Raw genomic sequence first — 111389 nt, 5'->3', positions numbered from 1 at the left:
TTCGGAACAATCACATCTAGTGGTAATTATTATTATTATTATATTTAGTTAAAACCAAAGCCAATCACATAGTATATAGGTTAACTATTTCATTAAGACCGGGCTTTTTGGATGAGTTTTGGTATTGAAGTCAAGAAGACACGTTTGTTTACTAATTTTATACTTTATTTCTACAGTGGAGATTCCACGATGCCGCTCTAGATTAATATGTTTATTTCCTCGGCCGTTCAAGCAAACCCGAACTCCATTGCCACACAAAAAGGGCCATGCACCAATTGGAGTCCAATGGGTCCCACATAGGATGATGCTTTTCTCAATGTGGAATTAGGGGGAATAATTTCTGAAAAAAAGTGGAAAGGGAAATTGGCAGTTCTTGGAGAGATTATATAACAAATTGCTTTGCTTTAATTTGCTTTCTTTTATTTTAATGTTTTTCCTTCTTCTTTTTTTCTTTTTTTTTGCAGAAATCGTAATTTGTGCGGTCCTCTTTGCGTGGGACCTCCTAAGCAATTGGGGTTGTGGAACTATCAACAAAATAGAAAATAAAAGGAAATTGTGGCCTTTGTGGAATATTAAAGAATTGAATTAGAAAAATCAAGTAAAGTTTTTTTTTTTTTTTATCGAAACAATTAGAGTTGAGGTTTTAGAAGCGTCTTGATCTAGCTTATAAGTATATAGCTTTAAAATTACCTGGTGCATCGGCAATGAATTAGACAAACAAAAACAAGCATGCTTGCATACTTATACATTAGAAAAATATCAAATGCCCATTTAAATTTTTCACTTTGATATTACCCCAATACTACTTCGCTTCTTAATTCTCGTTTCTTGGCCATTTTGCACCTCTATTTACGACAAAATAAGTATATAGCTTTAATATTACCCCATTTTCTTTCCAAAATGCTTTCACTAGATTCCAAATTTCCCAACCATTCCAAAGACCCCTTCATTAGAAAATTCCAACCCTAACCTAGTTTACTGCCATTGTCTTGCACGTGTTGCCGCACCAATCATTGTTACAACTCTGATCGCCGCCGGTTGTCTTCACAAGTGATAACCCTAAGCCCCCATTTCTTTCTATGGGAGAGAGCTGACTTGGATAGAGGGAGAGGGGGATGGTGTTGAGAGCTCCCATCGCCGAAGATAGTAGCAGGGAGGCAAGCGGGTAGCCTTTGCCTCCACTTCCAATTGAGGGGGGGTGGTGGTGATTGGAGGAGGTTTTCATGGTGTTGAGGATTTTAGAAGTTATTATATTTGGAGACATGAGGGTTGGGGTCTAGGGAAATGGGGTATGCTTGGAGTTCTTTTGGAAAGGTGATTAAAATCTTTATGGATTTTAACCCTCGTTTCAAAAGTAGTACTTGTTTTTTTGTCTAAAAAATAGGGGATGAAAAGTGGAATTGAAGCTACGACAAACAAGAAAAAGAAAAAGAAAAAGAAGTGGGTTTGGCACAAAAGATTTTTTTTTTTAATACCCCAGTCATTTGCACATACACCTATGCAATGTTTGGTGTCAATGTCGAGACACAGCATGCATCTTTCCACATTAAATAACCATGAATTAATTAATTAACAAGAAAACCTCAGATGGCTATACATTTTCGGTTTTACTAAATTTTCACTAGGCTTGAAATTGAATATAGAGTAGATTTACATTTTTAAACTGTGTAGATTTTCTAAAGTACTCATGAATATGATTGCTGCAAAAAACGTAAATCAATAATTCCACTAAAAATTAAAGACTGAGTGGGGTTTATTTTCTTGAATCTCAATTTGGTTTTGTGATATGTTTTGAGGACTACATTCACATTTACATGTTAAATTGAATCGAATCGTGCACATAGTGTGATAGAGCTCAAGTTGAACATTTTGATTGAGGGTGTGGAACTTGGACTTTTTTTTAAGCTGCAAATGAATGGAAATGAAAAAAGAAGAAGAATGAAATGATATTGCATTTGCTCAATGCTATTTCATTTCACAAGGCAATGGCTTTGCTTTGGGCGCACAAGACCTAAGTAAGTAATAGGAGGAAAAGCATATCGATATAGTAAGATTTTTCACAATTTAGATGTAAAATTGATTAGGATTTATGTCACTATAATTAACTAATCATACCGCGTTAATTATGTACGAAGATATGAAATGGTTTTTCTAGCGAAGCAACTTTTAATCTTTTTATTTTCTCTGCCTTCTTGGTTTTCTTTTTTATTTATGTTATTCCTGAAAAAACCAATCCCGCTCTTGTACAAAAACATAAGTAGATCGTTACATGTCTTTGGTACTTTACCAGGTTGAAAGCGTTTAGCGTACTTGCAGGGCAAGAAACTTGACATTTGACTCCATCCATAAAACCTGAAAACCTATTAGGGCTTGACACTGACACATGAACAGCAAGGCAAAGCAAGAAAAGAAAAGAAAATCCAAATTTCCTTGGGGGGAGAAATAAAAATACATGTAAAGCCAGCACCTTCGTTGCAAGAAAAAAAGAAACTTTAATTGCCAGTTTGAAGAAAAAGACAAACGCAGGGATATGGGCACCTACTAATGGTGCGCCAATCGCCTTTTTTAAAAGAGCACACCAAATTCAAAGAGATAAACGAATAAACTTGATGAATTATTTAAGTTTGAATGAGCCAACAGACGGAATAGAATATTGTTTCCAATGGTGGATATTGAAGAAGCCAGAGACCTTCCAAGCCCATGAGGTGAGAGAGACAGCTAGAAGGAAGAAAGAAGAGAGGAAAAAAGAAAAAAACGAGTCTTTAGAGAGAGAAAGCATGCTGTTGGTGAGTGAGGAGGTTTATTAGAAGGGTTTCTTATTACCCTTTTCTTTTTTTGGTTTTAGGTCCACCAACTAGTAGTTAGAGATTGAGCTCCTTAACCAAACAGAGATAGTCCCAAAACAAGAGGAGGAGGAGGAGGAGGAGGAGGAGGAGGAACTCTTTTGAGAGAGAGAGAGAGAGTCATGGTTTTTTTGGAGGAAGAAGAGTCTGCGAGCGTGTGGAATTCACACGTGGGGATGGGTGAAATGATGGGTAGGGGAATACAGATGAGTAAGAAATAGGAGGAAAAGAAAAAAGAAAAGAAATTGTGGGGGTGTTTGATCTGTTGTCCCTTTGAAATTATCTCCCCATCTCTTCTTCCATCATTAGAAGTGAAGCTGCAGAAGTTTTCCTTCTCTCTCTCCCTCCCCTTTTTTCCTCTTCTTCTTCTTCTTCTTTTTATCTGTCTTTGTCTTTTCTTCTTCTTCTGCGTTTGTTGACAAGTGCTGTGATATTTTGGACGAGAGGATCAACATCTTGGGATCAGCAAGTGTTTTTGGTCTCCAGAGAGGATTTTCTATCAAATTGATCTCTCTTTCTCTCTCTCTCTCTCAAGAGCTCTTTCTGTTCCCCACTAATCCCACATCCGTTGCTTGTCTCAAGGTAATTATTTTATAAGTACCATATTTTCTTGACTTTCTTTGGCTATGTTATTCTTACCTGCTCAGGCATTGAATTCTGCATTTTTTAGCCTCTTTTGGGTTTTCTCCCTTCCTCCCTTTGGACTTTCCATGCTATTACTCTACTCTCGCTTCTCTCTCTTAGTTCTTCTGGAACTGGAAGATTATCATAAGCTTAAATGAATCTTTTGTTTGGTTCTTTTTTCAAACAGTATTTCTTAGCATGTTCTGGGCCTGTCCTGGTTGTCTTGCCGTATGATTAGCATGTTATGTTTCTGGTTGGGTGGTTGGAAGAAATAAATTCTGCCTTCTGATCGCTCAGTTTCTTGTCCAAAATCATTTTTGTTGGGGAATCGTCTTTGTCCGTTTGTTTTCGATTTTGGGGTTTCAGCTGATTTTCCATCTCGTCAGTGTGACGCGCTTGACCATCAGATTCTGTTAAAAGCAAAGTTGTGCCTTCGTTTTTGGGATGATTCTTGCCGACAGAGGGGTTGTCTTAAAACTTATCTAAAGTCAATATGTTTATTCGCCAGAAGGTATTGCTATGATCTTTTGGAGCCGCATGTTAAATTATTCAGGGCCAGTTAACTTTTACAGTTCTTGGTATAGCTTCCATGGACCTGTGATTGACTAGAATTTTTTATATGATAATTCCACATCTCAGCTTGTTAAACATCAAATAGTCATGCGTGATTTCAGATATTGAACAGCTTTTTCATTTATGCTCTATTTCTACTGCCAGAGTGAGGATGCGATTATTGTCCCAGTAACCGAGAGTGCGGATCCTTAGATTGTGGAATTAATATGGCGACTTACTATACAAATTCGAATCAAAGGGATGCTGCACCTGCCCTCTACTTAAGAGAATCTATGCACAGTTCGTTCCCCGAGACGCCTGTTCTGTCCGGCAACATGATGCTGTATATGAATCCTGGGCCTTACGCGGATAATCCATTGGGGGGGAATTCTCAGCAGCAAAGCAACGGCATGGAGGTGCCCTCGGTGGGGGGTATTGATTCAGTGCAGCAGCAGCAGCAGCAGCAGCAGCAAGAAATCCTTTCCAATTTTGGTGGGTCACGAAGTGGAGATCAAGATTTCTCGTTGTGGAGAGACGGGAGAAACGAGATGCTACTAATGCCACCATTACAGAGCCCACACGGCCAGGGATTGTCCCTCAGCCTTGGCACGCAGATTCCATCGGGAATCCATATGCCTTCTGCGAATCTTAGTTCCATATCGTTCTTGGGTCCTATTCCCATGGTATCGGGGGATGGTGGTGGGAGGACCGGTTCTGAGCGGTCAAGAAACGCTGATTGTGCTCCGGCAGGTTTTCCTGGAGGTGATGAAGATGTGAATAAGGGAGGGGACATTCCTTATGGAATGTCAACCATCGTGAGAGTCATTCCCAATTCTAGGTACTTGAGGGTGGCGCAGCAACTGCTTGATGAAATAGTGAATGTGCGAAAGGCTTTGAAGCGCCCTGATGACGCGAATGACCAATCTAGACATGAGAACCAAAGGAGCCCCAAAGATGCGGATGGGGGTTCCAAGAACGAAGCATCCTCAAATCCCCAAGAATCCGCCAGTAACTCTAGCGAGCTTTCTGCTGCTGAAAAACAAGATTTGCAGAACAAGCTCACGAAGCTCTTGTCCATGTTGGACGAGGTAAGCAAATTTGTTCATCTTTTGCTTACCTTGGAGACTGATATGCATTATCTGGGCACTTGTAGATGATGTTAATTGCGATTTTTAGCTCTCAATTTAGAGGTTTTCTTGTTCTGGAATGATAGATTAATTAAATGTTCATCTTTCTAATGATTGCAACGTCAAAAGCTTGTTGTTGATCAGTGGATTAAGATTAATTATTTGTTAGATGTTGTTAAATGCAATCTCAATATATGCTGATTCTTTTGTAAAACTACTTGGCTACTAGAGATCATTTGATAGCAAGGACTCGTATACTAAACAACAAAATTTTAATAATGCGGGAGACACAAGAAAATGTCTTTCATTACGGAGAATTCTAAGAGAAAAGAGCTGTAAAAAGGGGAAAAAAAAGGTTAAATGGCTGACTGCTAGTTCTTGTCGTAAAGATTTGGCAGGCCTACTCTGTTAAAAGAACCCAGAATTTGACCAACCTGTTGATCTTAAACAGGTGTTCACTGACACTTTACACCACGAAATGTCAACCATGTCTGCATATGATCAGTACATAAGACAATAAAGCGTTGTGCGAATTGATTAGTACGTAGTGTAGAGCAGTAGTTAGAATTGTCTCCAACATCAAAACAAAGTTTCTTTTTAGTTCGCCGCTTCATTTTGCACAAAAAGCATGCGGTTAGTGATATGGACCTGCATTGTACAAGTGCGATAATCTTTAAGTCTCTAAATCAACTTAGGATGTAACTAATCACTTCTCTTTCAAAAGTTTAGATTGTGGTGTCGCATTCGGATGATAGTTTGACAAAAGGGTTCACTATTTTGCCCGCAATGCTCACAGGTTGATAAAAGGTACAAGCAGTACTATCACCAAATGCAGATCGTGGTACAGTCTTTTGATACAATAGCAGGAAGCGGTGCAGCCAAGCCCTACACGGCGCTTGCGCTCCAGAGGATATCCCGCCACTTCCGGTGCCTGCATGACGCGATCACGGGTCAAATTCAAGCAACCCGTAAAAGTCTCGGAGAGCAAGACACCTCTAACAGCAACGGAATATCACGATTACGGTATGTGGATCAGCATCTGAGGCAGCAGAGGTCGATGCAGCATCTTGGTATAATGCAACAGCACGCTTGGAGGCCACAAAGGGGTTTGCCTGAAAACTCGGTTTCAATTCTTCGTGCGTGGCTGTTTGAACATTTCCTTCACCCGTAAGTCCCCCCTGATCTGAATTCTGCCTTTCGTTTTCATTCTCAACTTTCAATGTTTCTTCTTTCCTGGAACTCTTGTATGCTTTGTGTAATTGCTGATCTGATGGTGACTAGATACCCGAAAGATTCGGACAAGATCATGCTAGCAAGGCAGACGGGATTGACTAGAAGTCAGGTAATAGTTCTGCTTTTAATTCTCGCTGTCGTCAAGGTATGTGATGTCTAGATACATATGCATCCTGAGATTTCATGGAGTCTTGTATTGGCCAAGTTACACGTATGACGAGAAGAGTCCTATAAAAGGAACGTAACATGTGAGTTATGACTCGGAAGTGCTACTAGGATCCTCCAATCTTCACAAGAACCTGCTACCCATACATGCCATGTTTCACTCCATAAATCGAATCTCACAGAGGAATTCTGATACTTCACTGGTTCAGTGTAAGCTGGATTGCAAGTGGTTCCGTCAGTATAGAAATTCCGTATGTAGAACTTTTAGATCCTCCTTTTATGTGGAGAACATCATCTCGCCAATTGAATATGCCTTGATGATTATTTGTTGAAGTGAGTGATACTTGTCAACCCATATCGTCATGCATTTGCCACTTATGCAGGTCTCGAACTGGTTCATCAATGCTCGAGTGCGCCTATGGAAGCCTATGGTCGAAGAAATGTACAAAGAGGAGATCGGCGACCCCGAGATGGATTCTAACTCCTCCTCTGAAACTGCAGCCAAGGCGACGGGAGGTGATGGCCGGTCTTCAGAGGACAAGGGTGAAGATTTGCAGCAGAGTGCGAGCTCAACGGCCACTAAGAGATGCGGAACGGGGAACTTCATGGACTTAAAACCACCTGTAGTCAACCCTGAGATGGAGATCTCTGGACCGACTTTCAATAGCGGGACACATGGTGAAGTTGACGCCGAGTATGGTTTTAAGCTACGAGGAGGGCACATTCCTGGTGGGAACGATGGAATTCTCTTCTCGGATAGCATCGTTCAGTCGGACGGGGGAAACAACAGGTTCATGGCTGCAGCCACGGCTGCTTATAATGTGTCCAATTTCGGACAATTTGGGGGTGGCACCGGGGTTTCTCTGACTCTCGGCTTGCAGCACTGTGACGGTGGGACCTTACCCTTGTCCAACTCCATGGATCACGGTATTGCATCCATGAGAGGAGATGGCTTCTACAACGCGGCAGCCTCTTCCGTGGGGGCAGAGACGATGGAATTTGAGGGCTCAAGTCCAGGTGAGCAGCAGCACCGGCTTGCTTCAAACCAGCTGTTCCACGATTTTGTCGCATAAAACAAAGGAGGTCAATGCAGATGACGCGGGTCCACGTCGATTGGAATTCCAAGATCCTCATTAAATAGATAAAAAGGAGAATAGGCCGTGCTCGCCAAATGCCCTTCTGCTCTCTCTCAGAACCGGCCTGAAGGTGAAAAATAGACAATGTAGGGGGGAACGTGTAAAGAACAGCTGTATATGAAGATATTGTTTGGAGGAGTTAGCTTTATTTGTAAAGATGTATATCCGATACTTCGGTTACATATGTGGAAGGAGAAAAATATATACAGGTACAACTGTCTGTTTTTGTGTGGAAGGAAAATGGGTATAGTGGAATGAAATAGAGGTTGGGATAACTCGTCATCCATCTCATTTTCCACAGCTCTTTCTGTCTCACTTCCCAGTTCGTGTCATGCATTTGAAAGGGCAAACCGCTGAGATTGCCCCCATCCTCAGGACGTTCGCATCTCAAGAAGGTGCAGATCGCAAGAAAATGTTGTATATGCAAAAGCTGAGAACTCGGTCGCGGGCACTGACATTTGGTACAGGACTTTCACATCCTCTTGCGGGATTCGGCTCTCCAAGGAACCAATTGTCAAACACTGGAGAATCAGAAAACCAACCCCAACCTCGTCGCTACCTCCATCTCCATCTCAGTGGACACTAACGGAGCCTTTCCTCAGAATCAGACAGGAGCAGAGCTTTAAGTTAAAAAAACGTTGTCCCATGCCTCCTTTGCAACCAATATACCACGCCAGATAGCCAGGGCTTCAACATCAGACGGTAACGGAGCTCCTTTACATGCTTATTTCCTCTACTAGGTCAACCCGATGCCTCGCCACTACGATGGCGATGGGTCTCGAAGGCCTGGTCACATGGGTGCAAAAGATTCCTCTTTGACGATTATGACCTACCCATTTTTTAAATTGAAGATGTCTTTCATGCCTTGTATATGGTCGGGCAACTCTCGGTCAACCCTCGGTCAATCTAAGAATTTTTCGAAAAGGGCAAAATTTGAGATGTCGACACTATCCGTGTTTACAGTATAAAAGGTGTAACTAAAGTTAGGAAATATCCATCTTCAAAATTTATAATGATAGACCTGATTCCTAAAGAAGCGGATGTTGTTTAGGACATCAAAGGTTTTTACTGTGTTGATCGCATAATATAGACAAAGTACTCGATGGGTTCCGCTATTTGGTAATTAGGAAAGTTAGTGCAAAGTATGACATTTCAACGAAGTTGGATGTGAAGTGGGGGAGGAATGATTACTCGAACTCGAGTTCGCTAGCGCAAGAGGAAAAGCGATGTATGTCACATGTCGCATTAGACAGGATACTGCTCTTGCTGAGGGCATACTTTCATGATTCAAAGTAACCGCAAGACTGATGATCATCGGAAAGGAGACGTTTGGATATATCTCAAGATGATCATGAATGGCGATTCGCGAGTGTAACCGGGGTTTCTCCGACTCTCAGCTTGCAGCATCACGATGGTGGGGACCTTACCCTTGTCCAACTCAATGAATCGCCCTATCGTATCCACCGGAGGAGATGATGGTAATCACGAAGCTATGGCCTTCCGTCGGGCCAAAGTCGATGGAGTTCGAGGGCCTAATAAGTCAGGGGCACCCGCCGGCCCGGCTTGCATCAAGCCATGTCGTGTGATTTTTGTCACATGGAGAAAAGGAGAAAAGGAATAATGACGTCAACGATCTTCATGTTCTTTTTCACAAATCGAATTAGTCCATCTATAATTTTTTTTTTTTTTGGTTCCGAAATCGTCTCTACACTTTCTAGAAAGGTTTATAGCATGTCACGGTTTTATTTGCATGTCGTGTCAATGTGGCTTATATGGTGCCGTGGATGGACGACCATCAACTTGACAAAATGAAAGACATTAAGAACAGAGAGTCTTTGCAAGGGTCCCAAGACCACCTCGCGACGGTTGCCTTTGCCTGGGCTCCCCCACCACCCTGCGGTGGTTGGGTGACCACCGCGAGCTGGTCGTTGCGCACTCTCGGATACGAGATTTGAGAGCGGCGCGTGTACGTTGTGGAGGGGAGGGAAAGCGAGGGAGGAGCTAACGAAAGAAGCCCGAAACGAGAGCAACCAAAGACATTGGTGCCGTCATATACCCGTTCACCCACAAGAAATGGGTTGCTGCACATGATGCAGGACATTAATCGGAATTCAAGGTGCTGACACAAAAGATGAAAAGAGAACAGCCCTACCGCCACGCTATCAGAATTACCTAAGCCTTATTAAAGGTGAAAATAGAAAGTGTAGTTGTCGTAACGACGACAGGCTATTCGTACACATGTATGTTTGTATCGACACCCTTCAAAAACCAATGTCGATGTCAAAGAGCTGAAGTTAATCAGCAATTGAAGACACTGCCTATACATTAACTGAAACTGGTGGATCGGCTCAACATTAGAATTTGCTAAGACCCAGAGACGAGGAGAAGTCTCTTCCGTCGAGCCAAGGCCGACAGTGAGAATTAACACAACATTTTGGGCATCAAGTAGGGACAGAGTAATGCCGAGTTGACAGGCACATCTCAAATTGATTGCGAACACCGTTGACAGTCAACCACCACGGTTGGCTGTAAGAAACTACTGTAAGAAACTAACTGAAATAAGTCTACCAAACAAGAACGGTTTTCAGTCAAGTGACTGACAGTCGAGTAAATGTCCAATCAAGTCGAAGAGTATTGTCATCGACTCATGGAGTTTGACTGAAATTATAATGTACTCGAAGGGAGCAATCTTTGGGCGACACAATTTGATACTTTGTCCCATACGGAAGAAGGGTAAAGGGAAAATAAAACTACAGGTATAGCTATCTAACCCTTGTGTGACAGAACAAAAGGCATATTGGAATGAACTAAAAGACATCAGGAAGGTCGCAGTACCATAAATCCAGGAAGATTCAAGCTAAAACAAAATGCAGAGATCACATTGAAATAAAAGAGCGTTCGCTTTCTTTTCATGAATGAAGCATGAGTTCGATAGACTGCCATATTCACATTTCAAAATGCTCCAACCTGCAATAAGACATTTACACATGTTCATAATATACCTCCGCTACTTCAATCATCCTCTGTCCCAGAATTACCTGGAAAAGACACACAAGACAGAAACTTAGTACATAGATTCAAATGTTTGTGTATGCAAGGCTGAGAACTGCCGGGCACTAACCTTTTGTACAAGACTTTGATATCCTCATGGAGGAATGGGGTCTCCAGAAAAGGATCACCACATTCCTTTGCATCGACAGTCTCCACATCGAAGTCCTGAAAACCACAATACTCGTTCCACTCGAACCACATCTTCGAAATCAATTCCTTCTTGAAGCATGTAACGTGATCTTCCTCTTCGGGGGAATCAGCAGCAACAAGTCGATATGCATAGACCTTTCTCTTCTGCCCGGGTCGAAATGCACGACCTATTGCTTGCCGAGTAACTGAAGGATTGAGGTGGACATCCAGAATAATAATCCGTGATGCACCCACAAGAGAAATTCCTTCACCACATGCCTTGATTGAGCCAAAGAAAACTTTGGCATCAGGTGAATTGTTGAATTGCTCCATGGATGACTCCCGCTCCTCGGTACTTGACTCACCTGATATGAAAAAGATTTCTCTCCCAAGAGACCAACTTCTCACTTTCATCACCAATCTCTCCATGAATTTCAGCGGCAATAGGAATTGACTGAAGACCAGTAACTTCTCCCCTGTAGACTCGCACAATCTCAGGATATTTAGAAAGAATTTTGCCTTAACTCCCTGCTTCACATCTAACTTCTCCAGCAACTCATCTATCTTCATCATAGTCTGAGGATCCACTAACTTACTATTACCATTAGTTGCAGCGGAACTATGAGACAAATGTTTTAATTTTGGATGCAGATAAACAGCACTTCCAACAGAATTCATCTTGAACTTCCGTGAAAGCCTCCTCACATTCTCCACTTCTGGCCTCTGTTTGGGACTAAGATTCAGCACTACAGTGAAGTCAACAAGTCCAGGGAGCTCGTCCAAGAAATCACCTTTATAATAATGGAGGACCTTTTTTGTCATCTCGCGTAAATCTTGGATGACAGTAGCTTTCCTCTTGAAGTCAGTTTCCTTCTGCAAAGTATGCTCCACCAAATCGTAAAAGAAAGTTTCTTTTCCACCATTTATCTGCTTCCTAATCCCAGACATGTTTGCCCTACTCAAGATGCGCTTAATAACAACTCGTGATGAGTCCAGTTTCAGGAACTTGGGACGGACAAGATTCAATATATTGAATACCTCTTTCACATGATTTTGATAGAGAGTTCCTGAAAGGACAACTTTCCTTGGTGTCTGCACTTTGGCAAGAGATTGCAGAACATCAGTGTTCTCGTTCCGGGGTGTGTGCCCTTCATCCAAAATAAGAAGTGACGGGGCTTGCAGCAGTATTTCCTGACATTTAACAGAAGGAGCACTGGTAACAGTGTCGCAAACAATTGCAGAGAACTGCTTGTACCCCAAGAAAAGTATGCTTTTCTGATTGACCCACTGCCTCAAAACCTCCAGTTGCTGGGCCCGGCTATCTGCTTTATTATAGAGGTCGAGCAATGGGATGTCCTCCACCTGCCATGTCTGAAATTCCTTTTTCCATGTAGGTAAAATTCCTTTCGGAAGCACCACAAGAGGCCTGGCATGAGGATACTTTGCAAGGAAGCTCTGCATGAAGCTGATCATCATAAATGTCTTCCCGGATCCTGGAGCATGGGCCAAAATACAGCCACCAGGATTATCAGTAATTAAGTTGCTCACAAGAAAGTTGAAGCCCTCCACTTGATGAGGTTTCATCTGCTTCATGTGCCTTGGATGAGCAGCAATCTCTGTCACTGCCAAATCATCCTGTGGCAGGTCAAGACCAGCCAACCCTGAAGCATCGCCGCCTTTCCGGTTATCAGACACGTATGTTCTGCTGCTCCTCTTTACCTGAGATACATGGAGCATAATATAAGTGACAGGAGTGAATGTAATTATGCAAAGCTAGCCTGCAACAGATCAGAGAGTTGTCTCAATCAATAATCTAACAAGAAAAGGAATTTTCCATCCACCAATTTCTGTGATTGTTCCAATGAGTCCTCCAATTTTCAATTTATGCAATTGAACCGTTTAATTTGCATGGTTTATGAAATCAAATCTCTGTCTTGACACACTTTATTATGCTGACATAACAACTGACATGGAAACAATAATAATAATAAAAGAAAGCAAATAAATAATTGAACATTCAAAAATGGCGGGGCCACTACTAAATTAGAGTGAGGCAATGGTTGATAGTCAGCACCATGAGCCACCACCACCAGACCCCTTCCTGGTGGCGGCTACCGCCTTTAACTCCTCTCTCTCTCTTTCTCTCTCTCTCCAGATTTTTTACATTTTTTTTAATTTTCTCGATTAATCTGAAACCTTAACTAGATTTTTAGAAACTTTTTATTCATTTTTTAATTATTATTGAAAATTGCCCTGTCAATCAATGTTAGCGTTGATTAAGCAAGCTAATAACTAAGAGCTTGATCGCACAAATCATGCAAGCTGTGCAATCAAACAAGTTAAAAGATTTGATTGTTTAATTAAAAGATGAAGAACTACATAATTGACATAAATTAAAGAACCACAAATTGCAATTATCCCAATGAGAAAACTCCTACAAGAAACTGCAGCTGGTAAAATTTCAAGGTGCATGTTATCTTATTATGGCAAAGTTCTACATAGTCCCCAATGCATATATTCCTGGTATCACTTTCCTACAGTCTGTTGTCCTCTATTAAATATCAAAAGACAATTCTAATGAGACCTCTTGCAGATCGGATGCGGAAACCGATCAACGCCCCTGCGTCTTCATGCTCAATTACAAATATTCATCTAAATAAATTATTGAACATAATGGGAATTTTGAAGATTGTGGAGATGGCCTGGAAATTCAGAATGCAACAGATGAAGCTTACTTTATTATACTGGAACTCAAATATGGTCTCGATTTTCCTATCAACAACCCCGCAAACTCGACAAACAAAACCAATATCATCCTTGAGAACAAATGAATGGTCACAGTCCTCCATATCTTCACTTGAATTGTCATCAGATGAAGGATGCTCCCAGTTCTCCATATCCTCAGCAACATCCTAACAAAAGCAGAATTGATTTAAAATATACTTCACATTATGCTCTAGAAGAGTAAATATTTCCATAAGTTTCAAGCATGTAGACATTGATAAATCAAGTTACTTTCATAACAGCCTATAATGAAAAAAGAGAACGTACATAGTTTTACAAATCCAGTAACAGATCTCAGACACTACAAATAATCAGCACTTATAAATAATCCCTTTTCTTCAGTCAGCAAAATGTAGGAAGCCAATATTACGGTCCCAAAGTTCAATTCACTGGGGCATGTTCAAGCACTATTGTGACAAAGAGGAGAAGCAGCAGAAGGATCATAGGTTAAAATACTAAGAGTTCTTGCTGACAAGTATGAACTTCAAATAGCACACATATGATCAAATAAGAGCATATGCCAATTCATGCTTTACAGTTCAAACTGAAACTCATAATTTCATCTCCTCAAAGTAAAAACTTTACGCCACATGCCTCTTTGGCAAGAAATCCATAAAAAGCAGATCAAACTCAGCAACAATGGTCCATATTACACATAACAAATGCACCATTTCCTTCACCTCCTTGCACCACCTATCCATGAATCTTCATAGATAGAATAAATAATATAGCACCGGACAGAAAGTGATTTAACGATGTAAAACAAAAGCAAGCTAAATCAAATATTTAAATCGTCACTAGGAAGGGGAGGAAGGAAAATTGCCACAAAGGCTTCATGGAGATTTTGACAGGAAAGAGCCTATATAAAGAATTAATCATCTACCTTTGAACATTCCAATGCCATTGTCATCTCATTCCAGATATCCCCAAGACCATCATCAACAACCTTTGTTGGTTCATTGTCTACCCCGACATATACACCTTTGTCTTTCTTAGTTTCAGTTTCAGCATTCAGAAGCCCATCTCCTTGAGCAACGTTTCTGTAGTTTTTTACCTAAATATAACATGCAACAAAATCTTGTAAGCAGGATAACAATTAGATAATAAAACACTTGACAACTTGAATTTCCAAATGCAAGAAGATTCTGGGTCTTAAACGGGCTAGATACAACATAAAGGGGAAAGGCGCACTTCAATGCAAGTTTTAATAAGGAAAATCAGGAACTTTCTTCTAGAGTAGGAAAACGCATGTGAGCAATTTGGTAGGATGCAAAAGCCTAACAGAATATGTGGTTCAAAAGTCGATTTTTGCATTCTATCTTCTGATACTCCATCAAACGTCATCAACAACAAAAGGAACCACAGGGAGCACAACACAATACAAATGCCAGTAGCAAACATGCAAACATTATATAACATTACAAAAGCAGTACTCAAGAATGTTACAGTTTCCAATGTGCTAACTTCTTCTATGGCATGTAAATCAATGCTTCAGAAACCGAGTGGCATGCTCAGCCAGTGCCCCCGGAACACTCCTTCGCATGACCCATTTAAGCAAAACACGGCCCATGAGCTAAACAAACAAGGTTCATACAAAAAATTAAAAGCAAAGCTCAACAGCAAAGGGTTCTTAATCCTCATTTGAGAAAGAGTAGCTTCTATGGATCTTAGTCATTGCCTCAGCAAACTCCATTGAAACGGTGAAGATGCATTTTTGACAAAAATCCAGCCACTTTGTCAGGCAGCAGAAAATGAATTCAATAATCATCAAATAGACAAATGGATGTTCTGGTGCAATCTACTTTTCTTCTCATCAAAGCTTAAGTGGACATTTACCACTAGTCAAAGATTAAGAACCAGCAGCCGCAATAAGGAACTTAAAGCGTCTTCCATTTCATTCATGAACATTTAGTGCGTACACTATGCATAATGTGAAGAGGTCCACTTATTAGAAGAAATGTGCATCTAGTTTTCAGGAGTAAAAAACCTTCTGAACATAATTAGCTGATGTTATGTAAGAACATGCAACACATAATCGAGCATAGTTAAATCAACAACAAAATAACAGATTTCAAGGCTACTTCCTCCACTGCATTTAGGAAGGAGGAAAGAGGTGGAAGAAAAAAGGTGGAGGGAAATACGGGAGCTAGAGTGGAACAGTCCAAGGTTCGGAAGAAGCAATGGAAAGTGAGGACAGACATTCTACTTGGGGCAAACATAGAAATCACTCCAAGTTGGATAGTTGGAAAGAAAAGTTTTACTTTTTCACTTGAAACAGACATTTTCACCAGACTTTCTTCTGACTAACCATTTTCTCCATGCATTTCGTTTCCCCTATTTCCCCTCCATCCAAGCAAGGCCGCAAGAAAAATATCTCCACCTAAAATTCAGCCCCTCCTTATTCATTCTCCTTATTTGCTTCAATTCTTACTTTTCTCCGATACACAGGGCAAAGTAATAGTATAAAAATTAATGAGAGATCTTGCCCTTCTATTTAATACATTGCATCAAAAGAAAACCATACGTGACCATGACATGCCACAGTACATACAAATCACAAAGCACAATAATATTTGTGTATGTTGCTGTTCAAAGATAAAAGAAATTTAAGCATACAACACTACTTCACTATTGAGATGTACACCACAGACTTCTCGCAAGAAGCTTGACCAATTTGTGGTCTAAATATAAACAATCTCAAGTTTTTGACTCAAAATCATGGTCTCCAAGACATCTAAAGCATAACATCTTACCAGCTTAAATAATATTGGCATGTTAACAGTTCTAATGATGTTGTCCTTATATAAATTTAAAGCAAGTGTACTTTAATGAAATGTTACCGCTATATCTCCCACAGGAGATTGTCCAGCAACTCCTGCTTGTGTTGCCAAGAAAATTTGCTGAAAAGGATATGAGGGTTTCCAGTTCGTATTGTCTTCCTCATCTGAGTCATCAAGAATAAGGACAGGCTGTGCTGCAGTTGGAGCATCATTCCTTGCACCATCATCATCCAAAGTAATGATATTCTCTTGCCCAGAATTCCCTGCTGGTTCCCCAGCAAGCTTCGACACCTCCTTTCTTGGAAAGGTCTCAGTATTTAGCGAAGCATTAATGAGAGGTGTCAAGTGCTGCATCCTCTGGAGAGTCACCGCTTCCAAGTCTCTTGTCACACTGCCGTATTTACCAGAGTCCACCTCGTCCAGCATACGGTAGATCGCAAATGGATCAGAGTAGTCAATCTGATCATTTGCATCATTAGAAAATTTCATTTTCTTGTGCCCTCCGGAGTACTTCCCTGTGCAAGATAAAAGACAGTATGAGAAGAAACATTCAATTGATATAACCACAATATACAACGCTAGGAAAACATTTTAATTTCGTCGGATCGAACTATACCTCTATAACAGATATTATCAAAAGAAAAAAAGGCGAAGTGATTTACAGATGTACAGTTAAATACACCTCTACCATAATTGAAAAATAAAACAGCAACAGCAGCAGCAACAGAGGCAGGCTGCATTTATGCTCTTTGTTCTCACAATTATCAAGTATGAAGTCCTCATAACAGTAAAATCAAAAGCATCTAAAAATCTATTTTAGCAGTCCTATACGCATGTTCTTAGATTTCCCCTACTTGTTCTGACCCACTTCCCTATCATCAAATCACACCTTCTCAGCAAAGCATCTGGCTATCTGACTTCATATGCCTAGACCACCACAATCATGTCCACCCTCCCCCTTCTTCTCTACATGAGCCACTCCAACCTTTTCACAGATAACACTCATTTCTAATAAATTCTTCTATTAAACAGTAATAGATAAATTGAAACTGACAAATTCTAGTCTCTAACATCATTGTACAAGCCAAAAGTCGGCATGCCAAATTTATCGCAGCAAAAGAAAATTTCAACTTACACATTCTGTTTATTCAACAATGAGTATTTTATACACACAAGCCGTTTAATTTACAATAGCAATATGGACACGAAATCAACTTTCCCTACATTACAATACTTGAACACCCATTAGACTTATATTCACATTACATTTATATCATATTACTCTTGTGCACTGCTGCGAATATAATTCATCAATCATACCTTATTTCAACTACATAGTTACAAGAAGCCTACCACTCCAGTACCACGCTTTAAACAAGGGATCTCGACATTATTTTCGTTCCACTTACTGGTGTAATCCATGTCGCAGAATTCTTGGATAGCATGCTAGAGTCGCACCAGTTGCCCTACCCTATGTTATTCGTCAGGGATTATATGCTATGAGTCCCAAATCCATTGATTCCTCAATTTAACTCGGTATGCTACTAAATGATGACGCGATAAAAAAGCAATCGAAACTAAAAGCGTACAAACACGATCTATGACAAAATTAAATTTCCAAAAGGAAAATGAATAAATGCCTACTCTTTCCAAAGACATGATCACAGCATAACCCGACTTTCCCATATATGCGTGTGACGGCTTTCCCGGCCATCCTTTTCAGCCCACTCATTAAATCGGCACGCGCAAAACTCAATTGTGGTCCCGATGAAAGAGACTGCCGGACCAACAGGCGGATTATGACGGCGAAAACAATTTCACAACATCCACAACAAAAATGACAAGAAAAATAAAAAGGAAACATGTCGAAGCAACTCCAATGGCAAGGAGTTCTCACAAAATGACCATGATCGGAGGGGGGGTTTGGAAAGAGCAGCTTAAGCAGAGCAACCGGGCGTTGCAGGCCCGAGGAGCACGTGTTGCAGCCATCACACGATAGGATACCAGAAACCAGAGCCGTATCGCGCTCGCAGAACCGCATGCATTCGTCGCGTACGCACGCAGGCATTCACGAGCAAGCCACGCTAACGATACATCAAACGAGAGGGTGAGAGAGCGGGGAGAGGAGTTACCGCGTGCCGAGACGGAGCCGGAGCCGGAGCCGGAGCCGGCGAAGAAGGCCTCGAATCCTAGACCGACCTGCATCGTTCCGCTGAAACTTCGGAGCCGAGCAAAAACCTCCAGAAGAGAAGGCAGCGCGAGGCCGAGGAAGAGAGAGAGAATCCTCCCGGAGCAGCAGGATCGAGAAATGCAGCCGCGCGTCGAGAATCGCGAAGGAATCAAGCCGGCCGCGACGATCGCCGCAATGCGTCGTCCCTCTACGGCGATCGCAGGAGGAGGTCGGTGGCGCCGGAAGTTTTGAGCGCCCGCTCGCTCTCTCTCTCTCTCTCTCTTTCTCTCTCTCGGCCCCTTTGCAGTGAAAAAAGTGGAGTGAATTTTTGACAGAAGACGAGGAGGAGGAGAGAAAGGGGCCCCGGCCCCCGCCCCGGTGGGGGGGCGCTGGGGGCTGCTACCGTGCGTCGCGGGATGAGAGGCTCCCGTGTTTTGAATCTTTTGATTGGGAGACGTGGGGTAGGTGGGAGAGCAGGGGACGACTCGAGCGGCCCTGATTGGCTGGTGCAGAGGGTGTTCAGTGAGGTGCAGCGCGGGTGATCAGTGGAGAGAGCATGGGTTGCTCCACCCGTTTTTTCCTTCGACTTTAAAAAAACCCTATATTACCTTATATGCTTGTGTATATCCATCTCTATAAAGGTAACGATGCAAATAATTCTTGAACTTTGACTCAATATATAATGTAATTCTTAAATTTTTAATTTATTCAATCCATCTCTTGAATTTTAGTCCAATATATAATGTGATATATGAATTTTCAATTTGTTTAATATAATTGAACTTTTAATACATGTTCAATTTAATTACTAAAATATATTAATTTAATTAATGTTGTCCCTGAAATTGAATTAATAGAAGAATATCATTGAACATTTTCATATAATAACTTGAGTATATGAAAATTGCTAAGTGTCATCATGACGGCTTATGTGATTTCTGAAAATCAACAATATATATATATATATATATATATATATATATATATATATATATATATATATATAGATGGTTAACAAAAGATAACACCACTTCAACAATCATGGCCTCATCACTCGTCCTACATTGACAGCTTCTTTCATAAATTGTGACTCCTCTTGTTGATGGTTATAACAACCCATGTTTCTCAACAATTATTATTAGTGGCTTTTGAAATTTATGGCCTTACAAACTGGTGATCATGTTAATCGAATTCGTTGGCTTCATGACCCGATAACTTTTCTCTCGTTGATCTTAGCTTTAGTTTTGATTCTTTTGTCAATTAAAACGAGTTTCATTTATTGACACTTCATGGCTCAACACTTAGCATTTTTTTCGTTTTTTATTATGCACATAGACAATTCCACATCATCTTTGTCGATTGTTTATAGTTGTAGACTTGAGAACTTAGCAAATTCCATTTTCGCTATGCTTTGCTAGGTCTTATTCAGCCCAAGTCAATGGCCAGAGGTTTGAGCAATTTTGGGTGTCAACAATCATACATCAAGGTTATCTGGTCATTAACTTCTTCGTCTAGTCACATTAACCTCAAATTGTTGGAATAAATTATAACATTTTACAAATTTTTATTCTTTTGGAATTACCTTATAAAAAATGAAAACCGCAAATCAATTGCACTCATAAAATTGCTAATTATTAATTCATTAATTACTCCACATATCTAATCTTTTACAAGCAAAATAAAATCTAAAATTTAAAATAGAATCATAATATATTTTAGTAATGTATAAAGCTTCATAATTCGAAGTGTGAAATTGTTTCCTTATCAAATTTAAATCTATAACTGGCTAAAATATATATTAGAAATAAATTTACATTAACCCATTTTATTGAAAGTTAATGTAGGATCTAAAAAATTAAATAAAAATGCTATATACTATAAGTAAAACGAAATTTTTATAACTTTAAACATAAAATTATTTTCATTTAGCAAAATTGCTCTCAAAATATCAATTCAAGTGAAGTCCTTTATTTCGAACAAAAAAAAATAAAATTTGAAGTCCTTTATAGTTGATGGGCAAAAGTGGAAATGCACCTTGGAGAGGGTGATCGTGCATTTCCACTTTTGCCCGTCAACTATGCCCTTTTTGGTTGCTAAAGGTATGTTTCCGAGCATTGCCTACGAGAGAGGCTACGCATGCCTACTTTATCTTTTGTGAAAAAGAAAGAAAAGGGTGGCAATACAAATTACCGTGTTGATTGCCCTCAAAGTTGTACCACGTTACAGAAGAGGCTAGAGTTTAAAATGGACCCAAGGATTATCCACGACTCGAAAGACCTTACGGGAGACCTAATTCTGCGTTTGGGAATGACATTCCCAAAGATCTTTGGGTGTTTAGCAATTTTTTTTGAAATCCCATTGTGCAAAGGCTAGCCCTTTGAAGGCTGAAAGCCTAAGGGCACCTTAAGGACAGCCTCGAACTTTCTCGGCATACTGAGCCCAAGGTTAGTAAAAAATATTCTTCTGATATTATCCTCATCAACTTTTTGTTCATCTTCTTCCTTTGTTGAATAGGACTGGCATGGTTGCTCGTGGCCATTTGCGAAGGGCAGGCAGTCACCGGCGAAGGGTAGGGGGTCTGGCAAAGAGCAAGCGATCCAGCAAGGGTTGCGACAACCTAGATTGCAATTTGGGTTGCCGTGACCATTGCTTGACTAGCCCGTGATCTGAGTCGTCGGGACCGTCACTATAGGGTTGTGCGACCTAGATCACGTGGCCCCAATGACCTCCATGAGGAGGTTGCCACGACCCAAATTGCGCTACTCCATTTCGATCGCGCGACCCTAGCCTAAATTTCGATTATGCTAATCCGTTCTTCCGGACATGTCGATGCCCCTCCACTTCTCCTCCTCCTATAGTTGAGCACTCGTCTTTGAATCCATTCCCATCCCCATCCCCAGATCTGTCATCCGCTTTCCTGTGACATCGAAGAGAGAGATAGTGGTGTGTGTGGTTCGAGTGTTGTCATTGGCATTGGATATTGCGGCCTGGTTTTTCTCTGTTCCTCAGTGCTTTTCCGATCTCCCAATCGGGGACGATGGAGAGTTTGGGCGATTGCAGAGTTGGATTGGGAGTGGGATCCATTTTTTGGTCTGTCATAGGAACGGCTCCCAATGGTGGAGGGAGCCGTGCGATCTGGGTCACATGACCCTCCGGCGACGGTCATGATGACCTCGTGCGATGGTATGGCGACCTAGATCACGGTCTGGTCATGCGATGGTTTGGTGACCCAGATTGCGATCTGGTCGCAAGATTTGCACGGCGACCCTCGTCGGACCGTTTGTCCTTGGCCAGCAACTACCTACTCTTTGCCGTGACTACCTGCCCTTGGTCGATCAACTCTTCTTCTTTTTTATTTTTCTTTTTAATAACAAAAATATTTAATAAAGATATTTTCTTTAAACATTATTTTGCTCAAAAGTATTTCATAATGGACTTTTACAATACAATTTACTAAACACAATTTGCATTTTGAAAAACTCATTTAACTTTACGGCCTTTGCATTTCCTCCAAAACTTTGGCCAAAAGTTTTCTCAAATGCACCCTATGTTTGTTATGACATATTATGTTTTCACTTCCAATTTATAATGGGGATGATGGTATTTGGGAAATGATAAAAACTTCTTTTCGACGATTTTTTTTAATTTTTTTTAATTTTTATGTTTTGCAAATTGGTGCTCATTTTGGTTCGAGCCTTGAAAAGCTTAAACGAGTAAATGAGTCAAATTTAGAGTAAGCAATCGCAATGAATTATTGATTAGTTACTATGACAAGTCTAGTAACACCTGCTTGCCATGCATGAAAGACATGACAAAACCTACCATGCAGGCAGGAAAACAAGGTACTGCAAGCGATGAATGCAAAGATAAAAACCATCTCGCAACCATGTGGCAGCGCACGATTGGGAATGTTTAACATACAGACATTCATTTAGGATAACACATAAATGTATATGTAATCGCAGAGCATAGACAAATAAAGTTCATTTAGGATAACATAGCAATAAATGGTAAGAAAACGCATTGACTCGGTCTCGCAATTTGGACAGATTTAGTCAGATTATGAAAATAAAAGCGGTGGATTTGGGCACCGATTCTGTATCTAGGAGATTCATAAATTCAAGGATCGAACATAAAAGTGAAATTTGTCCTTCAAAAATCACAAAAATTTCAAACTTCTAATTGTAAAGATTTATACATTAATAAAACATCAATTCACTTAACGGAAACATTACAAGGAAATTAAAATTTGGAAGAGCGAAAAGTATATATCCTATTTTACGTTGAACTTATCTATATTTTATGTAACTTTATGTCTTGCTTAAAAAAAAGCTGGAGACGTGGGAATAAGAAGTCTAGTTCGAGAATCTTTAGGCGTGAGGTAGCAATGAGAAGTTTAGGGCCCGCATGTTTTTGTTCTTTATTTCTGTTCTTGAACATTTTTTTTGTTTTTTTGTTCCCGGAACAAAATAGGAACAAAAAAAAGAAACAAAAAATTTTTGTTTCTGGCCTTGAGAAACACTTCTTGGACGCCCGAAAGGAACAAAAACGCTTCTCTTTTTTTTTTTTTCTTTTCTTTTTCTTCTTTTTTCTTTTTCTTTGGCCGGTCGCCGGCCTCGGCCATGGCCGGCGACCGGCCGTCGAGGGCCGGCGACGCCCTCGAGGGTCGGCGACCTCACCGGAGCGTCGCTAGCGCGGGCGACGCCGAGCCTCGCCTTGGCTGGGCGAGCTCGGGCTCGCCCGAGCCTCGCCGGATCTGGGCGAGGCCGAGCTCGCCCGGCCAAGGCGAGGCCGGTGACCGGCCGAAAAAAGAAAAAAAGAAAAAAAGAAAGGAAAAATGAAAAATAAAATAAAACTGTTTAAAAATTAAAAGAAATAAAAAAATAAAATTTACCAAACGTGTTTCTATTCATTTTTATTCTCGGAACAAACGTTACCAAACGCGTTCTTTTGTTCAAAAATTGTTCCCGAACAAAACACTTTTTTTTTTTTGTTTCTATTCTCCGAACAAAAAAGAACAAACGTTACCATTCGCATTAGTTTCCAAAACATTTAAAGAGAGATTTATCTCGGGAATTACTTTTTCTAAATGGATCTATTTCTGAAAAAAAAAAAAAAAAGAGTCCAAATACACTGTGTCCTGTTGTATTGAACTATAACATTAATCGATATACCTATGATGTCGTAGTTCATTTTTAAGTAGCAAAAACTAAATAAATAAAAAAAACTGCTTAATTTGAAATTAGGGAAAATTGCGAAAATATATTAAATAATTGTACAAACATAGGTAATAAAACGAAAAGAAGAAGAAGCGATATTTATTGAAAAAAAAATATACTATATCGACGAAAAGATACGTGTTTAGGCTGGGTAGAAGCGACTCCAGGCCCCGGAAGATCTCATCCTACTCCAGCTACTCTCTCAAAATTCCAATGTTTTAATCATTTAGATAATGAGAATTCCGAATACATTCCTCTATGCTTTTGTGAATACACCTCTCTTATTTTACGAATAAGATGCTACTTGCACTATGTTTGGTTTGTGGTGCTTGTTGACATGATTGGACATTGTTATAAGTCGCGAAAGATTATGCTTGGCGCACAACATTTTTTGCCTCATGAAATTTTGCATAGTCGGTTCTCTTTAGTCTTCACTTTTTATGGCAAGATACTTGCATATGATGACACTTTTCGTTGTCCATTAACAAGTATCAAAGTGGTTCTTTGTATCCTTTTATGAGCATTGAATTCCTCTGTATACTTAAAATTTTATACGTCTACGCTTACAAAAGTTCAATAGAAGCAAAATCAACGAAAATGTCATATTTTTTCGGATGCTTGTCGACTTCTTCCGTTGCTGACCATGGTCTCTAGGCAAAGGTGCTTCAGGGCTCATCTCTCGAGCATTGCCGCCGTGAAACCCGCTCGACCGAGTAGGGGACAACAAGTGAGAGATGTCGGCATAGAACATCTAGTTAGTCGCGTAAGACCAAAGCACCAAATGCTTAAAGATTATTGCCCGTTAATGATAGAGCTAATCATTATTCAAGCAACCCGTTAGGTTCACTTAAGCCTTGTTCCAGCGAACAACAAGACCTACATTACAAAATGGGTGGAAAAATTGTCCAAAAAATTCTAAATCTATTATATTCATGTCAATTTTATCCTAAACTTTTTAATTTTGTTAATTGAGTTATAAACATTTTCACTTTTTACTAATTGAGTTTATCGAGCTAATTTTAGCCATAAATCACTACGTGGTCATCAGCGGTGTTAAGTAGGATGGCTGATGTTGACGTTGATAATTTTTAATATTTTAATATTTTAAATCTTTTTGTTGATTTTGTTTATTTTTCCAATTTTTTATTTAATTTTTCGTTCCCTATCTTCTTCTTCCTTTTGCTTGTGGCAGGCGAGTACCGGTTCTTGGTTGGCCTCGCCTGCCACATCCTTGCCTACCATAGGTGAGGCGAGGCCTAGGGAGACTCACCCTCACTTGGCTATTTAATCAACCATGCAGGGATGGGCGCACGCCGAGAATTGGGGCATGACACTTGTGGCCATCACCAGTCAGTTGTAGTGGAGGAAGAGGGAAAAAGAAAAGGAAAAAGAAAATAAAATATAATAAAAATCAATTTTTTAACAAAAGAAAAGAAAAAGATAAAACAGAGACAAATAAAAATAATTACAAATTCGATTTTTTAAAAAATATTAAAATTTTGACTTTTTTCCTAAGCAAAAGATTAATTCATTTTCCAATGGGATCATCGAAAATGTTTTTGATCATATATCACCAAAAAAAAAAATTATCATTAAGTTTTCCATGAAACAAAAAAAAATTGATGAAAAGATTCTTTATTCCAAATAAGGTTTTGAGTTTTTTTTTTATACAGAAAATATCTTTAAAAATTCAACATAAATATGTATTTTGTATTATAGTGCTAAATTTTATGTGTGTAGAACTAGACTATGTATATCAATCATAAGTATTGTGTATGTCCAATTATATTTAAAGTAAAAAGTAGTAAAATTAATTTCATGAGAATGAAAAAAATATATTTATGTTTATAAACTAAGTAAAATTGACTCTATTAGGCATGGTTTGTTATGTTATAGAAAAAATATTAAAATATATATCATTATAGAGGATAAAAATTGATATTATCGCATGCCAAGGAATTTGTAATAGAATAGGCTAACACTAATGATATCATATATAAGGAATGAAAAAAATATCTATTGCAATAAAGTTTATTTTACTATACACAAGTATACAATGCGGTAGGGAATTATAGATCATTTTTATCATGAGTCAACACAATGGCATGGGGCGTAATTACCTTCGATTCTACCCAATACGTTTGTAGTCATAATACAATACTTGAGTTAATTTCACTTAACCATTAAGATGGTTGGTCTAGTGGTATACCACTTATCTTTTATGAATCACATCATGAGCAAATCATTAAAAGGCTCGCACTATGTCGCCAGCTATAGTATACCTTGCATAGAGAGACCCCTAACTACTAGCATCTTGGTAGCATGGGGACACTTATTGCCCCTCTCTACTTAATTAAAGATTGATTATGTCTTAGAAAAGATAAATTGTCATGTCAAACTAAAAAGAAAAATAGTCCATGAGAAATGCAACTTTAGTAAAACATGACACAAAAAATGTTTGATAAAAGTGTAAAAGTGAACATATGTGAAATACAAAAATCTCCAATATCATATCAGCTAATTAATGGTAAGTGTAAGTGTGCTACGGAGGCCTCACCGATCTGCGATGAAAATGGTCAGACAATCACACTGCCTGTACCGTGCCAAAGAAGTTGGAAGCCGCCGCAGGAACTGTTTCAGACACCAACTCGAATTCAAAACTCCCATCAGCGCTTTACTGTACTTAAAAATCAACCTCAAGATATGATGATGGGATCGATTGTTGAAACGAACAACACCGAACTGACAATGGGAAAGGAATGACTTTGTCTTCAGCAAATGACAGAAAGAAAAATTTAACTTGAGATTAGTTCTGTTACTGGGCATTTCAGATGGAAGGGCGACTGAGAGGCTCTTTCCCAGGAACGAAACTGTTGCACCGAGAGCGCCTGCCAACGACGGAGAAATAAATGCCAATTGCATTGATGAAGGCCCGGTATGAACTATTAGCGATGGCGTCCTTGGTTGGGATGGAGATTCCGCAAAAAGGATGATCCAGAGAGGACGTCAGCCACCCGGGAACATTGAAGGCTTCGAACGCTATTTGCAGGCTCATGGATGACTTAGCACTCCCAAGGCACTTGAATCTATAAATAGTCACATGTAGATATATTAGAAAGGGAAAAGTGCCAAAAAAGTCTTAAATCTTTTGTCTTTGTGCCGATTTAGTCTTAAACATTTTTACGTTGTGCCAATTCAGTCATTTTCGGCCAAAATTGGCCGAAATTTGTTGACTGACGCCGGTCACCGACGTGGCTGTCGGCGCCGATGTGGACCACTTTTAATAATATTTTAATATTTTAATATTTTTGAATTTTTTTTCTTTTATTTTTTATTTTTTCTTCTCATCTTCTTCCTCCAACCGGTTGCCGGACCTCGGCGACTAGCCACCTCGCCAGTGGCCACGAGGGCGGCCTCGTGCTAGGCGGCAAGGCCACCCTCGAGGCCTAGGTGGTGAGCCTCGACAGCTCGGCGCAAGGAGGTAGCCGGATTCGGTCCTCGAGGTCTTACGAAACCGAGGCCTATCGTCGTCCTCCTCCGACATGTTGACGCCCGGCGGCGTGGAGGCGAGCCGCGGTGCGCGCCGAGAGTGCCTTCTCGACGATTTTTAGGCTCAAGTCTTCATTCGCTTCCTCGTCGTCGTCACTGCTGCCAAGCGTCACCGTGGACTTCAGCTTGTGCTCCGCATTGTCTCCTTTACCGAGCTTCACCACCGTCGCCTTCACTCTCCTCCCCATGCTCCACGCGCCGAGCTGGCGGGCTCGCCCTCGCAAGCCATGGGCGAGGCTCGACCTCGCCAGATTCGGCAAGGTCGAGCCTCGCGCCCAGCCTCGAGGGTGGCCTCACTTCGGGCGGCGAGGCTCACCCTCCCGAATCTGCGGGGTTAAGCCTCGCTCATGGCCAGCAAGGCTCGACCTCGCCGGATCCGACGAGGGCGAGCCTCGCCGCCCAGCGCAAGGCCACCCTCGCGGCCACTGGCGAGGTGGCCAGCGAGGTCGACCTCGACCTCGCCGACCGTTGCCTCTAGCCAGTCGCTGAGGTCTGGCGACCGGTTAGAGGAAGAAGATGAGAAGACAAAAAGAAAAAAAGAAAAAAAAAGATATTAAAATATTATTAAAAGTGGTCCACGTCAGTGCCGATCAAACCACGTCAGCCGGCCTACATCCAATCAGCAAATTGCGGCCAAAATTGGCCGGAAAGGACTGAATTGGCACAACGTAAAAAATGTTTAGGATTAAATCGGCACCAAAAAAAGGTTTAGGACTAGATCGGCACAAAAACAAAAGGTTTAGGACTTTTTTGTCACTTTTCCCAAATTAGAAGTGAGCATAATTCCAAAATAGAATCTAGAACTGAAGAATCAGACTGATAGAAACCTATCCGATTGTAGGTTCCAAAAATTAAGGAACTTGTTTTAATAAGTATGTTTCAAGCTTTAGGTAGGTGGAATTCGGAGTCTTAAACAAATTTTTTTGGTTTTTTTCTTCTTCTTTTTTATCCATGTCTTCGTAGTGATCTTGCGGTACTCCATGGCGTTCGATGGTAGGTATATAATCTGAAACGACTAGTCTAAGTTTAAATTTTATGACTAAGACTTTTACTTTATTAGTGTTTTATATTCTTCATGCATCTAAATATAAATTGTGATTAGTGATAATTCATTACAATTATTTAATTAATAATATAGATGGAACTCGAATAGATCTTAGAACCATTCATAGAACCTGTAACCTAGAACTTGGAACTTGGAACCTGGAACTTGAAACAAGATAAGTTCCAGGTTCCATGTATAAAGGGTAAGTTCTTAGTTCCAAAAATAAGGATGTTGCAATAGGTAGATACTGAGTGGAATCTATATAGAACATAGAATTGCTCACCTCTAGTAGATATTGAGCCAATCTTATTATTATTATTATTATTATTATTATTATTATTATTATTATTATGGAACTTCTATCTCTGTGTTTGCACTTTGAGCAAAAGAGAGGACATTCAGCCTTGGCCAAGCAACGTTACATGGGTTATATCAATGTCACGTGAGTAGAAGAGGAAGCCGAATTTTACAAGCAAAATTGTTGGCGAGTAAAAGTAGATCTACGAGGCTTATCTATATTGATTGGCCACTGTTGTGGTATTGCAACCACTGGGGCAAATCCCAGTGGCCACCCTTCCAACATAGAAGGGAGAGATGGGGGGTTCGAATATCCACATTCTCAAGGGGGTTTGGGGGTGGCGACGAATTAGTTTCAAGTGTGGGTTTTGACTCCCACGCCTTGCAAGAAGTCATGACAAAAGTTTGAGAGTGAAAATTAGAATAAGAGTAGAGTAGAACCGACAAAAAAATAAAAAAATTGTTGTGATATTGCCTCTCATGGTGATTCTCCATCTCACGCGCGTGATAGACATGTTATGCGAGGATAGAGACAACTAAATCATAATGAGATATGACATGAATTCGGTGATCATATAACCAATGTCGATCTAAATTTTTAGGATTAAAATAGCTTAAAAGGAAAAAAAAAGCAACTTCATTTGCTAAATTAATGAACTAGAAATTCTTTTACCCAAAAAAAAAAAAAAAGTGAACTAGAAACTCATTTCCGTCTAAAGAGCACCAAAGATTTTGGCCTTGGGTCAACTCAAAAGTTTCACATTGTGTGCTTTTGATTTACTTTCACAAAGGAAATTAGATCTGTACATTCTCCCCGTAGATGTAGGCATTTGATGTCTTCTTGGTGTTTCGTGTCCTCGTTAAAGGAATCTCAAGTTTTTTTTTTCTCTTCTTGGAAAGACGTCTCACAAGCATGACATTTTTTTTTCTTCTGCTTATTGAAATTGTTTGCTATGATGCTCTATCAATGGGGCAAGAATATCATAAGTACTAAAACTTTCATGTGATACCTACTTGAGTATCATAAGTTTCAATCAATTACTTAAGCGCTATAATTTTTTAAAGACATTCAACATTAGTGCAAGGAAAATTGTCTAAAAAGTCTTTGTATTTTTGCTAATTCAATTTTAAACGTTTTCAAATTTACCAATTGTTGACATGGACACTGATTATCCTTTAAACAATCGCTCGGTTGCTAAAGCCTATGGTCAACCTCACCTTCCTTGGGTAAAAATTACCATGGTGGGGCAAGTCGGCCTCACCACATGGGATGGTTGGCGTCCTTATTAGTGGTTTCATGCTAAAATGGACCAAATGAATTTAATTGGCAAAATGTGAAAATATTTAGTATTTAATTGATAAAATTAAAAAAATTAAAACTAAATTGATAAAAGATACAATAAGTTTAAAACTTTTGGATAATTTTTCCACATTAATGTCATGTAACATTGGAAATTTAGCACATGAGCTGAACATTTCTCAAAAAGTTTTGATATCTAAATGAACTCTTTTTTTTTTTTCAAACATGGCACTCAAGAGATTGTGTTTTAAAAACCATGTCACTCAAATCAACGCTACTGGAGACTTACGAGACCTGTGAAGGCGTAGGGCCAAGAGCCAGCTCTTCTTCAAATATTAATAAAAGCACGTAACACATGTGGGAAATATAGTGGGAAATATAGTAGGAAATAGTACAAGTTCTGAAATAATTCCACATGCCCCATCGCGATCACCAACTTGCGTTACCTCCGAGACTCCGTACGATCGCCAGGTCAGATTCTTAGAGATCTGTCCCTGTTCCCACGATCAAGAAGGTATCCCTGCGCGCAGAAAAGCCTCTTCCTTCCATTGTAATTTCATCTACGTTTGTTCAGACAACTAACTCTGGAAAACACAGAGAAAGAAATGGCTTTACAGATTTCAGCAATCCCATCTTCTTCTCCTGCCCAAGAAAGGAGCCCTGTCGCCAAACGAAGGTCGGCAAATTTTCATCCAAGCATATGGGGGAGGGGATTACTTTCTCAAATATGCTTCCGACTCCAGCTCAATGGCAGCATTCAAGGCATGCTTCTTCTTAGATTACTGCCTGAAAATTTGTTGGTCGTTATGTTTTCTGAAATCTAAGAGTATAGAAAGTAATTATCTTGGATTAATGGGCACGATCCCAACAACATTGCATTAAGAAAAGGAAAAATATCACAAATGATCTCTAAATTTTTAATTTATCCCATGTGGTCCTTGAACTTTTGGTGCATATTCAATTTAGTTTCTAAATTATATGAAGATTTTCAATGTAGTCCTTTCACTAATTCAAGTTCAAGGATTACATTGACATTTTCATATAGCTCAAGAACTAAAGTGAACATATACTAAAGGTCCAGAGACCATATTACATATTGAATTAAAGTTCAAGAACCACATTGAATAAATTAAAAGTTTATGAACCATATTACATATCGTGCCAAAATTTAAAGACTATTTGTTTTATTATCTCTTAAGAAAAAGAAGGAGTTTCGATTGATTGGAAACTCCATGCATGTGTTGGTCCTTTCACAATTCGAAATTTCTATATGAGCCTTGTGGCATGCACGAACAACTTAACAAATTTATGTCGTCTTCCTGTAATTTTTTTTTTTTATAATAATAAATCTTCAGTTTTATATTTATTATAGAGCTCTCATGGCACAATAAAGGAACAAATTGAGAGATTGAAAGGAGAAGTGAGGAAGATGTTGTTGACGGGTGCTACAGATAAGCCTTCCCTGAAGTTGAACTTGATTTGATCAAATCCAACGCTTAGGAATTGCCTACCATTTTGAAATTGAGATAGAGCAACAACTAGAACAAATCCACCAAAGCTATTTCGAATTTCACGGTGATGATATTGACAACGACCTCCAAACGGTTGCTCTTCTCTTTCGACTATTGCGGCAACAAGGCTATGGTATTTCCAGTGGTACGTATTGCTTTGATTCTCAATGATCAATTGGTTGGCAACATTCTATTACATACACTAGTTTATAGTCCATTTGATTGATTAGCAACAAAAAATATTGCTAGCATGTTTAATTTAGATTTGATATATTTGTTTATTTGTCAACCTTTCGCTCTTTACAATTCTCATATCTGGAGTTTTTGAAAATTTTCTCACTTTGAAAGGTGAAAAGTCCTTTCTTCTTTTTCCTTGGTTTAGTATATCATTTTTCCATCGTTACCAATTGATCTAGATATTGAACATGATGTTTTTCATAGCATCTCTTGATAGCATCTTTTCCCTCATTTTGTTTGGCTATACAGAAATCTTTAACGAATTCAAGCATAATGAAGGGGGATTTAGCCAATCACTTATCACGGACATGCAAGGGCTACTAAGTCTATTTGAAGCTTGCCATATCAGGTTTCATGGCAACGTTATTTTGGACGATGCACTGGCTTTTACTATAACTCATCTTGAATCAATTGATAAAAGAAAAGCAAGCCCTAATCTTGAAAAGGCATTGCCCAAAACCAGCCAATCCACAAAGAACTGCCAAGGGTCGAGGCGAGGCATTACATTCCACTCTATTAGGAGGAGCCTTTGCAGGATGAAGTCCTGCTCTCCTTGGCTAAGCTCGATTTCAACTTATTGCAAGAGCGACACCAAATGGAACTCGGCAAACTTACAAGGTTAAATTCGTGATAGCATGTTCAAAGTAGCTAGATGTACCATGAACACCCAATTGCCATAGATTGATTTCAATTTATCATCAACTAAAAATCATCTGCATGTGACAAGAAATGTTAATCCCTTTGCTGGACACAAAGTATGTTAAACCTATCCCAGTGAACAAACATGAATTGATAGAAATTTGTCCATAGATTTTATCAACAGGAAAAAAGAATTAATTTCTATAAGAAATTTGATTACAGTTTGAGCAAGAGAGAGGTCATGTGGCATCTTTAGTGGAGTGTTTCATGAAACAATATAGTGTTACGGAGGAAGAGGCTAAAGATGAACTCTGTAAACAAGTGGTTGATGGATGGAAGGATATCAATGAAGAGCTGCACCGTCCGATCGTCATCCCCATGCCACTCCTCGTGAGAGTTCTCAATCTTACACGAGCCATGGAATTGTCGTATCAAGATGAAAAAGATCACTACACTCGTGCTGGAACCGTGTTTAAAGAGCTTGTGACTTCTCTATTTGTCAATCCAGTGCCAATGTGATGGTTTGAAGACAAGTTTAATTACCAAGCCATCATGGATAGCATTAGACATTTTCGAATCTACTCTGCGTACAATTTCAATTGTGTGTTAACACTTAGATCATTGTTCTTCTCAGGCCTTAGAGCCCCCTTTATCTGCGGATTTCAAATGAAAAAAAATATAAAAAGGTCCGTTAAAAAAATGTCACATTGAAATATATTAATGTTCTATACTATGAGTAGTTCAATTTGACGTGACCATGATTTAATTCAAACACTATGACTATGATTTCAAATTAATATGCATTGATGGACTAACATGAATTCACAATTTGACATGTATGTAATGTTATAATTAAATTGAAAGCAACCTATATGCAGTTTTAATGACATAAGGTAGGATTAATCATGAATTTAACTTATTATTCAACTATGTGAAAGATCGATTATCTTTGCGTTTTTTTTCCTTATATATATGACTTTTTATCAAAAAGATGATGACATAATGATGCAGTGTTAATTATTTTTGAAATATTTTATTTTATTTAAGATTTAATTTAATACAATTCGGATAATTTATGAGATGCAATCATTAGTTAATCCCATCTACACGATGAAATTTTCATCAAGACACTAACATTAATTTATGTGACTTACTAGATGACGTGCAGCATGAGACATGCATATTATGAGGCTAAGCAATTCAATTTCTAGGTGCAATCTCTATGACCTAGATGACATCTTTTATTTGGTTTTTATTTGATTGAGGAGAATTATAAGTTATCCTAGATCTATATGAATTCTGATATGCATTATCCTAAACGTAGATCATGGATGCACCTAAGTTCTAAACATGCAATTAACATATGACTTGTGTTATGCATGATGATGATTAATAAACTTTAATATGTATTGAAATATATGTTTAAACCAAAGTTCATCAGTAATATTCAACGACATTATTCCAAAGCAATCAAAGTTTATTTAATCAAGCATGGTAAAAATCACACAAGTGACAATGCTAGGGGTTGTACCTTTAGGTTCAGAGGTCCGACACCCTAACACATCTTAACAAATGCAGCGAGATAATTAAAACATAGTAAATAAAACTAAGGTTTTATCATCTAATAATATGGAATTTAACTACATAATAGAACTAAATACCCGCATAAACTACAAATTTTGCCCTTACCTTAAATTAGGATTTGACCTAGGATATAACCATGAGGATCAAAGAGCAATCAAAGGGGGAGCGCAACAAAGGGGGAGGCAAAAGCGGCTGCCGACTTGAAGAACGCCGACAAAGAGGGAGCGCAACAAAGGGCAATCAAGCTCGTTGAACACGCGAGAAAACCGGCGGTGAAAATATGTTAGCGCTGGGCTTCGTTGGAGATGTCGGCAAGGCTACTAGGAAGACACTGGGAAATCTGCAACTGCTGGTTGCTGGCCAGTCTCGCTGGAATCACGGAGGTGATTATGGGGAAATGAGACGGCGACAGATGGAGGAACTATTGATGCCTAAATTTTAATGACCCAACCCATAATAAAAGATATTATTAATTTCTTTTTGCATAGTAGGAGCATTTTCATTTTAATTGTATAGTAATAGACCTATATAAATTGCATTTTGATTGGACTAGTGATGGGAAGCTTAAGCTTAGATTACCTGGCCTAAGTGACAAGAACACAAAATTTGGCCATACAAGTCGATCTACTACAGTGGCCTCAATTTTGCATATGAGGGAAGTCAAATCAAGAAAGATTGCATTCTTTAATTAAAGAGAGGTGCTAGCATCATGTTCTCACTGTGTGACAATTAAATGATGTCCACAAAAATTTCCTTTCTCAAACACAAGCACTTGAAAGTTTCCAAGCAAGACATCGTTGTCCCTCTCTCTCATCCGAACTGTGTGGTTGAGGATTGACCGTCTATTTTCCAAGCTAACGGTACGGTTAGCTAAGCATTTTCCTTAATTGAATTGGAGAACAGTAAAGTATATCGACTCAAAATTTCGATTATTGAAAAGGGAATGAAAGAGATATCTTATTTTCCTATCTTGAATACATCACATAATTTCTTTAGTTCTGTTTTGGAAAAGTGACATTTCAAGAAAAACCCAAATTCCAAGTGCAAAAACGAAGGTGTTTCACTACAAAATTGGCGGGGGGAATTCACAATTAGGAGGCTCTTCCGCGTTCACAATAAGAGAGAGAAAGGCACAGGGTAGGAAAGGAGCTCAGAATCCACATTCACATTCAAGAGAGAAGGAAACTCTCTCCGTAGTTGCTACTAGCCGCGCTTCCTACCCACACCCTCCGTGCCCTCACGCCGTTGTTGTGATTCATTGCCGGCGCCACCACAACGCCGCCTGCATCCGTTGTTGTGATTAGTTGCCGGCACCACCACAACGCGGTGTGCTTTTCTAGCCCGCCTCCGAGATGTCTTGAGAGCTTTTAGTACTGTTCTGTCAACTCCTAGCCCAACGCTACCACAATCATCAAGCGACTTCGCTGAGTATTTTTTCAGGTTTTCCTTCCGGTTGTGACATTGCCCAGCACTCACGGTCGCCGCCTGCTATTCCATGTTTACTAGCCTGTGCCTCCCCTGTTGTCACTGTTGAGAAAACCTCCGAACATATTTTGAAGCTGGCAAAAAACCTTCCGAAATTATTGTGAATTTAAAAAAAAAATAAAAAAAATTAAGTATTCTCTTCTTACAGGAATTGTTCTTGAAGAGAAAGATTATTCAGATTCAACTTGTTGATGGTTGAGCACTAGCGGCCAAGAAAAGTCTAGATCATGAAATGATATTGACTCTTTCTAATGCTGTTCAAAATTCACGGAAGAAGATAATATCATCATGGAATATAACCTAATCAATTATATGGATATCGACAAAGATTGGATATGGAATTCATCGATATTGTGAAAATATCTTTAGAGTCTACTAAGACCGAACCTCATAATCTAAAATTATATACTAACATAGATGTTCAGACGTAAGTCTCATTATGTTAAGTGATGTAATTAATGGATTTCCAACTTAGAAAATATTGATTAATCTTACCCACCGGTGGGCAGCTGAGTTGGTTGGGCTTTGGGCACTTCACCGCAGAGGTCCAAGGTCGAAACTCGCAATCAAGCAACACGTCTTAAGTAGGGTCACACATGGTGGGGTCCCGTGTTAAGCATGTTCCTGTGATTGATGCTTGATCCAAAAGCAGCACTGCACACTTTACAGGCCGTGGGCTGCCCAATGTAAACTCGGCAGGCTCGGTGGATCCTGGGCATAAAAAAAATAAAATATATATATGTATATATCTTAAAGATTGTCTTGCATCAATCCTTACGCAAAACATCTTTGATCAATTGACAATCATTCTTGAAAACAAGTTACTCCATAAAACTGAAGAACTCTTCTTATGGAAACATGGACGACTAAATTACGGGAATTTAGATCTTATCTCTCAAATGGTTACTCAATCTTTTTTACTCTTTTTGTCCAACGGGTTGATATGGTCCAATGGGATGATTGGAAGTAGAGGAGTATAAAAGGAGACCAAAGTACCGAAGAGAATGACGAGATTCACGGAAAAAAAAATCGAAAGTTTAAGAGAGTTTTAGACTTACCTGTCTTTGGTGTGCTACAAGTTGACGAAAATTTGGTTAAAAGAGTTTACATACAAAGACAACCTCTTTTGTTTTGGTAAAATTAGTAATGGGCCATCATTAGAAATACTTAAATTAACTATTTGTGGCCAAATTTAAGATTAAGGACATATAAATTCATATGTGAACGAGAAAATCAATATCTGTTATAGATAAGTTTGATATATTAAATCCACCGAAATTATTGGTAAATAACACCAAATGCTAGAAAGTGTCGATTTAGTAAACTTAAAACTCGATGATAATAGTATATTTCAGATTTAAATTCAACACATCGGACTTGGGACGATTACAATCGAGGATATTTTTCCTCCGCGTTTTCCATACCTCGCAAGATTAACGGTTCACAAAAATTTCTACATGTCAACCCGAATTATAAGCTAACTAATACTTAGCTTTATATCCTAATTATTATTAGACACGGAAAGTTCCCAATTTCACATAAATATTATTCTGAAAATTTTGAATTTCACAATACAGGCCATATCATACCATGGCTATGCAAGTCAAGTTATTATAGCATTTCATGTCATTTCAACCTTGTAAGGAACCATCTCATGTGGTAGAAAATTTTGTTAATTCTAGAATCTTACCACACACCCGTACAAGGGAATTCCTTCTGTGACCAATAGGCAATGGCAAAGGTTTTAATCATGTGACATCATTCACATATATTTCATAACAATGTAACAACTGTCATGACCATTTCAATAATTGTCATGTACACTAACATATACATCCTCACTCTTTCCATGCTAAGCCATCATCATTTATTCAAAAGCCATAGATAGTTCATTGGTAACTTAGGAATTGATACTCATAAATCGACAATGTAAACCTTGACAACTCAAATGATCAACGACATGAATAATCAGTGTTGCCGAGCTATTATATCGGTAACTTAATCAAATTACAAAAATACCACTTTTAGTTTTTGTTTCATCATTACTACTTTCTATAGACATATATAAGTATACAAGAATTGTCAATATTAGAAATTTCAAGAGTTTCATACGGCGCTCACTTTAATACCAATAGTTTTTGTCATCTCACTTAAGTATTAAACCAAAGAAAAAAAGATCACTTAAATATCTCCGACAAGAAATTTCGAACAAAAAAAGAAAAAAGGAATTACGTGGCTTGTATTATTAACAGTTTTATCCGAGGCGACATTTTCTAAAAAAAACCAATCCACATGGACAAATAAAACGTCGTTGCACAATCCAACGAGGTTGGGTCGTGTAAAATGACGTCTTTCGCTCAATTCATGCACCGACGCCCTCTCACTCCGTCGCCATTAATGGCTTGTCGTTACTTGCTAGCTGTTGCTCACTCGCTCGCATACCGTCTCCATCACTCTCACTCAGTTAGGTTTGTCGTCCTCTCTCACTCACTCAATTGGCTGGAAAGAAAAATTAGGGGTCGGGCTCGGACGGAAATATTCGGCTCATTGCTTCGTTGGAACGAATTTGGGTTGCTCGTCATGCTCCCGCTCTCCAATTACAAGATTCAGCTGTTAATTCATTATGTGATGCAAGATGAAGCTTTAGAAACCGGAACGTAAGGCACCATTTGTAGATGAAGGAAATCGAACGACGTAGAAGTTATGGGATGAGACAACTAAAGAATTTCAGAGTTGGGAATCTGCATCGGTCCATCGAGTTGTCCATCTAAATTGCCAGCAAATCGACTAGGGTTTCAATCTGGGGTTGTAGTCGATTTAGGTTTTTTAATTGGGGAATTTCCTTGTAACTTGCAATTTAGGGTTCATATTTTGAGGTAAAATACAAAGACGATGTCATTTTGGGAATATGCTGATTGGGCACGTTGGTGAGTCATGTCAGATGAAGAAATTAAAAAATGGCCACGTAAAATTTATGGCGACACAAATCCGAGTTAGTACTTAAGTTTTTTTTTTTTTTAATGGCACTTAAGTGATCCAGAAAAAAAAAACTTTTAGCACTAAAGTGAGCCTGATACGGAACTTTTGATACTTTTAGTGTACTTATCTTAATTTTTATACTACTGAATCTTATGGACATCGAATAATCACAAATTTGGCATGTAGAAATTAATCAATTTTAGTCAAATGAATACAACAATTTGGCATGTAGAAATTCTTCAATTTCATCTTTGGCTTATAATGAAAAATTGTTTACCCACTCAGGCGGCTCTTCTTTCTTATGGAATAATTGATCACGGCCTTTGTGCCTTCTGCAATACGGTTCCGGATTCGGTTGATCACTTGTTTTTTGATTGCCATGCCTTTGCGACGATTGTTTTCTTTTGGGCCACTAGATGTAACCTCCCTTGGCAGAATAAGCCTTGGCTGGACAACCTCTTTTGGGTGAAGAAGTTCCTTTCGAGTAAGGATTTCTTCCATAGTGTTGCTCGGTTTTTGTTTGCTGCTATCTGCCATCTCATCTGGAAGAAAAGGAACAACATTATGTTTCGGGGTGAAGCCTTGGTAATCTCGGCTATCAAAAACCACATCATCCGGGTGGTTAAAGACAAAGCTCTCTTGTTTCACAATGTGCCGGACAACGCAAGGAATAGAAGACTCCAAAGATCCTGGGGGTTTGACCCTTCCATCTTCGAGGATGCTTCCTCTTCTTAGTGTTGTTTGCCTTATCTGAGTGTCTCTGCATTTGTTATGCTCCAACCATTCTCTCGTTCCGCTTGCTGATGCGGTCTTGGAGGGTCGCTGCTTTGGTGTTTTTTTTTTTTTTGTCCTCCTTGTTGTTGGCGGTTGTGCCTTTTCTTCCTTTGTTGTTTCTTTTGCACTGGTGCCCTCTCACTCTTTGACTTTTATGCTCCTTGAGTGATTGTTTGGTCCCAGTCTTTTGTACAGTTTTAGTTCGAGCTAATCTATTCTTACCTTTACCTAAAAAAAAAAAATACGACAATTCAACATACAATCATTGAAATTTTCTCACACTTAACATCGAAAGTCAAATTAAAATCTACAACCATCAAACAATCGTTAAGAGTAAAAAGTAGGCCAATCTAATTCTGCTTCTAGAGTTTTCACTTAGCCTGTCACCTTCGAAGCAAAAAGAAAAAAAACAAATGTTAACAACTCTTTATCTTTAAGAAACAACAAAACTAGCCTGATGAAAGAAAGTGAAGTTCATGAAATTTTTGCCTTATAAATACTTGAAAGATGAGATTAAAAGTCAAACAACCAAGTTAAATAAACTTTGGAGCTTGATTAAAATTTAAGGAAAAACTTTGCTTATTATTTTGGAAGGAAAAAGAGAAATCACACTTGAAGATAAGAATATGAAGTTGTTCTTCTAAGAAGGATAAGGGGAAATGAATTTTTCTTCCTTCTTTACTTTTAAAAAAAATAAGTTCAACTGATATTAACTAGGGTTCTAAGTTAAATGTCACCAATTAAGAGCACATGAGTTATTATTTGAGTGACAAATGACATGGTTTTGGATGGAAAGATAAAGAAATTTGATTGGAGAGAGAGAGAGAGAGAGAGAGAGAGAGATCATTGGCCAAGTGAAATACACGAATAAGGAAATATTATTTGAGTTATAATCATTTCAAGCATTAACAAGTGAGATAGGAAAGATCTTACCTTGGGTTTCTCATGAATTAACTAATGTTACAAGCTACGATAACATGAAGGGTAATGAAATTCGATGGAAAATGAGAGAGGTGTACAAATTAAATGGTTACAAGTGGTGTAATTTAAGTAGTTAAATGAAGATAACGACTAGAGAGATCATAAGATCACCCAAGTAAATGCATGAATGAGAATCATTATTTGATTTTTAATAATTCAAACTTATCAAGAGATGTCATTAATAATGTCATATTAGGGGTAAATTCAACGGCACAAATAAAAAGCACATGGATTAAAATACTAGGTTGAATATGAAAAGAGTTGTTCAAGTAGAAAAGCTACAAGTGGCAAAATCATGTGGTTCGATGGTAGATATTTTGCAAAGTTACCAAATCGGTGTCCATTCTAAATATTAATAAATTAGAAGAGTATTTTGTATCCTATACATATTTTCGGAGCGTATCGGTGCCCATTAAAATAAACTAAGGCGGTAAGTTAATCACCATCACTCTACACAATCAACGGATACATCAACATCCATCAATTTAATTTTAAAGCATCACATTCTAGACGATTATGGTCTTGGGAAATCATCCTTCACACTTTTTGTTCGCCACGAAATTAATGACCAACCCAAGATTTCATACGTGCCATCCAAATTCCGAGTTACTCAACTTTATATCTAATACATATCATTACTGAACATAAAAAATTCCAAACATCACGATTCCCTTCTTTAATTGGTCCCGCACATCTTAAGCTGCTCAAATGCATTCGACTCTATACAAAAAAATTCAATATATATTTTAATCATACCTGGATCTGGACTAGTTTTCCACGCATGAGATGCTAGGCTTGACCCGCTCGGCGACTAGGTTCGGTGCCCACTTATCTCATCGATTCAATGAAATTCAATTCATACACGCAAGAGGAGTACGCTTTCATTTTCTCCTTCAGTAAAAGAAGAAATAAAAAATTAAAAAGAATGGAGAGGGGGAGAGAGAGAGAGAGAGAGATTTTGGTTCCCTTTTTTTAACTCCTTTGTCTACGCCCTTTGCACTTTCCCACTTTCCATAGAGGCCCCGCCCTTTGCCTTTTGGCGCCTCCGTTTATTTTCGTAGCCGCCCCTCGCAGCTCCCCACCCTCGCCCGAGAGACACTTACTTTTGGCCACACGCACGAACCACCAGCGCAACCCCTTCCCCACTCTCTTCCAAGATTCCCTTTTCTCTCTTCTCGCTCGAATCGCTACTCTCGCTCTTTCGCTCGAATCGCTACTCTCCTCTCGCTCTCTCCTTCGCCCTTTTCTCTCTCTCCTTCATTTTTATATGCCAAAAATTCAAACTCTCCGACGCCTGCCCTCTCCTCCTTCTCCTCTTCCGACTCGCGCCCCCTCCTCCTCCTCCTCCTCCTCCTCCTCCCATGGATTCTCCTCCCCCGCTCTCCGCTATAAAGGTAGACTCCCGGGACCGTTGACCCCGTTTCTTCTTCTTCTTCTTCACTCTTCTTCTTCTCTCTTCTTCTTCTTATGCTTCGGCTGGTTCTGGCTTGGGAAGGTGCTTGAATCTCGTGAGGGTTTTTCTTTTCTTTTTTGTTGGTTGGTTGCAGGACGCGAAGGTGCTCATGGTCGGAGCCGGCGGTATTGGCTGCGAGCTGCTCAAGACCCTCGCCCTCTCCGGTTTCCCGGATATTCATATCGTGAGTGGCTTCGCATTCTTCTTCTGCTGTTGTTGTATTTTATTTTTTATTTTTTTTGCTGCTTGGGCAGTAATTGGCTCAGTTCTAGCGAGCTAGGGTTTTGGGCTTTGTGATATGAATTTTCGGGGAATCTTGCGCTCCTGTGCTGTCAATTTCGATTCTGCCGATATGTGCGGCTAGGGCTTTGAAGGGGGGTTTGGTTGGTTTTGGGGAAGCGTAGTGGTTTTCTCTGTGGAGGAAGAATGCCACTGTTTTTTCCCTTTCTACGCATGTGCGCCGCGTTGGTTCTTTGTTATATGCTCCGGTGTTGATTCTACTGTGCAAACTTCGATTGGATAATTTGGAATTGTACTAGTTGGTTTAGTCTATAGTAGTTGCTGATTGGCGCTTCCGCAATGCCTTGGCTCCCCCTGGTGGCTAACACCCATCAGTCTTGGTGAACCATTTTACTCTTTGCGTTGGTAAATTCAATGTGAAGTGTGGAATCCTTATTATAGAAGACTAATTTACCATATTTTGTTCAGTTTCCTGCATAAGCAATTTTGTTACCCAATTCGTTGGATGTTTACCCCTCGGCCTCCATTTCCTGTGGATGGTAGATAAACGGGTTGATGACATGGGACAATCCCTAAAATTCAGTAGTACCGTCCTAGGTAAAAAAGGGCTTTCATACTTAAAATGTGGGTTTTGTTGCACTAAAATTGAGTATTACGTGCCAACAAGGGTACGGCAAGCTATTCACTAAGATCTTTATTGGTGTGCGGAAAGATGTCAACATAGGGAAGCATGGACAATATGCAGTGATGTATTGTTACCTGTAACACCCGCTTCAGAGTTTTTTTTGCTTATTTAGTCATGTTGGTGTAACCAGAGGATCGCGGAGAGTGCCGGCGTTGTCCTTTCATTCGATGCCAAGCTTATTCAGGTCAGTCCAATGCCCTTTATGTTACTGGTTCTTCAGTTTCATGCATGACGCTTTAAAGTGCACCCACAACGGATAAAGAGCAGGTACCTTTATGTTACTGTATGTACCTGCTCTTTTCCCGTTGTGGGTGCACTTTAAGGCGTCATGCATGAAACTGAAGAACCAGTAACATAAAGGGCATTGGACTGACCTGAATAAGCTTGGCATCGAATGAAAGGACAACGCCGGCACTCTCCGCGATCCTCTGGTTACACCAACATGACTAAATAAGCAAAAAAACTCTGAAGCGGGTGTTACTACTGCATGATAAGACAACGTAGGCTGTTGCATTAATGCCAAAATATAGTGGGCTACCCAGAATTCATCTCCAGCTGAGATGCCCACGGCACCGACTTGGAATTTCCACTACACAGCATTGATAAACTGATCATGCAGTATTCAGTGGTTATCTCAGCAATATCCGTATTTCTTGGTGTCATGGGGGATTTAGAACCATTTGGAGCCTTCAGTGGGTATGTGGATGTTAAAAATCTAGTTGGCTTGGGTACTGCCCATGATTTGTTGGTTTTACTCCCTATGTTTGGCTTGAAGGGAACAAAAAATTTGATGCTTGTGTCGCAGTGGAGTATGTTGGGCTGTTGGAAACATCATTTATGCATGCTAGTTTGTAAAATTGTCCTTCGCAACAAATGATGCACATGCTGGACAATGTGCACTTTACAAAGGATGTGCAACTTTGTGTTCCCTCATTTTTTATTTTAACCATGTAAGCTCGGAAGCCTTGTGTTGTACATCACATGATGAACCCCTTGCATGTATTGCATCATATTCATAGTGTTGTGAAAATATGTTACAGCACCTGAATCAAAGCTTTGAGTAATTATATTTAATTTCTTGTTGAAATTGAAAAGGCGAGTTTTGGGACTTATTTCTTCTATTAAAAGTTTGCGTAGTTATATGTTACAGCACCTGAATTAAAGTTTTCTCTGCAAAGTATGGTCTTATGGAAAATGGGTTCCTGATTCTAAGAGCTTCCCTAATTTCCTTCCTTCTAAAAAGTGTGTAACCTACACCTTCGGGCCTCAAACCCCTTGCTCTCATAAAAAGTGGCTTTCAAAGAAAAGAGATAAGGGGAAGGAGGGCCGGGGCTAATTTCTGTTTTGTTATTAGCTCTGTTTCTATCACATGAAGTGTTCCGAATGGTAAATGTTGAGATATTCATGCAGATTGACATGGACACGATAGAAGTCAGCAATCTTAACAGGCAATTTTTGTTTCGTCAGAAACATGTTGGACAATCAAAGGCCAAGGTATCTCCAGTCACAGCGCATGCTTGAATCAACAATTTTCTATAGTACCTGGACTGATTCTAGTAGCGTAGTATCCTAATAGTTTTCTAATCAGGTTGCTCGGGAGGCTGTCTTGAGATTTAGGCCCAACATAAGTATCACGCCCTACCATGCAAATGTCAAGGATCCTGACTTTAATGTAGACTTCTTTAAGCAATTTAGTGTTGTCTTGAATGGACTTGACAACTTGGATGCACGGCGACATGTAAATCGGTTATGCTTGGCAGCTGATGTTCCCTTGGTTGAGAGTGGGACTACTGGGTTTCTTGGACAGGTGACAAGACATTTCATGCGCTCCTCTGACTTACTGCCACAGTATCAATCTTGCATGACCTTTTCTATTGTTTTGATGAACTATTTGCAGTTGTGTTATCTGTTTGTTATTGGATATATCTTTTCTTTGTAAACTACTGTATGATTTCCAGCTCTCGCCCTCCATAATGTTTGATGTAGGGATCTATGCGAAGAATTGTCAACTGTTCTCTTGGATGAAAAGAGATTGTCTCATTACCAGTCCATTGATAATATCAAGATAAAATACCTTATTCAAAGGCCTAGTGGAAATTAGTCATCCTGCAGCATTTAATGCTGTTGAACTGAACATGGCCTTTTGTTGTGAACTTTAATAATGGTTGTCGTAAAGTTATTATGGCATGATAATTAGTGCTTTGAAGGGGCAAATGAAGCCTCTGGTATTACATTTGATCTTGAAGTGCTGTCCCAGCACTAGGACCCTTTCACAGTTCAAGTTGGTTGTCTTATTCTTGGCTCATTTTGAAGGGTTAATCTGTATATGAAGTGAGTCCATTTAGAGAGTGCATAGTTTATATAATTTGGAGAAATTGATGTATGAATTAATCTGGAAAAACTAGTATTTATTAGCTATTGGGAAAAACTAGTGTTTATTATCTATTTGACCTTCCTAAATTTTGTTCACTGCTCAATCAATGCCTGGGAATAAACATGTCCAGAGATAAGAGACTGACTGAGGAAACCAAAACCAAAAAATTTGGTTTCCTCAGTCAGTGCATTGTTAACCATAAAAATGTTGAACGTATGGTTTGTAAAAATATTATTACCTAAAAAGTTTAAAAGGTTAAAAGTAAAATGTTTGTTCAAAGGAGTAAACGATGATTCTTTGATTGGAATAATATAAAAGCTTGTTGTATTTGCTGGTGATGTGTCGATAATCATTTGGAATTATGGTGCGCAAGCTTAAGGGACCTGCCATTCATTTGTGATTATAAAAGTTCTGAATTATCCTCTGTTAGCATCCTCTGTCACTTAACGTATTCTGTTAATTTGCAATTATGGCTAATTTTGCTTAAACATGCATGTATAACCAGGTGACAGTACACCTGAAGGGAAAAACAGAGTGCTATGAGTGCCAGCCAAAACCTGCCCCAAAATCGTACCCTGTATGCACAATCACCAGTACGCCTTCGAAGGTACTTCCTTAGGTTAATACATTGCTTGCGTTATTTTTCTTTTTCTTGTTCACCTCTTCCTACATATAGTGTGATATGGGTAATGTGAGCTATTTGTGGGAATCATGGTGAATCATTTGTTGCGCGGATGATGTTTCAGGCATTTGGAATATGTTTATTTTGCAATTTAAAATAATTTACTCAATATTATGTGGGAAGTTTTGAATTACAATTCTTATGGAAATATGTACTATCATCTGGGTTTTGAGAAATTAATTGATATGTGTTTTTCATGCAATTTCCATCATAATAATGTGTATTTCAAGGCCGTATAAGGTTATTGTTGTTAATTGGCTATCTACCTAGAATATGAGAGAAACCCTTGTATCACACTATATCTAATAAATCATATCTGTTCTATTTGACCTGAATTAATTCGTTACACTTGTTATGTTTTCTTCTTGAGCAGTTTGTTCACTGCATTGTATGGGCGAAAGACCTACTGTTTGCAAAGTTGTTTGGAGATAAAGCACAAGATAATGATTTGAACGTGCGTTCTGGTAATGCTAGCACTTCAGACCATACGGAGGATGTTTTTGAGCGTAGGAAAGATGAAGACATTGAGGAATATGGAAGGAGAATATATGACCATGTATTTGGTTATAATATTGAAGTGGCCTTGGCCAATGAAGAGACATGGAAAAACCGCAGTAAGCCGAGGCCGATTTATAGTAAGGATGTATTACCTGAAAGACTGATCAAGCAGAATGGAAATATGGATAGTGCTAGTGCAACTGATAACCCATCTTCAGTCTCTGCCATGGCATCTTTGGGCATGAAAAATCCTCAAGAAATATGGAGTCTTATGGAAAATTCAAAGATCTTTTTGGAGGCTCTGAAGCTTTTCTTTGGGAAAAGGGGGAAGGTAAGAATTTGTTTCTTGCTTATCTAGATATTATGCTTTGATTAATGGACAATTTTGCTCTGCACATTCTGAAGACAGCTTTTGCGTTTTCTCTTAACTATAGGAGGTTGGAAACCTTAGTTTTGACAAAGATGATCAATTAGCTGTGGAATTTGTTACTTCTGCTGCAAATATCCGGGCCTCTTCTTTTGGTATCTCTCTGCACAGCCTTTTTGAATCTAAAGGTATAGCAGGGAACATTGTTCATGCTGTTGCTACCACAAATGCTATTATAGCTGGATTGATTGTGATTGAGGCAATCAAGGTGCTGCAGAAGGATGCGAGAAGCTATAGGTATGGATTAGAACTCTCTCTCTCTCTCTCTCTCTCTCTCTCTCTCTCTCTCTCTCTCTCTCTGTGATAGTTTGTATCAGCCATTGTTAAATTTAGAGAGTACCTAAAAAGATCATATCTGGTGCTGCTTTGTCATTCGCTCAGCAGAGAAAGAAAATTAGGATTTACATTCTCTAGATGTGTTCTTGGGAATTTTTTATCTGTTAGTATTTTCCACTTCTGTCTGTCTAATCTGCCTGTCTATGTCCATACCCAATTGGCCAAGCGTAACTAAAATAATATTGGGAATTGGGAAAAGTATATGAAGGAGCAAACTTCGATAGTGATGTGGGCATAGTTGACGATGATGAGAAATGATCAGGGGTTGGAACTTAAAAGGTTAAATACTGTGTGACATTGGGGATGATCCTCCACTCTGCTTATTGAGAAGTGTCTACTTTTGTTAGTTGCAGACACTTGGTGTATGCAGCAAAGAACTTATTTATTAGCAACTCAGTTAGGAGAAAGTTGCTTATGCTGTTATTTTATTGTTGTGGCTTGTTAACTATAGCATAAGTTACGAGAGACACTATTATTCTGTTATCATGCAGCAGTCATGGCATGTAAAAGCATGTGTTTCATGAGTTAATTAGCTGACCTTGCAACTACTATAACTTTGATCATGATCTGTGCAGGATGACTTATTGTCTGGAGCATCCCTCAAAGAAGATGTTGCTTATGCCAGTGGAACCATATGAACCAAACAAATCCTGCTATGTCTGTTCTGAGGTAGTTTACTTGCTTTTATTCTAGTGGTGGAATTTTAACTGGCACGTCCTATGGTTTTCTGCTGATGCATGAGATGATTGGTAATAGACACCGCTGTCCCTGGAGATTAACACCCATCGATCAACCTTGAGAGAATTCGTTGACAAAATTGTGAAGGCGAAGCTTGGAATGAACCTTCCTCTTATCATGCACGGGTCAGCCCTTCTTTATGAAGTTGGTGATGATCTTGAAGAAGACATGGTTACAAATTATGCAGCCAACCTTGAGAAGGTGATTCATGTTGGCTTTTCAAGCTGATTCTCGAGTGTTTGTTGGGGATGCAATTGATGCAAACTCTTATTTTCTTCAATTTTCTGATCCAGGTTTTGTCAGAGCTTCCGTCTCCTGTAACAAGTGGGACTCTCCTTACAGTCGAGGATCTCCAACAAGAGCTGACTTGTAATATTAGCATCAAACATAGGTCTCTCACTCTCTGTCTCTGTCTCTGTCTCTGTCTCTGTCTGTCTCTGTCTCTCTCTCTCTCTGTACATCGTGATGTGTGGTGGTGGGATTTTTGTTAAAGATGTAACACATCCTTACTTTCAACTTTTTAAGTACCTCAGGTGGTTTGACTTTCGTTTTTCTTCTCTGGACATTCTGAACCCTCTGATAGTTTACTTTCCTACGATAGCACCTCATTAGGAAGTGGTCATCTTGGTTTTTCCATGATATTGGTGCAGTTTGTGTAAAATTTGAAAGAAGTTAAAATTGTATTATCTACTTTGATGGAGCATGACTTAAATTTGCATTCTTGTCATTTGGTTCCATAATTACTTCAAAAGTAGGCAGTCTTTGTTTCGTTATCGCATTGCTGAGTTAGAGGGTATACATGTCATGTTTCACACTGTTAATGACTTATGCATTTGGATCATAACAGGGAGGAGTTTGATGAGGAGAAGGAACCAGATGGAATGGTTCTCTCTGGCTGGACTCCAGCTCCTGCAGTCGAAAAGAAAGATGAGAACCATGTTGACAATGGCGTTGGCACCTCTAAGAACATCACAAATGCAGAGCAAGTTGAAACAAATGAAGACCTAGAGATCGTTCCTGCAGATATTGAAACTCCTGCTGAAAAGAAAAGAAAGCTGTCCGAGATTTCGAATAATGATGGCTTGGGTACTTCAAGAGTTGCTGCTAAAGCTAACAACCACAGCAAAGTGCAGGATCTTGACGACGACGACGACGTTGTTTTCATCTCCGGTGGAGACTCAGACCCTAGCAAGAAGAGAAAGCTGCACTAGTTCTTGCATCCTAATTTTGTACTGACTGAGACAATATTCTTTTGGCTCATAGTTGTTGGTGTCCCATATAATCCGTAGTCAGTGGCGTGAGTTAGACGTAGCCAATTGCCAAGCCCTGTACTTGATCTAGATGTGAGAAGTCAGCCCTCATTTTTGCACCTCAGGCGTGCAGAACTAACTCGACTTGTAATGCGTGAATTAACAAAGCTCGACACTCATTTTACTTGTGATCCTTTTTGTTCGTGTAATTAGCAGTTTCATGTCCATTTTCGGAATCTCGGTTTGTGGAGGTGCTATTGCGCATGCTTTGAACTTTCGAGTGCACCCATAAAGCTCAGAAAAAGAAAGTGCGCATCAGATTGACATGGACAGAAGTTTGCTTTGTGGTCAGCTTTCTTAATTCAGCCATATCATCAACTGCACTTTATTTCATTGGACAGAGTCTTTACTCAGTACGGGAAAAGCTCACGAAAATATTCGATCGATTTTAAGCTTCTGATAAAGATCTATATGATACGAGGTATGAAAATCTGGACTTTCTGAAGGAAATCTTTTTCGATCCAATTTCTGTCCAGGTCCAACTTTGTCACCAATTCATTCAAATCTGGTTTATGTACACAGCATGAACAAGTAGAAAGAGAGAGAAGAGAGAGAGAGAGAGAGAGAGAGAGAGAGAGATGCCTCAAGTAACCTATGGTATCTACACGCCGATGCAACTACTGAGGCATTGGGTGCTGCTAGATGCACTTCGACATGGGTACGGAGGAAATGGTGCTTCTTTCCTCTCCAAGTACTTCCTTTTCTTGACGTCCTGGCGTTCTTGTTTCTTGAGATCTTCGAGGCATTGCACATCGGCCATGCATACGAACGACCTTGACTTTCCCGAGTAATACCTCGACAACCCTCTTCTGCAGAAGAAAAGAGAAGCCCGGAACAGTTAACGGAGACATTCGTCCCGGTAAAATGCTAGGTTGAACTCATCGTACGCCAAAGAATAACGTGATCAATCGGTTAGTTCTTACTTATTTGGAAGGTTGGTCTTCAACACGCGCATGTCGAACATCCTCGCCTCGTCCGCTTGATTTTCCATATCGGATCGTATCTGAGACAGAGAAGGGACAGAACCGAAGGAGGAGGGACGTAGCTTGTTTCCGAGGATTTCAAGAAGAAAATCTGAGAAAAAGCAGGAGCTGATAGGTAGGTATATGTCTGTAGGTTACATCGAGGATGGGAGCACGCAATTCATGGACGTTGTTGATCGATGGAGCAGTTTCTATTCGTGAGGGTTGTTTTGTTTGTGTGGCCTCTCTTATCACCCACAATTTTTGCGTAAGAGGCTAGAGAGAGATGCATCCACATTCACATGTATAGTTTCTAACCTCCTCAATTAGCCTGTCTTTCCCATTAAAATCTTGCCTTTTGGTTCTCCTACTCTCCTATTGTTGCGGGTGAGTTAGTGGTTCTTCCTGTGGACCTGAATTGCTATATCTGGTTTTTATTTTTTTTATTTTTGGTCGAAAAAACTAGCCTTCATTACTTATAACCATTTATCCGGTCGAAAAGGCACTAAAATAGTAGGGATACTATAGAAGAGCAAACATTTCCATTCAATCATGCTGTTGAAGTGGCAAATCTTTTCACTTTCTTGAGGTCTCGTAATCCAATCAATGTCAATTTTATTACGATATTTTATATGGTGTAATCATTAGCGTTTTTATGGTATAGTCCATCTGCTAATATAGGGACTCATTTGGTAATGTGTGGGCATGTGGATAAGAGGGCACATACATTAAAGTCCCTCTTAATGTTTCACCCTTCCTTTCTTTACTTCCAATCTCCATCGACAAATTCTTGCTTGGACTCGAATTCACATATATCGGATTCATTGCAATCGTGGATTATATGATCTCACACGATCAGTGGATGTAATTGCTTTAGATAGGGTAAGATTGGCAGAAGACAGGATAACATTCTCCGAGAAATTTTTTTTGTCCTTGATGATAGATTGATCAGTAGCCAAAAGCCTTCTTTTCTCTGTGCGAAGCATTTGGTTTTTTCTCTTGTCTAGAATGGGCTCAACTATGAATGGGCTAAATCACTTAACGATGCATCCCTTGCTTCACATGGTGTAATAGCTATGATAGCATTCAATCCATTCAAGTATTTCTCGACCATAGAGGATTTCTTCTTTTTAATAATTCAAGTGCACGAACGTAAAGATCCGATTAATTGAAAACCCATCAAATATCAGGAAGTGATGTAAACCTTTTAACCTCGAGCTTTTAGCTTATGCAAGTGGCTATTACCCAGAGCGGTTTTCTCATAGTTGATAGGATTTGAATGGGTGACCTCTAATTCCTAAATTGAAAATCTCTCAATGCCCAATCCAATTGCAGCAACCTGGGAGAGTTATGATCCATCAGTGGCCACTAAACTCAAGTATCATTTGCAATGTGACAAAACTTTGATTTAATCACTGTAATGCCAACTTTATTTATATTTTTTAAATTGATTCACTTGGACTGAAATCCACTTAATTTTTTGATCAAAGGAGCTAACTTAAAGTTCAACGAGACACCAAGTCATCCCTACCTAAAAAGTTAAGGGCCTGTTTAGTGTGGACCAAAATGTATCGATTGAGTAAACACACGATAGTGAGTGAAATCAAAGTTTAGTGACGACATCAAATACCATGTTAGCTTAGTGATTGAGGCTGAAATTTACCCCATCTCTAAATATAATCACTAAAGCAGAATACTTCCCACAGGTTTCAGATGATCTAATCTTTGATACCGACTCTTTAGTCTGCTTGCCAAGAAGAAACAACACTACTACAAGATGTGCTAACATGGCATCTATTTTGGGCTATCTCTTTTTTTGTCACCCAGAACTCAATGTTACTTCAGGTTTTAACTTAGAATTTATCTTATCGGTTTCCAACACTTCCTTAAAATATTGTAACTAAACATCCATATCAGCGTGAGACTGATAGATTTTTAAGCTTAGGAACTTAGGCTGCAGCCTAGTCACCCGCCACTCATTTTTCACTGCAACAGCTATCTTTTAGCATTATGGCAATGGCACGTAAATCCCAGGTATCGGCACAATGCAGTTTTTCTAAATCACCTTTCACTAACCTGCTAACACCTACACCAGTTAATGACATCCATGAGGTCCTAATGGTTCTTGCAATAAATTAACAGAATAACAAGGATTAGATCCAAAAGAATTGCATGTTCCATAGTAAATCAATTGTTACGAAACCAGATCTTACTGCCACTGTAATAAATCAAGAGCTTGCTGGTGAACTTCTTTGTCTCCTGCCGCCACAACATTAAAAGCTGAAATAAAAAGAAAGAAAGTCCTTTAAAGATGAAGCACATGTAAACAATCATAAACCATCACAAGATGCACCTATAACCAAGGTCCATCAATTGCATCAGCAACTCAGAATAAATCATGACACAAATAGATGAAGGTGAACCTTTCAGATGGAGATGGTGATAGTACCTTGCGCATGTGAATCCGGTGAAGGTTCCCAATAAAGTTGGTGGCCTTTCCAATCAGTTATGATACCCCCAGCTCCTTCAATCACAGGTATCAGAGCGAGAAAATCGTATGGCTGGTAGAAAAGAAAAATTTAACTACTCAGAAGGTCTGAAAATTCTTTAAGAGCTTATTTATTTTGCGAGATATGAAAGATGAAACTACTGAAGGCACAAAACCAGGAAGTGGATGATCACTGAAGTCCTCTATCGGGACACAGATACTTCCTCGCTCAGCTTCACATACTATATTTGTGAATCATCATATGCATTAGAAAAATTGCACACTGTACCTTTAGACCAGACTCAATGACAAGATCCACGAAGCCAGAAGCCAAAAGAGCATATGCATAGCAATCACAGCCATATAATGGCACTTTTACCTGCAGAGAGTTGACATATTAAAATTGACATTCCCATATCATAGATTCATCAAATAAAAGAAATGCAGAATTATGAGCAGAGAGTAATGGGAAATACTAAAAAAAAGGGAAAATGCGAAATCAGAACTTCCCTGAAGTATCGATTCTCTTCAATCAGCACATGAGTTTGTGTATCCTCATATATATAGGGAAACAGAACCTTTCATGGTCAGCTGCCTAAGTATGCCTTAAAATTATGAGACAGAATAGCTAAAGAAGATTACGTAAACTGACCTTACTTCTAACACGAGCAAATGCCTCTTCAGCATCTTTCTTAAAGAGATGTGGACTTGTTGTGTATCTGAGAAAGCATAACATGAAGACAAATAATAGATGCGTCAATTGAAAGGTTTCATCTGCAGATGCTTGTCAACTTTCTTTCACATAATCAAAGCCCAACTCATATTCGGTTACATAAACAGTACACAAAAACGTACAGATATGCCTGGGATATTTTTGTGCACGCACGTGTCGACAGTTCTTCTCCATTTAGTGTAGTTCTCTTTCCCGTTATCCCAACCCATCTTTCCTTTAGAACTGGTTGATCGATTATGCCAAGAATCTGAGGAATTCATAATCATCACAATCAGACACACAGATAGTATTGCTATAGGCCTACACATCGAGTTCAGGCAAGCGCCGTTCGCTTTACGTCCCAAAAAAATTGTATTTTTCTAATGGCAAGACAATGTCGGACAGGGAGAAGCAACATATGCGATACCGCTTAAATTCTGCCTAGTTCTCACCGGTTTACCCTTGTGAAGAAGAGCAATCAGAGTACCGAATAAAGGCTTTCCTGAAACAAATAAGAGTTTTGAGTCGCTCAAGCTGGGTCTCAGCGCGTCACGAAGAATAAACCAGAAACACGAAGAGGCAAAACATACCAGTTATAAAGCTCTTCGTCCCATCTATAGGATCCAGAACCCAGACATAATCTGCAGACCTCTCCTTGCACCTCCATCCCTTCTCCTCTCCATAACTGCAATTGCAACTAGGCGGATCAAAGGTACTAACATCTCACCCCCTCACTCCTATTCTAATCATATAATTTTCGCCAGTCATCGACAGTCGAATCGAAACACATCTTCGCCTGTACTTCGAAGCAAATTCGATAATTAAAAGAAAGCGAAACAAAACTCCACTGCGGCATTTTCACATACATTGCATGAGCAGGGAAGCTCCCCAGTATAATCGCTACCATGGCCTCTTCAGCCGCTTGATCGGCGATCGTCACCGGACCTACACCGAAAAGCGGGAACCGGAATCAACGATAGTCACTGCTTCCGAACGAGAGCAATTCCCGCGGCACCCGAAAAAGCAAAAAATCACACTCACTCAGGTCCTCCTTATCGAGAATCTCGAACTTCTTCCGGAAATACTTCCGGATCACCTCCCCGGCGGCGTCCGCGGCCCGACCGGCTACCTCGGCGAGCCGGCCGAGCTCGTCCTCCTCGGGGCCCGGCTCGACGGCCAGGGCGCGGTCGCCGGAAGACGGTTCAGCGGCGGCGGCGGAGGAGGAGGCCATGAGGGGAGAGGGCCTGAGCTGCGGGCAGGCGGAGAAGGAGAAGTTCGGAGGGCGGCGGCGGCTGGGCCGAGGGATCGGAGACGGGACCGGAGGGGCGACGATCGGAGCTCCGGCCGGCGGGGAGAGGAGGCGGAGGTGGGTTTTAGCCAGCATCTTGGCGAGGCACGCGTGACTCGCCATTTTTTTTTTATAACGGGCGGGAATCGGCTACAGAGAGAGAGAGAGAGAGAGACTGAGTTGAGATCCGAGTTAGAGAGAATCGGCTTCTTCTTGAGAATCGCCTATCTAGGGTAGTACCGGCTCGGCTTGTAAAATATTTAGGGTTAATACCTAGAAAATCTCACATTGGTACATTTATTACAAATTTATCCCAAATTAATTTTTTGATTATGAAAAACCCTAAACTGGTATATCGTGATAAATTTACCTCGATTGACTATAAAAAAAAAACCATAAATTGGTACATTCATGACAAATTTACTCCAAACTAATTTATTCGATTACAAAAAGCCTAAAACTGATAAATTTGTGACAAATATACCATATGCTAAATTGGATTAATACCATAAAAAAATCACAAAAAATTGTAAACTGTGACAAACGGAACGTAAAATCCTAAATTAGTATACTAGTTAACTATCATGTGTCATTTAATTTAATAATTTGAAAATAAAATTTAATGAAAACTAACATAGGATAAATTTATCACAAATGTACCAGTTGAGGTAAATTTGTCAAAGGTATACACCAATTTGGGGTTTTTAGTGGTCAAAAAAATAGTTTCGTTTAAATTTGTCATAAGTATATTAGTTAAAAAAAGGATAAATGCACTAAAAGTTGATTGCATCAATTTAATAATTTTTATAACTTAATTATATATTTTGAAAGTTTTCGAACTCAATTATACTTTCATGATAAATTTTAGGATTTAAATACACTTTTTAAAAGTTTTAGATTTAAGTGTATTTTCATGATAAGATTTAAGACTTTCACTACATTTATTTAAAAAAAAAAATGAAGATGGGTAGCGATGTAAATAGAAAATCGGGAAAATTTCAAAAAATGACCCGAAGTGCCATTATTTTCTCAAATAAGGGCCCAGGAGTAGATTTCATTTCAAATAAGGACCGAAGTGACTTTGGTTGTTTCAAATAAGGGCTTGAAGTGGCTTTGGTTGTTTTAAAATAAGGACTTGACCTTGCCGGTTGTCGACTAACTAAAATTTTCAACCGGTCAAGGGCATTTTCGTCATTTGGCATTTTCCTATTTTTTTTTCCTATTTTTTTTAGTTCTTCTTCTTCCTCTTTGTCGATGGCTGTCGACCATTGGTGATGTCCATAAAGGGCTGGGCGAGGGTTGCCTTCACCGGCGAGGGCCACCCACGCTAGCCACAGGTGAGGGATGGCGTCGCTTAGGCATGGTGACCCTCACCCAAGGCCATCTACTTATTGTTTTTGTTCCAAATCTGTTCTTGGGAACAAATAATTAGATTTTTTGTTCTCGGGAACAAAAGTGTTAACAAACGCGGTTTTGTTCTTTTTTTGTTCCTTAGAACAAAAGAATAAAAATTTGTGTTCCAGGGAACAGAAACATAAATTGCCAAACACACCCTAAGGGAGCAACTGCTTGAAGATGAGATCATGGCATTGTGAGAGCATGCACACAGGATTTTAGGAGATGTGGAGGCATGATTATTGTTAGCTGGGTTCACTCCCATATGGAGGAAGCCTAATGAAATGCAAGCCCAATGGCTTGAACCCAAATGACAAGTCATATTGAAAAATAAGGTTTCTCACTATCTTTTAAGTGGTAGTCACAAAGAATGTTATTAAAGACGTAGAAACAAGAGAGACAGAGAACAAAAAAATCTGGGTTTAGGACATATCTGATTTACACCAAAGCTAGTATTGGATGTTGATTCGTGGTCCGATTAAGCCGAAATTTTTTCAACATGTTCGTGGCCCACTCTTCTCAAATCTGAACGGTTTGATTTTTGTTTAAAGCTTCCTACATTAAGTTTTTTGTAGGTTGAACAAAGCCTGGATTTTTTTTAGATTTATCCTTGATTTCTTGTGAGATCTATGCATATTGTCAAGAATGATGTTCTCAAGGTCTCTACTACTATGTACGTTTAGTATTTGCTAGAAAAGAGCTTTGTTCACTCATTTTTGTTGATAGTGAAGATTTTTTTTTTGTGGACTTCGGTTTTGCGGTTTTTGATCTCCTCATGTCGAGGAAGTTTTCCACATAAGAAATCGTCTTGTGTTTGCATACTTGGTATTTATATTGTTGTACTATGTTGTTTCCTATTAGATTTGCACAAAGTGAGAGATTGTTTTGTTCTACTATGCTAATCCGATATTGTTCGGTTGTTACTATTCTCTAATCAAAATGGTATTAGAACTTTGGTTATTACTAGATTTTTTTTGCCTTGTGTTAAATGATGGAAACAAATATGAGTATAATGGTTATATTGAATGGTTCAAATTATCATATTTGAATGGGAAGATGAAAGACATTTTATATATGAAGGATTATTATTTGCTCGTATTTGCTTAAGAGAAATATGAGAATAAAACTAATGCTGATTGGTCCCTATTTCATCATCAAGTGTATGGTTATATTAAGCAATGGGTGAATGATAATGTTTTGGAACACATCATTGAGGAAACTCATATACGTAGTTTGTGGAATAAGCTTGAACAATTATATGCTCAAAAGAATAGAAATAACAAGTTATTATTGATAAAATAGATGATGACTCTAAAATATCAAGATGGTACTTGTTTGATTATCTATTTAAATTATTTTCAAGGAATTATAAATCAGTTGGCTGTGATATGAAGCAAGTTGAATGATGGGATACCGGCGTTATGATTGCTTAGTATTTTGCCAAACTCATAAGAGACGTTTCAAACGTCTTTGTCTAATTCAGTCCCAGATGATACAATTATTACGGATTTGACCAAGAGTAGTTTTTTGAATAAAGAGATGAGAAGGAAGACACATGGATCATCATCTTCACATTCTAATGCCTTGATTGTTGAGAAAATGAGAAGAAGTGAGTCTTGCGGTCCGAAAAATAGAGATAAAAGCATAAGCAAATACAATAAATTTGCTAATTTTGAGTGCCATTATTGCATTAGAAGGGACATATTCAGAGGTATTCCCATCAATTCAAAAGAAAAAACAGAAAGAGAAAAGTAAAGAGAAGGAAAGTAATAATGATAGCAATGACAATCATTTTATTGCATTTAAAGAAGACTTTCTTACTGTATTTGATGGTAATGCGGTAAATCTTGTATGTCATGAGATCAGTCTGGTAATTGATAGCGGTGCATCTATTTTACTTTATCTCGTAGTGATTTCTTTACATCGTACAAGTCAGGTGACTCTGGATCTATGAATATAAGAAACAATGGGCTGGCTTAACTTCTAGGCATTGGTGATGTGCCTAGAAACCAGTAACGGCGCAAAGTTAGTATTGAATAATGTAAAGCATATACCTGATATTCGTTTGAATATGATTTTCATAGGTAAGCTGGATGATGAGTGGTATTGCAACGTGTTAGTGATGTTCGATGGAGGCTTACTAAAGGTTCTATTGTTGTGGCAATAGGCGGAAAAATGTTCCTTGTTGTATATTATGCAGACAAAGTTGTCCACAGACAGAATTGATGTAGTAGACAATGAAAAGCAATTGAGTTATGGCATAAGAGACTTAGTCACATTAGTGAGAAGGGTTTGTTAGTACTGGCCAAGAAGTAGCTCCTTTCAAGAATGAAAAGTTCAATGTTGAAGGAGTTTCTAATTATTTAGCAGGAAAATAAAATGAAGTTGCATTCAAAAGCTTTCCTCCTTCAAAAAAATCATGTATATTTGTTTAGTACATTCTAATATTTGTGGTCCTATGAAGACAAAATCATTTGTTGGCTCTCTTAGTTTTGTTACTTTAATAGATGATCTTTGAAGGAAAATTTGAGTTTATACCTTGAAAACTAAAAATAAAGTATTATATGCTTTTAAGCAATTTTAGCTTTAGTTGAGAGACAGGCTGGAAAGAGTTGAAATGTATTAGAATTAATAACAGGAGAGAGTATATTGGACCTTTTGATGAATATTGCAGACAACAGGGTATTTGACATTGAAAGACACGTCCCAATACACCTCACTTAAATGGCTTAGTTGAGTGAATGAACATGACACTAGTTGAAAAGATAAAGTCTTTATTTTATAGGGATCTTTTTGGGGGTGAGGCTTTAGATACGATTGCACATGTATTAAATCTTACACTATACATTCCTTTACAATTTGATGTTCCTAATAGAGTTTCGACAAGCAAAAATGTTTTTTTATTTATGATTATTTGCATCTTTGGGTACAAGGCATTTGCATATGTTCTTCAAAGATAAGAAGTCTAAACTTGATGTAAAAACACAACAGTGCATATTTATTGATTATGGATAGTTAATGTTTGGCTAGAAGTTCTATGATCTAGTTGAGATGAAAGTTATAAGAAGTAGAGATGTTGTGTTTATGGAAGATAAGACAATACAAGATATTGAGAAATCAAAAATGATTTCACAGCCACAAGTTAGTGATGATATGATTGACTTGGACCCACTTCCTCATGCACGTATTCTTGTAGGAGCGGCAAGAAATGAATGTCCCGAATAATAGACATGTTTATGAATATGTTGAAACAATAGGGGTGAGCATGGTCCGGGTTGGGTCGGTCCACCCCCTAACCCTAGGACCAACCTGTACAGTGCTGGTCCTCAATTCTTGGGACCGAGGACCGACCCTATTGAGCTTGGGATCGAGGACCGGACTGACCCAATGGGTTCGGTCCAGTTCCAGGGTCAACCTAGGACCAACCAATAATTTTTTATTTCATTTTTTTGTACTCCTTAAAAAAACGATTGAGAATCGGAATGACCCAATGAGTTCGGTCCAATTTCAAGGTCAACCCAAGACCAACTAATAATTTTTATTTCATTTTTTGTACTCCTTAAAAGGGCAACTAGGGATCATACCAACTCGATGAGTTCGATGGTGAGCGAGGTTAGTTAAGAAAAGCAAGTGATGAGGGTCAAATGAGGTGAGCATTGAACATAATGAGCATCGAATGTCAAGCCGGGAGCAACAAGCCAAGCGAGCATCGAGCAGCAAGCGACACGAGTGACCCAAAGCGAGCGAGGCGAGTGTCAAGTAGTGAGCGGAGAAATTATTTCTTTCAATTTTGGAAAATTGAAGACTAAGAGAACAAATAAGACAGAATAGAACGAATACTAAAGGAGGATGCCATAAGATGCCTTTTTGGACGTCATGAGAACTTCTCACAAAAATATTTTCATCCTTCGTAAATTATGACTATTGACGCTATAAAAGACATTAAAAACCTAAGTTATTAAAGAATAATGTAAAATTACTTGAACTCTCACTAAAGAGCTGTTTAATGTTATTGATGCTGTTTATTTTAAGGTTTTCTCTATATAAAAAAATTATATATATATATATAGTCAGGGTTGGTTCGGGTTGGACTGACTTAGAACTCTCAGGATCGAGGACTGACCCGCACAGTGTTGGTCTAGGAATTCCAGGACCAAGGACTGACCCAGTCTCTTAGGGAACCAGACTAGGACTAGCAGGGTTGGGCTTGTCCGTCGGTCAGGGTCGGTCCAAGGTTGACCTTGGACCGATGCTCACCCCTAAGAAACATATGATACTATTCATGAGCCAGAGGGTCCATCAGATATTCCACCGGATGTTCCAATTTAGAGATCCGTTAGAGACCAATGACCTTCCACTAGATATTCATAAGATGAGTATATATTGTTCACTGATGTAGGTGAATCAGAGTGTTATGCACAAGCAATAGGGTAACATCCTCGAATTCCAAGCCGTAAGAATAAGGTATAAAGGTCGATCATGGAAATCAATGACATAAACCTTGGATAGACCAAGACATGGCATGTTTGGCCATGGACCTAGTACACCCGACCGAGACCCGATATGGGCAAATAACTAAGACCAACCACAAAGTTTATTTTAAGACATCCAATGGACCAATTTTAATTGGAAATGGTTAGGGACAAGTTTAAGAAGGCTACCGACTTAGTTGCACTCATTTAATTAAAGTTTAGTAAATTTTGGTCTGAACTGCAGTTTTCATGGAACCGTTGATCGTGTACAAATATGAACAACTTCTCCAGTTAGGTGATACCTTATGTTAGTCTCATGATTGCCTTGGATGAGATTTTGACACAAATCAATTAATGTGAGGATCAATCAATGGACAAGTGTCAAGAGGAAATTGGAGTTCTAAAATCTTCCATAATCTTTTAACCTAGTCCATCCTTATCCATTATGTGCCACATATCATTTGCAAGGAAGAAGGAGAAAACTTAGATGCCAAGTAGTCGGAAAAAAATATCTAGGCTTCATTTAATGATTTTGGATCTTAGTTCATAAATGATAGGGATGAGTCACCACTTAGGTGTCCCTTATAAGGTTAGACCATGATGACCCCAAAACATAGCCTTAGTGAACAAGGCAAAAGCCAACCAATTAGAAAGAGATATTAGGCATCGAAGGGGCTTATGTATCCCTTAGGGCCATAAGCACATCATAAGCCTAAAGCAAGCCTTAGAGGATAAGTAAATAAACGGACCAACCATAATCAAACATGAATAAGCATATATGCCAACTAAGGAGACTAGATAGGCCAACTCGTTTCTTAGGCTTAATCATGAGATTGGCGTCAATAATTGAAGAGGAGGAGGCCTATAAATAAGAGAAGGCATTCTCACATTTTGAGGCTTAGCCATTCTCTCCTATCCCCTCCCTCCCTCTCCTCTCTTTCACGCCATTCTCCTCCAAGCCGCCCTAGAAGCCGACCGACCACCAAAGAAGCATCTTAGAGCTAGGTCCAAAAGGTTATAAGTAAACTTTCCTAACTCTTCGATAGGGCAATGTGCTACGCATATCGATTTTAGGATCACGTCATCGTTTGTTTGTGTTGGTTTTGTATTGTTATGCTTGTGTTCTATTTGTCTGTTGTTACATCAAGTAAGTTCATGGTCTCACATGGATGTCAAACACATCTAGATGTCAGAGGAAATGTTTCATATGACTTTCGACGTGTGCCGAGGTGGGTGCATGACCCACACTTGATTTCGGGACAACATTAAGACATGTTATTACTTGAGATAAGTCACGGGTCGATGTCAAAGCTGAAGTGAACGGTTTCAAGTCCAGACCACGAGCTCAAGTAGCATCCGGCATGAGTTTAATTTAGTAGGACGTAAGAGTCGTTCAGTTTACCTCGCACGGCACACCTTCGGGCCTTTCATTTGGCTAAAAGTTTAAACATAAAATAAATTAGTTGATGCTTGAAACGAATGGACACACGATGGACTTATATGCGGACGTTGGGGGATGCTGTGTCGTTGCCTGGAGTAAAGCTCTGGATGCCATCTTGATATTGAGATCATGGACGATGTTGGCCCGGGTGAGGCCGATGCTTGGGGGTTGCCCTGAATGCCATCCTGATAATGAGATTGGGATGATGCCGGTTGCTAAAGGGAAACCGATACCCAGTTGTCACTGGAAGAGTTAATTAATTTCGATTAATATGATACTGAAAAAAAAGAAAATGAACGTCCATGCGTAAAGCTTGAAGTGATGCTTGCAAAAGCTGGGTTTGTTTTGATATGTACTGCTGAGTCCTTGCATTGATTTGAGCATATGTTGCATCGGGTCACTTAGTGTTTGAATGGATCTTATGTGATGCATGCATTTCTCTTAGTGACCAAAATAATTGTAAGCCATGGATTTTTGGGAAGGCTTGTTCTTATGTACTAACTCCTTATCTTGATGCTGGAAAACACATAGATGATTGAGAGCTATTCAAATGCATAAGCAAGGCAAGGCACAAACTTTGCTATTGATTTGCCATCGAAAAGTGGGTGGTGATTTTGTATTTGAGAATCGACGGTGAGACGTCCTCCTACAAGAGAATTAGGACTTTCTACTTACTACTTACTAAGTCATTAACTCATTCTTATTGTTTTCACCATTTCAAGTATGTGATGGATGAACCAACCCCACTATTCGTCTATCCCGACCTTCCCATCGATATGCTTACCGCCGTGGCAGACATAGTAAATGTAAAAGAGGACGCCACCTCCCGGAAATACACCCTGGCAGATCCCACAGGAATGTCGTAAGAGAATGAGTCTAGGATGGGGGTCATTTTAGGGAGAAGCTCAGTAGAGGAGCTAGGCTACCCCTGCCTTTTGATCAACTATGTATGGAAACGAAAATAAGTAGCTCGGAACTAGGATGGGCATGTAATCGAAACAATTTTTGATATGTGTATGTGTGTATGAATATATACTACTTTTATTTGCTTGGCTTGTATATGTCTTGCTCGGCTTCCATGTTTGTTTGAATGGGGATTGTCTTTCAAGACGTTCGACATTGTCAATGCTAACCCGTCGGGTCATGCTCTCGTACCAAGGATGGAACATGGGGTGCGATAGAGGATGAGTGCAAAAACAAATGGATTGATGCTATGCATGATGAAATATAGTCACTTTATAATAATCATGCTTTTGAGTTAGTGAAGTTGCCTAAAGGCAAAAGAGCTTTGAAGAACACATGGGTATATAAGTTGAAGCAAGATGAACGTACTTCACAACCACGATACAAAGCTAAATTGGTTGTTAAGGGATTCGGTCAAAAAAAGGGTGTTGACTTTGATTATATATATTTTCTTCAGTGGTGAAAATGTCATCTATTTATGTGGTACTAGGTTTGGTGGCTAGGCTAGACTTGAAAATTGAGCAAATGGATGTCAAAATAGTCTTCCTATATTGTGACTTGGAGGAAGAAATATAGATGGAACAACCAAAAGGTTTCAAAGTGAAAGGAAAAGAGGACTATGTGTGCAAGTTGAAGAAAAGTCTCTATAGCCTAAAGCAAACACCAAAACCGTGGTACAAAAAGTTATGTTAGTTATGATGAAACAAGGCTATAAGGAGACTTCCATGGATAACTATGTGTTTATCCAAAAAAATAAATAAATTTGATGATGACTTTATTATTCTCTTACTTTATGTTAATGATACGCTTATTGTTAGTAGGAATGCTTCACAAATTGAGTTGTTGAAAAAATAGTTAAGCAAGTCTTTTGCCATGAAAGACTTGGGCCTAGTGAAGCAGATTCTTTACATTAGAATTACTCAAGACAGAGATGTTAGGAAGTTGTTTTTGTTGTAAGAAAAATATATCAAGATTATTCTTTAGAAATTTTACATGGACAAGGCTAAACTTTATTCCTCTTGCTACCTACTTTCAGTTAATTACAAAGTAAAATCCCACGACCAATAAAGAGAAGAAAGATATGGAAAGTGTTCCATATGCCTTGTCTGTAGGAAACTTGATATATGCAATAGTATGTACATGTCTAGACTTGATGCTTGCAGTTGGCATTGTTAATCATTATTTGTCAAATCTAGGTAGAATGGATCATGAGGTATTTTCAAAGACCTTCTAATTTGAAACTTAGTTTTGAGATTGATAAACTTGAGTTAGTTGAATATATAGATTCTAACTTGGCAGGAGATATTAATACATGTAAATCTTCTTCTGGTTATTTGATTTCCTTTTCTAACAGGGCTGCGTCATGGAAGTCAACATTGCATAAGTGTGTTGCACTTTCTACATAAGTGTGTTGCACCTTCTACAATTGAAGCTGAATTTATTACGAATGACTAAAGCTATGTTATGATTGAAGAAGTTTTTTGAATAACTTAGGTTCAAGCAAAAGAGGTATGCATTATTTTGTGACAATCAAAGTGCGCTTTATCTTGGTAAAAATTTATCTTTTCATTCTAAATTGAAATACATTGATGTTAGATATTATTGGATAAGAAAACTTATAGATGAGAAGTTGTTGGAACTTGATAAAATACATATGAAACATAATGGTTAAGATATGATGACAAAGACTCTACTAAGGGAGAAGTTTGAACATTACCGATTGATAACTGGGATGGTGAATCCATCCACATCATCATGAGGGGGAGAATTATAACTGTAGGAAAAATGCTCCCAGATGGTTATGGCATGAACACTATAAATACCAGTGCTCGTCTATTGGAGAGCCCTCCCCCCGGCAGTGCATAAACGACCAAATATGTTATCTTTCAATTTATTTTTTAATTCCTACACTGTAGTTATAGTTTCCTAGACTCACATCAATTAAATTCTAGTTTTTTTCTTAACTATAGTTTCGTTGATTAAATTCTAACATTTTTCTATACGTTTTTAGGCTTTGTTATCGATTAAATTCTGGTATAGTTCATATTCCTTTGGTTCGGTTTGAAGTAATTACATTCTCGAGCTTTGTCATCAATTATATTCTAGCACAATTTGTGTTTGTCTGGTGTCATTTGAAGTGAAGTTATCAATTCTTTTGTCCACTTGTGATATTTCCTGTCAAGAGTTGTCATAGAACCTGTCTCCTTTAATAAAAATCAAAGAACAATTTTCGTTGAAAGAAATTTTGTTGTACAGTTAAATTCCAGCAAACATATGCCAAACTCTATCTTATTCAATCCCCAATCCCCATTTTAGATTTTATCAATCATGACCGACCACTATACTCCTCATCTTGAAATCAAAGCACTCATCTCCAAGCTTGATTACTTTGGCCAACAACCTCTCTCCCATTTTGAAATTCTTGATTTAACTTTCATGTAAATTTCAGCCAAACTTCCACGAACCTTTGAATTGCATTCCACTTTGTCTAAATTATGGCTAATTGCCACAAATCTTGGAATGTCATCCAATTCCAACAATCTTGGAGTTAAGACCTGTCACGCCCCAAACCTCGAGCACACACGTGCACATCCCACTGCGGTCGATAGAAAAGCGACTTCTAAGGACACGTCGCCGACCCAATCAATTACTTACACATGCGAAAGCGGATAATTAATCCCCAGACAAAACTCAATTAGGATTGAAAAGTAGGAACACATTTTTAAATCCAAACCACACACCTTTATACACATCAAACCAATTCATTTATAGGACTAGGCTATTAACAAAAGATCTATAGAAAATCAGTTCTAAAAAACTAAGCTGTCCTAAGACTAGCTAGTCAGATCCAGTCGCCAGCTCATCAGTCTTCACAAGCACCGGGGGCGTCGGGTCTTCCACCAACCCATTTGGAGGATCAACAACACTCTCACCTAGAGCAACATCTATGATACCAGGGGGAATATCAAAACACCTGAGAGGACCATCCAGGAATCCATCGGGTCTGTAGCGATTCCATGCTTTGAATTTATGAGGGACCCTATGAGGAAGATTCTCATCGACCCAGACAGTAGTCACCGCAAGTTCATAGACCCAATGACTTCCGGGATCGGCATAGTAAAAATCCTCTCAGTGACTCTCATTGGTCTACCAAAAAGCTCTGGAGGATCCGCCATTTAGGGACCTGAAAATATTATCCCGCAATGGGGTGAGACAACGTCTCAGCGAGTCCTACCCTCTAAGACTCGATTAGGAAGAAAATAAGCCCCAGGGCGTTCTAGTCACACAAAGAGGATTGAGGACTTACCTTGCCTTAGTTCCTTCCTGCATGTCAATACATTTCATGATTCAACCAATCAAATTAGTCCCAACGATTCAACTCAATCATACTATCTATCTTTTAATGCCGTCTATCAAATCATTCGTCAATAAGACATATGCTCTCCAAAACTGTAATATATTGACGGTAGCTCACCAAAGCTGTAGCATATATATATATATATATATATAGAGCTCACACTAGCATATATAATAGATCGCACAAGCTGACAATGATGTAAACCAATCCATTCCTCAATCCAATCAATCAATCAATTCAAACTGGTCCTACAAACCAATTACGGTGCCAAAAGCCGACACCGGGTATTTTCAAGTTAAATACCAAAACTTTTCCAATTTCACTCAATTCCACACTTTTAGAATGATTATCATTTTCACTCAATTTCTCAATTCAACATACAATTAGCACAAATTGATCGCACTGTTGCGATCAGTGCGAAATTTTAACGACCAGCCATCCCGGCAAAATTTTCGAAAATATTAAATAATTAAATTAAATTCCGAAAATTAAATAATTAAATATTATATTATAATAATATAATATAATATATAATATTTATAAAATTCGAAATAATGAATTAATTAAAAATAATTAATTATGGCTTAAACAAGATTATACTAATTTAAATATACAATTAGCCCTAATTAATCAACCACTAAACTAATCAGACACTAATCTAATTAACATTTAAATAATCTACTCTAACCACCTAAACTTACTTAGACTAATCTAAATACCCCTTAAGCATAATTAACTTACTAAGTGAGGTTTAGAGGATAAACTCACTAGTTTTGCATGCCGGTGAGTTCATGGCGACCACAACGCCAAGGCGGTTGATAAACCTCGAAACGGCGACACCAATAGAGGTTAGGAAGACACCAAAAATGGGCCTTGAAGTCTCCAAGGCCCTGCTATCTTTAGCTACTAATCTTGGATGGCAAGGGCTGCTTCGATGGCTTGGCTTGCTGGAAACGGCGGAGAAACGGCCAAGTGGTGGAAGAGAGGCAACGGCAGAGCTCTAGTGACTTGGATGGGCGGCCAAGCAGCCTCAGTGACCAGGAGCTGTTGGTGATGCCAGACGATGGCAGAGGAGGAGTTGGAACGCGCAAAGCAGCTGGGTCGGCTCCGGTGTTGGCGTGCAGGCTTGCAACGACGATGGGGTGGCGGTTCGGTGGCCGGACGGTGAGCAGCGAAGGAGAGGATGGCAAGCTCGGTTTTGGCTGGTTCTTGGGAGCTCAAAAGTGCACAACCATGGAGAAAGCAAGTCCAATGGAGAAGATGAAGTGGCTGAAGAGAGGGGTCTCCTTGGTGGCTTCTCTAGGCTCAACACTTGTCCTTTCCTCCTCTCTCTTGCCCCCACCTTGGCCGGCCCACCCCTTAGCCATTTGCCCTTCATTAGCTTCCTCAACAAGCTTGGCAAAGAGCTCAAAATGTCATGTGCCAAGGGATTACGAATTTTGGATATTTGTACATCAAATCCAACCAATTCTCACTCAATTCCATCCAATTGAAGCTCAATTAAATTGGTCCATGTGTCCTCAACCTTGTTATGTCTTTTTCCCATCAAATGATCCAACTTGCATCCCAAAGATTTGATAAAAAACGGCCATCTGACAATCCCGAACAAAAACGGCCTTACTTTGCTTTTCCACCAAAAAATCCCGGTTTGCGTAAAAATATTTTGAAGATGAGTCGACGTTCCTAAAATGAATTGTGACTTGACAGAACTTTCAATTTCTGAATTCGGGTTAAAAATCACGGTTAATTTCAATCTAGTGCAATTTGAGCGCATCCTAATCTACCGGGTAGCTTTTAGAAATTTTCAATGCAATTGACCCGTGGTTGATTATTTTCAAGCCACGACATAATCTTCTACACATTGGTGACTCTCGGTTGTCCTAAAAATCTCGAGATTTCAATTATGAACACAGGGTACCCAAAACGACAGAAGAATCGGTTTAGTGCCAATCGACGAGGATATTGAAATAAGGTGGAATCACCCACGCTCTAATCACATATCTCAGTCGAATCGACCTATTACTGATTTCTGTTCGATTTTGACAGTGTCGTAATGATCATTGCAGATTAATACGGTCGAGCAGCCGATTTATGGTCAGATTCTCAAGCCTATTGCATTTAAATTCCTTAACGGTTTCACCTGATAAACTAGTTATTTCGTGAGTGATCAGCTCGGAGAATTGAACTATAAGCGCGTCGATGAAAAGTCTATCTCATTTAATTGAAAACAAAATCAGAAATTTGGGATGTCACAAGACCAGCTCTCACAATACAAGTTGCATGTAATCCCAAAATCTCCCAAAATCTTGGAATGTGTCCAATTCCACCATCTTGAAGTTTAAGCTAACTCCCTCGATCTTGGAGTCAAAGCCAAAATTATATCCAAATGATTTGCAACCTTCAGCCAATGAAAGGGAAATGTGGGTGGGGGAGGGGGGGGGTTTACAATTACCAAATAAGATCTCATCATATTGTACAAGTGCCAATTCAATTCTAAGTTTTTCAATTTTGTTAATGTAACCCTAAACATTTTTGTGAAATATCAAGGTAGTCATTTTGATCAATTTTAGCATGAAATTGCTCATGTGGGTCCAGTCATCTCCAAGCATTGTACGTGGCATGGTGGGTGATTTGATGTGGACAACTAAGTAGATTACCATGTCAACAATTTATGAGGCAATTGATTGGAAGGATTATGTTGCCAAAAGTTTATGACTATATTGGCAAAATTAGAAAATCTAGGACTAAATTGGTATCTGCAATTGGTTTATGAGTGAATTGACTATTTTTCCAAGGAAAGGGAAAGAGATGGTGATCGAAAATCCTATAGAGGCGGGACTCAATTGGGGTTGGTCCTAAAATTTCAATAGAGTTTAGGCACCTCACCTCTGAATTCTAGTTCATCTAGCATGCCAAGCCTTATATTGGGCTGATAATATTCGTGACCAAGCCTCTAATTCATTTGACGGTAAATGCTATTTCTATACCTAAATGTCCATAATATCTAAAGGTAGAGAAATACAGCAAGAAGAGCACAAAACTAGATAGAACTTATGTTTTGATTTAGGGGTCCAACTCTATTGATGTCAACAAATTCAATCCCTAGTTTTCTTATGAAAGAAAGCCTTCAAGCGAAAATTTTGGTGTTGACAATTGGGATAGTAAATTAAGTATAATAAGCATTTCTTATACATATATATCAAATTATTTTTAATTTTTCAAAAAAAAATATAAGAATGATTTAACATACATTAGTATTTTTTTTAAAGATATTATTACTATAGGTTTGGATATGTTGTCATGTAAAGAAATACAAACATAAAACGCCACCACAATTGTCCAAGAAATTGATGGTTTTGAATCATGAGTACTTCCATATAGGGCAAAAGAACGCTTCAAGTGCCATAATTTTGCCCAAAGGGACACTTAAGTGCCATAACTTATGAAATGTACACTTAAGTGCCACATTCGAAGAAAAACGGATCATTTGAGTGCCACTCCGGCCAAACTTTGGCCAAAACGGTGATGTGGCATTTTTTCGCTGAAGCGCGCCCAAAATGACACCATTTTGCACGCTGACGTGACCAAATAATGCAAAAATGGCATCGTTTTGGGCTGACGTGGTAAAAAAATAATTAAAAAAATAATTAAATTAAATTTAAAATGAAATTTAGTTTTTAAATAATAATTTTAAAATTAAAAAAATTAAAAAAAGGAATGTGGGGGAAGCGGGCGAGGATCATCCCTCGGCTGTCGCCGTCACCGCCCCGCTGCCCAGGGGAAGGGCTGGCGGCAGTGGGGGGAGGGTCGGTCGGGGTTGCCGGGCCACGGCAAGGGGCCGGCAACCTGGTCGATCGGCGCGAGGGCTCGCGAGCCCTCGCCCTGATTTAGGGCAAGGGTTGCAGCCCTCGGCCAAATTTGATGAGGTCGGCGGCCCTCGCTGGATCCGGGCGAGGGCCGCGAGCCCCCTAGATCTAGCGGTGAGGGCTCGTGGCCCTCCCCCAGCCCGGTGGCCCTTGGCCCGGTCGGGCGGGCCGTCGACCCTCGCCGGATCTAGGCGAGGTTGCGACCCTTGCGGTCGGTCGGCCGTGGTCGCCCCCCGGCCGGGGCTCGGCGACCCCGACCGACCCTCCCCCTGCCATCGCCGACCCTTCCGGCGGCGGTGGGCGCGGCGGCGGTGGCGGCGGGCGAGGGCGGGGCGATCCCTCGGCCACCTCCCCCGTTCCTTTTTTTTTTTTTTTTTTTTTCTAAATATTATTTTTAAATTTTAAATATTATTTTTAAATATTTTAAATAAATTTAAATTAAATTTAATTAAATTTAATTTTTTTTTTTTTTTTTTACCACGTCAGCCCAAAACGATGCTGTTTTTGCATTATTTGGCCGCATCAGCGTGCAAAACGGCGTCGTTTTGGGCTCAGTTTGCCAGAAAAATGCCACGTCGGCATTTTGGCTGGACTTTGGTCGGATTGGCACTTAAGTGATCCCTTTTACTCCGATTTTGGCACTTAAGTGTATCTTTCGTAAGTTATGGCACTTAAGTATCCATTTGTGCAAAGTTATGGCACTTGAGGGATCCGCACGTCTTCATATAAAATATAAAATTTTTAGACGACCTTAGCACAGCTTCTTCTTGGCCAAGTTTTCACCTATATGAATTGCAAAAGAACAAAAGCCATTGCCGAGTCAAAGGTATATCATTTTATATCTGGTCATATTTTTCCACAAGGGCTTTGACTGAACATTTGTATGGCATCTTTGCTGAACAATTTCTTAAATGTACAGCTAGAATGCTCATGGAACCCACCATCGAAGTAATCATTGGGAAATTCGTTTCAGTTACATCGCATATTCGTGTTGAAAACCGATCATTCATACCGACATTAGCCCTAAACAAAAGGCATGGTTGTTGTAAGAAATACAAGAGAAGATTCTTGCTATATCAACATCATCCCTAACTAGAAGGCATGGTTGTTGTAAGAAATACAAGTGAAGATTCATGCCTATGAAGCATAAGGACAAGTCAACAGGAAGTTAGTCTTCTCTCATTTCGCGAAAAATGTGGAGTTTCTGAAATATATTTTTTTAAAAACTATTTTCTAAAAATGATAATATTTTTCAGTTGTACGGCTAAACCTTGAAAATGAACCAGAAAATATTTTCAACCATTTGCTATGGAAAATTGGATTTGATTTTCCTCTATACACTCTTTTTAATAATTTAATTTAATTTATTTTTAAAACGAATTTTTAGTTTTTTCTTTTCTTTTTATTTTTTATTTTTTTCTTTTATTTTTTCTTTTCCTCCTTTATCTTCTTCAGTCAGTCATCGGCCATGGCAATGGTTGGCAACCGGCCAAAGCGAGGCTCACTTGAGCCTGTGGCAAGGCACACGCACCTCTCAAGACGATACGACTGCTATGAAATTATGGTTCCTCCTTTTTTCTTGACGACAGAAAATTGCTCTTGAAGTTTCAGGTGATAACAAACCTGTGCTCATTATTCTCCAATATTTCATTCTTTCCAGTTGGTTATAAAAAACAAAGAAAGAAATCTCTTGCTTTTGACCTAAGAGATGTGATTTATATATTCAAGTAAGCGGTCTACATGATCTATATAACATGCAGTATTCTTGCACATTACCGTATATCATCGTCTTTAATTATAATTTATCATTGTGTGTATCTACTTGATTTGCTGCATTGGCATGTCATCAGATTCACCAACACATGCACATTAGAGAAGAGCAAGAAATTTCTATTTTTCTCCCTTGGAACAGAGAAAACTTCAATATTTGAAACATAAGTGTTTATTAAGTTGGATTTTGAGTGATAGTAATAATAATGAGCAATATAGGCAAATGCAAATCTTAAAAGGAAGAAAGAAGAACCTCGTTGATCTGAAAACTGGAAAGTTTGCGAAAAAACAACGAAACATAGGCCTCGATCAACTGCGACAGCTTTAATCCTTAGACTTTAGAAATTTTCGCTGAAAAGGAATTTAAGACAGCTTTGGCATCGTTCAAAGTTTATTTTCCTGGCTCATTGCCAACATAAGATATTTTCTAGCCCCCTCAAGTTCCATATCCAAGAGAAACAGCTCATAAAGCATTCATACTCATCTCAAATAGTCTCTACTTGAGGTTCCTCTTGCCAAAAGACAAATACCCACTTTCACTTACGCAGCATCAATCTTGAGAGCAAAAAGGAAAAGAAAACAAAGGGAATACATCAAAATCTGAAACCGCTGCCTCCGTTTCATGACTCACGCATTTTTATTTTTATTTTTGTTTCGGGGTGTCGAACGTGACTCACGCATTTCAGGATCCCATCTCTTCATGCGAAAAAGTATCTTTTTGAACATAGGATGTCTTGATCATTTGACGGGTCTTGCAAGGCATGACTTGGAAATTTTGAGTCACTTTTAGGTGGCCAGCGATAAGTGATAGTGACTTTAAAAATATGTTAAGATCTCCTTTCTTTTTCGTGAATAAAAAGATAATATTTTCCTTAAGGGACCTGTTTTTTTTTTGCCGTTATAAATAGAAGTTCTCGGGTACTTGTTGAAACAAAAACAATGGCATCTTACTTCTACTCAAACTCCGTGCCTACACTCTTGTGTGCACTCTTGCTCATTCAAACCTTGGAATTCGGTCATTCCAAAGCCTTAACAAATGTAAGATGCATTGCCACTGAGAGGGAAGCTCTTTTGAAGTTCAAGCAAAATCTCACTGATCCTTCAAGACGTATGGGGTTGTGGATCGGCGAGGGTTGTTGCAAGTGGGAAGGAGTCAAATGCAATGAGAAGACTGGTCATGTCTCAAAGCTCAATCTTCGTAATCCCTGTGATGACATAGAGAGTTGCAACCTGGGAGGTAAGATACATCCTGCTTTAAATGAGTTGAAGTTTTTAAAGTATCTAGACCTCAGTTTCAACGATTTCATAATCCATAAAACCCAAAAGTTCTTAACTTCTCTTCATAAGCTGGAGTATCTCAACCTCTCATTTGCTGGCCATGGACAAATTTCCAATCAACTCAGCAACCTTTCGCTTAAGATACTTGGATCTTAGTGGGTGGAACTTGTGGGAGCCCTCTTCAAGTACAGAGAAACTTCGATCACTATCGACATTTTCTAACTTGAAGTACTTGGACCTGTTTTATACCTCCCTTATCAACCCCAAAGAGTGGTTAAGTTCTATAAATATGCTTTCCTCCTTAGAGTGTTTACTATTGATGGGATGTGATTTGGAAGATGCTTCTGCTTCTTTGCCTGTCAATTTCACTACTCTTAGATTCCTTGATTTGAGTCAAAACTCCATAAATTCATCTATTCCTCCTTGGTTTCAAAACTTCAGCAAACTCAAACATCTTGACTTAAGTAATAATGATCTCCAAGGCATATTCCCCACTTTCATCCTTGAAAATAATCAATGGCTTAGATTCCTTGGTGTCTCTTCAAATAGGATGGAAGGTCAACTTTTGAAAAACTCAAGCATTTTTTGCAATTTGCAAGAACTCATGTTGAGTTCTAACAAATTTAGTGGGAGGATTTTTTACACCAAAGATGGTGCTCTGAATTGTAGACGAAGTAACCTGAAGATTGTTGATATTCACAACAACAATTTTAGTGGTTACCTACCCAATCAATTCGGGAATTTCAAAGATCTTGAATTCCTTGATCTTTCACAAAAACTCGATTTCTGGTCCTATTCCCAATATTGTGGGCCAGCTATTATCTTTGACAATGTTGAACCTCGCTTTTAACAAATTGAGTGGGAACATTCCAGAAAGTGTTGGGCAAATATCCAATCTAGAGGTGATGGATATTAGTAATAATCAATTGGATGGAATTGCCGACCAACTTCACTTTGCAAATCTTACCAATTTGATCGTGTTGAACATCTATTCGAATAGGCTTGTCATAAATGTTAGTGCATCTTGGGTTCCTCCATTCCAAATTCAAAAGATTCTCATGTCAAGTTGCAAAGTGGGACCAGAATTTCCAAATTGGCTTCGAACACAAAAAGAAGTTTCAATTTTAGACATGCCAAATGCTAGCATCTCAGATGAAGTTCCTCATTGGTTATCTAATGTTCTATCTAGCATTGAACAGTTGGATCTCTAAAAAAATCTGCTCAGAGGTGACATTTCCCAAATTATTGGGAAAGAGATGCCAATATTAACACAAGGGTCACTTTCTGGAAATAACCTTAGTGGTAAAATTCCAAATTCATTATGCATGTCAAATTAGTTGTCTTTTCTAGATCTCTCTAAGAACAAATTGTTTGGGAGACTTCCGCAATGTTGGAGGAAGTCACAAGCTTTTTTGGAATGGATTTCATTGGGAGCCAACAAGTTAAATGGTCAAATTCCAAAGTCACTATGTCATTTGGAGCAATTAAAAGTTCTTGGTTTGCATGAAAATGGCTTGGATGGAGTGCTTCCAAAATATTTACTAAAGCTTGATTTGAGAATCCTCGATCTCAGTGACAATCAATTCACTGGTAGAATACCTTTGTTTGGTAATCCTAGATCATTTGAGATAATCGATCTTGGGAGAAATTACTTCACCAGTGACATTCCTTTGCAGTTGTGTCATCTTGCTAATCTCTAGTACTTGAGCCTATATCATAACAACCTTTCCGAAGGCATTCCTTGTTGTTTCAACAACTTCTCGCGAATGTGGACCAATTCCACTTTGTATTTCAGATCCACGGGGGGTTTCCCATTATGGTTGATATAAGAGGAATAAGCATGGAATTCACTAGCACGCTCCCATATTTATTTTCCATTGACCTCTCAAGCAACGGATTAGACGGAAAAATACCAGAAGGGCTAACGTGTCTTGCTCGACTTCAAAATTTGAACCTCTCTCAAAATAAGCTGGTTGGAAAAATCCCTTTAGATATTGGCAACTTGAAATATTAGAATCACTAGATTTATCCGATAACTGTTATCAGATGAAATCCCTCATAGCATATCCAATTTGGACTTTCTAAGTCATTTGGTTCTTTCCAACAACAATTTATCCGGTCCTATTCCATCGGGCAATCAACTAAGCACTCTCAACGATCAATCTATATATCGCGGCAACGATGGACTTTGCGGACCTCCTCTTTTGAAAGTTTGTCCAAGAGATGAGCTCGATGATAGGGGCAAACGAGATTATCACAATTCAAGCAAAGATGAGTCTAATGAAGGTGACTCCATTATTATTAGGTTTTACTCAGGATTGGGATTAGGTTTTGCGGCGACATTCATGGGATTTTGCGGCATATTACATTTCAAAAAGTCTTGGAGGATCTCTTATTTTCTGGTGGTGGATGGGATTATCAGAAAATTGTCAATTGGAGGATGATTTCCATTCTATGGTTCAAGAGAGCTTTCCAATTCCAACTACGCAAGTAAGCAGCTATTTAGTAAGTAAAATCTCCCCTCTCTCTCTCTTTCTCTCCCTCCCTCCCTCCCTCTCCCTCCCCCCATAATATCTTTTCCTCATACTCATTTGTTTTGATGATAGATTTGCTAAACAATTCTATTTATTGTCCTCACATGTGTGAGTCACAGGTGAGACTTCGCTGCTTGAAAGCATAGATTGGCTTACCCAATTCCGAACACAAGTGCCGCAGCAATTGCTATGAAGCTGATAGTTCCCTTTTCATGATGGAAGATTGCTTTTGAAGATTCAAGTAATAAAGAAGTTGTGCTTATTATTCTCCAACGTGTCTCACTTGCTTTCCGTTTGGGTATTAAAAAAATCTCTTGCTTCTGTCCTATAAAATAAGATGTATATGTTTAATGTAAAATTGGATGAGTCTATTGTTCCCTAGGGTACAATCACATTGTTTCACATTGTTTTCATATTAATAAAGCATCAATAGCTATCAAAACATTTTAGACTGCAATTTGTTCAGCCGATAACACGCTGGTAAGTTACAAATACTTTTACGATATGTTCACTGGAAGTCTTAAAACATGTCACGAAAGTGCAATTGAGTTCTAAAACTTTCAAAAAGTGCAATCAAAACCTAAAAATTGTCATGAAAGTGCAAACCAATACTTCCGTTGATTCCGTCCAATTTGGTTAACGAAAAATGCTAACGTGACTCTTTTTTAATATTTTCTCTCTTACATATTGATGATGTCGCTAAAATGGTGTCATTTTAGTCCAAATATAATTTTTAATACAAATTTTATTTAAATTAAATTAAAAAATAGACTAAATTAAAAAAAAAAAGAGAGAGAACTAGGCAAACCCTAGCAGGCCCTTAGCTAAGGCTTGGCGACCCAACTGACCATTCCCCCACCATCACAAACCCTTCCTAGAAATGATGGGTGGCTGCCGCCACAAGGGTTTGTAGCCCTTGTTGCATGATGCTTTTTTTTTTTTTTAGCTTATTTTTATTTAATTAAAATAAGAATTGTGTTAAAAATAAGATTTCAACCAAAACTACATCGTTTTAGCCACGTCATCACCATGTAAGAGAGAAAAAATATTTTAAAAGCCGCATCAACATTTTCCATTAGCCAAATTGGATAGAGATAACGAAATGACTCGATTTCACAAATTTAATAAGTTTTATGACTTAATTACACTTTTTGCAATAACTACAATTTGACTGAACTTTCATGATAAGTTTTAGGACTTTCAATGCACATATCCCATACTTGTATGAAAAATAAACAATTACTAAATTGTCTTAAATTACCAATTGAATGATATTTTAACATTTATGCTCTCTTATAATAATTACCAACTTTTATTTACATAAATTATCAGCACTGCGACAATTTTATCATCCACAACGTGTAGATGATTGCTTGATGGAGCAGTTTAATAGATATACTCTCAAACGAGAGTTCAAGTGACTTAGAAAGTCTAAATTGGTTATGCTAGTGGGACTGGGTTCGCATTAGCATCATGGGGGTTTTATAACATTTTACATTTCAATAGGTCTTGAAGGGTCTTTTACTTCTAGGCAATAAATAAATTCATCAAAAAGTTGTTGATCTCTAGAATAATTACCATGATTTTGTTCAAGGAAACTTTTTGATAATGACTATGCAACTGTGCTTATTTAGTCAGTAAAAATTTCTCTCATAGAAAAAACTGTTGATACAAAAATACCAATCATCAAATTTTCGAATAATTTATCGGTAGCTCACCAATACTTGATATGAAGTTACCAACTTTTTTGACAATTTGCATATTACCAACTTTTATTTGACTTTCTTGTCAATGCCTAGAAACCAACTCTTGGATTAATTTACTAATTTTTATTTACATAACTTACCAACTTTTTCAGGTAAAATAACCAATTTGTGGGTTAACCAACTCTAATTTGAGTTACTAACCAATGTGTTTTAATCTATTTGTTTTAATTTATCATTTTATGATCGATTAATTTACTAATTTTTGTTTGTCTTTCTTGTAATACCTTAAAGTTGTAACTCTTACATGAATGTAACAATCTTTCTTTGTATAACTAACCAAGTTTTCTCCCATTAGGTTATTAACTATTTTTGGTTTAACATTTCTTATTTGAGCTGCCTATCTACATTTATTTAATTTTTTGTTAAAAATTGACCAACTTTTCTATTGAGCTATCAATTTTTATTTTCCTTACTTACCAGCCCATTAAATCCAATTCCTAACAGATTGGCAATCTAGATAAAACTTTGTCATATCTTGCATTTGGTGTCTACTCAAGATAAGATAAAGTCAGATATAAGAGGGATATAAGCTTGATAACATTATCCTATGGGGAACATGGGATAAGGGTAAATAAGATTTTTTAATATCCATAGTAGGAAAGTTACTTTTCTCGAATAACAAACTTATTAAATTAAAAAACATTAAAATTATATTTCAATTTACATATATATGAATTCTAATATAAGAAATTCAAAATAAAAAAGATAACAATTTAGTTTTTAAAATTATTTTTATTTATGTATTTGAATTTATTCTGTCTTATAAATATATAAATACAAAAATTATATTTATATTTATATTCATTACATATTATATATATATTAGTATAGTTTACTATTTAATAAAATTTTATTAGAGAATGATGGAAAGGGAAGAAAGAAATAAAAAAAGAAAATAATAAAAAAAACGAGAGGAAAATAAAATAAAAAAGAAATAAAAATAAAGTAGGAAAGAGTATCGTGAGAGATTTTTACCATATTAGTTCGGAAATTTTTTTGTTCATTTCTAATGATATGCCATTCATACCGTTGACATCTAATATTTAGTTGACGTGTCGATAAAGATAAAAACTAGAGATTAGGGTTTTTGATCACCATGGAGCTCGTTTCTTGAACCAAAATTGTCATTTGTTATTTCTTTTACTTTGACCAATAATATTTAGGTAATTTCATACTCATCTTTACCAAAAACCGAAAAGTCAAACGGTTGACTTTTTAATTAACCCTTTGATTGAAAATCAACCTCAGGTCAAAATTTGGCTTTTTACTTAAAAAGATTCCATTCAATTTTAATTTCACTTTGACTACAAAAATTTTGAAAAAAAATTCAAAACTCTAATCATAAAATCAACATTTTAGCAAAAGTCAATCAAGTCAAACCTTCAACCAAAAAATTGGAAAACGTGAAAACCCCAAAGCACTTTATTTTGGCTTCAATTTGACTTTAACATAAATTTTTTTGTGAAAATCGATTAAGAACCTCATGTTTTGAATTTTTTGGTTTTAGATTTGATATTAGCCAAAAAAAAATTACTTTCATTTTATTCATATTTTGGTTTGATTCCTTTCACAACATTTGATCTAGAGATCATCATGCATTCTCTCGTTCAACCAATTTCATGATTTGACGAGCCGAGATGAAAATTATCATTTTTAGCCTTAATCGGGAGTCTAAGTCGATTCTTCATGAATTATGAGCCAACACTCCCATTCAACTCATTTTCTTGAAATAAATCCAAATTCAGGGTCAATTTTGACAAATTCACTTGAGAACTCTCCAATTTGATGGATTTAACTTACTTTGATTTGAGAAATCCAAGCTAAGAAGCTTCGATTGATGCAATTTAAGTTAACTCATTATAAACTAAGGTTTAATTTCATAAATTGAGGTTCAACTTCAACATTAGCCTTCGATTCAATTTTGGCATAAAGGTGGTACCATTATTTTGATGTCAATTTCAATGCAATAGGCCATCAAGAACATGGATATCGAATTAATTGAGGCCTTGCTATATTAATTGAATTCATTTTCAACCAATTTGCATGTTTGAGATAGGCAATTGTGTAAATTCGCTTATTTTGTCTCTTAATTGAGTAGAGCTTCCTTTCAATTGAGTCCCTAGAGGACTAAATTGCACAAAAGAAAAGAATAAGACCAAATCAGTCAAGACTAGTTCGGACAGTCCCAATTGGTTCAATTGGTTCCAACGGAAAGTGACCGGTTCAGCCACTTTTCGATGGAACCTTGACGGCCAATGGCCACCACAAAGTGGCTTGTCCCATGGCCGACCTACCCATGCCTTATTTTCTAAATTTGCAAAATTGCCCTCAAATTTTGTGAAATTACGAAAATGCCCCTTTATTATCCTTTAATCGCACAAACGTTCATCCTTGATGCATTGCAGCCCTTACAATATATATGTGCTTATTTCTTAATCTTACTTAAAAGGCTAAGAAATTTTGTCAAGCTAAGGAAACCAATCCCTAACCCTTGCATCCAAGGGCTAGCATTGGCTCTTACAAGGAAGTATAAATAGATTTTTCCCTCCAAAAATAAAGGGGAAGCCACATTTTTATAGAGAATTAGATTTGAAAACTCTCTCTCTCTCTCTCTCGCGTAACTGCCCTTCCCTCTTCGTATACCATACACTAGTTATCGAAGCTCCAACCGGCGACACTCCACCCTTGATGACATCCAACACCTCCTCCTCGATCCTGTAGACACCATCGCCACCTCTATCCTTTGTCGGAGCCTCCTGCCTACATTGGTCTTGATCAAGTCCATCGAAGTTGGTGATGTCCCTGGTGGCTGTTCTGACTTTGATCCACGACCAGTCGATCATCCTAGCATCCCCAATTGATCTTGCAACCTCTATCGACGAGTCTATGAGCTGATGGTGGTTAGAGATCCATCTAACAGCCATCGAAAAGCCTCATTGCCGGTGAGCTTCTAGCTGACTTCCTTCTCGCACTCAATTAATCACCGGCATTGATCGGCGCCTATTCTGACGCCGTTCGGCACCTCCGACGTCCTTAACCTCCATCGGACCTCCCTTGAGGTCTAATGCTTCTTAGTTGAAGCTCAATCGAGCTTGATTCACACGAAAACCTCAAAAGATGGTGATCTTCTATCTTGAGCTCAATGAAGCGAGGTTGCTTTAGGCAACCAAGGCTAGAGCTCGATTTAGGTTGTAATCTAATATGTTTATTGATAAAATTGGAAGCCTAGGATGCTTAGGATTGATAGATGATAGGCTAGGATGGATTTCATATGAATGATAGCTTGGATTGATCGAAAATGCAATTCAGATGCCTCGAATGACCTGATTATTGATTGTCTGGGTTTGAGCTGCTAAACGCGATCTTTTGTCTCTAGTTCCCCATGAAACTCATAGTATATTCCATGGGCTTTTCAACGATGTGAAGATTATGTCAATCGACCTCTGTTTGCTTGGTCAATTGCTTGCTTGAAATTTGATTTTAATTCTATGATGTTGCTGCAACTTTGTATGATTGGACGACCTGATTTACTTGGGGAATTTATATGATTTTTTGTGGTTTGAATTAGGCCCAAAGGTCTTCATAAGTTTGAACCATAACGTTTAGGCCTAATCAAAAATAATATTGTGGAATTTCTCATGTCATATAGATAGGATTAAGCATGATTATTTCTGGCCTTTGCTGCTATTTCTACTGCTGATCTGACCTCCTAGAGGAATGTCCTCGATTGAGCTTGTTAACGGACCAATTTGTTGATGATGCCTTCTAGACAATTGTAAGAGACATCCAAAGCTTTAAAATAACATATCACATGCTTGAATCAGCCATCATTTACTATGTTTAACATTTTTGCTAAATTGAGCTTGTATATGGATATTATGTTGAACTGGAGTTGCTTGCCATGCTTTTGTGAGTCTGACTGTTTGCCATTTTTGTATGATTTTTTAGGTACTAATTTTTGGGTTGAGTCCTTGAATGAAAGTTTGTCCATAATATCCATGTTTACAATATATAAAAATTTGATATTATTTGAGCATCAATTGATGGGGTCGACTGGCAATAGAATTCCGTCACTCCTACTGTCCCGTTCTGTTCCTGATTAAATTGTTCATGTTCTAGGATTTTTAGATATTCATATGTTAGGACACTTGAGATGCTTTCTTCATGAAAATTGTTCTTCACATGCTGATTTATCTGGCATAAAAAATTCTAGGATGAGATGATAATCGGTTATGCTTTTATTAGGCCTACATTGAATGTGATGTTTTTGTGATTGATGATTTGGTTGATGGACATGCTTGCATTCTTGAATTTTTAGAATTAATGTTGTCTTCTTGAGAATTGATTGTAACATGCTAAGCTTCATTGTCACAAATTTTTGCAAAATAAAAAATGATTTGATATTATTAACAGCCATCCCAAAGTTGCAGGGCATTCTGGGATTTTGATTTTCTGACATGATTTTGGACTTATTCAAAGTTTTAGTAGTTCATGTGATACTCACATGAAAAAATGTTCTTCATCAAGGTTGTTTGCCATTACTCAAAATATGATTTGACATGAATTTCATCAAAGTATTGGTTTGTATTTACAACATCTGTTTTGCTTAATCAATTGTGCACAAGATGCACCCAAACTCGTTGTGATGGCTAAATATGTTCTTTGACTCGATGAAGTTGTGTCCCATTTCCGTCGAATCTTTTAAAATGATATTTGATTATTAGCTGCAAAAATAGTTTTCAGTATCACATGAATTGCATATCTACTGCCTAGGTGGTCATGAATATAAATGCTGCATGAACATTTTCAAAGGTGCATGTATTTAGATAAGCGATCCTTCATTGGTTCACTCATTTGTTTATTTGATTGAGAATCAATGTCATATGACCTGAATACTTGTCGTTTTTTATGCTTTGCATGTAATTGTTAGATGAATGACTTAGATGCGATACATGATAATGTGGGTTACCTTGGGATTTATATCACCTAGAATTTGAAATAGGGACTTCACGACTTTAATCACCATTTGCAAACACAATCAAACCCTGTCTTTTGTAATATGCATTGATTCCCCCATTTATGTCTCAGGTTTTTTATATGCATTGTATGAATGCCCAAAGAGTTATTGGTCTTTCATTTATTGTATTTTAGACTTGTTTAGACTTTACTTACTTTCCTCAAACTGCTTTTTGAATGTTTCTTTTCCCGCACCATCATTTCTATAAATTGCATCTTTACTTTTACGTTCATTAGAGTAGAAAGCTCAAATGAATTATCCACGTGTGATGATTCTTTTTGCTATGCAAACACATGAAAATGTAAAGAGACGTACATGGACACATTAGGTAACACAATGGCTGTTAGGTATCGAAAGGACACTAATAAATACTTTAGCGTAATCCAAGTCCCTGAGTTTAATATCTCTAGTTGTGTAGAAATCGAGGAATCACTCCTAATCCTCAATTGGGCATTCTAGCTGGCTCCCAAAAACGAGGCTAATAGTGACTCCTAAATAATACTTAGGTTGTCTAAAACAACTTTAAAAAAAAATGAATCCATCGTATAGGGCATGAGCTTTGAAAAGCTTGCGACTGTAATTTAGCATACTCAAAGAGTTGAAGCCAAAAGATGAAGTGATGCCATCTTTAGTGGATTTATCTTTGAGAGGGCTATGATGGTTGAAATACCCTTAAACTCACATTTACGTCTAGTTTCCTTTCAACCTTCAAATTGTCGTTTAAGACATGCTATGGCGTCAAGATCAGGTCATAATAATTCGACTATCACATGAGGTGCAAGCTTAGGAGAACTCACGGCCATGATTGAGCGAACTCATTACCATGATCAAGCAAACTCATGTGGTTGATCCCAAAAGATGAGATGATGACATCTTCTGGAGTAATGTACCGTGAGGGAGGTCTCGTAGTCGAATACCTATAAATCCTACCTTTGCACATAAATCCTACCTTTGCGCTGTCCCTCGAGGATTTGTGGGTGCCAAGGTCAAGTTGCGACAATACCAAACAATATACATGATATGATGTTAATATATCCACTTTATTAATACAATCACCAAACAGTAGATAGAAAATAACAAAATTCCAGAATTTCATAACCTATCATACTATCTTAGTTAGTAACCAAGATGACCGAAAGCAGCCTAAAAGTTACCAACCTTAACTGGAGTGATTACCTATGTTTCTCTAATTAAGTTTACTAGCTTTGTATTACCCACTTTTACTCGAGTTAATTACTAACATTGATCAAATTTTATCTATATAATTAACTTCTTTTATCTTTAACAAAAAGAATTCTCTTATTTTTCCACCAACTTTTATTTTTATTTTTGCCAACACCTTAAATTTAACAAAAATAATATGAATAAACGAACCTTCATTTAAACAACTTCCCAACTTTTTGCAAAATTACTAACATTGTTCGATTTTTAAAATGAAATTTACCGATTTCCTTTGTGGCATCAACTTTTATTTCCCTTACTTATAAACCCGTTAAATTTATTAACTCCTTTTAGGATTTATCAACCTCAATTAGAGTGATTACCAAATTTTATCGTGTTAAGCTATCAACTAGCTTTGCGTTACCAATTTTTATTGAAGTTAGTTATTTATTTGGTTTTCTTTATATTACCAACTTCTGTAATCTTTAAATATATATATATATATATATATTATTTTTTTAGCAAATTTTATTATTTATTTTTTAACAATGTCTTAAATATATTAAAGGTCATACGAAATTACCAACCTCTAATTTAAGAGACTTGCCAACTTCTCAGTTATTTAATCACCAACTAATTTTGGATTATTAACTGTCTTTTTAGCTACCTATAAATATTTTTTTTTTTTGGATTATTTTATTTTATTTTATAATTTACCAACTTTATTATTGATCACCATCTTTTATTTGCCTTACTTACCAATTTTTGTTTTAATTTTACCAACTTCTTTTAGAAATTATGAACTTCAGTTAGAGTTCTTACCAACTATTATTTGATTAAGTTAACAATTAAATTTATGTTGCCAACCTTTATTCAAGTTAGTTACCAATATTATTTTGTATAGTTACCAAGTTTATCTTATATCTCTAACTAGAAAACTTCTTTTTCTTTTATCAACTTTTATTTTGCCTTTCTTATCCAATGGCTTATATTTATCAACAATAATATGAAATTAGCAACCTTCATTTGTGCTACTTAGAAACTGTTCTACAATTAAGTTACCAATAGGTTTTGGGTAGCCTACTCTTATTTACATTTCTATCAATTTTTATTTATTTACTTATAATTTTCAAAATCATTTTATCATTTACCTACTTTTCTTTGTCTTGCCTACAACTTTTAAATTTATTAACTACTTTTAAGAATTACTAATTTCAAGTAGAGTCATTATCAATTTTTCTCCGATCAAATACCAGCTCCAACTCTTATTGGAGTTAGTTACCAATGTTTATTTGTTGTTTCCTATTTCTGGCTTCTCTAATCTCTTATGAGAAAAATTCGATAATCCTTTACTATATGTTATTTATCTTTCCTGCTAATAGTGGATATTTATCAACTATTATATGCAATCATCAACTTATTGTATAACTTACCAACTTTTCTTTGGTTAACTTACCAAATAATTTTGAATTACTAACTTTCGTATGAGTTGCTTTCTAAGGTTTACTTTTATTTTTTATAAAAAAAAAAACTTTTTCATTGAATTACCATTTGCCTTTCTTTTTTAATCTTTTTCTACAGTTAAGTTATTAACTATTTCTAAGTTGTCAACTATTATTTAAGTTAGTTACCAAAATCTATTCTTCTCTTACTTTTGTACTTCTTATTTTTACCATGGCTTATGTTGACCAACTATTTTATGAATTGAGGAACATTATTTGAGGGCCTTACCAACTCTTTTTTTCCTGGTTAAGTTCAATTAAAAAAGTTGGCAAATAAAAAAATAAAGCATATAAATATTAGTGACAAATTGAAATGAGAGTTGATGAAGAATTGCTTGATTACTTAATTGGAAAAAAAATTATAAGTGATTTAAATTAAAGTTAGTAGTTTTATATAAGAGCTAGTTAATTTAAGGCATAATTAAGAAATATGTATAAAAATGGCAACCACTATATCCACCCTATTTATTACTGAAACTACCTCTTTGTATATAGTTGACCAAAATATCTTGCAAACATTTTAATTGTTCTCTCTTTATCTCTCCTTGGCAAGATCTCACTCTCCCTCCAAGTATTTTGATCAACTAAGATAAGGAAGTAGGTTCATGACAGAAAATTTCATTGATTTTACTAACTCCCACAGACTCTCTTGATATTTCAAAGCTTCAAACAAATTTGTCCCCGCTCCTACCCCATGTTGAGCCCATCATAGCATGTCACCTTCATCCCTACGTCATTCTTCGATTAGTCACCTCAACTGTCATGTCACAACCATCCCTCTTCTCCCTTGAATCCTATTTGTTGGTTCTGCATCTCTCTCAGCACCATCGCCATGTCAACACCTTGGCCTTCAACCACCTGTCTTTCCTGCCTCCAACTCCAAGCTCGAGCCATAGAACCTCAACTCAAGAGCTCATTTGGAGCCCCAAATTAAATTAGGGACTTTTAGGACGCGTTTGGTAACGTTTCTGTTCAAAAATTGTTCATGGAAATAGAAATAGAAAAAAACTATTTCTGTTTCTGTTTTAGGGAACAATTTTTGAACAGAAGAACGCGTTCGGTAACTGCACAAAATTTATGTTCCTGAAATAGAAAAAAAAAACACGTTCGATAAACTTACATATTTTTTTTTTGTTTCTTTTAAGTTTTATTATATTTTTTCCTTTTTTTTTTTTTTCTTTTTCTTTTTCTCTTTGGCCGGTCACCGTCCACGGTGGTTGGTGGTGGCCGATGATCGCCTGGGCAACGTCCGGTGAGCTCGTCGGAGCCTCGCCAAGCCAAGGCGAGGCCCTGCAAGCTCGCTGGAGGCCAACTTGGCCCCGATGAGCCTTGCTAGGCCATTGGTGTGGCCGGGCCAGGCCAGATCGTTGGCCCTTGAGCCTTGCCGGCCATGGCCAAGGCCAAGGCTGGTGATCGACAAAAGGCTGGCCGGGCCAGCGACATTTCGGCGAGATCGTTGGCCCTCGTCTAGCTGGTCGCCGGCGCCGGCCATGGCCAAGGCCAAGGCTGGTGATCGACAAAAGGAGGAGAAGAAGAAGAAGAAGAAGAAGAAGAAAAGAAAGAAGAAAAAAAAGAAGAAAAAATAAGAAGAAAAATGAAAAAAAAAAAGAGTGTTTCTCGAAGTGTTCTGAGAACAAAAACAAGTTTTTTCTACTTCTTATTTCTGTTCCAAATTTGTTATCGGGAACAAAAGTGTAAACAAACCCATTTCTATTTTTTTTTGTTCCCCGGAACAAAAGAATAAAAATTGTGTTCCAAGGGACAGAAACAAAAATTTGCCAAACACCCCCTTAGAGGCTCGGATCAATGTTGATTTGATGTCACGGCCATCATCAAGCACGGGGCCTAGGAGGCATTAGCGAGCCAAATAGAGGCGGAGGGGAGGAGTCCAAACAAACAGAGTGAAAGATGGGGGTACATAATGTGACATCTTGAATTTCCGGCTCTGTTTTCAATTTAATAAGTGGGCTTTTCATCAACGTGCCTATGGCCTTATTCTCTGAGAGGGCCCCTCACGAGATAACTAGCTTATCAGGTGGAGCTGCTAAGGGATTTTAATGTAATAACCTTGAGAATTCGACTCGGAAACAATTGCTCGATCGTGCTAATCTGCAAGGGTCATTACGGCACCATCAGAATCGATCAGAGACTAGAGATAGATCGTTTCGATTGAGGTATGTGATTAAGTGTGGGTGATTTCACCTAATTGTAAAATTTCTATCGAACATCATTAGATCGATTTTTCTGTCATTTTCGTATCATGTGTCAATATTTGAAATCTCGAGATTTTCATGATAATCGAGAATCACTAATGAGTCGAAAATGTACAATGTGGCTCGAAAATAATCGACCACAGGTCAATTGTAATAAAAATTCTTAAAAGCTATTCGGTAAGTTAGGTTACGCTAAAATCACGCTAGATTGAAATTAACCACAAATTTGAACCCGATTTCAGAAATTGAAAGTTCTGTCATGTTACAATTTATTTTAGGAACATCGACTCATTCTCCGAAGAATTTTCGGTGAGCTCGAGATTTTTATGGAAAATCAATTCGAACTATTCGGAAAAGAACGGAAATTCAGATGGGCTAAACCGAAGAGATTTTTGACTTTCAAACTAAGCTATTTGGTGAAGGGAACTTGTAGAAATTTTATGGACTTCCTCCTTAGCAAAATTTGGACATCAATTGAAGAATTAATGAGGAGATTAAAGTCCAAATTTGAAGAATTTGGAGCTAGGCAGGGGGCTGCAACTTTGGCATCTAAATTGAACTATTTATGAAGATTTTTGCAAGAAAGTATTAGGGGATAAGGTTTTAATGTGCAAGATATTTTAATTTACTTTTGCCTCCCCTTGGCCTATCTCGCAGTCTCTTTCTCCCTCATCCATTCTCTCCTTTTCCCTTCGCACATCATCTCCCTCGATTTCCCTTCTATTTCTGTTCTCCTTCATTTGTTCCCTTAAAGCAGCTCGACCTCACCGCAGCAGCACTCATCTTCCACCATCCCTTGTCTGCCACTACCGACCCTCACTCCACGTGGCTAAGAATTCAGCTACTTCCTCCTTCGAATTCCGCAACACCACCGAGTCAACATACCTTCCCCCGAAGCCCCATCGTTGACCCTTCCATCTCCACGTTTTCTTCATCCGCGAGCCTCTGCCAGCAGCTGCTTCGAAGACTCCAGCAACGCCTTCACGCCAGCTGCCGCCTCATCCAACGCCCGTAGCAGCTTCACGCCCGCCAGCCTCCTTCAATCGAAGGCGCCTTCGATCGAAGCTGCCCCGAGGGCGCCTCTCTCCTTCGCCCGCGTGACCAGCTCCTTCGGTCTTGAACCATGAGCTTTGCAAGGCCGATTTCGGCCCAGTCCAAGCCCCCGTTGGCGTCGCCGCTTTGGAGTTTGTTCCCCGTTGTCGCGTCGCCATCGCCGTGGACTCACCGGCTTGCAAATTCAGTGAGTTTACTCACTAAACCTCGCTTAGGAGGTTAACTATGCTTATGGGTTAATTAGTTTAAGTTAATTAATGATTAGGTGGTTAGTTAGATTAGATTAGTGATTTAATGATCCAATATTGCATGTTAAGTGGTTAGAGTAGTGTAATTAGAGATTGGATAAGTTGTAGTATTTATCTAGATAGGTTCGGAAATTTTTTGGGTCCGTTTCAGTATTTAATTAGGCATTTCCGGCCTAAATTAGCATTTTTGGTATTTAAATTTGGTAATTATTTAATTATTTATTATTTTCCGGAAATTAGACTAGGATAACCAATGATTCGAATTTCGTACTGATTGCAATGATGTGTTAAGTTTATGCAATTGAATGTTAATTTGTGTAAATTGAGTGATGATTGGATTTTTGGTCTTTTATTCTAAAATTTGGGAAATATCAATATTTAATTAGAAAATCTTGGGTGTCGGATTTTAACACTGAAAACAGTTTTATATACTATATAAAACAATGGGATTTTAAATTGGAGGTTATGAATTTCTCGGGTTCAATCTGACCCTGTACCCACACATGACTATTTTCATTAAATATTTTTAATATGAAGAAAATAGACCAGGATCATTATTTTAATTTAGGCATTTTAGTGCAATGCATGGTGTCTTGGGCCAAGATTGATTGATTGTGTGTTGATTAAGAGAACCCGTCTCGAGCGTTTACGCGGACGTTACTAAATCCCTTTTCGAGTTACCCATGCATTAGGGTATTGGGTTACAGTAGATTCTGGGCCTACGCTCCTTCGGGAAAGCCGTCTATGAGTGATGTAGCCATGCTCAATGGAGAAAAGACGATGCCTAGCTACGCCAGTAGACCGCCGAAGATGGGAGTTGGTAGTCCCCTGGAGGGGTTCAATTAACAATTGGAACGCATGAATGATTGAGTCAGATGTGCCGGATTATGAGACAAAACTATGTGACATGGTATGGGACATGTCATAACGGTTTAGTCTTATAATTTGGACCCCTATGATTGATTGAGTTGGTGAGGCATTTCAATTGTTATATGCATTAACTCTATGTATTGTGTTATGAACTGTGCTGACGTGCAGGAAGAAATTGAGGTAAGGTAAGTCTTCTGTTCTAATTGTGTGGCTGCGTAGCTAGAGCGCCCTGATGGCATATTTCCTTCATAATAGAGGCTTAGAGGGTAGACTTGTTGAGACATTGTCTCACCCTGTCGTGGGCTAAATTTTTAGGTCCTTAGATGGTGGTCATGGAGGACCATCAGCCTCGGAGTCTGTGGAGGTAGAGTCCAAAGGATCGGCATATGTGTCTGACTAGTGTGTTGTACGACAGCTTCCTTTTTTGAACCGATCTTTTGGTAGACTTTTGACCATACTCATTTTTGTATCTAAACTCGTTGTTTTTAAAAGTTGGCCTTTGTGAAATGTGCCATGTTTTCCTTATCCCATGTTGTTTGTTGTCAGGGGTATTTATATGCTTCCGCATGTGCATTAAAATAAATGGGTCGGTGACGCATCATGTGAACATCGCATTTGTATTGACCATAGAGGGATGTGCGTGCGCTCGAGATTCGGGGCGCGATGCATAAGGACAAGGAGATAAAAGTGAAGAGTGGCAGTGGTCGAATCTAGTAACGGTGTTTGTGCAGTGGCCCATGATGGTTTTGTTGGAGGTGGCATCGATAGCAAGTGACAATTTCTCTTATGCATATCTTTGCTCATCTTGGTCGAGCAAACAACATATTTCAAGTTGCAAAAAAAGCATCAACTTAATGAAGGAGGGATAGTGAGATCCTATCATGAGAAGGTAAATGGAGAATAGTTAAAGTGTTGCATTTTAATTTGAAAAGTATTTTTGTCAATTACTTACAAAAACATTAGTGTTTAGCAAAATATGTGATGGAAATAGTGGCTACCATAAAAATTGGTATAAATTAGGAGAATTTGTTTTTGGGAAAATTATCAAAAAAGTAATAAATATATTGTACTTATGCTAATTTAGTGTCAAGACTTCCAATTTGGTCAATTTAATCCTAAACATTTTGATAATTTGCCAATGTAGTACATCTAGTCTATTTTGATCAAAATCATTGACGTGGACGCCAAGCGTCCTACGTGGTACGACTAGCGCTAATGTGAACTATTGTGGCCATGGATGAGGCCTCCTTTGCCCATGGCTAGCATGGCTATGGCAAGGGCCGTGGCTCTTGCCAACAGCTAGCGAGCTTCGGCAACCTTCGCTTGCCATGGTGAAAAAAGAAAAAAGAAAGAAAGGAAGAAAAAGAGAAGAAAAGAAAAAGAAAAGAAAAGAAAAGAAATGAAAAATTCTTAAAAATAATTAAAAATAATCCATGTCCGCAAGCCATGTCATGTAGGATGGCCAGCTTCCACATTAGGTATTTTCAACCAAATTTAATTGGATGAACTTCATCGACAAATTGTCAAAATTTTTTAGAGTAAATTGACTAAATTGAAATGTTTAAGACAAAATTAGTGCAAGTATAATGGGTTTACGACTTTTTTGTAACTATCCCAATTTCTTTAGAAAAGATAAACTTGGCTAGTAACTTAAATAAGAGTTAGTAACCTAAAATTAGCTGGTAAAATCCAACATAGAATCCCTTCAGACATTGAAAACTTTAATGACTTAGAATCGCTTGATTTGAAGTCCCTTATAGCATATCCAATTTAGACTTTCTAAGTCATTCGAATCTATCATTTAATAATCTATCCATATTGAATCGAGCAATCAACTTTGTAAGTCAGTTTTATTGTCGAAAGGATGGACTCTGTGGAGTCCGCTCTTTTGAAAAATTGCCCCGGAGATGAGCAGGATTAATAATGGCAGAGAAGATGGCCCAGCTCTTGCTTGGCGTCTTCCGGTTACTCGATGTAATTCTCAAATGAATTTTTCGTTTCTATAGGTGTTGATTATTAGTGCAACCAGATTTGGATCTGCTAACTGAGCGTCTTATCATTTTGTGTGGATATAATCACCGTTTATCGGATGAGATCAAGATTGTGTGCGCGAGCCACACATAGCATCTAATGCCTATGTCATTATTAATAGTTTGTTTAGCTTCTAACAATTCCTAGAGGTTCCCCACAAAATATTCTTCTCAATGCAAACCAAAATATTTGGGAAAATTACCACAAAAAAAAGTCTTAATTTTATTGTATATGTACTAATTCGGTTATAAACTTTTCAAATATGCCAATTGAGTCTTAAACATTTTCTCATTTTTCCAATTTTGTCCATCTAACCAATGCTACATAAATGTTGGCCATCTTACGTTGTTTAATTGGCACTTTGAAGTGAACATTTTTAATAATTTTTAATATTAATTTAATTTTCTTACAATTTTTTATGTTTTTTTTTTTTTTTCATTTCTTCTCTTTACTTTTATTATTTTGATTGAGGGTCAGCAACCTGCTGAGCATAGGCAAGGGCGTCATAGCCCTTGCCGAGTTTGGGCAAGGGTCGCCAGCATTGTAGCCTTGCCCTAATCAAGGGAGGTTGTTGTGGCCTTGCCCAGGCCCTCACCATCAACAAGGGTTAAGGGTTGGCCGGCGATCCTTGCTGGCCCTAAGTAAAAATGTTCATGTCAGTGCCGGTTGTACCGTATTGGATGGTTGACATCCAAATCAGTAATTTCCAACCATGTCCCTTGCCTAATGCTTGCAAGGGTGGACCAGCAATCCTGGCCGACCCCAAGTTTTTTAAAAAAAAAAAAGTAAGGAAAGGAAAGAAAAAGACAAAAAACAATAAAAATTATAAGAATTTCAAAAATTTGTTCAAAAGTGTTATTAAAAAAATATTCATGTTAGTCCCGATTGTGTCATGTAAGATAGTCGGCATATAAGTCAGCAATTTCTTGCCGAAATTAGTCAAATAGACTTTATTGGCAAAATGTGAAGATTTATTACTCAATTGTTACAATTGAAAAGGTTTATGACTAAATTAGCATGACTGTAATATTTGGGACATTTTTGGTAATTGCACCAAGAAAACTAATCATATGCTGCAACCTATAGACATTTACTTAATTAATGTGGCTTTTTTTTTTTGATCACGAATGGTAGCAATGAAGCTAGTTTCATAGTTGCATTGATTTTTCTTCGCAATATTGAAGGTGCTTTTGTCATAGGTTAATATTTCTTTGGTCGTGGAATAATCCATATAGGTCTAGTGAGCGGTGAGCGGAATACACTAGGCCAACTTTCTTTCTATGGTTGTTCTAGAGAACAATACGGTGAATAGGTTCCTTATACGAGATTGTACCACACATAGCTAGCTCGAGTGTCTACTTCATTGAGCAAAATCACTTTGGGCTCAACAATTCGTTTTGGCCTACCATGACCTTATCAGGAGAACGGCATTGGTTCTCGACGAGTTTGTGCACAAGAGGCCAATTCGGCCTTTAGAACTCTGTAGAGATAATCATTCGATTTTATAACTCCTAGCATTAACCATCCTTACGCCACTCTCACGGACCAATTGTATTCATCCCTTTTTCATCACTCGATCTTCACATGATAACCCCAAGCTCCATTCACAAGTGTCATAAGTACAGGAGAATCACGGACCGTGAAATTCACTTGCACTTAATTCTGCAATGCCCTTGTTGTGGGCAGTTTTATCGCTTCCTTACATTTCCTTAACCATTGATGCGCCGCTTTTGGATCATACATTGAATGGTAATGCTCGCCTAACAAAACTAGCTGCTCCATAGATAGCTTCTTTCGATCGTAGCTAGTCCAACCCCTTTTTTTGTCACCTGCGCTTTCCCTAGCAAGTATTGTATTTTTTGCCAACTGCACCTCTGGCATTACCCTCTTTTGCCCACGAAGCATCTTGACCCTAGCAGACCAATGGAGGTTCTTTCCTTGTTGAAAATATGGTAGCAGACCTCTTATTTGTTGACACAAATCAACGCGTCGGTAAAAGGTAAAAACTCAATATTAGGGTTTTTGATCTCAATAGAACCCACTTCTCGAACAAAAGCTGTCATTTTTCATTTCTTTTTCTTTGGCTTATAATTTGCAAGGAATTTCCTAGTTATTTTCACCAAAAAAACCCAAAAAATTAAAAAATTGACTTTTTGGTCAACCCCAGGTCAAAAGTTGGCTTTTTGCATAAAAAGTTCCTGGTTAGTCTTAATATCTCTTTGGCCACAATAGTTTTCAAAAAAATTCAAAGTTTTGATCACAAAATTAACCATTTAGTGAGAAATCACCATGTCAATCCTTTGACAAAAAAAAAAAAATTGAAAAAAAAAATGTAAAAACTGAAAAATCATAACATTTTAGCTTTAATTTGACTTTGGCATTAAAATTTTTATAAAAATTAAATAAGAGCCTCATTTTCTGAAATTTTCTATTTTAGGTTCAAAATTAACCAAAAATAAAATTTCTTTCGTTCTAGTCATATTTTAGCTTCACTTTCTTCATAGCGTTTGATCTAGAGGCCATCTAGAATTCACCCGTGTGGCCAATTCTAAGATTTGACATGTCAGGATAAAAATTGTCATTTTTTGCCCTAATTAGGGGTTCGAATTGATTCTTCATGACTTGTGAGTTTACACTTTGAATCAACTCAACTAAATCCAAATCTGGGGTCAATTTTGGCAAATTCACTTGGGAAAATTTTAATTTGATAGATTTAGCTTGCGTGAAATTTGGAAAGTTATGCTAATAAACTTCAACTAGTGCGGTTCAAGTTGACTCATTCTAAACTAAGGTTTAATTTGATGGGTTAACGTTCAATTTCATCATTGACCCTCAATCTAATTTTGATATAAAGTTCATACCGCCTTTTTAGTGTCAATTTGGATGCATTAAGCCATCTTTTACATGGGTAATTGAATCTAATTGATATAATAAAGATTGTTCTTCCTTGAGTTGTCTTTGTAATTTGATTGTATTACACATTTGTGTTCATTGTCTGTAAACGTAGGAGACTATTTCTCCATATGAAAGAAGATCATAAGATATTTGGCTACTGTATGCTTCTCTAATTCTATCCCTAACTTGGTCACCTATAATTTAGGGTAAACCGGCTATAATATATCGATTAGATTCAATTTCAATTTTTTTTTCACGACGGGAATTACACGAATTACACAAATTGGCAAGAAAATCTCTTCAAATTAGTCCATTTTCATTCTAATTGGACAGGACCTGATTGCATAAAATTTTGAAAAGAGCTAGCCAAAGACAACCAAAACTGACCAAACTAGTCCAAACCGATTTGGATGGGTCCAACTGGCCTGACCTATTTCTAGTGATCCATCGACGGCCAGTAACCACTACCAACCACCCTAAGGTCTGATCGACTTTCCCATGCCCCTCTCTTACAAAATTTATAGAAATAACCTTGGTGAATTTACTAAAATGTCCCTAGGTGCCATGTCACTAATCCTAATCATTAGGATTAAGTCAATCGGGCGACTTGCTTAGTGACTAAGCATTAAATCTAAGCCATTTATCAATGATTAACCCTTGATCAAGAAAGAATAATTTGAGGCATTGGATCAATCCAAGAGCCCAAATTTGATCTTGGGGATAAGTACAATTTTCCCTCCAAAACCAAGAAGGTTGGATCATTTTTCCATATCTCTCTCTCTCTCTCTCTCTCTCTCTCTCATTCTTGCCACCGTACACAATCACGTCAGCGCCCATCCGGCAGCCCAGATGTGCTTCGACCAACGCAAGACTCTCCTTAGGTTCAATTCCAAGGCTTGCTCGCCAACGCAAGACTCTCCTTAGGTTCAATTCCAATGCAAGAGCCCTGAACCGACACTCCTTTCTCTTGGTCTTGAAGACTGGCCTGCACGCTAGTGAGTCCTTCAGCGTTTTAATGGCCATTTTGATGATCCGCCGGCCTCTTCAACCTCCCTAAGTGGTGTGATCGTGATTCCCAACCATTCCTCAAGCTAGTTGCAACTCGATTTGATTCAAGTCAATCACTTCCTAAACTCTTACTCTTTTGATTGATTTTAGTTTGATGACTTTGTGCTTAGATCTAACTCGAAGTTCGATTATGTAATCTAGATCTTCAAGGAGCTATTCTAGTCAATCCTCAAAGTTCATAGGTCGCTGGTCTAGCTCATTTAAGATCGAAGAACAATTGTAATAAGGTAAAGGTAATCTCTCAAAATCGTGAATTTGACGAAACGAGGTTTTAACAGGTTCCCGGGGCTAGGATTAGTACTAAGGTTGCGCTTTGTGTTTCTATGATATATATGAATATTTGAAGATGATCGTTGATGGTTTGATGAAGTTTGATAATGATATTAGAGCTTAATGATGCTTCGATAATATTTCTGGAAATTTAAAATTCTAATGATTGACGACCGGAAATGAGCTGTTAGATGAGGTTTTTCGACTTTGATGCCTCATGAGATTTAAACTAGATTTGATAAGATTTTCAACAACATATCATATGCCTGATTTGAGTATCATTTGCCTTATCAAAGTTCATCATAATATCGTGATTGTTGTTTATGGAAAATTGTATCTAATTTTGGACTGATTTGATGAATGTCTAGAAACGAGCTAGAAAATAATATCATGTAATCTTGACACCTATGTATGATTCGAAGATGATTTTTTCATGAGCTTTCCAACGACATATCATGTGCATGATTCGAACTTTGTTTGGCTTGTCGAATACTCTTAACAAGATCAATATTTAATTTGCAATTCTAATGTTCTGCTGGAATGTTGTGGTTAACCGACCTATTTGGTTTCAGATTGGATTGTCAATGAAAATTAAACACAATATTTGATTCTATATCATTTAAAAATCTAATGAAATTTTTAAATCATTTAGTTAGGTTAATCGCTTGCTAATTGTTCATAATCTGTAAAGTTAAGTTTCAAATTAGACATCCTTGTTACATGTCTTCAAATGAGCTGGAAATTGATTTCAATTGTGTTCAAGATCTTTTAAGATTCATAAGAGATTTCATTAAAAAAAAAAATTTAAACCTAGTTTCCATGAATCGGCCTTCGTTTATTAGGTCTAACAATTTTTACAAACTGAACTGGAATTTGGAAATGATTAGTGCTCTGTTTCAATGTTTTATTTTTGTGACCTTTGCTTTTTGTTGATTCTCTCTGATTTTTTGTGATTCGATTCTTAATTATGTGTCTTAATGATAGTTTCTTAGGACATATAGATCTATGATATATAAAAATTTCGTGATGATTGAAGTTCATTACTTAGGCCAATTATGTCTTGAACTTCCGTGCTCATCCCTATAATTTTGTTGTGTTGATTAACCTGCATTGACTCTTCGATTTTTATAAAATCATGTATTCAGAATATGGAATTATTTTTTCCATGAAAGTTTCTTGCTACATCTTTTTGAACAATAAATAAAATTTTCATAAAGATGGGACAATATTAGAATAGGTCGAGCATGTTTAAACCAAACTTGCTTGTTGTTGAGATTTGTCTGTCCTGAATAACATATGTTTGTTCTATGATTTTTATAAATTCACATGAGTAGAGTTGGCCTTACATGTATTCATGAAAGTAGTAGGACATTGTATGAACAATGTTTTGTAGAAATTTCAAATTGAGTGGATTACTTTTGGGTGATGTAAATGACAGCGAGCCTGATATGTTTGCTTCTGTGATGTTCTGTTTCCAGAATGATATGCTTTGAATTTTTATTTTTAGATATTCATGCATGTTGAGTATGCTGATGATGTCTTGATGAGTTTTGTTTGAGATACGTTGAACTTCATTGTCAAAAAATTTCAAAAATTATCAAGCATGTTTGTTATTTTTGCCGACCGCATCAAATTTGTAGGGCTTGTTGGAACCCTAATTTCCAGAACTGATATGTGTGCACAACTTAAGTTTTACGATTGCATACTTCACGAAAGTTTTAAAAGACTTTTCAATCTTTGATTTGGCTTTGGTTTTTGTTAAATTTGAAATCCTTTAGGGTATTAACTACTGAGCTTGATCTGAGTGTTGTTAATTCCACACCTAAGTTCTCATTAAACACCTGAAAGTATTTCGTAATTTTAACGAATTTAATGACCTTTCCTTGAAATTTTCAAAATATGAAAGCTTTGGACATCTATCTAAGCTTTCTTTTGATATCAATTTTGTCAAAATCGAGTCATGTTCAATGGTTCAAAGAACCCGATCAATGTGTTGACATTATTTGCACCCAAATTCTTGAATTTATTTCTCAAGAACATTGAACATGTCTCAAAATTCCAATAAATTTGATATCGATGCATATTATCATTTGAAGATTGAAAATTTCTTTTAAAGGACCAAATTGCAATTTTTTTTTAAAAACTTGTGTCCTTGATTGCAATTTCTTAAAACTTAGGTCATCGATTGCAAATTTTTAGAAGTCTAACCTTAGGTTTCCTTTTCTTCATGTTCATTTTGTATGCATATACGATTGATTGCCGTTGCCTTGAATAAATAAGTGACCTATTTTGATTCACTTTCTTTGGATGTTTGAGTGAGAACCAAGGTCTCATGGCCTAAGTACATGGAATTTTATTATGTTTGCATGTGATTTCTAGGTAAATAATTTAGGACCGATGCATCTACTTGGGTAAACCAAAGGGACACACTTAGACCCGATTTCTAGGAGCCGACTGATCTTGACCGCCGCTTATGAATATAAAGGATGGCCAAGTATCGACCACTATAATTAATCAAATAGGTGTCATAGGGTGGCTTGTGATGCATGCAAATCAAAGGCTGATCATGAGGCCATGTTTGACTAGTTGAATGCATTTGTTTGATTCTTTGTATTAATTGTTCTTGTATGAGTTCATGTGTTCATGATTACATGTACAATGTATGTTATGTAATTCCACATGCTAATCTAGCATTAGAATAAGATTATAATAAGCCCTAAAGGTAATTCTCAGAGGTGGTGGCCAAAAGAACTTGAAGATGGTGATATGGTCAATGTCCAATCCGACCTTTGTTCTTTTGTATCAATTCATTTCCCAATATATGTCTTGGGTTCTCTTTTTGTGTCGGATAAACATCCGACAAGTTGTGAGTTTTCTTTTCTTACCTTTTAGAACTCTCTTTCGTATTATGCTTTTAATTCCTATAGGTGTTTACTTTCGAGTATTGCAATTTCAATTACTTGATTGCTTTTTCTTTTCATTTTGACAATTAACCTAGAAATTGCATGAATGAATCATCCATGTGTGTTCACTTAGTCTTGAGATTCAAATTGTACGAAAATGTAAAAGACCAATTGACCACTTTAGGTAGCAACCATACTCATAGGTATCGAAAGGACACTAACAGAAATCTTAACGTAACCTAAATCCCTAATCCCAAGAATTCTTTGGTTCTATGGAAATCAATGGTGGTCTCCCAACCCTTGATTCGGTTTCTAGCTTGCTCCCCAAAAAAAAAAAAAGGGGCTAGTGGCGACTCCTAAATCCATATTTTATGTTGTTTAAATAACTTTAAAATAAATTGCCGCCACGCAAGATACGGATTTGGGAGGTCCATATTCTTGATTGATGGACCTCCTGGATGAACATTAAAGATGACTCTTTCAAACCCTCTTTATGTGATGCGCCTTGAGGACTGTCTCTTGAACAAGTATCTTTAAACATATTCCTTGGGATCAAAGACTCAGAGGGGCGGGTCAAGACATTTTTTAGATTGGGTTTGAAAGGCTCATGACTGAATTGATAAAACTACAATAGGTTTGAGACCTTTTAGATAATTTTCCCAATCTTTTTGGTCAATTATAAACGAAAATTGCTAATTTGGAAATCTAGTTATCTCTTGTTGTCCCATGTGGCACACCACCACATTAGAAATTTTAGGCAAAATTGGCTAGAATAACTACAATGGAACTTCACACAAAATTTTAGGACTAAATTGAGAATTTGAAAAGTTTAAGAATAAATGGACATACATACAATATGTTTAGGACTGATTAGACAATTTTCCCACAATATACCACATTAAAAGGGGATAAGTACACTAATGGTGCCATAAGTTGTGTACGACGCTCACTTTGGTGCCAAAAGTTTCTGTCGGATCACTTAAGTGCCAAATTTGAGGAAAAACGCTCACTTTGGTGCCACTGGGCAAAAGATTCCAGCCAAAATAATTACGTGGTTTTTTTTTTTTTTTTTTTTTTAAAATCGACAAGGCCTTAAACGACGTCATTTTGCCGTCCTACATGGATGGCCTTACAAAAACGATGCCGTTTAACTCATTGGGGATTGAAATTAGGGTTTCGACTTGGCCACCGAGTGGCCGTCGTCGGGGTTGGGGTCGGGGTTGGGGTCGAAGCTGCGGCCGTCGAGTGGCCATTGTCGGGGTCGGGGTCGGGGTCGGGGTCTGAGCCGCAGCCGTCGAGTGGCCATCGTTGCGGTCGGGGTCGGGGTCGGGGTCGGAGCTGCGGCCGCCGAGTGGCCATCGTCGGGGTCGAGGTCGGAGCCGCTGCCGTTGAGTGGCCATCGTTGGGGTCGGGGTTGGGGTCGCTGCTGTTGAGTGGCCATCGTCGGGGTCGGGGTCGAAGACGTGGCCGCCGAGCGCAAGGACCGTCGAGGACGGTGACGGCCGGAGATTAGGGTTTTGAATTGGGGGAGACACCAAACGACGTCGTTTTGGTGTTAGGATGCTAACTGTGTTCTCCGGTGAGCCACATCAACTTAAAAAATTAATAAAAAAGTGCAACGTCGGATTTCCGGCCAACCGGATCGGAGTTGGCACCAAAGTGAGCATTTTTCAAAATTTTTGGCACTTAAGTGATCCGACGGAAACTTTTGGCACCAAAGTGAGCGCCGTACACAGCTTATGGCACCATTAGTGTACTTATCCCCATTAAAAGCTAACCATGTGATTTTGAACCACTTAAAAGCTAATCTTTCATAACCACTGGGGGCTGCCCAGCCTATCCAACAAATATACTGTTGGCGGGTTAATAAGATTGCGTTTCTTATTTTAACGTGCTAGTGCCTACACACCCGAGGCCCCCAATTCCCCATAATTATTTGTTTTCCCCAGAAGGAGGGAATACCCTATAGGTGCATTACCTCTGAGGGATACCGCATGAGATCTTAGATGAAGCAATTCAAAGTCATACTTAGGACCGTTCTTTCTTCTATATGTACGCTTGAAACACATAAGTATCTTACCTTCAGGATAAAATAACCTTACTTTTGAACTAACCAAGAAAAACTTGTATTTGAGGGACTAAAACATCCATTGTTACCATTTTCCAAGGAAAAAGTGCACAATCAATCCAACACCTATTATGTGGAAATTAATTAAGTTTTAAATCTTTTAATTGAACAAATTTAATCCTAAACTTTGAGGGAAAGTGCAATTGAGTCTTCTTACTCAAGTCTCGCTTGATTCATCTGATATAGCAATTTAGTTTCCATCAATCTTTCTTCATGTAAAGATGATTTTGCTTAGAAAAACGGTGTCTTTTCTTAGTCTTGCATAATAACAGCAAATTAGCCCCATATCCCAAAATCATTCCCTCGTGCTTGTACCTAATTCCCCCGAGAAGCCCCTATACTAGTCTTGGCGGCAAATTAAGAGCAAAGATGAAGATCTCAAAATTTTGTAACAAAAATGACAAAGACTGGTCTTGTCGGGTGGGTACTAAAATTGATCGTCTTCCATATTTTTGACAAACTGAATGAAAAAGGCAAAAGAAATACTCAAAGACATAACTTTGATTGTGGTTCCTCTAAGAGTGTGATGTCTTCTAATAGTATATTTGTGTCGATATCTACATATGCGATGCCTTGGGGTCCCTTAATGTAAACACTTTTATATTGCCTTTTCGTGCAAGGTCGAGATGAACATCAGATCAATTTTGGTCTGCGTTTTCAACCGTGGAAATTTTGTCCCTTACCGAATGCTCGACTTTGTTGGTGTCCAAATGAATTTGGAAATTACACCGAGCTCTTTATGCTCACTCTTCCTTTTCGTTATGCACTTTCTATATATTTGAATGTATTAGCAAAAAAGAAGAGTTGTTCTTGGGATTTATACGTATCTCCAATTTATTACCTTACCTGGCTTTGTTGGCCTCCCCACAGGCAATCCTCTTAGAGCAAGCAAAGTGAAGAAGGATCATTGGATCTGCACCGCATTGAACATTTGAAGTTTTTTTTTTCCTTTGTGAGAGTGGACGGAAAGTTCGGATGGAAAATGGAGTAAAATTCAAAATTTTTATGAGATGGGAAGGATGAAATTTTAAAACCTCTGTTAATTTTCTCTCAATATTTCCCATATTTAATTAATTTCTTCTTTCGAATTAACTCCTTTACATCATACCTGAGAGTCCAATCCTCCTCCAAGTTGCTCTCTGTCGCTACAAAGTTTGCAAAGTCTTGGAACAAAGTATTGGATGGACTTGGAATAATTAATTTGTTCTTTCAAATTAACTCCTTTACATTTAAGAAAGAAACGGGAATTTTCATGCGGTTTTCCTAGAATTAAAGACTATCTTGACCCTCTAGCTTCCCCGCTGCACCGTCGCCTAGCCCCCTCCTCCCGTCACCAAGCTGTTGCATGCTTAGAGTGGATGGGGCAGCGACAGGCCTGGAATTTTAGAGGAATGAACCAAGCTTCGATTGAGCCCTAGATCTAAGATCTAAAGGTAAACTCAACCTTAGATCGAGGCTAAGCACTTGACCCGAGGAGTGTTCTGACAACCTTACAATAATCTAAATTGTGAAAAATTTTTGAATTGACACTGGCTCGCATATATGATTATTTGAGGTAATCCCACCTCATCTAACGATACATGTGAGTTGAGCTCATGTGCACTGAGTGTCAACAATGCATGCTCTTAAGTTAGCATATATGTGAACTTCCATTTTCTCTCGAAATGTAGAGCTTCCTCTTCCTCAATGGTAGTTTTGTTTTTCCCAAACCCTAACACCCCCATTAACATCCCATCTTCTTCCTGTCCATTGTAATTCTCACTTCCTCTGCTATTCCATCCATCCCCCTCTCGCTGTGGTCAGCACTAGGGTTTTCAATTTCCATGGTTTCCCCCGAAATCGTATGGGGCTCCGTCACTGCTCCTCCACCCATGCTTTTCTTCAATCCTTTCCTCCATCTTTGCCTTGACCTGTCTTCGCACGTCTTAGCTTCCAATTCCACCTGATTTAGTAGTGTCATAATTCAGTCTCTCCCAACTTGAGCTACTGCATGGCTTAAATTGCTCAGTTTCGATTTCCCTCCCGCTAACCACATCCATCTATTTTGGACAATCTGGGTTTCATAGCTTGGCACTTGATCTGTATATACTGCCATATGTGCACATGGACCCAGATGACCAAGAGGAATCTTCAAGACTAGCTGCCCTTTGTAACAGGTTGGGCCGTCCTTGCTCTGAACAAGAAATTGAGGTTTGGGATGATGAGCCCCCACCTGAAAAATTGGAGGAATGCCGATTAACGCTAGTAGGTAAAATCCTATCTAATCCCTCTATTAATTTCCAAGCTTTTCAAAGTACCTTGAAGCGAGATTGGCGAATTGACCAAGTTGAGATATCCCAAAGAGAAGCGGGCCTGTATGTAGCAAAATTTCAGTCATGTGCGGAAAAATAGTGAGTCCTAGATGGTGGGCTTTGGCTTTTTTCTAGTCATTTAGTCATCTTCAAGCCATGGATACCCAATACACCACTACACTGTTATGATTTTTCTAGCTGCACATTTTGGGTACAAGTCTTCGGCCTGCCTTTGGAATGGTGTACAGAGCACATGATCAACAAAGCAGTTAAACATGTTGGTCGAGTTTTAGAAGTGAAAGTAGATACAAAAGAGGACGCAACACTTAGAGCTGGGAGAGTGAGGGTAGAACTTAATTTACAGGAGCCGTTGAAGACAGGAAAACTGATCCATATTGATAGAAAAACCCTATGGCTAGACTTTCACTATGAACGGCTATCCAACTTCTGCTATTCTTGTGGTAAGTTAGGACATTATGCAATGTATTGTAAGGATTTTCCCTTTGATGAGGCAAAACTAGATGGCAAAGACAAGATGGCCTATGGCCAATGGCTACATGCGGAGGTTAAAGAACACAACCCTTATTGGCTAACGTTTTATGACCCGCAGGAAAAAATAGAGCAAACTAAAGAAATCGTACCTGAAACCCCTCCATCTTTAACCCATCTTGTTCCTTTACTGCCTCCAACTACTAATGTCGAAGTAGTGCCCTTGAAGAAACCAGTAATCCCAATCAGTACTATCTTTGCAGCTCCACATCAGCAATGCCATTAGGATGAAATGCTGCAGGGGACATCTCTCACCGCTACGCTGATACCTGCAACAGCAAAAATGAAAGGGCTTCAGACCCAAACTATGGATTCACCGCAACCTAAGAAGCTGAAAAGCACAAGACTCACTCCTAAAGTGGGTGCTGCCAAAAAGCTTAAAAGGTATAACCCCTATGAGATGAGGAATTCAGTACAAGAGAGCCTCGATGAAGCACATCTAATGGACACACCAGTCTTCGCTGCAAAGGAAGCAGGACAATGGGCTATGGTGACTGGCCCTCAACAGCCACCCACCCATAAATGAAGTTGCTCAGCTGGAACTGTTAGGGTTTGGGCAATCCCTTGACAATTCAAGCTATTAAGGCCATAACGGTCAAGGAAAAGCCTGACATTGTATTCTTGATGGAAACAAAGAACCAAGAGGTAGTGCTTCAACGACTTCAGCGTTGATTACATTTCCCAAATCTCATGTAAGTAACCCAATTGGACTAGCTGGAGGAATGGCAATTTTTTGGAATGACCAAATCTCCTTAAGTATGGTTCGGTCTACGTTGGACTTCTTTGATGTGATTTGCATGGATGTAATGGAAGGAAGAACTATGCGCATTACCTGTATTCATGCTCTTGCCGCTTATCAACAACACCAACTCTTATGGGTCGAGCTACGACAAATAAGCTACTCCAATACCTTACCTTGGGTTTGCGCTGGTGATTTTAATGAAATCATCTATCAGTGGGAAAAGGTAGGAAAGAGGTTAGTAGACCCTTATTGACTACTTTCGAGCTGTCCTAAATGACTGCTCCCTCATGGATATAGATAGTAAGGGATGTGCTTTTACATGAATGAACAATCGTGAAGGGGATGACTTAGTGAAAGAAAGCTTGGATCAGGTGTTATGTACTTTGGAATGATGCCTTATGTTTCCTGAAGCTGAAGTATTTGCATTACCTACTTTGGGTTTTGACCACAGTCCCTTACTTTTAAACACTTCAGTTACATATAGAAAATGACGCAGGCCTTTTATTTTTGAAGCCTTTGGAGCCAAGACCATGAATGCTGTGAGATCATTGCCGAATCCTGGAATTCAGAACAAGTACAAGATTCGGATCTTATGCATAAATTACAAGTTGTTTCTATCGCTTTGGCTAAATGGAGTCACTCAAAGTTTTCGAGGGGTCATCTTAAGGTGACAGCTTTGCAACAACAACTTCAGAATCTCATCAAACAACCACATTGCAACTTTGATAAAGTGGCAGCATCTAAATTGCAAGAGGAAATTTGACAGACATGGCAACAAGAAGAACAGTATTGGGCAATGCATTCCAAGATTAATTGGTTGAGATAGGGGGATAAGAACACAAAATTTTCCATGCAACTACCATTCAACGACGTTAAAGGAATAGAATCAGTATGTTGTCAGATGACAACCAAAACTGGGTGCGTGACCCTCAAACCTTACAGGAGATGACATCCACCTTCTTTTCAAGACTATATACAACAGTGGGTCATCGAGACTACGGACCCATCCTCGATCAATGCCCACAAGTTGTTACAACAGAGATGAATGACCTATTAACAGCTATGGTCACTCATGAGGAGGTTCACCAGGCAACCTTCCAATTGGGGACTACGAAAGCTCCAGGCCTAAATGGCTTGAATGGCCTTTTTTATCAGACTCACTGGGATGTCATTCAAGATGATCTTCTTCTATCAGCGCGAGATTTCTTTATGTCAGGGGTGTTGCCTACTACTCTTAATAGGACCATTATTGCTTTGATCCCCAAGATCCCACACCCGGAACGATTGGATCAGTACCGCCCAATCAGCATATGCAATTATGCATATAAAATTATTTCTAAGGTAATTGCCAATCGTCTGAAACCTTGGCTACCTGATTTGATTTCTATGGAATAGTCTGCTTTTGAGAGTGGTCGCCAAATTCAAGATAATATTTTAATTGTTCAAGAGGTATTTCATCCGATTAAGATCAGGAAACGGAAACAAAATTTCAAAGCAATCCTCAAGACGGATATACAAAAGGCATAGGACAAAGGGGAATGGGATTTCCTTCAAGATTATCTACTCAAGCTGGGATTCCATCCAAAATGCGTACAATGGGTGATGCAATGTATAACAACATCTTTCAGTGTAAAATTCAATGGTGAGCAATTAGGTTATTTCCATCCAACACGGGGCCTTCGGTAGGGCAATCCTCTCTCCCCATATATATTCATCTTACTAGTGAATGTCTTATCAAGTCTTATTAATTGAGCTATCAACATAGGACACATCAAGGGTATCAAGTTAAACAGGTGGTGTCCTACCCTCTCCCATCTATTTTTCGTTGATGATGTAATTTTCTTCTTAGATGGTAACATTTAGGAATGCCAGAATCTCGCTAATATCTTGAATCAATATTGTGTAGCTATAGGACAGGTTGTTAATTGTAACAAATCTAGAATGTTTTTCAATAAACATTGTCCTTTGAGACTACAGGAAAATTTGGCGTGGGAGTTTAGAATACAAGTACTTCAACGGTCTGGTAAATATTTGGGTATACCATCTAATTAGGGGCATTCAAAATGTGAGATGTTTTCCTGGATTTTGGGGAGAGTGAATGCTAAATTGGAAGGATGGAAAGAAAAATTAATCTCGAAGGGTGGTAAGGAAATTCTACTGAAGTCTATTGTATAGGCGCTCCCATAGTATGCCATGTCTATCTTTAAACTTCCACTGTCTCTTTGCAAATCCATTGAACATAGCATTGCTAGGTTTTGGTGGCGGAATGATAGTCGCAAATCAGGAATTCATTGGCAGAAATGGGAAGTACTTAAGAGCATAAAGGACAATGGTGGCCTAGGTTTTCGTGATCTTATAGAATTTAACAAGGCTATGCTTGGGAAGCAAGCCTGGTGTTTAATCCAATAGCCACTATCAACAAGCCTGGTGTTTAATCCAACAGCCACTATCACTATGGTGTAAAATCTTCAAAGGCCTGTATTTTCATTTAAAGGATTTCCGGTGTGTGGATAGAGGAACTTGGCCATCCCAAGGTTGGCAGAGCCTACTGCTTGGTAGGGATTTAATTTAACCTAATATTAGATGGTCAGTTGGTGATGAGAAAATGATCAGCATCCGTGAAGATAGGTGGTTACCTATAGGGATTCTAGGTGGACCTGCTGCTAGAGAAGAACCTATGATAGTGGCTGATCTCATCGATCAAATCCACCACACCTGGAACTTTCCCCTTCTCCACCAGTTTTTTGATGATCGGATCATAGTAGAAATCATTACCATTCCAGTAAGACCTCTTTATGCCACTGATAAACTAATTTGGACTGCCACAAAACATGGCCATTACACTGTGAAAAACAGTTACCATGCTCTTACCAATATAGCTAGCAACCAGAGCAGCAACAGGGCCTCGACATCATATCAGAACCCCAGGATGTTATGGCGACGAATTTGGACAATGAAAACTGCCCCAAAAATTCGTATGTTCCTATGGTCTGTTTGCCACAATGTACTAGCAACAAAAGCAAACCTATTTCAAAGACACATTATCAAGGATCCAATTTGTAATCTATGTCATCAACATACTCCAGAAACCCTAGAGCATCTATTTCTGCTCTGCTCATGGACTCAGGGCGTCTGGTCTCACCCTCATCTCAATATCAAGCTATTGACTCACACAGTGCAAAGAATAGATGTATGGCTCACAGAGAGGGTTGCAACACAGAAACTCTTACCTGGTTTGGAGACCATCGCCAATGTCTTATGGTAGATCTAGAGGGCGCGTAACAGCTTCATTTTCCACCGTTAGCAGCCTGACCCAACCTTTGTAGTGGAGGTAGATTTAGCACAGACCCATATCATTCAGCTCTCTACTTGAACCCAAACGAGAATAGGGTAATCTATTTTGAATCCTGAATAGCAATGGAGGCCACCAAATCCGGGAATCTTGAAAATCAATATCGATAGCGCTTATCAGTCCCGCAACATAGAAGGATCTATGGCCTGCGTATGCCATGATCATCATGGAAAGCTTACAAATGTTTTCTCTAGATGATTCCTAGCTGGTTCGGCCCAACATGCGGAGATCTAGGCGCTTACTCTTAGTCTTCACCATCTGCTGCAGCAAGGCTTCAACAATGCACAACTCTTGATCGAATCGGACTGCCTCACCCTGGTTGAAACTATGCAAGACAGTAGATCAACGCCATGGGAGAATCGTGCCCTGTTTGCAGAAGCCACCGCTTTGTTTTCCTATTTCCCTAATCTTCGCCTTCAATACTGTAGGCGTGAAGCGAACGTGGTAATGGACTGGGCTACCAAGGCCAACGGTAGTGCAGCCTTGACCCACAATTGGACTGTTTCCCCTCCATTTTACCTGCTATATCTTGTATATGCTAACCATATAGCCTCGGATTGTATGTGTTCTGTCACTTGAATACAATCTTCTATTTTGACAAAAAAAAAGTTAGGACAAATGAACATGTCACATTAGTAGGTTTGTCTCATAAGAACAAGGATGTTGCGTGAATTTTTCCATATTAATGAAGTCAAGTCTCATATGAGAACGGCGTCTACTCCACGACAGTCGACTTTTTGACGTTTCGAATGGGTGATCATACACAGACAACCTTGGGTTTTCAAGTGGGGGCAAACTCATTCAAGAGTTGCCGCATATTAGTTTTTCTTTTCTTTAGTACCCAAAATAGGTACATTTATTTATCTAATTTAAAATTGGCTTCCCTAAGTTTTTAATTTGTACAATATCATCGTATGAAGTGCCCATTTAAGCTGCGTAGGGGACGATTTTATGTAGGTTCTCAGTCATTACTTCATACATGCTTATGCATATGTTCCCATAAATTTCCTAAACCCTTAATCAATAATTAGAAAAAGAGACATGCTTATGCTTATGCTTGAATTTAGTAAAAATTCATAAATTTAAAAAAAAAATGCAAAAAGTTGTTCACGTCAAGGTCGGTTATGTCACATAGAACGATTAGCACCGACTAGATTGTCACATCAACGAATTCCGATCAAAATTGATTGTGGTAACTAAATTGACAAATCGTCAAAAGGTTTATGACCAAATTGGCATTTATAACTAAATTAGCAAAGTGTCCAAATGTCTGTGACTAAATTGGCCAAATTAAGGGGTTTAGACTAAATTGACTACCGTATGACAAATTCAGTGACAGATTCTGGACTTTTTGGATAATTTATTCAATGTTAGTAAATTTATCTCGTGGGTAGGAACAAGGATGTAGCATGCATTTTTCCATGTTAACAAAGTCAAGTCTTGGAAATCTCTTAAATGAAAATAGTTTCTCAGACAAATTTCAAGATGTCTCTAAAGATCTAGTAAACTAGAGTAAAAACTAGTTCCCCAATGCTGGCATTCGCATAAGAGAGCTGAAGAGGACATTAACAGAGATTACTAATAGATCTCTAGGAAGTTTTAGCAAGGAGGAACATCAGCAGGTTGTGGATCAAATTGAAAAACTATGGAGACAGGAGGAAAAGTACTGGAGGCTTAAGGCGCGTATCAACTGGCTTCAATAGGAAGATAAAAACACAAAGTATTTCCATGCCACAACAGTGCAAAGAAGGTAGAGAAACAGAATCACAATGCTGAAGATGGATGAAGAAACTTGGTGTAGGGAGCCGAACGTACTCAAGCAACATATTGGGTACTTTTATCAAACACTTTATGAATCTGTGGGTCCAAGGAATTTCTAGCCAATCCTAGATCAGTGTCCCAATCTAGTAAGTGAGGCAATTAATGCACAACTGATGGCAAATGTGAAAATTGAAGAAGTGGAAGAAGCGGCCTTTCAACTGGGTTCACTCAAAGCTCCAGGTCTCAACGATTTAAATGGGCAATTTTACTAGCATTATTGGGAGGAATTAAAGCATGAAGTTTTTCAACTAGTATAGCACTTATTTGAAATAGGTATTCTTGACCTACCATAAATCAAACGCATATCTCTCTAATATCGAAAGTAAAAAATTCAGAAAGTATAAGCCAATTTAGACCTATTAGCCTATGTAATTTCAGCTACAAAATCATAGCAAAAGTGTTGACAAATAGGCCGAAGATGTGGCTCCCAGAAATCATTACTTCTGAACAAAGAGCATTTGTACAAGGTCGGCAAATTCAAGACAATATATTGATAGTTCAGGAAGTTATCCATCAGCTCAGAATAAAGAAGAGAAAAAAGAAGTTTCAAGCCATTCTGAAACTAGATATGCAAAAAGCTTATGACAGAGTTGAGTGGGATTTTTTGAGAGAATGCTTGCTGAAAATAGGATATTGTACAAGGTGGGTAGGGCTAATAATGTAATGTGTCTCAACTGTAACTTTTAGTGTGAAGGCAAATGGGGAGCCCATGTAATATTTCACACCATCAAGGGGACTCAGGCAAGGCAATCCTCTCTCACCTTATCTTTTTATTCTAGTGGCAAACGTCCTATCATGGTTGATGCACAAAACTATGGAAGATGGGAGTCTTAAAAGGATAACTTTGAATACACATTGCCCTACCCTATCACATCTACTCTTTACCGATGATGCTATCTTTTTCTTGGATGGGACTATTTCAGAATGTCATAACCTAGTAGCTGTTTTAAACCAATATTGTTTTGCTACGGGCCAAGCAATAAATCTAAACAAATCAGGAGTATGTTTCAGTAGGGGCTGCCCTCCAAATCTGAAGAGGAATATGACGCAAGAACTCAGAGTTCTGATCATAGACAAGATGGGGAAATATCTTGGCATTTCGATGGATTGGGGCCAGTCAAAAAAAGAGATGTTCGCCTGGATTTAAACTAGAGTAAACATGAAGTTGGAGGGTTGGAAAGAGAAAATACTGTCCAAAACAGGTAAAGAAACGCTAATAAAAAGTGTAGTACAAGCCCTTCCTCAATATGCGATGTCGATCTTTAAAATACCCATCTCGATATGTAAAGCAATTGAAAGAAGAATCACATTCTTTTGGTGGAAACAAAATGATACAAGGAGAGGATTGCATTGGAAGAAGTGAGAAGTACTGAAAACGAGGAAGGATGAAGGGGGGCTTGGATTCAAAGATTTGATAAAGTTCAACAAAGCAATGATGGGAAAGCAAGCTTGGAGGTTATCTCAATCCCCCTCAGCTTTATGGAGCATAATTCTGAAAGAGGTTTATGATGCGTGATGGGGTGAGTGATTCAAGAACGGAAATTTTTATAAGGGGATTTTTGTGGTTAAGTGTATGGAGTAGTGTATATGATAAACACATAAAAAGGAATAAGAAAAGATAAAAGCAATCTCCTTCCAAGGTATAAAGGCAGCACCACCAACCAATGATGCAGATCGAGATCTACAAAGTTCACCACCAAGGCCTAAAGCTTCCACCAGCCAAGGATAAAGGACTTCGGGATAGGAGAAGCTCACCACCAAGGCCTAAAGTTCCACCAGCCAAAGATAAAGGACTTCGGGATAGGAGAAGCTCACCACCACGGCCTAAAGTTCCAACAACCAAAGATAAAGGGCTTCTTGGCTCATCACCAATGAGTGATCTACGCTCCAAGGATAAAGAAACCGAAATGAGTTATCCACTCTCCAAAGGAGTTCACTCAAGTTGAGGAAATCTCACCATTCTCATTCATCAAATTCGTATCTCCCTTACATTGGATAGTTTCCCCTATTTATAGGAGGATTTTAGCCTGAAGAAATATTAAAAA

At 38.4% G+C, this 111389-nt stretch overlaps 5 protein-coding genes across 6 annotated transcripts; 2 read left to right on the top strand and 3 right to left on the bottom strand.

Annotated features, from left to right (window-relative positions):
* The first annotated feature begins 2684 nt into the window (after positions 1-2684).
* Positions 2685-7980, top strand: LOC104453357 (BEL1-like homeodomain protein 6). 2 transcript variants are annotated; one of them, XM_010067888.3, is made up of 5 exons: positions 2685-3425; positions 4185-5107; positions 5943-6313; positions 6428-6488; positions 6928-7980. In XM_010067888.3, exons 2-5 carry the CDS (start codon positions 4247-4249, stop codon positions 7615-7617), a joined length of 1983 nt encoding a protein of 660 aa, XP_010066190.1. In that variant the 5' UTR covers positions 2685-3425; positions 4185-4246; the 3' UTR covers positions 7618-7980. The 2 variants fall into 2 exon arrangements, with proteins under 2 accessions (XP_010066190.1, XP_039172619.1); XM_039316685.1 differs by lacking the exon at positions 2685-3425 and adding an exon at positions 3503-3978.
* A 2478-nt stretch (positions 7981-10458) lies between these two features.
* Positions 10459-18908, bottom strand: LOC104453356 (protein CHROMATIN REMODELING 35). The gene is made up of 6 exons (XM_010067886.3): positions 18557-18908; positions 16485-16939; positions 14528-14698; positions 13596-13772; positions 10802-12579; positions 10459-10718 (listed from the first exon to the last, which is right to left on the bottom strand). The coding sequence occupies exons 1-6, from the start codon at positions 18627-18629 to the stop codon at positions 10715-10717; spliced, it is 2658 nt and encodes an 885-aa protein (XP_010066188.2). The 5' UTR covers positions 18630-18908; the 3' UTR covers positions 10459-10714.
* A 22555-nt stretch (positions 18909-41463) lies between these two features.
* LOC104453355 (SUMO-activating enzyme subunit 2) lies at positions 41464-49102 on the top strand. The gene is made up of 11 exons (XM_010067884.3): positions 41464-41588; positions 41742-41831; positions 43983-44066; positions 44161-44379; positions 45452-45553; positions 46002-46457; positions 46561-46790; positions 47465-47558; positions 47646-47828; positions 47921-48018; positions 48475-49102. Exons 1-11 carry the CDS (start codon positions 41556-41558, stop codon positions 48836-48838), a joined length of 1953 nt encoding a protein of 650 aa, XP_010066186.1. The 5' UTR covers positions 41464-41555; the 3' UTR covers positions 48839-49102.
* A 276-nt stretch (positions 49103-49378) lies between these two features.
* Positions 49379-50264, bottom strand: LOC120295683. The gene is made up of 2 exons (XM_039317022.1): positions 49861-50264; positions 49379-49746 (listed from the first exon to the last, which is right to left on the bottom strand). Exons 1-2 carry the CDS (start codon positions 49926-49928, stop codon positions 49539-49541), a joined length of 276 nt encoding a protein of 91 aa, XP_039172956.1. The 5' UTR covers positions 49929-50264; the 3' UTR covers positions 49379-49538.
* A 1624-nt stretch (positions 50265-51888) lies between these two features.
* Positions 51889-54586, bottom strand: LOC104453354 (bifunctional phosphatase IMPL2, chloroplastic). The gene is made up of 10 exons (XM_010067882.3): positions 54141-54586; positions 53966-54044; positions 53690-53784; positions 53552-53601; positions 53243-53367; positions 53040-53106; positions 52677-52766; positions 52349-52460; positions 52113-52179; positions 51889-51985 (listed from the first exon to the last, which is right to left on the bottom strand). Exons 1-10 carry the CDS (start codon positions 54508-54510, stop codon positions 51979-51981), a joined length of 1062 nt encoding a protein of 353 aa, XP_010066184.2. The 5' UTR covers positions 54511-54586; the 3' UTR covers positions 51889-51978.
* Positions 54587-111389: the final 56803 nt, after the last annotated feature.

The sequence above is a fragment of the Eucalyptus grandis genome, chromosome 7 (genome assembly GCF_016545825.1).
Source record: "Eucalyptus grandis isolate ANBG69807.140 chromosome 7, ASM1654582v1, whole genome shotgun sequence".
Classification (NCBI taxonomy): domain Eukaryota; kingdom Viridiplantae; phylum Streptophyta; class Magnoliopsida; order Myrtales; family Myrtaceae; genus Eucalyptus; species Eucalyptus grandis.
This window is presented reverse-complemented; position numbering and strand designations above follow the sequence as displayed.

Coding starts and splice junctions, on each gene's coding strand:
- LOC104453354 (XM_010067882.3), bottom strand. CDS start 54,510: ATGGCGAGTCACGCGTGCCTCGCCAAGATGCTGGCTAAAACCCACCTC. Junction 53,602..53,689: donor GACGAAGAGCTTTATAACTG/GTATGTTTTGCC, acceptor TATTTGTTTCAG/GAAAGCCTTTATTCGGTACT. Junction 52,461..52,676: donor TCATTGAGTCTGGTCTAAAG/GTACAGTGTGCA, acceptor CTTTTCTACCAG/CCATACGATTTTCTCGCTCT.
- LOC104453356 (XM_010067886.3), bottom strand. CDS start 18,629: ATGCAGGTCGGTCTAGGATTCGAGGCCTTCTTCGCCGGCTCCGGCTCC. Junction 16,940..18,556: donor CGGCTCCGTCTCGGCACGCG/GTAACTCCTCTC, acceptor TATCTTGCACAG/GGAAGTACTCCGGAGGGCAC. Junction 13,773..14,527: donor TGGCATTGGAATGTTCAAAG/GTAGATGATTAA, acceptor TGCTTTTGTTAG/GATGTTGCTGAGGATATGGA.
- LOC120295683 (XM_039317022.1), bottom strand. CDS start 49,928: ATGGAAAATCAAGCGGACGAGGCGAGGATGTTCGACATGCGCGTGTTG. Junction 49,747..49,860: donor AAGACCAACCTTCCAAATAA/GTAAGAACTAAC, acceptor TTTCTTCTGCAG/AAGAGGGTTGTCGAGGTATT.
- LOC104453357 (XM_010067888.3), top strand. CDS start 4,247: ATGGCGACTTACTATACAAATTCGAATCAAAGGGATGCTGCACCTGCC. Junction 5,108..5,942: donor TCTTGTCCATGTTGGACGAG/GTAAGCAAATTT, acceptor CAATGCTCACAG/GTTGATAAAAGGTACAAGCA. Junction 6,314..6,427: donor TTTGAACATTTCCTTCACCC/GTAAGTCCCCCC, acceptor GATGGTGACTAG/ATACCCGAAAGATTCGGACA.
- LOC104453355 (XM_010067884.3), top strand. CDS start 41,556: ATGGATTCTCCTCCCCCGCTCTCCGCTATAAAG. Junction 41,589..41,741: donor CCCCGCTCTCCGCTATAAAG/GTAGACTCCCGG, acceptor GGTTGGTTGCAG/GACGCGAAGGTGCTCATGGT. Junction 47,559..47,645: donor CCTGCTATGTCTGTTCTGAG/GTAGTTTACTTG, acceptor GATTGGTAATAG/ACACCGCTGTCCCTGGAGAT.